Source organism: Lemur catta, chromosome 2 (assembly GCF_020740605.2).
Source record: "Lemur catta isolate mLemCat1 chromosome 2, mLemCat1.pri, whole genome shotgun sequence".
Lineage (NCBI taxonomy): Eukaryota > Metazoa > Chordata > Mammalia > Primates > Lemuridae > Lemur > Lemur catta.
In genome coordinates, this window is record NC_059129.1 from 55,371,769 (window position 1) to 55,515,947 (window position 144,179).

The 144,179-nt window shown below is 42.2% G+C and overlaps 1 protein-coding gene across 1 annotated transcript; it reads right to left on the bottom strand.

Moving 5' to 3' along the window:
- Positions 1-18,156: 18,156 nt before the first annotated feature.
- TNFRSF21 (TNF receptor superfamily member 21) lies at positions 18,157-87,846 on the bottom strand. The gene is made up of 6 exons (XM_045543703.1): positions 87,274-87,846; positions 66,913-67,561; positions 65,030-65,524; positions 39,017-39,282; positions 20,875-21,103; positions 18,157-19,580 (listed from the first exon to the last, which is right to left on the bottom strand). The coding sequence occupies exons 1-6, from the start codon at positions 87,367-87,369 to the stop codon at positions 19,351-19,353; spliced, it is 1,965 nt and encodes a 654-aa protein (XP_045399659.1). The 5' UTR covers positions 87,370-87,846; the 3' UTR covers positions 18,157-19,350.
- Between the last annotated feature and the right edge of the window lie 56,333 nt (positions 87,847-144,179).

Consider the following 144,179-nt stretch of genomic DNA (forward strand, 5'->3'; position numbering starts at 1 on the left):
TAAATACTAATCTAGGAAGATAGCTGGGTACTAGGGGCCTTCATCCAGAGGCTTCTCACCAGATAGAGGCAGGATTTTGGGGAAAAGGGGATAGGGAAGATTTCCTGTGGGAAGTAATAATTGAGCTAAGACCTTAAGATTAAATAAGAATTATTCAGGTATAGTATGGGAAGGGGTGTGCTATTAAGGCAGAGGGAAATGTATGCATAAAGACTTGGGGCAAGAAGGGATTGACAGAGAAAAGAGAACTGAGAACAGACATCAGAGGAAAAAAGGAAAAACAAGGGGTTGCAGAAGCCAAAGGGTAAGACTGTATGAAAAGGCAAGAGTGGACCACAGTGTCAATGTCGCCAAGAGGTCAAATAAGATAAGGACTAAAGAGTGCCCATTGGATTTAGCAATGAAGAAATCATTAATAACTGCACCAGAAGCCCGTTGAGGAAGTGATATGGGCAAAGGCTACATCTCAGTGGTAAGAGAAATGAATGAACTAGAGGCACTGAAAAATGGAATTGTAGTTCAATTTTTAAGGACATTTAAAACACCCCATCTTTATGCTATTTGCCCATTCTGGGTCATTTTCCTCCTCTCTTGTTTCTCTTCCTATCTTGCCTACACCCTCACTCCCAGTTTCTCTTACTATTAAAATCATAGCCATTCTTCAAGACCAAATGAAATAACATCATATCTTGAGCTTTCCTGCATTCCTGGTAGTTAGAATGGATTGTTCCATAGTTGGCACGTAAATCTCTGCTGAATTAGCAAACTGTTCTCATCTCACTGACCACATGGTATTTCCTTTGTGTGCCTGTTGTAACACTCACTTCTTTGCTACCTTGTAATCTATTTAGTTGTACACACCTGTCTCCCTGACTACACAACTTGATGACCGATTAATTAGCTATGCATTAGTCATTTTAAAACCTTTTATAGTTCTCAACTGAGTGCATTGGGCACTGTTGCCACTCAAATTGAACTCAACTGACTTGCACTGATTTAAGCTCATGCTATGTATGACATGATCTTTGTCCTTAGAGATGATAAATTTTAATAGCATGTATCATGAGAAATGAAAAATCTTAGGATTTGCTAGAATCACTTTTAACCTCTCAAAGTATTTCCACTATGATTCACATGTTTTACACATTCTAAATTCTATAAATTATTATCTGATTAGGTCATTCAATATACATAAATGAATACTCTACAAACTAACTTTCTGAACCATGGGAAACAACTCAGCTTTTAAGCTCAGAGTCCTCAAGTAGCAACTTATTAATGAAGTTGAGTTAACTATTCACACATCTCTCTCTTTCCAAAGAACAACCTAGGGAATTGTTAAACCAACCCAAACTGGAAAAGAGACTTTGAACATTTGGGTTTCTAAGGACTGAAACCAAAGGAATAAGTAATATTCATAAGTTGTGTCTGATGATCATTTGGAAATGACTGATTTGAAGAGGGCAAGGACAATAGCTACGATGATGGATGAATTATGCTGAGGATAGAAAGATTTTCAAAAACTTTCAAAAAGTTTTGTTGTTGGAAAAATTAAGATACACCTTAAACTCTGATTAATACAATCGATAAGCTCCAATTTTAAAATATTTTGGAATTTCTATTAAGCATATTTCACAATTCTTCTGCAACAGAAGCTGGAACTTTTGTCACCTTCCCCCCAACAAAGCTCTGGCCTTCACCACATTTTGAAGACCAAGAACAAAGAGATAGCTAACTCATCCCTAACTCACATAATAAAATTAGGATTAAAGAATAAAGCTCCATTTCTTTACAAACAAAATTCTGAAACAACTACGGCTAAATGTTAACATCTGACAAGACTGAGTAGTGGGTACCCAGGTGATTGCTATTTACTCTCAAGTCTTTTCTCTAGGCATGAACTATACCTTTCAAATAAGAGGAAAAATATTCATGCAGCCCAAAATTATTGGCAAACTTAATAAGCAAAGAGTTTCTTGTACAGATTTTTTTTGTTTGTTTATTTTTGGCTTTTTAGAGACAGGGTCTCACTCCGTCACCCAGGCTAGAGAGCGCAGAGGCATGATCACAGCTCACTGCAGCCTGAAACTCCTGAGCTCAAGTGATCCTCCTGCTTCAGCCTCCCTAGTAGCTGTGACTACAGACACATGCCACAACACCCAGCTAATTTTTTTCTTATTTTTGTAAAGACAGAATCTCGAAATGTTACACAGGCTGGTCTCGGACTCCTGGCCTCAAGCGATCCTCCCACCTCAGCTTCCCAAAGTGTTGGGATTACAGGCATGAGCTACTGCACCAGGCCTTGTACTGATTTTTATAATAATTATCCAAGTTCTCTACTTGCCCCATGAGCATTTAGAGGTCAGAGACATCTCCTCAGTTTTCATAGGAAGAAACAAAACTAGTTCAAAAAAAAAACAAGTGATTCTGGAGCAAGAGCAAGTCCAAGCTCAAGTCAGAGTTAGAATTGCTGGGGTGGCAAAGGGAGGGAGGCTGCTTCCAAATACTGAACGGCACAATGGACATTCAATTAGTACTTGTTTGATTAATTGATTGATGTTTTAACAGGAGCAAAGGCTCAGCTCTTTGGGACACAGGGCATATGTCATCTTCTGCTCATCCCTGACATGGTGGTGCTGGCCCAAACTCAGGAGACCTTTGTGTGACCTTTTTAGTAGTGATGACATTTTAACACGGAACTATTCATACTCTTAAGGGTCCTTGCGCGTGTGAGGCAGCTGACCCAGTGTTTGGTCTGTAATCGCCTTGGTATGGAGCAAAGACTAGAAAGAACTACAGAGCCTAAGAGCAAAACTGCCCCAGAGAAATTGACTGCCGCCTGTTCCCCCTCATTTTGCCAGCTCTTTACTTCTGCTCCCTCCTTCGGTCCAACACAGCAGCATTTATTATTATTTCGGTAGTAAGACACGACACTCCCCTTTCTCCCCTGCCTCCTCAATATGTTTCTCTCCCTCTCTCTCTTCCCTCTCTCTTTTTCTCTCTGACCGACAGACAGATACACACACAGCCCTGACTTTGCTAGCAGCTTGTTCTGCCCACAGGAAACCCATGTTCCAAGTCCACAAGGCGTCACTTCCAGCAACTGTCCGGGCGGGGAAGGGAGATAAAGGAAGGCAAAACCTCAACTGGAAGGAAAGATGTTGCTTGGGGGGGAAAATAACTGACGTCTTATCGATTTCCTCAACGCTGTTTGCGGGTCCCTTGGCTGAGCGTCCCGGGAGAACCACAGCAGCGACACGCGCACGTGGGCCCGCCCTTCCCAGCGCTGGGCGCTCGGCTCCTCCCGTGTCTTTCACTGTCACCGATGCCCTCTCTCTCTCTCCGACGTCACCTCCCACTGCCACCACACTGCCTCCAACGGGCGGGTTCAGGCTTGTCATGGGCCGCTTCCTCACGTGCGTATTCCCCAGGGTCCCCTGGGAAGCCTCCCCGTGGCCACTCCACTTACCCGAATCCTTCGCGACTGCGCTGCAGGCGGGACCTCCGGGAACCTTCCCCAGACCTGTCAGTTCCTCGGCTCCCTGCAGACTCCTGTGGCACAGGCAGTCACTCCCCTCGCTGGGCCGCCGCCACTTGAACTCTCCGGTGCCTGACTACCTGTCTCCCCTAACCAGATCGGACTCCTCCTTCAAGCTGGAACCCTGGCCTGTGCTTGGGGACAGCGCCCCCGGGCAGTGCCTGGCTGTCGGGCGTGCGGACTGTCGCTGCTGTGGGGAGAGGAGAGCAGAGAAGAGGGTCTGGCAAGTCAAGGAAATGGGACACAGCACAGGGACCAGGATATGCCGTGACTCTGGGATCACATGAGCACATAACACGTGTAGATTTCCTCTTAGTTTTGTCTCAATTAAGGGCCTTAACAAGGTGCGGGAGGATTTTATTTTATTTTATTTTATTAGACAGAGTCTCATTTTGTCACCCTGGGTAGAGTGCTGTGACATCAGCCTAGTTCACAGCAACCTCAAATTCCTAGGCTCAAGTGATATTCCTGCCTCCACCTCCCGAGTAGCTGGGACTACAGGCATGCGCCACTATGCCCAGCTAATTTTTTCTATTTTTAGTTGCCTGGTTAATTTTTTTTTCTGTATTTTTTTAGTAGAGACAGGGTCTCACTCTTGCTCAGGCTGATCTCCAAGTCCTGACCTCAAGCAATTCTACCTCAGCCTCCCAGAGTACTAGGATTACAGGCGTGAGCCACCGCATCAGGCCTGTGGGAGGATTTTAGTGACAAGGGTACGGGTAATATGTTCATTGAAGCTTCTCGGGGAAAATGTCAATCAAATCCCTCCTCTCTGAAGGGAAGGGGGTCAGAGTCACAGGAGGCACAGGGGTGTGTGTGACCGTTTTTGGCCGGAGTGGTTCCTCCATGGCCATTGCTTTCGTGTTCCCCCTCAGAGCAGCCACCGCGCTGGTGGGAGCCAGGATTCCACCAAGGTCAACACACTCAGACTGCGAAGGTCCTCAGGGAATTCTTGAAGGTGGGGCTGGAAAGCACTGAGAGAGCAAGAAGTCCAAGCCACCCACTGCGCAAATGGGGAGGTGGGGCCCAGAGCTGGGGCAGAGCTGGAGCAGGCTGTGACTAAGCAAGAACCGCAGCTCAGGCCTGGCTCCCGACCTGCCTCGGGGTGGGGCGAGAATGCCCACTGGGAACCTTCTTTGTTACCTATGAAACCTCGCCAATGGAAGTCGGAGGAATGAGACTCTCCCTCTCATTAACTTGCCATCCTGGGCTTGGCAGCACATGTCGTCTTTCCAAACCTTGCTGCTGGGCCTGGCAATGAAACGTCTCCTCAGAGACTCCGCAGGAAAGAGCCAGAGGTGGGTAGAGATGGTTTAAGTAAGTGCAGTGTATGAACAGGTGGGAAAGACGGCTTCACATGCAGAGAGGAGCATATGAGGTGAGCCAAAGAGGAGCCAAGGGCAGCCGTGGACATAAGACTGCAAAGGTCCCTGGCTAAATTGAGCAATGCGTTTTCTCCTCTCTGCAGGGGAGGAGAACCAGACCAGGCAGGTTCTGAGAAGTGCCTCTGAATATCCCAGCCCACTGAATTCTGATGGTGAGGTCCACCAGAAAACTCTAGACTTCCCAAGGAGGCCGCCAATACTGCAACTTAGAGCCCAAAGCTGGGCCAGATCTCAGAATACGACAGTTTCTTAGGGACTTCTCTTGTCAACCTTTGGTTTATACCTGCCCCAGACCAAGACGTCTTGTATCTCACATCTGCCTAATCCTCCTAAAATACGCTTTCATCTCACCCCTCCCTGAATCGTGTCACTCCCCTGGCTCCCTGTTGCTCCTGCTTCAAGTCTAAACTCTGCTGCCCCAACAGGCCCCACTGTGCAGCCCTGCCTCGCTGCCATCCTGCATGCCTCCCCTCTCCCACACACCCTGCTTTCATCAGAACGGCCCCTCACCGTCCCCTGCACTCTCTGTGCTCATTCCCAACTCTGTCGCCTTTCCCCTCCTCTTCTACCTGGGAAATCCTATCCTCTCTCTCTGTCTAAAAATAAGCTGCCTCTCCATCAAGGTATGGCCACTCCTTCCATGACTCCTTCTTCCTTACCAATCCACATTGGTTCCTCCCTTCTCAAAATGCCACTGTAACAATCCAGTGGGGTCTATACCAACCCCAGTACTAATACTAATGCTAGTGCCAACACTAACATTGATAGTAAAACTTGCTGGGTACTAGCCTTATGTTCTACTAAATTCTAAGTAATCGTGTGTGCTGGCTCATTTAATCTTCCAACAATCGTATGAGTTATGTACTCTGATTATCCCTATATTACATCTCTGAAAACAAGAAAGAGAATATAGCATGGCAGTGATAAGTGTTCTCATATTTAGTGGATATTTAATATGTAAGAGGTCCTCAAGGGTACTGATGAGAGTACAAAACTATACCCATTTGTCAGCTATAGGGTCATTAATAACCCTCACCATCTCCTCCAAAATAAATCATCCCTGAACTGAGTCAGGGTGCAGGACAACCAGGGTTCAGGTCGAAGGCTGAGTAGGAAGCAGGGAGCATAGGGAATGTTGCATTTATCATGGTAAATATCTTATGCCTTGTCAAGTATCTGACACATCACATGTGTACATTACATTTTGTTGAAGGCATGTATAAACATTCAGTTAGTATTTCATGACCTCCGCTGGAGCAGAACTCATGGTCCCGATGAGGATTTATTTTGTATTTTTTATTATGAATAATTTCAAACTCTATACACAAGTAGAAGAGTTTAATAAAAACCAATGTACCCATCACTCAGATTCAACAATAACCAACTCATAGCCAGGCTTGTTTCATCCATATTCCATTCACTCCCTGCCCAAACCCAAATCCAAGACACTGTATTATTTCATGGTGAGGATATTTCAGAGAGAAGGAAAAGGGAAGAGGTAAACATACATTTTGTATAAATTTTACTTTTCCTAAAACAAGGGACGGGGCCTGGGAAAGAAGGAAGCAAGAGACCTGATTCCCAAGACGGACAGAGAGTGACTAATTCCAGTCCATTTTAATTGCTTCTCCACTCTATATTCACACAGTTTATTCTTTGTCATTGTTGTTGTATATGTTACCCTGTAATTTTTAGCTTTAATGGTCTCACTTGGGTTTGCCTCATCAACTCTAATTGAATTGGAAACACCTGGTTAGAAAGATCCATGTTTTCTTCTTACTGAATTTATTGTTGTGTTCTAGTGCTCCATACAACATCTGCCTTCCTCTACTCCTCCCTTCCTTCTTAATGTCCCGCCTTCCTTCCTTACCCTTCTCCTAACTTTCTAATAACTTCCCACCTTCCCTTCATTAATCCCACATTTACTGGGCACAGCTCCTGACATACAGTAGACACAATAAAAATGAGATGAGAACACCTAGCAGACCACTGGGGACCAAGAGGTGGCAGGAAGGTATCCCAGAAGTGATGGAGCAGCTGAGTATTGAAGAGTAAGAATGAATTAGCCAGGCCAGATGCAGTGGCTCATGCCTGTAATCCTAGCACTCTGGGAGGCCAAAGCAGGAGAATCACTTGAGCTCAGGAATTTGAGGTTGCAGTGAGCTATTAATATGATGACACCACAGCACTCTAGCCTGGATGACAGAGCGAGGATCTGCGTCTAAATGAAAGAATGAATGAATGAGCCAATAAAGAAGGAGGTGGGAAGCAGTTGAGGATAGAAGAATGGCATTTGAGGCAGAGGAAGCAGCCCTGGCAAAGATCTGTGGAGGAAATTTGGGGCTGATTTGGGGAACTGCAAAATGTAGCATGTGGCTGGACCAATGCATTTGAGTGGGTAGAGGGAGGAGAATAATGAGAGTTGAAAATGTAAGAGTGAAGACAGTCGAGAGCTGGGATAACAATACTGACTGGAGTGGGGGGAGATGGTTGGAGTAGGGCTGGTGGGATAGAGGGGGAATCCTGATGTATGGTAAAAGACATGGCTAAGATGCACTCTCCAAGCACCTGGATTCACTGAAGTACATTTCAACTTTGCCACTGTCTTGTACGAGAACATATTCTCCCAAGACTAGCATACCTTTTTGATAGTTAACTAAAGATTAGTGCCTCCCCAAAAAAGACTTTTCCTTAATCTAGAACCTACCTGTCAGCTAGAAACATTATCTATGGCATGCACATTTATTTAGTTTGCAAACATTTATTTTCCTAGAAAATGTTTTCAAAACAGAAACTAGACCAGACCTGATTGTTTTTATGTATTTGTTTCCCTTGATACAATAAAGCAAATGCAAAAACAATTATGAGATGGGAGCTTGGTAATGCAGATAATCATTTTTATTGTGGTGATTGTTTTTATTAGGTTGACTGTATCTGCAGTGCACCTGTGGAAATATATCCAGAAATGTTCATTTCATGGCCCAAGAGCTGTTTAATCATGTAGCTGAGACTTTGAGCTAGACCTGTAGCACTCAAAACAAAACCCAGAGTTGCCAATTGCCTGCTGAATTGGGGTTGTGTAGGTAATCATTGCCACTGAATTATCTGTCCTGGCTGTTGTCACTGCCTGCATTTGCTTGGCAGTTGAAAATTCTAAACTTTGCACTTGAGTTGTTGCATTTGACTGGTTTCAGAGCTCAAGGGCTACATGGGTGATGTTTTTAACTTCCAAGGGTCGTGAATTTGAATTGCAGTGAAGCGTGGACTAGAGAGCTCTGGAGTGAGAAGTGTGATTAAATGACCTCTAATGGACCTTACATTTACATAATGCTCTAATCCTGGGGTCACAGGTGTCTGGAGCCACTAAATTTATAATTATTTTTTTCTAAACTAAAAATTAGTCAAACTTCACAAAGATGACTCAAGGACCAGTTTGGATGGTGGAAGCAAGTGTTTGTCCATGTTGGGATCTAGTTGCACACTTTATGAGATTTAGATTCTGGGTCTACCAAGAATCTCATTCCAGAACAATGCCAGTTCCCCTGCATCCAGACGTGATTTCATTTCCACCCATTCATTCCCCCATTTGTGTTAGGGGCTCATTCAGCTGTTTTCCTCATTCAAGCCCACGTTTTTCTAGGCTCTGACTATATTGTCTTGCTTGACTGCTATTCACCCAACTCTCTCCCTTATCTGTTATATTAATATAAGCTCAATTTTGCCCCCAACTCTGAAGACAGATCTGGAGAAGAAGAGCTGTTTTTTGTGTACCAAGAGCCCCAAATCCCTGTCTTTAATCCCCAGACTGTCACTGATGGGGTTTCTACCTCCTATTCCCAGTTTCACACATGCTACCTGCCTTTTTGATACTAACAGCCTGCTCTCTGCGCCTTGGCTGGTCTCCCACCCTGCTCCGGCTTGGAGCCACCTCTGGATTTTAGACTGTTAAGACCTTGGAAATGGCCCTTGCAACCTACAAGTCCTAGATCCCTGGGACACACACCTTCTGGAACCTGCCCCCACATGTCCTCCACCTGGGCTCCCATGGGGACCTCTAGACTCTTCTACTTGACAGCTTGGCTGGGTACACAGTCCTACAATCCCCAGCCTGTTCCAGCCCCTCCCGGGCCTGAAGCCTCACGTATGACCCTGGACTTGGTTTCTGCCCAAGGAGAAAGTGAAGATGAGATCTCTGGCTCTGCTGAAGCTTGGCCTCAGTTGTCAGCACCACATTATCCCTTTCTAATTGCTTTGCCCTGGTATCAGTTTTCTTTCTTATATGTCCAGACACTGGTCACTGACCCAGAGCTTGACCCGACCGTGGTAATAGTGTCTGCCTCATACCTCATGCTTCCTTGGAACGCTCAGAGCCTCCTTGGCCGCTGGGATATTATCTTACTCTGATATTTGGCTCAGCTGTACTCAGATCTTCCCAGCCTTAACCAGCAGCCACTGTGGGCCCAGGACTTCTGACCCCACATCTAGTGTTCTCTCCAGCAGGCCACAGTGCTGTGCTCTGTCTCAGTGTCTCCTGGACCCTGTTCTGAAGAAAATAACTATTCTGAGACAATAGGCCTTTGTAAAAACAAATTAATTTAAAAGTATTTATTAATTAAAATGTGTATTTTTCACGATCATGTGAATTTGGGAAATGCTGTGTTACACAGTGTTAAACAGGTTACTTCCTTATGGACTTTTTGAGTCCTTTACTATGGTACCTACCAATCGATGAGCATTATAATACTCAAGGAGTGGTGGAGGGTAGAGTATGTAGCTTTTATCACATTTATTTCCCTGCAGAAGTTTTTTCTGAGGAGCATTCTTAACATCTCACCAGAAGTTCCCCAGAATATCACTTGGGAAATGCTCCATGGATTTGAACTCCATCCTTTGACACTAACCTGGAGTCACCTGAACAAATTTCCCTCTAACAGAACCTACATGGAGCAGGGTAGTCAAGACTTCCCTAAATATTAAAATGAAATTATAAGAATGAAATTGGATTCTTATACCATACACAAAAATCAATTCAAAATATTAACAGATTAAAGACTTAAATATAAGACCTGAAATTATAAAACTTCTGGAAGAAAAGCCCCCTTGACATTTTTCTTGGCAATGATGTCATGGATATGACAACAAAAGCACAAGCAACAAAAGCAAAAGTAGACAAGTGGACTACATCAAACTGAAAAGCTTCTTCCAAACAGTCAACAATCAACAGAGAGAAAAGGCAACTTATACAGTGGGAGAAAATATTTGCAAACTATTTATTCAACAAGGAGTTAATTTTCTTTTTCCTTTTCTTTTTTTTTTTTTTTTTTTTTTTTTTGAGACAAGGTCTCACTCTGTCACCCAGGCTAGAGTACAGTGGCTCACTGCGACTTCAAACTCCTGGGAGCAAGTGATCCTCCTGCCTCAGCCTCCAGAGTTGCTGGGGCTACAGGTATGTACCACCATGCCTGACTAATTTTTCTATTTTTTGTAAAGACAGGGTCTTGCTCTTGCTCAGGCTAATCTCGAAGTCCTGACCTCAAGCGATCCTCCCACCTCAGCCTCCCAGAGTGCTAGGATTACAGACATGAGCCATTGTGCCCAGCCTAATTTTCCAAATATATGAGGAACTCCTATAACTCAATAACATAACAACTGACATACTAATTTTAAAATGGGCTAAAGACTTGAAGAAACATTTCTGCAAAGAGGACATACCCATGGTCCACAAGTCTATGAAAAGATGCTCAATGCCACTAATCATCAGAAAAATGCAAATCAAAACCACAATGAAATATCACTTCACATCTGTTAGGATGATAAAAAATTAAAGACACTTGTTGGTAAGGGTGTGGAGAAATTGGAAACCTTTTATACTATTGATAGAAATGCAAAATGACGCAGCTGCTCAACAGTACAGAGGTTTCTCAAAAGTTAAAAATAGAACTACTATACGATCCAGCAATCCCACATCTGGGTCTTTACTCAGAAGAATTGAAATCAGGATCTCGAAGAGACATTATACTCCCGTATTTATTGCAGCACTATTCACAATAGCCAAGATATGGAAATAACCTAAATGTTCATCAAAAGATGAACAAAGAAAATGTGGTATATTTACACAATGGAATATTATTCAGTTTTTAAAAAGAAGAAAATTCTGCAACATGCAACAACATGGATAAACCTTGAGGACATTATGCTAAGTGATATAAGCCAGTCACAGAAAGACAAATGCTGCATGATTCCATCTATATGAGGTCTCTAAAATAGTCTAATTTATAGAAGCAAAGGGTGAAAGAGTGGTTGCAATGGCTGAGGGGAGGAGAAATGGGGAATTAATAATCAATAGGCATAAGGTTGCAGTTAAGCAGGATGAATAAATTCTAGAGACCTACTGTACAACATTGTACCTATAGCCAACAATATTGTACCCTTAAAAATTTAAGAAGGTAGATCTCATGTTAAATGTTCTTATCACAATAAAATACAATTTTTTAAAAAAGAAAAAAATGAAATTATAGCAATTAAATAGAAGTGAGCATAAATGGCACTTTTCAATTTTAAATTCTTACTTAGGTGAATGTCTCCATGACTTTATAAATTCAAGGTTGTACCACTACACATTTTTTAGAATGACTATAATAAAAATGGTGACAGTTGCAAAGACTAGCAAGGATGCAGAGCAACTGGTTTCTTATACATCAATATGGGAATATACAATAGTACCACTCCTGTGAAAACAACTTGACAGTCTATTATAAAGTTAAACATACACTTACCATAATACCCAGCAATCCTACTCCTGGGTATTTACCCTAAAGAAATAAAAACTTATATCTGAACAAAAACCTGTACACAAATGGTCATGGAAGCTTTGTTTATAATAGCCAAAACCTGGAAGAGTCCAAATATCATTCAATGTCTGAATGGTTAAGCAAACTGTGTTATATCCATGCCATGGAATACTACTCAGCAGTGAAAAAGGACAAACTATTGATACATGAAACCATTGTGGTTATTAGATCTTGAGATAATTATGCTAAGTGGGAAAAAACAATCCTAGAAGGTTGCACACTGTCTGATTCCATGTATATAACATTCTCTAAATGACAAGACTGTAGTGATGGAGGACAGTTGCCAGGGTTTAGGGTGGAAGGGAACCTATGACTATAATGGGGTAGCAGGAGGGGGTTTCTTTGTGGTGAAGAAACAGCTCTGTATTCTGCCTGTGGTGGTGGTTACATAAATCAATAGATGTGATAAAATTTCATGTATACTCCAAAAAAGTGCATGTAAAAACTGGTAGCACTGATTAAGGTCTATAGTTTTAGTTAGTCATAGTGTCCCAATGTCAGCTTCCTGGTTTTGGCAATGTCTGTGGCTATGCAAGAGAGTATCCTTGGGGAAAGCTAGGTGAAGAATAGATAGGAACTCTCTGTAATGATTTTGATTCTTGTGTGTCTTATTATTTCAAAAAATTTTAATAAGGAGAAAGCCCATCAAAATTCATTTTGACTGAGTCCAGGTGAGAGGCTTCAAGAAGGCAGGCATCAGATCCACTTGATTTGCCATTTTGTCTCCAGCATTTACCACCATGCCTCAGCTCTACAATTAGCCTTCCTGGCTCCACACTTTACTAGCTGTGTGACTTTGAGGAAGTAAGTTCCAGTCATGTCCACTAATGTCCACTCATGTTCATGCACATCCACTTATGTCCACTCATGTCCACTCATGTCCACTCAAGTTCACTCATGTCCACCCGAGTCCACTCATGTCCTCTCATGTCCTCTCATGTCCACTCATGTCCACGCACTTCCACTCATGTCCACCCACGTCCACTCATGTCCACTCATGTCCAATGTCGTCCACTCACGTCCACTCATGTCCACCCATGGCACAGTCTGTCTGTGCCTCAGGTTCCGCATGAATAGAATGGAAATAATAACAGTTACTGCATCATAAGATGCAAGTTAAGATTGAAGAGTGAATAATGCCAAGTGCTTTGCATACCATATAGGAGGAGGAGTTCAGTGAGGGGGCATCTACATGGTATCCTCTGAGTATGTGATATGTGCAAAGCGGTAGCATGACTGTACCTCATGTCACATGATGATGGGTAACAACAAGCCCAGGAAATGATGGAACCACCAATGCATAAATGATACGAAATCCTTGCTGATTTACATAGTAACATCTACAATACACCTATATTTTCCTTTTGGTTTTCTTCCCCTTTTCATCTTCATTCCCCAAAGCTTTGAAATGCATGAAACCACGACTGTCAGCCCTTTGCTTTTGACACACTTCTCTCTGAAATTGAGAAAAGGCAGGCTTACACTAGGGGATCTTGCAATATTTTTCCTTGATTCATATTTGGTTTCTGACTCTCCTAATAGTCTCTATATTACTATCATTTTACTTGGATACATTTGATTATTATGTCCATGTCTGTTTCTCTTTCTAAGTTGCGAAGTTCTTGAAGTCAGGAGCTTGCATTCATTCATTCATTCATTCAGCATGTAGTGCCTGAACACTTGCCTGTTCCAGGATTGGTTCTAGAGGTTGAGGATACAGCACTGAACAAATTCCCATTGGTAATTACAATCTTAAATCAAATTCTTCTTTATATTTCTTGCTCCCAACATGGTACCTGGTATTTGCCCAAATGTTTCGTGAATGGCCGAGTAGAATGAGGAAATGAATGCTTCTGCAGGTGGGTGTACTATATTTAAACAACAACAGCAAAAACCAAAACATGATATGAAATTGGCTGTTTTAAGCTTCTGGAAACAACGCGGAACAATTGTCATAGGACTTTTGAAAATGAGCTGTCTTTGTGCTTCTTCCTTCCCCACGAGATTTCCTGTTTGGCATTTTGCTGTAGACAGAGCAGTAGGTGAGTGGTAATGAGCCGATGCCAGTGCAGGACAGCGGCATCTCCTTTGGAGAGTGAAGAACTTATGAATCACCCTTAAGAAATCTTTGATGTTTTTCCTCATGAAGACATTAATCATGAGAGATTTCTGTGCTAAAAATAAAAAGATGTCTTGGCCAGAAAATAGCTGTGATGCTCCACCTCTCTACATTTCTAAGTTTGAATTTTCTCCATTTGAACTTTGCATTGCTTTTGTGTTTGTTTGGGAGCCAAGCCCAAGGAAAGGATCTAGAATTCTCACAAAGAGGTTGGGAAGTGGTAGTAGGGGAAGGTTGCCCCTTCTCCTGGAGAGCAGGGCAAGAGACTGATTCCCTTTGCAGATCTTACTTAAATGCTCCTCACATAGGTATTGCTAGCATTTTTTTTCCTGAGACAGAGCCTCACTCTGTTGCCCTGAGTAGAGTGCCGTGGCGTCAGCCTAGCTCACAGCAACCTCAAACTCCTGGGCTCAAGCCATCCGCTGCCTCTGCATACTGATTAGCTGGGACTACAGGCTTGTACCGCGACGCCCGGCTGATTTTTCTATTTTCAGTAGAGACGGGGTCTTGCTCTTGCTCAGGCTAGTGTTGAACTCCTGAGCTCAAGTGATCCTCCCACCTCAGCCTTCCAGAGTGCTAGAATTACAGGCATGAACCACCTGTGCCCAGCCTGCTAGCATTTTGAGTCGGGTTCATATAACTCTTACCTTGGACTTCATGAGTGCACATTTCCTGGGTGCCATAAAAATATTCTAAAAATCTTTTGTTTATAATTTTTTGAATTCAATAATACATACAAATGGTACAAAACTCACAAAGCTCAAAAGAGCAAATCATGGCAACACCATGTTCTTCTCCTGCTCCTATCTCCTGGCCAGCCCATTCCCCTCCCTAGAGGCACCCACTGACATGTTGATTACGTATCCTTGAGAGTTATTCTGTGAATATCTATATGGGAAATCTAAGACTCCAGCATTCAAATGTGTTTCACATATACAGTTAATTAAAGTCAAATAGGATAAAAATATATTTAAAGCTCAATACTTGCTCAAATGAGTAGATTTCATTTTCTACTTTCAAAAAAAAGGCAAAAAGAGACAGATCCCAATTGTGAAAGACTTTTGACAGGGACTAAGGCAACCAGGCTCTGCCACTAACTAGCAGATGTGGGGCCAGCTCTCCACCAGAAAACCACAGGGCTCCCTAGATGATGTCTAAATTTCCTTCCAAAGGTAAGGGCCACAATTCACTAAACAAGAGATCACATTTCTTTTCTCAAGTCGAAGTCCAGCATAGGTACCTGTTGCATCTGCTGTTCTGTACAATGAGGTTGATGCTCCAAAGTGGCCCAGGTGCTGCAAACAATGTGAGACTCTATACTATAGTTGTTGCAGTTTTATGACTCATTGTATCTTACTACATCTCTTTGAAATTAGCAAACCTTCTATCAAACATATATATGGTAACATTAATCAGAATAACATCACTTCCCAAGTATTCTTAAGTAAACATAAGGTATACATTATACATGCTCAAAACCATGAAGAACTGATTACTGTATTTGCAGGTGGGTTCCTCAATGCAGTTAAGCTCTAAGGTATCACCCCATCGGTGCTTTGTGTGTTTCAATTCTTAGCATAGTCACATAAAATCTCACGGTAGGGTTATGGGTCCTAAAGCCAGTCTGCAGAGTTGAGTAGGACTGGCTATAGCAAAATCATTTTTAAACTACAGATCCCCAGGTTATCTCCCTGAAAAATAAGATCTTAGGTGAGACTTGAAAAGCATTCTCTTCCCAAGCTCTTAAATAAGTGACTACATTTTGGGATCTCCTGGAGAGCTTTAAAAATGCTGCTGCCTGAGTCCCGTCACCTGAGATTCTGACATTGTTGGTCTGGTGTATGGCCTGGGCATTAGATTTCTCAAAGTTCCTCTGGTACTTTAAATATGCAGCCAGAATTGAGAACAACTGCTATAGATTTTGATGAGGCACTTCTTGTTCTGAAAGTCTCTTTGAATCATCAGAATTTGTTTATTTCTCTCCCGTGGAATTGGTGTAATTTTCTCCCATCTTAGTGCTACCCTTTGTGTGAGATCGAGGCATAATCTGAGGCTACCCAGGGTGATCTGAAGACCAGAAGCATCCATATCACTGAAGAGCTTGTTAGCAATGCAGCCTCTCAGCCTGGTCCCCCAGAACAAGTGAAACAGAATCTGCTCTTTAACAAGATTTCCAGGTGTCTCATTTGCACATTAAAGTTTAGGGAGCACAGCAGACCATGCATTTATAACACCATGCGTCCAGGTGTTATGGATACTGCTGGTCCACGGTGGCAAGGATCTAAAGCAGTTTTCTTAAGTGTGGCTCCAAAAATCACATGGGAAGCTCATTTTAGACTTCATCACAAACCTCCTGAATTGGACTCTCTGGGAATCTGCCTTTTTAACAGACTGCTCGTTCCCAGGTGATTCTTACTTACATGAGAGTTTGAGAACCACTGATGAATGTCTACTTTTTCCCCAGACAGGAATCATTCTTTCCTTGAAAAAGCAGCCTGATCTAATTGCATTTAGCCTAAGTCAGTCTAGAGAAAACAGTTATTACTCTCTAAAGGAAAAGAAATTGTCTCTTCCTTAGCCCTTCCAATAACTAAAGCTAGTCTTTCTCCTGCCTGCATGATTTTCACTGTCAAGCTTAAATATCCCAGCAGTGGCTCCTGGTCAGTTTCTTACCCTTCTGGTTTTCCCCACCCCTCCCTGCCCCCACACTGGAAGCCACCCACTTCAGCCATACTCCTCGAGGTAAGACGGCCCAAACCAAAGAAAAGCTCAAAGTGAGCAACACACTATTATGGGCTCTGATCAGAACTTTGTATTTTTTAATAATGCAGCTGGAGTTTGCATTCTTTTTTGAAAAAGCTGTGTATCATGTTACTGCCATTTTAAGCTTCCATTTAACCACAACTGCTATGTTCCTTTCCCAGGGTCATGAATAGATAGATGCTGCCCTATTCCTATAGTTTCACAATTTGAACCTGCCTGTGTGGGTTATAACCCAGATAAATTCCATCACTGTGATCTCTGCCCACAATTTCAGCTGACAAAGGATTTCTGGTTGCTGGTCCAGAATAGGACGAAACAGTCAGTCTTGGATTCAGATAGTCAGAAGACCTGGGATCAAGTCTCATCTCTACAACTTTGCTATCTGGCCTGAAGTTCCTTAGCCTTTATAAACCTATTTTTTAATCTGTAAAATGGGCACAATAATAGTACCTATCTTAAGAGAATAGTTGTGAAGATGCAGTAATATAAAAAGCAGTTTGCAAAGTATAAATCTTTGTAAATGTAGGTTATTAATAAAAGCATCCCCAAACTACAAATAATCTATAAACTTAACCATAATGCTGATTCATTCATTCATTACAGTTTTCACCCCCACATAAAATTAGTGGCAGTTCTGAAATCCTCCGAAAAGCAAAATCTGTCTCCTTCACCACCATCTCATCTCTGACCCATTCTAGTTTCATTTATTTTGTGATGGAGTTCCTGTTTTTTATTGACAAAAGGAGGGGAAAGCTAGTGTGAGAATTAGTAAAATCAAATACCAGGATAGTTCTCTTGAAACTAACCACATAGAAGTGGCTGAAACCAGAAAAACCCTTTAATGTCGCTGACGTGGGCGACCAAATGTTCAGACAGACCATCTACTTCTGGTTTCTCACTGGAAGAGGAACTTAAAATTGCTGAGGTTCTGATCACTGGGATTCTGTAGAACCAGAGTTCCCAAACTAAAGGGGACATGCAATGAATGATATGCAATGTGACATGATATATCCCACCAACATAAAACCTCACCCTGCCTCTCTGCCAAGAAAGCCCTCTGAAGTTACTCAGGGGCAATGAGGTTTCATATCGAAGTCTGTACAGTTGTGAAGACCCTCCCAGGAGTGGTAAATTTCCTAGATGGAAATGAGTAAGAACATAAGAACATACTCCAAGGTGCAGTCATTATCCGCACCTCTCCACTACCTCTCTTCCTTCAAAATCCTCATTTCTTGAAATAGGGACAATGTCAAAAATAGGAACCTCAGGTTTAACCCAAAAGACTAGGAAATGTTTGGTAATTTTCACCAGAGCCTTTCTCTGCGTACCTCGAGGTACCTTTCTAGACACAAACCTTTGCTAATTTGAATGATTGACAACTAGAGAGGCTGAGGTTTTTAGAATACACAAACTTTTCCAAGAGACTAATCAAAGAGTTATAACTCAAGCACATGTACGAGGCAAGAAATTCAAGGATTAAATACACTCAAACTACTCAAGTAACAAACACCTAATATTTATTAATAAATTAGTACACTTGAAGGCATTTTTCTGATATTGGTTCCTCACCACTACCCACAAACCCTGCCCACACAAAGGGAGTCCACACTACCTTTGCATTGGAATCTGGCAACAGAGCGTTAGAGGGTACATTTATAAATGGGAGCATAGTTGCAAATGTATCAGACAAGAGTTCTTACAGCTGCAGCCATTTTTAATTAAAGTAATTGAATGGTGAAAGAAACCCACCAAGATCAAGACCTTGAGGGCAGACTGGACCTATTGACTACGTGTGTATAAAAAACAAGACATCTTTTAAAGCAAAGCTGGGCAAATTCTCTATGGAAAAGGTGCCACTGGCATTTGATTTTGACTTTCCAAAGTGCAGCAATGTGTTCCAGAACAGCTCAATCCCTAGAAGATGAATGTCAAGTTCTGTGGTGGCCCAGTTGTGAAGCCACTTAAATAGCAAGTCCTGATGGCTTGAGGATTTCATTTCTCCAGCCCAGAGCAGATTAGCATAAGAGAAGCACAAGTAATCAAGCATTCTGCACGGTGTCCAGGTGAAAACCATACAATCAGCAACAGTGTGGTCAAGTTTCAGCCATGAACATGAACTACACAAGACATTAAAAAGAGAACTCAAAGTCTAATTGCATTACAATAACTCAACAGGTCTTAAATTTCCTTAATCCTGAAGACAATTTGTAAAGGAAAAACAATAATAAAAATAGTAATAATAATTTTTTTTTTTAAAAAGTAGATGTGAATGTTAAGAGACATGAAGACTGTTTATAGGATTCACAAGATGTCATTACACTTTTAAGTTAAGAGCCTCACAATCTGGTGTGTAAGAAAAGTCACACTGCATTTATAGTAAGTTAAGTGAATTTAAAGTGCACAGAACAATTTTTAAAGTACATAAGAAGGCAAAACAGAGAAAATAATGGAACTTAAAAAACATTAGTGGTGGGTATTTTGCAACGGTAATACCTTGAAAAGCCTTATAAACTAACTTCCCAGAAACAAAAAAAGAAAAGGAAAAAGAAAAAGAACCCAAACACTGGCCATATACTCTGTTAAACACACACAAACACACACATTCCAAAAAAATAAAAATCAGAAACAAAATAAAACAAAAAAACCACCCTGCCACTAAACTGAGTAATTTCCGGAATGCAATATCCCTATGCTCTACAACAGGTCAGGAAGATGGCTATAAACAGAGTCCAGGAGGGTCTGGCTGGCTTCCTGGCTCTTGACTCCAATAATCTCGAATAGCCGGTCCAGTTTGTCCTCAGCCTGGGGAATCTCTTCAATCACCCGCAGCTCCTCAGGATTCAGAATGTGCAGCATGTCATCAAAGATAGGCTGCAAGTCACAGGGGTCCAGGCGTACCTGCCGCAACACTGTGTCCTTCTTTTCTGCAAGGACGAGAGGGAAGGGAAGGGGACAGCTGTGAGGCAACTGTACTGGGATGTGGCAACGGGCTGGGGGATAGGGGCATCCTAGAGAGTGACATCTACCGTACCCTATAATTCCCCAACCCCCCTACAGTGAGTGAGTGAGCCTTTGGCACATTTTAAACACACAAGAGCTTTTACTTGCATTGCACATAAGATAGCAAACAAGATCTGCCTCAAAGAGACCAGACAAGGACCTGCTTGAATGGGTTGTTGATGTGTCATTAATGTGACATTTGCCTAGACTTAAATGACTTTTAAATTCATCTAGAATTCAGAAGGAGAATAGTGAAATATTTAAACAGCACCCCCCAAAAAAACTTTAGTATTTTCCCCATCTGTAATGCATTACTAAACAAAGATAAACACAGGCCCACTCCCTCCAAATGATCAAATATTCCAAGCCAATGTAGTCTGCTTATCTGACTTTCTGATTACTTTGCAGTATTTTAAAACAAAACTGCTAAGAGAGTAAAAGCACTTAAATAAGTAAATATTGCTTCTTGGGTCATATAAAACTTTTCCCTAAAATATATGTAAAATAAAGTACAAACTAAAGTATAAGTATAAAATAGATTAATATAAATATGTAAACTATAAAAGCTATAAATATGTAGAATATATGCATTTTATAAGTATATAAAATATAATATTAACATAAAATATAACCCTTTCACTATATATAACCAGAATTACCCAAGCTAGGAAATTTCTAACCAAAAAAAAAAAAAAATCTGTCATCAATACAGAGCGTACACTAATTCCCTACCCCGATATTAAAAATTGAAAGTGGCAAATTATTTACCAAAAATACCCATCCATAATGTTTACAATTTTATTTGCAATCTAGTTTAACAAAGCGAATTTTAGGATCAACTGAAGTCACTAAAGCCTGTCCTTCTGACTCTCAAGATAGGTCATACTTTTAAATCCTTGCATTCAGCAAGCCTGGTAAATAATTTTCAAAAAACCTGCCGGACGACATTGTATCAGACCTTCCCTGAAACACACATGTGACAGCACCACCATAATAGTAAAGGGTGATCTTGCAGATTTCCAAGGCGTGTCCTCCCTGGCCAAAGGCGAGGCTTCTCTCAGGCCAGCGTCACGTTGGAGGTCGGGACAGGTCTTCCAGGGCAGCTCATCCGAATGGCTCAGCTGCAGCGGGGCTGCAGCGCCAGCGAGGGAGAAACCCAGGACCCCTCTCGGGGGGCCCTAGGTGTGCGCGCTGCCCGCCCACCGGGCCCGTGCCTACCTTTGGTAATGAAGGAGCCGTTCCTGCTCAGCGCCGATGAGCCGCTGGACGTGGAGTCACAGCGGAGAAGGGGCTCTGACTCGTCCACGAAGAAGCCCTTGTTCTTATCCAGCGGGGACGGCTCCACCGTCAGGAGAGTGGAATTCTCGAGTTTCGTGTTGGGGCTGGGGATGGGGCTCGGGCTCAGCGGGCTGGGGCTCATGGGGAGGGCCAGTTTGTCAGTTTCCAGCTGTGGGAGGGGGAGGAAAATGTTGACTATGTACTTCAAAAATTATATAGGAAAAAAATTCTAAGCCCCTTCCTCGGATGCCACTTTTTGTGCCCTTTAGTAAATTCTTCCATTTCAGTTGTCCATAACTTGTGTATATGGTTGCTAGACACACACACACACAAACACACACACACACGCATGCACTTTTAAACCCTTCAAAAATAAAGTGAGGATATGTATGAGTACTGAAAATTAGGAAGCATCTGCACCAAGCTTAACAGGGGAGCAGACCTGATCATGGTGTGCACAGAAAGATCCCCAACTTAAAATATAATTTTGTAGAGCTGGAAGGAGTCTCAGAAGTAATCTAGCATATTCCCCTCTGGTATGAGTAGAACCGTGTCATCCTCCAAAATTCGTATGCTGAACCTCTAACCCCCAGTACCTCGGAATGTGAGTGTATTTGGAGAGAGGGCCTTTAAAGAGGGTATAAGGTAAAATGAGGTCATTAGGATGGGCCCTACTCCAGGATAACTGATGTCCTTAATAAAAAGAGGAAATGAGGACACAGATGTGCAGAGGGAAGACCATGTGAAGAGCCGGTGGGAAGTCGGCCACCTGGAGGCCGAAGAGAGAGGCCTCAGAAGACACCGGCCCTGCCAGCACTTTGATATGGGGCTTCTAGGCGCCAGAATCGTGAGAAAATTAATTTCTGGTGTTCAAGCCACCCAGTCTGTTGTACTTTGTTACTGCAGTCCTAACAGAGTGATACGCCCTCCCTTCACGGGTAAGGAAACTGAGGCCTGGAGAAGTCGAGTAACTTTCTTAATGAAGAGCCGACAGGCAAGTGGCAGAACTAAAACTCACCTCCAGGTTTCCCGCCTCCCATTTCAAAGAGGCTCAGGAAAACCTGCTACGGCGAAGGAGGACAAGAGCACACCAGAGGCAAAAGTGGCTAGGAGGAAAGAGTGAGGGGCATCTGCCGGAAGCCAGTGTGCAGCTCTAAGGGTATGGCAGAGACTGTGACACATGTATTCGGGGGAGGGGGGTGGGATCAGGGAGACAAGAACAAATAAGCAAACAAACAAGGTGGTTTCAGATGGAGACAGTGAACTTCACCACTCTACTCTGGCTAGTGCCTGAGGAATGGATTTTAAAGGGGCAAGAATCAAAGCAAGGAGACCGGTTAGGATGCCCCTCCCGTGGCCACATAAGGCTTGACTGTGGCTTGTACCAGGGTGTGCCGTGGAGGTGGGGCGGAATGACAGGTGATGGGGCCCCATCTGACAAGTGAGATGACCGAGGCACGAAGAGGGCAGACAGCCATGGGCAGAAAGCCAGTGGTCAAACAGGCCTGCATGGTATCTTTACTTGGCCCTTTCGTTTAACAAAATGCTTTAGAACCCTGGCAGGCACTTGAGGCCTCTCCCAGCAATTGACTTTATCTTTTTATTGGCTCTTCCGGCATGGATGAAAATCTGGAAGCCAGCTGGCCAGATCACACAGAGCAGAGTTTGGGGAATGATGAGCCCTCTCCCCACGCTGTTAATCACCGCTCCTTAGAACTCTCATCCCTTCACTCACACACACTTCAAGAGAAACGTTTTCAAGCTCTTGAACCAAGACGTTGACATTTTGAAGTATTACACTGAATAGTTATATAAGGCACATAGCAAACACAACTGCTTCTTTTACAAATTTTAAAGCCTGAGAAGTTCTTGCAACTGATTGCAGATTGTGAAGACAACTGATGACTGCACATGTCTAATGTTTCAACACCGTTCTTCCTCTGAACCACCGCCCACACCCTGCTTCTGCTTCCAGTGCAAGTTTTGGACTTGGATAACTTGCATACCCAGCGGTCCTCTTCTGATCTACAAACAAATTTTATGGATATGCTTTTATAATTTTAATTCAACAGGCCCTGGCATGTGTCCCTTGTCCCTGAAAAGGCACATGGCCCATTCATGCCAACACACTTTTTTTATTCACTCAATTAGACAAAGAGCACTTGTCTGCATTCTGGTTCTCAGGGACATTACACTGGAAGACATGGTCAGTCAATATAGTACACTGTTCTTGCTTAAAAAAGGAATTCCCACCCACAAATCACATGCCAACAGACTAAAACGTCCACCCCCCTATTTCCTGAATTCATTTGAAAACTTTAAATACTTAATATTTTTCCCAATTTTGCTAAAAGATTCCATTAGTAGAAATTAAACATACGATTTCCAACATAATTTGTGAAAGGAAGAATGCTGAACTGATGCTCTCCTATAATCAACAATGAGTCAGGTGAATATGAAAATGCCCCTAAGAATGGTGTTAGCATCACCACCATGCTAATAAGCTTGGCTAAAGGCAGAGACCATTTGACAATCATATTTCTAGAAAATCTACTCCGCTGCTAAGTATATGTATCTCTCATTTTGTACAACAGTAGCTTGCTGCATTCCAAATTCATCTGAAGTTATCTGCATTTTCCCCATAAAGGAAAAAAAAAATGCTCATAGAAACTTCTTTCCTCCCTTTATCTTAGTATCTACAATATCCATCAGAGCTGGTTGGCAACAGCGCAACTTTATTAGGCGTTATGCGACCTGTGATATCTCTAATCAGAACATTGGGTCATAAGGGTATGTGGAATACAAATTAATTCTTTGTTCTAAGCATTCTGAAAGTTCATGGTTCCGTAGTCTCAGTTTATAGCAAATGAAGAACACCTGTAAGATTCAGACGCTAAGAGAGAAGACATTCTGAACAGGAAAGCCAGATTTCCATGGAAGTGGGTCTTCATCAAAAAGCTTGCATAGATTTACCAAAATAGTCACAAAATAAAATAATTTATTTCTTAAACTTTTTTGAGCTTTCCAAATTCTCTATAAAGACATATTAACTTTTATAAGGAGAAAAACAATAAATGTCATTCTTAAAAGCCGTCACCGTCGATAACTATATTTGCCTTCTGCTAACTTGAAAACGTTGTGGCTGCACCAGCTCTTATTTACATTAGTAGCCAAGAAACAGGATAGTTGGAAGGTCATCTACGTGGCTGAGCGCCTCTCTGTACTTTGCTGAATGTTCATGGACACAAAAGTGTTCATTCCCCAGCCCCTCCCCCCTCAACTTACTGCAGTGAGGCAGATATTAAGACTTAAAAGAAATGCCACTTGAAAAGCTTGGCCTGCAAAGAAAACGTATCCACCAGATATTTGAAGCCACTTTGGAGAAACTTGAAAATTCCAGTTCTTTTTGCTTTATAGCCATGAGGTAATCCTGCTAACTTGGCAGACTTGCTTGAGAAATGAGGTAGAGACGGTGAGGCTGACCAACACAGCATGGGGCAGGGATAATGCGGAGAGAGTTCCCCCAACAACCGAAACCAGATTGGTTCCACTGTGTGAACTTCAAGAGCATGCAATTTCTTTTGGCCAAATGAGTCCCAAATGTCCTTCTGATTAGTTTCCATGCAAGGACACTTAGTCCTTTCAGATTATTTATTGGTCCAAACTGATAAGGGAAGAAAGATAAATGGTTCACCTTACTCAAGGGCTTAGTCACATCTATATCTCTGCTGCTGACCTGTTTTCCTTTCAGAGTGCCACCACCACTGAGTACGAGGAACCATCCAAATGGATTAGCTAACCAGAGTATTGCTTGAAATGTGGGGACCTGAACGTCTCCAGGCTGCTGAGGTTCGTGGCAGTGTTCACGAGAACAGGGGTTCAACTTGTATGTGGGTTGTACTGGAATGAGCCAGGGCCATCCTCTTCTCCTCTCCCCGTTTCCAGCTGTGTCCTTGCCAACCCCATACTCCCAAACAGAGTTCTAAAACTGAAGTACCCACTGTGGGTGTTCAACCAAATTACAGCTGGAAACAGGATCAAAAATAATTCTCCACTTCTAACACCTAACTGAAAAAATCATTTCCCTACTAACTGGCTTTCCAGAGATAACACCCTGGAGAAGGCTGCAATGTTTCATGGCCCCTGGTATGGCGGAGCCATGAATGGTAAAGGAAAACCCTTCCAAGCCTTGTTCTAGGCCAGGATGGTATATACATGAGACAAGATTTTGAGGCATCCACTGTGAGCTGGCAGCATTCCTGAGTAGTCTCCGCAAGCAGGAAGGGGTGAGAACTCCAGCCTCAGCACCCGTCTTTGCAGCATGCATTTCATGTTCCCCACAGTCAACTCCTAAAAATCAAAGTCTTGAATATACTGGAAAATCATTGCAAGGGAAGAGACCAAACATACCACTACCTAGTTGTGTGGTCTTAGGAAAACCACTTCCCTCATCAGACCTGTGTCCTCACTGGCAAACTAAAAAGGTCAGACTAGGTCACCTCTAAATTCCTTCCGTTCAAATTATGTCTTCCTTATCCCTTGTCTTACTGTTGCTATTTCACTCTCCTCACCTCCCCAGCCCCCATCCCACCTCCCTTTCTTCTCCCAAGTTACCCCCAACTGGTTCACTCCACTAAAGTTTACCACTGAGTTATTTTCAATTACTACCCAATTACAATTTCTCTGTGGCTACACAATCTGTTTTCATAAAACTAATTAACAACTTTGATGCATCAGTAACCTCCTGAAATGAAGCATTAATTACCCAGCCTGGATGCCCCTTACCAGTCTGGCTAAAATGGTTCAACTTAACCCCTTGGCTCCTGGCACTACCCTGTTGGCTACCATCAAGCCCTTTTCCCTCTGATGTGGCCAGGATGCCTGATAGTCTCCAGAGGAAAGCCCTTTGCAATCAAAAGTCACCCTTCTGGTCCGACTTTCCCTCCAGACTTCATCCTATGCTTAGAAGGAAGAGTTCTATGTTACACTTCTGAAAATATCTACCACTTTAATAATGGTTTTTAAAAGCACATTTGCTAAATCCAATTGAAACTAATTGTTATTCCCTATGACTTGACCAGCTTGTTACTGAGATCCAGTAAACAAAAAGAGACTTTAAGAAATAAGCCATTGCCAGCACTGTGCTAGATAATTCAGTATAAAATATCTGTAATTCGTTTGCTACTAAGGTAACTGTATTAGCCCCATTTTACAGATGAAGCGACTGTGGCTCTAGGATTCAAGCCTAGGTCTATCTAGCTTCAAAGTTTCCCTATTTGCTTGAGCCCTGAGCTCTGTCACCTCCCTGTCTGGACCACACAGCATTTAGGAAGTTGACAAACTCTGTCAACTGATTACAAGCCATCACATGACCACAAGGAGTCACCCTGGCCTCTTGGCCAGAGTGAAGGGGCCAGAAGCAGGGTCCGCAGGGACCTGTGACTCGGTGGGCGACTTAGACTCCAGCTGGATGGCTGCCCTGAGATAAACAGCACAGATTCTGTACATACCAGACACTTCAACTGCAGCCAACAACTTTGTTTTCTGCTGAAAATATTTCAGATCCCAACAGACCAGTGACCGGTTAAAGAAACAAACAATTCAATTTCTACTAAAGGTTTATCTCAAAAGAAATAGTCACAAATAAATATAACATTACACCTATTAAGGGTCATGGTATGAAGTCTAGCTTGTTTCCCATGCTCTTCCAGCTGCCCATATAATCAAGATCAAATTAGATTTCCTGGCCTTTTATAGGTCTATCTAGGCATGGAGGATTGGGCTATAAAAAAAAAAAAAAAAAAAAAAAGAGCACTATCTTTCTTGCCAAATAGGTAGTTCTTGATATCTGAATCTATCTGGTACCAATGTTTAGAGAACAGGTATTCAGATGATAAGGCATGCTTTGTTATCCAAATCTACGCAGCTCTAGGATTTCAGATATACAGAGGGTTCAGATAATGAGGGTTAACAGCCTGATCACAAAAAATGTATTAGAAATTATTCAATTCCTAAGTTCAGATACTGAAGAATACCTGTATGTAATGATTTTTCCCTTAAAAAAAAAAAATACATTGCCCACGCACAAAAAAAAAAAAAAAAAGAGAGAATAAACAGGTAGGTTTCCTTAAAGCATTAGATGATAGGAGAGAAGGATTTTTAAATTATTCTTCTGAAATGAATTCTTGTTATATCCAACCTGGAGTAAGGGGTCATGGCAAGAATAAAACAAATTTACTCAGCAAAATTATTTTGCAAACAAAAAGAAAAAACTTAAGAGGAAAATGGGAAAATGCTGATTCAGGACTATCAGTTATAAGTAATTTGGGAAAAGTCTTAGAAATAGGAATATGGACTGGAACTATATACACATACACTGACAAAGCAAATGTATCAAAATGTGAATAACTTAAATAAGATGGTAGATTTATGAGTTTTGTTGTACTGTGCTCTCAACTTTTCTTTGTTTCACAAGCCTTATTTTAAAAAGCTATGAAATGAAACTAAAAAGAAGAATAAAGCACCAAATAACCTTAAGGCAAAAATTCCCCAAACTTTTCCTAGGTTTCTGAAAGTCTCTTCTTTTCTTTCCTTCTTTTTCCTTCTCCTGCTCAGCCCTGCCCACAGGAGACGATGCAGGGAGGTGCTTCATTATATAAGTAGGGAACAGAGCTAACACTTAAATCTAAATCGTTGACTGGCAAGTGGACAGTGAGGGTCTTCTGCTGTTTAGGGCTCCCTGGGATCATCAGCCATCACGGGATGGAAGCAGAGCACCCAGGTGCTCCGCTCAGCTTCCCTGGGGACTCCCACCCAGCTTCCAGAGGCAGCACAGCTCAGTGAACGTTGAGCTGGAAGCTGAGCAGAGCCTGTAGAACAAACTCACTCACCATCAGGTGAATTTCCGATTAACTTGGCCAAAAAAATGCCAAAACCCCTGGGGAATTATTTTTAAAAACACCCTCCCCCACTCACTCCAGATTTATTCAAAGGTAGAATAATGAAAGGGTTTTGTCTCTACTGCAATCTTACCAAAAACGACATTTAAAGTTAGCCTAGGTTAGCTAGCCATGGTGTGCTCCTCCCTTAAAGACCCCAAACCCAAATCAGGGTAGTTGGCTATAATTTTCTGGGATATATGTCACCCAAGAATTCTGATCATTGCTAAGCGTTGATTTCAAAATTGAGCCCCAAAGGCTAGATAAATTCACCATGTTTAAGTAAAAGTGTGGATGGCCAATCCTTGCCCTCAGCAAGAGAACTGTTCCTTTTCTGGATGGACAGGAGACAAGCCACAAGAAGCCTCAACAAACAGCACTGAGCAAAGCTGCTAAAGCTGGTAAGAACCAGCTGGCTCCGGAGGGCGGGAGAGGGGAGGGCGGGCCCCGCCCAGCTGCTGGCATGTGTGTCTGAAAGCTGCCCGGGCTGCTGACATCAACCGTATTGCTGCCGCAGCCCTGCACTGACTCACTGACTAGCTGTCTCAAAAAAAGGAAGTGAGGACAGGGAGTAAGTGGGTGCTCTGGGTTCGGAGCTGGAGCCCACTCACACTGGAATATATTGCCAAGCCTTGCAAGAGCTCAGCACCATCAGAACGGCATGCTCTGGTGGAAATTACTTGGGTTTCCCTACACTTCCGTTAGGAAATCTTTCCCACCAAAAAAAGCCTTTGGACAATTCTAACCATGAGAAAAAAGTTGCACAAACCTTTTTAAAGCTTGCCTTAAGACACTGTAGGATAGAAAGCAATTTCGTAGGAAACTCAACACCTTGAATTTCATGAGAAGGCTCAAGTTTATCTTTGCGACTCGGGTTTTACGAACTGGACAAATTTAACTGAATTAGTATTGCTTAATAAATCCATTAATTGGATTCATGCCATTTGAATTGCAATACCCATGGGACACAATTCCAGAGGTACCTCTGACTTCCAGGTCTCAGTTCCCCTCCCACTCCCTGGTGGTAAACATTGTTACCAAATCCCTGTGGACTGTCTGAGAGATAGTCTACTCTTATACCAATAAATAGGTACATATATTCTCTACTCTACCCCTTCTTTTTTTCAGTTTTTTATTACACATATATGTGTGTGTGTATATATTTTTTACACCATGGTGGCACAATGTGCACACTGTGCTTCACCTTGCCATTTTCCACTTAAAAACAGTTCTCGAGGTTAGCACAGGAACGCTGACTCACTCTTTCTGACAAGTGCATTCTGTTCCACTGTATGGATGTTCCATCGCTTACATAACAGTTCTCTGGTGAAGGGCATTTGTGTGGCTTCCAACCTTTTGCTATTACAAACGCCACTACAATGAATACACCCATACTTGCATCGTTCTGAATGTATGTGACTATGTGCGAGGTATCTTCCTAGAAGTGGAATCATCGGTCTACCAGCATAGATTTTGGTAGATGCTGCCAGGTTGCCTTCCATAGGAGCTGGATTAATTTAATTAATTAATTTGAGCAATGGATGCTGTTCTTTCCCTGCTCCCTCCCAACACAAGAATGTTATACCTTTTGTCCTTTGCCCGTCTGCGAAGTTAAAAACCTGTTTAAAAGTCTTCGGTATCTCCTTCTCTGTGAACTGTCCTGTTTGCGAGACTGCCCACCATTTTTCTCTTAATTAATTAGTAAAATCTTATTTTTTAAGGAAATTAAGCCTACGTTTCAAACAATTTCCCCCAGTTATTGTTTTGTTTTGTTTTGTTTTGAGACAGAGTCTCACTCTGTTGCCTTGAGTAGAATGCCATGGCGTCAGCCTAGCTCACAGCAACCTCAAACTCCTGGGCTCAAGCGATCCTTCTGCCTCAGCCTCCTGAATAGCTGGCACTACAGGCATGTACCATCATGCCCGGCTAATTTTTCTATATATTTTTAGTTGTCCAGCTAATTTCTTTCTATTTTTAGTGGAGACAGGGTTTTGCTCTTGCTTAGGCTGGTCTCGAACTCCTGACCTCGAGCGATCCTCCTGCCTTGGCCTCCCAGAGTGCTAGGATTATAGGCCTGAGCCACCGCACCTGCCCCCAGTCTCATTTTGTCGTTTGATTTGTACACGGTGCCTTCCGGCTTGTATATTTACTGTTAAGTACTTGAATTGTTCTTGTATGCCTTCTGTGATTTATATCATTCTCAGAAGAACCTCACCTACTGTTGCACCTATAAAAACAAAAAACTTCCCCCATGTGTTTTGCTAGTACATTTTTGGTGATAAGTCATTTTAATTGGTGGTCATTCCAGCCTGTCACCTGACTCAGTCCAAATGCAGAAAAATCAAAGTTTCCTCTGTGAAAAGTCTTTTTTTTGGAAAAATCAGGAGTAACATTTATCTCTCCCAAGGAAATGGTGAGGATTGAGCAATGAAAATGTCGCAATTAACTGGTGTATAATAAAACCTACTGCAGACCGTGATGTAATTCCTGATCAGCAAGTGTATACTCACTAATGACACTTGGGTTATAACAGATCAAGGGACAGTCTCACAAACATAGGGTGGAGAAGCTAGACCCAAACTGGAAGCTGTTAAGTTTTATCCAGCCAGATTGTTGTTTTGGCTTAAAAAAAAAAATAATAAATGAAAATGTGCTCTCCAGCACTGGTAATTGATGGAGCACTGATTCTGATTTGCTCCCAATGTCCTTTTTGAGGACATCAGTAAGGATGCGGATTAAAGGGGTGGGAAATGCCATCAATTAATAGGCTCCGTCTTTTCTGAATGTTGAGACACTGTGTCTCAGGAAAAAATACAAGCATACTTCAATCGCTCTATATAGCAGTCTCACAGAACATATTCTAAAGTTTGGGTCACATATTTATCTATAAAACTGTCAGCATCTTGAGGGATGAGCCTCTGTTTCAGTGCTTTGTTTGGTTTCATTGAGTATCTCAATGCCCGGTACAGAGTTCAATAGATAATGTGTGCTCTGCTAATGTTTACTAAACAAATTGCCTATGTTAAAACATCTCACCCTTAAAGGCAATAATCATAAATAAAAGAGAGAGAGAGAGTGTGTGTTGGGGAAGGAGAGAGTACATCAATATCAGGACTCTAAAAATCTGTTTTCCAGACTTTTCTGTATACATCAAGTTCTACTACTACTATATTTCATTAATTCTATGATGCATATTTTTTTGCATTTTAACATCTCTGAAATAGGCATATATCTTACAACTTTAACTGGCAGTATTTTTATTTCTTTCTCAGTAATGCATAAACTAATGGTACATCTTACAATCAACATGGGATGCAATGAAATATCGTAATATATCTTAATTACAATACCTACCTGTACCTCTCAGGCCAAGAAGCTTGCTAAATAAGCACAGAAGTAAAGCACCCAGACAGTGTTTGGGACACAACAAGAGACTCAGCAAATGCTGTTTTGCTTTCTCTTTCATGTGCATGTATTGAAGGCAGAGTACATTTGCTCTCGAGTCAAAAAAGGACAATGTAGAATTCAAATTCCAACACAGAAAACAGTTGCTAAGATTTACCAAGCCCCCTACTCTAGGTCAAGGGCAGAACTGGGAATTGACACTCGTTATGTCTAGTTCTTATCAGATCTTTACAAGGCAGCTAGCGAAAAAGAAACTGAGGCTTGGAGACATCACAGGACTTCCCCAAGGTTACACAGTGAGTGGCAAAAGCAAGATTCAAACCCCACTCAGAGGGACACAGTCCAGTGCTTGAATCTGTCAGTCCCTTTTATTAGTTCTTGGAGATTCAAAGTTTGATCTTCAGCACTTGACATGAAGTGGGACATTGGAACCTTATTCTTGTACCTTTAATATTGCAGAATAGTTAAAGGTTTCTAAAAAGAAACCTTTGCTACCTCGCTACTGAACAAAACAAAACAAGGACCTAAGTAAAACAGACATTCTGTGCACAGTCAAAGGTTTGAGAAGCTCTTAATGTGACAAAGCAGGTGGGGGCTCCCTAGGCAGAAACCAAATGGAAGAGTCTTAGGGAAGAAGGCCAAAATACAGTCTTGAAAACACTCTACAGTCTGATTTGTTTTTAAAAAATGACTTTCAAATGGACAAATATATATCTGCTTTAGCTTTCTATGTATTTTTTGGTGTGTTGGGTACTCCTTCCTTCTGATGCTATCTTACAGTTCCTCAGACACACTTCTATTATACATTTTCTTATCCCACTGAATTGTAATTATTTGCACATCTGTGTCCACCCCAGTGAGTGAGCTGTTGAAAGCCACGGACACTTCCCTTCTTTGCCTAGTCCCGGCACACAGCTGGTACTCAACAAAAGGTTGTTGACTAACTGAATGAAACCCTGGAATATAATAGTAAGTAGAAGAGCCAGAAATGTCATTTAAAATCTAAAGTCTATTTATAGACATTGCCTCTTTGTGCACAATGACAACCTTAAACACAAGCATCAGTAAGTGTGCCTGGGCTTATGTGTGTCAGTAATCCCTTTATAATGTCCTCTTCTCCTCCCCGCCCAGAGCCCGCGGTCACACCCTAGGAATCAAGTCACTTGACCTCAAATGGGCCTCTCTACTGCAGTAACCAAGCAGAGGGCAGGGTCTACATACATGCAAGTTTAGCTAGTATCTTAGGTCTTAGGACAAAAATCCCTATTTTTCTACAAGACGACCAACTGGAAAATTACAGATAAAGGAGTAATTTCAATAGTCCAAAAGCCAACAACAATTACATGTACAGAGGGTATTTGCTTCTTCATGCCCTCACTGCATGGCAGTTCTGAAAATAGCTGGTCTCAGTCAGACCCGCAGATAAGGACAGCTGCATCCCGCAGCTGGTAAGCAGAAAATCGGAAACTGTAGTCCCCTCTGCGGCAGAAGCCAGAGCACTGTTACCACCAAGACAGAAGGCCCAGTGCTCCTCTAGCTGCTGGGATTCTCCGAGTTGATTGTACAGAGCAAGGCCACCCAGTCTCCAACACAGAGTCTACTGTAGGAGAGACACAGAGAGAGAAAGAACAGGCACAAGCATCCCCATCCTAAGACATAGGTCTCCTATGTGGTTCTGGGAAGGATTAAGACACCTTGACAAAGAATCATTCTATTACATAGAAGTCAACAACAACAACAAAACCATGACTCTGGGTCCACGCGTTGTTCAATTACAGTGTAGTTTTAATCCACCCAACCTTATGGAAGGAGGATAAGAAGTAGCACACGGACCCTCACTCCCCTGCCTGATCAACATCAGCCCTTCAAATGTGTGACTCACTGGTCAAAGCAGACAGCTAAAGTCATACTTCATATTATTTTAAATGGCTGTGGATGTTTTTAATATTATCATTTTTTAAGTAGCTATAAAATTTCTTTCTCCTCTCTTTTTCTTCACAAAACAATGAAGGGATGCCAGAACTCAAACCACAGTTACTTCTGAACCTAGCCACTAAGCATTGCTTTAATATCTCACTTCTGTACATCCTACAGTTTAACCAATCATCACCTCAGTTAATTCTGATAACCACTCACAGAGCATGAAGGGCAGGTCCTTGAATTCCCATTTTAAACTGGAAATTCTCAGAGAAAGTGTTGGCTCAGGGTTTCCTATGGAAAAGAAACAGAGTCTCCTCCCTACCTTACCCAAGGGGAAGGTAGAGATTACGTTGATTAAACCTCTCTGCACGCACAAAGGCCCTAAATTAAAAAAGGAGAGGAAATAAACCACGGAAAAGGAAACCAGTTGCTCAATTTTCTTTCCCTTTTCCTGATCAAACCATTATCTTCCCACATAACGATCACCTTTGTTTTCTCACTTAAAAAAACATCTCAGCCAACCTAGAAGCTCAGGCAGAACGGAATAAATATTTCCAGTTCCAGGGCACTGAACCCAGATGGCAACCCTCTTGCTCCACCACCTACTTTAAGCAGTCTTGGAATTGGGAGCACTACCCTACCCAACAGTAAGTGACCCTCAGGGTACAGGATTTAAAGGGTCCATTCTGTGTATGAGTTGGAGCTAGCTGGGAACATTCTTACATCCCTCTTGCCACTAGACCCTGGAAATAACAGCAACTATTAAACATTTACCGAGTGCTTACTGGGGGGCACACTCACCTCATTCCCAGAGCAACCCACAGGACAGGCACTAGTGTTGTTCCCATTTGCTCATGGAAGAAACTGAGGCAGAGAGGCCAAGTAATGCACTCAGGGTCCCCAAAGTGATTATACTGCCATGGCAGACTTTTAACCTGGCACAGAGCTCTGCACTGACGTTCTGATAGGAGCCTGACCAGCTGGCTGGCTGGGCCAGCACACGCCTCCTTACGGCTTGGATTTACTCCCTTAGATTATATAAGTATGTGTTAGTTTCTTCCATGCATCTGTAAGCTCCCTTGATGGCACTGACTTCGCCTTATTCATCTTTGCATTGCCCAAAGTGCCGGGTATAATATTGCGCACTGAATTTGTTATGTAATATAGATTTAAAAATAAAATCACATCATCTCCTTTGCTGTTTAGCAGGGGAAACTTAAATCCAGGCATTAGACTGAAAGAAAATAACTGGTAAGCAAATATTTTATTTCCAGCTATCCTTCTAAAACTAAGGTGAAATAAGGCTATTTATTTATTTAGTGAGTATGCTCCAGACAAACGAAAACAGAGTTTATTGCTGAAAGCCTACACTGACAAGTATAATTTGGGCAAAAGAAAAATGGTCACAGGTAGAAGTTGAAGCTGCAAGGCAGGTAGGAAGAACAGAAAAGACCAGCATGCAGGTAAATCTGTTTGGATCTTGCATAAAACCACAATAACTATGCCTTTGGGGGGGATTAGATGTATAGCATTAAAATTCATAACAAAATCAAAACGTAAGACAAGGATATATAGAAGGCCGGGCACGTTGGCTCACACCTGTAATCCTAGCACTCTGGGAGGCCGAGGTGGGCGGATTGTTTGAGCTCAGGAGTTCGAGACCAGCCTGAGCAAGAGCGAGACCCTGTTGCTACTAAAAAGAGAAAGAAATTATATGGACAGCTAAAAATATATATAGAAAAAATTAGCCGGGCATGGTGGCACATGCCTGTAGTCCCAGCTATTTGGGAGGCTGAGGCAGGAGGATCACTTGAGTCCAGGAGTTTGAAGTTGCTGTGAGCTAGGCTGATGCTACGGCACTCTAGTCCGGGCAACAGAGTGACACTCTGACTCAAAAAAAAAAAAAAAAAAAAAAGGATATATAGGATTAAAGTCTTCTAAGGCTGTTGTATTGTGTGAAAAACGGTAAAAAAAATGACACATTTATAACATGTCTCTCATAATTTAAGTATGCATGTTATAATCCCTAGGGTATCCATTAAAAGTAAAGTAAAAAAAGTGTAACTAACAAGCTAATAGAGGAGGGAAAATGGAATAATAAAAAATACTTGATTATTCCAAAAGAAGGCAAGAAAAGAAAGAGAGAGAAAAAAGAGAGAACAGACAGGACAAATAAAAAACAAACAAGAACATGACAGATCTAAATCCAAAGATATGAGTAATTACGCTAAAAATGTAAGCTCACTGAAATTCTCTAATTAAATGACAACAACTGTCAGACTAGATTTAAGAAAAAATCTTAAATATATGCTCCTTAAAAGAAATAATCTTTAAATAATGACATAGGAAAAAAATCAAAGTGAAAGGATGGAAAAAGAGATAACATACAATTTGGAATGCTGTATTAGGGTTTTTGGTTTGGTTTTTTAATAGCTTTGGCAAAATCCCGATAACTTCCAGCTATCCTCCCACTGCTTTGCTGCTTCTTCCAAATGCTCATGCCCTGGAAGGGAAGAACAAATATGATTCTGAAAGGCTGGGCTCAGTTTGGATACTGAACTTGAAAGAAGAGAGTGCTGAAAAATAGACCTCATAGCTCAGATAGAGTCAGACTCTGGATGTGTTTAATATAAAAACGGCTAATGAGCCACCACTGTTAGTAATGGACCAGCTGTTCGTGACAGAGGTAACAAACAGCCACACCAGGGCTAATCCTTTGATTGGAACATAACATAGGTGCTCTCAGGCTCATGAATAGGGAAAAACATTAGCCATTAAAAAAAAAAAAAAAACACAGTCATTTTACACATTAGGAGTCCATTAACTCTGAGGCAAAATTCCAAATCCCAGCAGTACCATAATACACAGGGTGTTCAAGTCCATCGTAAGCTGGGAAGAATAATTCTCAGTTATTCCCCTGCCTTCTTATTCTCTTGTTTGACTTGACAGATCTCAGATATAAACTATGGACAGGTGGTGACATACAGTGTGATTACAGAATAAGTATCCCTCATCCAAAAATCCAAAATCTAAAACTTTTGAGCACCAATATGATGCCACAAGTGGAAAATCCTACATGTAAGTACTTAACACAAACTTTGTTTCATGTAAAACATTATTTAAAATAGTGTATAAAGTTACCTTCAGGTTATGTGTATAAGGTATATCTGAAACACAAATGAATTTCATCTTTAGACTTGGGTCCCATCCTTAATGATATACATCCATTATGGACTTGCAAATATTCCAAAATCCAAAAAAATCCAAAATCTGACACCCTTCTGGTCCCAAGCATTTTGCACTAGTGATATACAACATGTAATAAGTACTGGCAGTCAGAAATGCGTGCTCACTGGGTATTAAATTAGAGTCAGAACTGCATTCAGAACGTTGCTAGACAATGATGCACGTTATTAACACGTGGAACAAGAAGCTTAATGCTGCCATCTCAGCCTCCATCACAATCCTGTGACATCATTGTTTCTCAAAAAATAAATAACAAAAACATAGATATTATTAGAATCTTTTTGTATTGCAGAGGAGATAAGAGGAAGGAAAGAATTAAAGTGTACAAGAGTTTGGCACTTGGAAAGAAGATGCTTAGTTGTCTTATTCATTGTCCTAATGATTTTGTTATGAATCACTCTCCTTTATAGTCACTCTCCTACTGTTTTCCCATGGGCCCACCATGGACTTGGGTTAACCAAATCCTAACATTGCATCAATCATATGTTACCTTTGTTATAGGCATCATCAAGATCAGGTGACTTATTCTCAAATACCGAAATCCTTCTCCAAGTCTGCCACACATCCTACTAACTCTTTCCTTAAAGCCAACAATCCAAGAAAGCACAAAAATGCTCTGCCTCGCGTCTCCCTTTTTTCAAACTGCAGGCATTTTATTTAATTAAAGGGTAAACATCTCCCTTGCCATTCCCAAAATCCAGCTACTTAAAGCCTAGTTTCAGTTGTGAATAATATTTATGGGAATTATTTCTCAGAAAGTCACAAGAGACTGGTGTGTGCCTTTGAATGTTTACCACTGGTCTATTAGTATTTTTTTTTCTGCAATTCCACATTTCAAAGAAGTTAAAAAATATGCTAAGAGCTTTAAAGACCACCTTCAAAGTCAATCAGCACCTATAAATTTTAATCCCAACAGTTATATGGATCAAAGATCCACCTGAAGAATGTTTACTTCAACAGTGAAGAAGTATTACACTGTCTGTATAAAAGGATGAAAGCATTTGGACTTTTTAAGTATATAAAGTATACTTAGGTATAAGTATCAAGTATATAAAATTGAGTTCCTTGATATACAAAATTTGGTACAGAATGATAGTAAATTGAGTTGATATGATAAAAACAAAACAAAACAAAACAAAACTCTATTTAGCTATTTCAGGCAATGAGTTTGGACCACTAGAATAATAACACAGACAAAATAGCCCTTTAAATCTTGAGTGGGTTTTATCAAGTCTTAGAGGCATTTTCTTTACTTTGGGAATACTTTCTAAAACCTTAATTGAAGTCTGTGGGAAATATGATTCAATACTCAAATCTACTTAATTCATGGCCTTTCAGGGAAATACACTATGATTAAAGACAAAGCACAATGAGCTACATCATGATCTTAACTTCCATTTGTAGAACACCTTCAATGAGTCAGGCACTTTATATGCTTTATTTCTAGTCTTAATTCACCTTATAAAACTAGGCTTACAAATGCAAATAACAGAGGCAGAGAGACTTAAAGGAACTTAGCCTTGGTAACCCAGGCAATACGTGGCAGAGCCGGGATTCAAATCCAGTGCTGCTTGGCTCCATCCAAAGCCAGGGCTCATTCACTATACACAAACCACACTCCTCAGTCTGCCTGTTCCCACCTGATGTACAGGATTGAACGACCCAAGGAAGAGGATCAGTCCTGTGACCAACTGCTGCCAGCACCACCTGCATGCTCAGGAGGTAAGATGGAGCCTTTCTAAGCCACCTGGCGAAAAACATCCTCTAGAGGAGAGGAGGGCAAGTCTTTTTTCTTGGTTTTGTTCAAAATGTATTACGCAAAATGAGATTGTAAATTAGTTAACAAATGAATAGACGTGGCTGCGCAGCCTGATAACTATTCACAGAATTTGCCCCAAAGACAATGATTCTCAACTTTGCACATCGAGATCACTTGGGAGAGCTTTTAAAAGTACTGATTTAGAGTCCTCCCCCTAGAGATTCTGATTTGACTGATCTGCTGTAGGGGGTGGGTCCAAGCATCAGAATTTTCAAAAAGTTCCCTAGAATCAGAGGTCCCCAGCATTTTAGGCACCAGGAACTGGTTTCATGGAAGACAATTTTTCAGAGGGTCAGGGTAAGCAAGCTTAGTCGGTGGTGCGAGTGACGGGGAGCAGCTTGGGGAGCGACAGATGAAGCTTCAAAGCTTCGCCCTTGCCCACTGCTCACCTCCTGCTATGCTACCTGCGACTGGTTCTGAAGTTTCATGGGAGAGAATTTTTCCATGGACCTGGGTGGGGTATAGAGGGACAGAGCTCAGGCGTTGGTGCAGCCTGGTTCCTAACAGGGCGGTTCCAAACAGGACACAGACGAGTGCCAGTCCACAGCCAGGGTTTGGGAACCACAGCCCTAGATCCCTAGATGATTCTAATGGACAACCATTGAGAACCACTCTCCTAGAAGGTAGGGTGTGTTTGTGTGTGTACCTAGATGCCTAATATCAGTTATTTTTCCTTGTTCCCATATACCTGGCAACATTTAAAGCACAGGGACAATAGGTTAGTGGTAAAGGCACACGAGCAGAGCTGCATTACCTGGGTGGTATCTTCCATCAGCCCACGAATCTTCTCCACGACATCATTTCTGCGGTGCTGCCGCAGGGCGCTCACCAACTGAGCCAGGCTAGCCTCGGGGCCCCGGATGGTCCAGTGCTGCAGGGCCGCGTAGGCCCTCTCGTGGTCCGCCGTGTACCCGCTGGAGAAAGCAGCAACCTCCCTCTCGCTGGCATTGCACAGAAACTGATAGATATCCTTCCACTGGCTTCCCACCTGGGCTGCTACAAGCTTCAGGATGTCAATACCTACACCAGAGAGAAATAAAAAACAAATGCAGGCTTGTAAAAGAGAAAGGTCTTTATATAAGGCCACTCTGCTTTACTTCTGTTTTGTTTTGAAACAAGGTCTGGCTATGTTGTCCAGGCATATGGGTCTTCAGCTCGTGGGCTCTGAGTTCCTCCCACCTCAGCCTCCTGAGTAGCGGGGCCACTCTGCTTTAATGAACGAACTAGAAGAAGTTTTCCCATGAGTGTATGTCGAACTAGAAGTTTTCCCATGGCTGTATGTCAAAGGAATGCAACTACCTTTCATAAACACTTGGCACACTCAGCCTATCCTGGGGACTAGTTGGGTACCCTCATACAAACTTCGCTTCCTGAATGTGGAACAAAAAGAAGCAATCATGGAATTATTAGTATAACGAATCACCCCCAAAAGGTGTTTTGAAAGGCAAACCCAAACAAGGTATTCACAGCGATTCCTTTGTTATTACAGTGGTCTCCCCTTATCCATGGGTGATAAGTTCCAAGGCTCTCATGGATGCCTGAAACCGCAGATGGTACCGAACCCTATATATACTGTGCACGAATTTCTTTTTTCTTCTTCACAATTTCATGGATCAAAGATTCATTGTTACCATAGATCTCGGCAACCTCAGCATATGATTTTTTTTTCGTTCCTTATTTAGTCCAGAACTTTCACCCTTTCACCTAAAGGAAGCGCTTTGGCATGATCAAATTGTCAGCATCACTGCTCTTGTGCTTTGGGGCCACTATTAAGTAAAATAAAGGTTACTCGAATGCAAGCACTGTGATACCCGGACCGCCCATCTATCTGATAGTCCAGATGGCTACTGAGCCAGTGGGTGGGAGCATGTATAGCCTGGATCCACTGCACAAAGGGAGGATTCCCATCCCAGATGGGACAGAGTGGGATGGCTCAAGATTTTATTACACTACTCAAAAAGGTGTGCAATTTAAAACTTATGAACTATTTGTTTCTGGAATATTCCATTTAATACTTTTGGACCACAGTTTACCGAGGGTAACTGAAATGGTGGAAAGTGAAACTAAAGATAAGGGGAAACTGCTGTTCTAAACACAACTGTAACCAAGTAAGTTAGAGGCTCCCAGACTAAAAAAGTGGTGACTTCATAAAATTTAGAAAAAGGGAAGCTACAAATTAAAACTTACCCAACACTGTCTAGGTAAAGGGTGTCCTGATTCTGGGAATGATGGCTTTTATGTCAACTGACATACCCTGCTGTTCCAGCCCAATAGAGGTGTTCCTTAAGAACATAAATCTTCTTGTGCCCTAATTCATGCTCAACAAGTAATTTTCTGATCCATTATTCAGTCTTCTAAATTGACTTGCATGGTTATAATGAAGACAACAGCCAAAATGACAGTATAATAACAATAGCTATTATCTTCCTGGTATTGTATTACAGTACTAGCTCATGGAACATCTTTATGAGGCATTAACATTCCAATTGCACAGGTAAGAGGCAAAAAAAAAAACCAAAAACACTTAGAAAAGTTAGGCTGCTGGCCCAATATCACAAATTGAACCCAACTCACCAATTGGCTATTCCAAATCCTGTATGTGTAACTACTATTAAATGTTTACTGGATGCCACCTTCTGAGAGGAAGGAAAAACCTTGAGCAAACAACCATGGCTGCTTATTCTCTCAGATATCTGCCCCCAATAATATAATATATTGTCATTCTGCCTCATCAGTCACTTATAATCTCAGTGAGTGTGCATCCGTGGTCCCCAAATCTGATGATTTGGGTGAAATGCCAAAATCAAATCTCAGGATCCAAAACCTCCAGATAAGCACCTGGCACCAGTCCTTGGTCAGGTGAGACTCCCCCTGAGTAGCTTGCTTTGCTGTCTCCCTCTTTCCAGCATCTTCTCTCTGCAGTTACGCAGTGGCTTTGCCACCGTTTATACGTGGGGTGCATGTAGAACTCTCCTAGCAAGGGCTCTAGTATTTTATCGCAACAGGCGAGTTAGCCCTCTGAATCAATACCATGTCTCTAGCTAAGGCCATACTCACACACCCTGAAGCCAGAGTGGTTGTAGTGAACAACATCTTTCTTAAAAAATATTTACTATTAAAAAAATGGGGTTAAGTTCCCAAGTCAGATTTAGGGAAAAAAGAAAAAGAGGAGAATGAAGAGAAACTGACTGTTATGATTTTTAAATTAACTAGAGATTAACCAGGAAAAAAAAATCTTTTTGGCTCCAATCAGTTGTTAAGAAAAGTATTTATAAAATGAGCTATCAATTTTTGCCTGATAAAAGAACAATAATAATTACAAACGTTTCCCTGAAAATGGAGGACTTTGGGGTTCCTCAACATAAATCCTTACTCTGGCACACAAACCTATGGAGACAGGAGATTTGAAAGACTGTATACACACCCTGAATTCATGCCCTGAAAATTGTTTTCAAAAAATAAGTTCCTAGTAGAAGACTGCTTTCTTGTCAACCATAAAAGTAGAATGCCACAAAAAATAAAAACTTCAAAAAAAAAGTAGAATGTCACAAATTACGTCATTACTATACTTCTCACACTATTTTCGCTGGCAGTATGAAATATACTTGAACTAGCTGCTTTTCAGTTTTCATAGCAAGTTTAGTCAGATACAGAGCTTTTGATTTCAAGCAAATAGACTCCTCAAAAATCCTATGTCCTATTTAAAACTCCGCAGGTAACTTTAAGGAACATGTCAGCTCTTTGTGGTTAATGAGATAGACTCTTCCAAATACCAAAAGGCTTGTTAGTCCCTGAATCTTAATTTAAGTCAATTTGACTAAGGCTCATAGTGTCTTACATGAAACATGACAGCGTTTTCTTGTAAGCAGGACCATTGCTTAAATCTTCATAATGCCAATGACAGTGTGGCTTTGGGCAAACCTCTGTTATATCCATTTCCTCATTTGTACAATAGAGATACTCACTAGCCCTTGGGGATAAGCTGATTAACATTTTCTATAGAGTTAACTTATTTTTGGAAGTACCCCCATCATTATAAAAGCTCCATATACTAAGCATGAAAATTTAAGGCTCAATGCATTTCAGATGTAAATACATAACCTTTATAGAGTAATTACAGAGTTTAAACGTTTAAGTTTAAGAACAACTCCTTCTTCCAAAACCCAGTACAGTATTTATACTTTTAAGCCACAAAATAAAGAAAAAAAGAAAAACACAAAGAATGGATATGATGAGATTTCTTTTTAACTAAATTGACGGTAAGCTAAATTTAAGGCCCACAAATCAGATTCTGTCTTATTCTCCCACTCAACTAGATTTCCCTACCATGAAACCATGGAGTCAACTCCACAGACTGATGGGAGTTAGCAACGTTCTTCCCTCCCGCCCCCTCCCATGCCAGAGTGGATATATCAAAGATGGAGTCGCCAACATCTTCCTCAAGAGATACCAGCCTTTCAGTCTACCACATTATCACAAAACCCCACTGAGGAGGCCAGTTTGAACTAGCCCATGAGTTTGTTGCACTCACCCCATCGCCAAGAAAGGAAAAAGAAAAACCTGTGGAAAATTTCAAGAGTATTTATTGAGCCGTCATTGTGTGTTAGGCTGTGTTTGCTAGACTGATAACCTTTATGAAATTTTAAGACAGAAAGAGCTTACCACCAAGGAAATAAAGCAACACCAATGAAACATAAAATCTTATAGACCTTGAAAGCCTTCTGTGTTTAGAAAAAAACGTTAGGCAAAATGAAACAATAGATGGTGACCTCTGGGGAGAAGAGGGGGAAGTTGCACAGAAGGGACTTCACAGGCATTCACAAAGTTCTGTTACCTCAGCCGGGTGGTGAAGAAATTGGTCTTCTCTTTACTTTATTACTTTATTTAATATTTATTTTACTATTCCTTTTTAAAGTATCAAGTAGATAGCGAGGGATTCTGGGTCTCCTAGGGACCCAGAAAAAAGTGGTGCTGTTGCTTTGGTGCAATTGCCCCACCTGAGAAAAAGACCCCCATTTTGGTCCTGCCCCACCCTAATCTCCCAAGCGACTGCCATACCTGGGGAGGAGGGAATACCCTACAAATCTGCCAATCAACTTAGCGCACCGGCTGCAAAAGAATGCAGAGGACTCTCTAGCCCACCAGCCAAGCAACAAAGGTACCATAGGGTCCAGAAATTGACCTACAACAACCCGCATGCGTAGTAATGCAACTCCCAACTGTCCAATCAAAGTGGTTCCATGGTGACTTCTGAGGAGGTCTCGATCTGGGCACTATAAAACAAGTCGCAGACCATAACCAAATTCTCTTTTCCTGCTGCGACAATGGGTCCAGTCGTCATCTGTGGCATACGTATCATGCTCGGTAAATCTATATGTTGCTCTTGCTCTATGATCCTATCTTTCTCTCCTCAATAAACCTCATTTTCGTGCTTGCCTAACTTTGGCGTGTCTGGTCATTCTTTGGCCATGGGTGTGCCAAGAACCGACGTTTCAGACTAAAACCTGGTATCTATACAACATGTACTTATAAAACAAACACATACATAAAAGACGTGTTTATATATACTTTATAAACACATATGGTTAAGTGTTTAATTTTATTGGTAAGGAATCTCATGTAGAGGTTGGTGACCAGGTCATGTAATGGTGGCCCACTGTGGTCAGTAGGGAGTGTGATGCAGTACAGGAGCGTTATTATTCACTGGAATTGTGCCCCTGGGGCATGGCTACCTCGCCTAGGGGTGAATGCGCTCAGGCTGGCCACGGTGTGTACGCTTTTTCCTGCTCTGTTATTACTGACCAAGCAGCTGCTGGGACAGCTTTCTCTGGGGCTACCAAGTTTGTTTCTTTTCTTTAAAACTATGGTACCCTAAAAAACAAGAGAGAGAGAGGTGTCAGCAAACTTGATCTGTAAGGACAATAGTAAATATTCTAGGCTTTGAGACCCACATGGTCTCTGTGTTGTGACTCCCCAACTCTGTTGTAGCACAAAAGCAGCCACAGACAACACAAACAAGCATGGTTATGTCCTAATAGAACTTGACTTACAAAAACAGGTAGTGGGCTGGAAACGGCCCATGGGCTGTAGTTCACCAACCCCTGCAATCACAGCAATTTAAAGAGACCATAGCTAGACCGTTAAATAGCATAAAGATTCAGAAAAGTATTTTGTTAAAAGAAACCACACCCAAAAAACAATGAAAGTTCCCACTCCAATTATTAACTTCACAACAGTAAGTGGAGCAGAGACCACATCTCTGCTTGGCAAGGTGCCCTGGTCATTTGTGCCATCAGAGTCCCCAGAGTTGTCATCAAGACCAGAGACCATCAGTGTGTGTTGAATTGATGTGAATTAACTGAATGTGGTGCCGAGTCTCTCTTTTCCTACATTGAAAAGTGACACAACCCTCAACCCACTGAAGGGCTAACAGATGGGGGCGTGGAAACTAACAGCGCTTTTCTCCGGTGGTGCCAGGTCCTGGAGCCCTGGGGAATACAGCTAAAGTTTCTGTAGAAATCACGGAAAGAGTCAAGCCCTACAGAGCAGAGGCTATAATAGTCAGGAGCTGTCTGAGAAGGTGGCCCTGGCCCCTGGAGAAAAGCATGAGAATTGTAAGGAAGATCATGAACTTGGCAGTCACAACATACAGCTTTCAAATCCAGCTCCAAGACTTGTTAGTGATCCTGGGCAAATGACAACCTTTAAGATTTCAATGTTCACACAAATAAAATGGAAATACCACCTCTTATCTAGTAGGATGGTTAAGATTTATGGGATCGAGGATTAAAAACGCCTAGCACAGGACCTCAGTACACATTGGTTCTCCTTCCCAAGCCCCCTCCTTTTCTGCATGGACAAGAGTCACTGCGACAGTGAACCAGAAGGATGGGAAGAGTTATTTGCAGACACGTTTTAGCACCAAGACAACAGGTGCTAAACAATGAAGCCAAGCACCAGACTCCTGACTTTCCGGGCTTTTTGGAAGCTCACAAGCAACTGTCAGGAGGGGAACCACTGCTGAACTCACCCACAGAAAGGCAAACATGGAAAGGAAAATGCTGCTGCTAACACCTCTGCCACATGCAGGGCGTCACAACAGTATTCACTGGGCTCTCCTCAGTGAGCTGATCCTGACCCGTTCCCCAGCAAGAGGGCCCAAGAATAGAGGCCTGAGGTGATAAACTGGGTTATTATGGAAGTACATTATAAAACCCTGAATTAGATATTAACTGGATAACAACCCTAATTTGAGGCTCAATATTTGTAATGCTCAATGTCAGCTTCGGGATGTAAAAAAAAAAGGTTGCTTCTCTTTTTATAAAAACCTAAATTGATCTTTATAATGAGAGAAGGTATTAAAGCTCTTTTCCTTTTGGAGATAAAGTATCTGAAATGAGCTCCATCACCCAGAACCCATATCAAAGCCTTCCTCGGAAGAAGTATGACGGGCAGTGATGACAGAGCCGGAGGAAACAAACGCTGTCTGCAACCACACAACACAGCACTTAGGATTTCACACTGTGCAGCCAGGCTCCGCACAGAATGGGTGCATCTAAGAGATGAACAAGTTTATAAACTTTTCGATGGTACCAAACTTATCATGTAAAAGGATGCATGCATTCCCACTGCATCTTGTTAACTGTAATATCAGTTCTCATTATTATTCTAGCAAGAGAGGTAAAGGGACAACTACTGAGAAAATTCCCGTGGAGGCAATTAATACACAACCTCCTCCCAGGACAGATGAGTGTGCAGTTCTCCCTGCGCTGGCTTCTCAACACACACACAGCAGCCTCCTGAGATGTGCGCGTGGCAGACGGGAGACGTGTGCTCAAGACAACCTCCCTTCTAACACCACCCTGATTCTCCCCCAAAAGACATGCTCTTCAGAGGCACGTGCTGTGCCCCGGCCTTGCAAACTGCAGACACAGGGACAAAGATGGACACAGCACATACAACATATGTCCAGAGCAACATACATCAAGTTCAGAAACTGGAATAAAAGCCTGGCTTCAGCATTCCTAGAATCAATATTCTACCCAGTACATGGTCATGTCCTCAAAGATGCCTTGTTTTTTCTGACTACCTGCTGTCCAAGCCTCCCACCTGCTTTGACTACCCAGCACCTACCAGAGCCTAGCACTAAATAGGAATAACACAAATATCTTTGAATGAATAAATGAATGAGAGCCTTTCTGCCACCCCTGCCCTCTTGCCTGCACCTCCATGGTGTGTTCACCAGTGGACAGAACCTGGGCTTCCTGGAACCTGTTCTTGTGCAAGAGCCTCTGCCTCTGCCAGTGCCCTGTCCCCACTGACGGTGCTCTGCCCTGTCCACTCCTGGGGCCGGAGTTCACAAGGAGGAAGGGCCTCGAGGATTCTCCCACTGTAGCAGAATCCTGCCAAGATCAGCTGTCCACGCTGTGGTCTCTCTGGCCTAGGTAAGTGCTCCTAAAAGCAAGACACGCACATGTACGTGTTTTGCAGTAATCAGTGTATCATAGAGTGGTTAAAAATTGGTCTATCAACAGGAATAAGTCCCAGTGCATTCATTACACAGGAAACTGCTTCATCAGTGCTGGGAACTTGGTATGCTCCAGGTGAAAAATACTCTTTTCTCTAGTTGAGGTACGAAAGTTGGAAGAACTGTCTACATTTTATTTTAAAACCAAAAAATGACTTCTGAAGCACAATCACTATCTTCTTGAAGCTTCAATAGACAATAACTGTAAGGTCAGATGAACCTGGGGGCTACTAAAAAAACTCACTCTGTAAAGATCCCTTGAAGGTAGTGGACAGAAGGTTTTCCAGTAACAAATTACCAAAAGGGTACACAATTTTCCAAATGAAAGGCATATATATCACTGATACTGTGAGGAAAATGAATAATCTTCATTTCATTCCACTGGGGACAAGAACAAACAAAAAACAACAAAAAAGGCCTCCTTCCTTCTTGTCTTACTCTGTGTTTGAAGCTGTCCCAAATACCTGAAGCTGTTAATTAATTCCTTCAACAAAAATTTGCTGAGCATCTACTTTGTGCTGGACACTTCTAGGCACTGGGGAGATGGCAGCCAGCAAATGCAAAGCGAAACAAAATCCCTTCCTTTCCCCATGAAGCCTACATTCTATCAGGAGGACATGGGAAGAATAGACACGGGAAGTAATAAGACATGGAGTGTGTTAGGCAGGGGAGTTCTGGGAGAGAAATAAAGCAGGGAAAGGGCATGCGGGTGGTGGGGCTGCCCTATCTAAAAGAAGGCCTCCCGGAGGTAGCATTTGAGTCAAGCGCTGAATGCAGCAAGCTGTGCAGATACCCGGTGCATGGAAGGAAGGGTGTCGGCATGCACAAGCAGGAGGAAGGCGGTGTGGCTGGAGCAGGGGAGCAAGAGGCAGGAGTGGCAGGAGTCACGGGTGAGAGAAAGTTGGAGGGGAGAGGGGTGCAGATTACACCCGGCCTTCAGGCTGCACCTCTGCTTTCGATGAAAAGTCACCGGAGATTTTGGAGAAGAGATGACACGATCTGACTTGACATTTGAACAGTATCATTCTGGCTGCTGTGTCAAGAATAAAATGAGGGTCGCACAGACAGAAACCAGGTAGAGGTCAGAGCCATAATCCAGCAGGGAGGTGGCAGTGGTTTGGGCCAAAGTGACGGCCATGCAGGTAATAGAAAGTAGCCAACTTCTACGTATATTTCAAAGGTAGAGCTGAGGGGTTTGCTAATGAATCATATATGGGGTAAGAAGGAAAGAAAGGAGTCGAAGTTGACTCTAAGGCTTTGGCCTGAGCAACTGGAAGGCTGGAGGACTTTCTCTGGTGGGTGACGGACGTGAAGGTATGCTTTGGAGTTTGGCATCGGACATCGTAGGCATGAAGTGCCTGTTAGACATCCGGGTGTGTCAGGAGGGCAGGAGGATATTTCCATCTGGAGTTCGAGTACAAGGTCCAGGCTGGATATATATGCACCTGGGAATTACCAGCAGAGAGACGGTATTTAAGGTCATGAGTCACCAAGGGAGGGAGAGCATGTAGGTTGAAAACCAATGTAAGCACTGAGCGCCAGGACTCTCCACTGTTTAGAGGTCAGGGAGAGGAGGAGAAACCAGCCGAGGAGAAAGAAAAAACAGCCCAAGTCATTAGAAGGAGAACCAGGAGAGGAAGCTGTCTCAGAGACACCTTCAAAGAGAAGGAAGCAAAAATGCCAAATGCTGCCAGTAAGCAGAGGAAAATTAAGAATTGAACAACATGGGGTTAGAATCGTGTCGTCAAACTATATGGGAAAGAGGCAAGGTTGTGGCTAAAGTACTGCCATATGTCACTAATTCTAAGACGCCTGAATGCATATTTTAATCAATGCCTTTTCACAGCTTGGCTGCAGTGTTTTCTGTTTTTCCTTAGTGGCATATAAAATAATGGTATATGTCTCACAATGAATCGTGTCTCAGATTTAATGAAATATACTAGGAGGCTTTTTTTTAGTTTATAAACTTGAACCTACCTATTAGTTAAAATGTGACATATCATCAACAAACCTGTCAAATTATATACATACATTGTAATGTTAACTACCAATTTACTCATGAAGAACAGATGAACAAAATTCTAGAAATTCCTCCTCCTCTGCAAATTCTGCTTACATAATATTTGACCAGGTTGATTCGAGGACACAAATTTTTAGAGATTTTTTTTTTTTCATTTGTATTTGAGCCCTATGCAGGGAAAACGCCGATTTATTTTTCAGTATCCCAAATAACTTAAATTTAAAAGCTGTTAGTTAAATTATAGAATGAAATATACATTTAAAAGCTAAATACCTTCCCACTAAAGCCTCGAGGAAGAAGTCACTGGTGGGTGGGCCCGGGGAGAACAGCAGCGTCTGACTCCCGGGGACAAAGGCCACATCTCTGGCCACTTCGTGCATGAGATAAAGATTTCTTAAGCTATAGCCATAAGAGGCTTTTCTCCTGCAACAGTTTTGTGTGCTTCATAATCCTCAAACACCTTAAGAGGTTAAACAGAAAGGTGCTGTCTGTTGGAAATGGCATTCCTGGAAGCCAAGGTGGAAAAGGCGGTGAGGTGGGGGGTAGGAGTCGGACACCCCGACTCTCCCATGGCTGTAAAATGACTGCGGCTGCTGCCGGGGCTGGAACGCTAGGACACAGCAGCCTCTTAAGTGAATAATCTGCTCCCTTCAGCCAGGCTTCCTGGTGTTTACACTTCAAGTCTACTTCCCATAGGAAATTTGGGCTGACAGACAGGATGACTGTCTGGAATTTTTAGTCGAGGAGTCTATCTGGCAAAGGAGGGACGGCTGCTTTGGTCGCAGCAACTGCTGCCTCTGTCTGTCGGGTGCTGAGAAAACCACCCGGTTAAACAGATGTGAATTCAGATTAGAAGGACGCTATCAACTTTGACTTACTTGAAACAGCCTTTATTTTTTAAAACAACCCCCGGAGAGCCTTCAGCCCCAGGATTTTTCCATTTTAAGCAATTGGTGAAAAAGTAGGAAACTGGAGTGACTTCTGCAGATGAAAACTCACTCTTGATGACAATTTTGTAGGCGTTTTATTTCCGAGCAATCTGAGTTTTGCTAAGGTAAATAAATTTTTCTTGATTGATCGAAGTTTAAAAAAAAATCAACCACAAAAACTTAGAAATTCCTAGCACCAAGTAATTGATGGGAAAATTCAGATTCTGATAGCCACGGGGCAGTGTCTAGAATCAGATTGGTGCCTGACTTTAAAACCTGGCACAACCGGCCGGGCGCGGTGGCTCACGCCTGTAATCCCAGCACTCTGAGAGGCCGAGGCGGGTGGATCGCTCAAGGTCAGGAGTTCAATACCAGCGTGAGCAAGAGTGAGACCCCGTCTCTACTAAAAATAGAAAGAAATTATATGGGCAGCTAAAAATATATATAGAAAAAATTAGCCAAGCATGGTGGCGCATGCCTGTAGTTACAGCTACTCGGGAGGCTCAGGCAGTAGGATCGCTTGAGCCCAGGAGTTTGAGGTTGTTGTGAGCTAGGCTGACGCCCCGGCACTCTAGCCCGGGCAACAGAGTGAGACTCTGTCTCAAAAAAAAAATAAATAAATAAAACCTGGCACAACCACTTCCTGGCTGTGTGACCTTGGGTAAGTTATTCTTTGTACCTCGATTTCCCCATCTGTTAAATGGGGATGATAGTGGCCTTCCTCAGAGGGTTATGAAAATTAAGTTAATATTTATAAAATAATTAGAATAGGACATGGCACTTAGGAAGCATGATGTGAGACTTTGTTAAAGAAAAGTAGGCAGTGAAAACTTAATGGTAGCAGAAACCTTTCTTATAAGGTTAAAAAGGTGTATTTTGGTAGTAACGTTTTAGGTCGTCTTTGCATCCCCAGATCACCTCCTGATCTTGCCTATGTCAGTAGCAGCAAACACTCCACAACCTCACTTTAAACAAAGCTGAAGTGAAGAAGTACTGACATAGTATCAAATTCCTAACACATTTGATTTGTTCTTCATTTCTAAACACTGCATCTAGTGATTTTAATAATTCAGGTAAAATGTTTCCTTAAGTCATTCCTGAAACCTGACTGAAGAGTTTATTGATATTGTTCTAATATATCCAGGGCACACCTTCCAGTTGGCCCACATCTGTCAACCAACCACTGAAACCTCTGGGAAATATTTGTACAAGAAACATGAATACGATTCCACTCCCACAACTGCACTGCGTTGCAAATCCACTCCTGCTAGTGGAATGGATCTTACTGTTTACGCTGCAAAGAGGAAGAAGTCTGCAGAGTTGTGAGTCTGAGAGACGTGTTTCCCTTCACAGCCACGAATAAAAACCAGCTCTTTCACACTCAACCAATCCTAAAGGAGGAACCCCACTTGGAGAAGGAAGGGGAAATATTTTTCCTACACCTGTTGTTGGGATTCATGAGGACCTAGAGTTGAGAATGAGGCTGTTACTGAGTTTTGCTTGCTTGCTAGGTAAAATGGAATGATGTTACATTTTGCTTGAGCAGTGAGTTTTAGATAGGGTACAGATTGGAAGAAAGAAAGCATTTTATCACCAGAAACTCAAAGCCTAAACTACAGCTTGGTTCAATGACAGCACCTGAACTCTACAAATAAGTTCACTGAGGCCGGGCGCGGTGGCTCACACCTGTAATCCTAGCACTCTGGGAGGCCGAGGCAGGAGGATCACTCAAGGTCAGGAGTTTGAGACCAGCCTGAGCAAGAGCGAGACCCCATTTCTACTAAAAAATAGAAAGAAATTATCTGGACAACTAAAAATATATATAGAAAAAATTAGCCGGGCATGGTGGCACATGCCTGTAGTCCTAGCTACTCGGGAGGCTGAGGCAGGAGGATCGCTTAAGCCCAGGAGTTTGAGGTTGCTGTGAGCTAGGCTGATGCCACGGCACTCTAGCCAGGGCAAAAAGAGCAAGACTCTATCTCAAATAAATAAATAAATAAGTTCACTGAGCAAATCATGTTCTGGTTCTTGAGCACGTTGTTTCCCCTAAGAACAATCTTGACATACAGATTGGGATATCAAAGTTATGCAAATAAGAGGTTCAACCACCAAGCCAGCAGGTCTGTAACATTAACTTGATCTTTGTGTTTCACTTTCAATCCTACAATGTGGAAGGGGGGTAGCTGCATTCTGTTTTTAACTGCAAGTTTCGGTGTTTGCATCACTGAAGGAAAGGATTTTAAGGTGGAAGGAAATATTACAGATACTTGAATCCAAGACCTTTATCATACAGGTGAGCAAATGTAGGCCCACAAGGTCCTTCCCTTGGTACAGCTTCCCTGCCCCCACCTGGAGACAACACTGCCCCATTCCAAATATCCCCTACTGAAAGGTTTGCTTTTTCACCTGTGCATGGACTGTTACCTCTTCTCACCTTCCCTGCCTGCACCAGTCATCTCAGCAGGTGCTCCTCACACTACCAGAGCAGGCACTGTGAGCAAATATCCTTCCTTCCACCCTCTAGAATGGTTAGAAGTGCTGCAATCTGATTTTCTTTTCCAGCTCTTTTTGTGCCTGTCAATCAGATTTTAAAGGCATTTTATAGCCAAAGTTCCTGGTGCAGATGTTTTCTCTGCAACCATTTCTCCTGGCCCATGTGACTCATTAAATTTGACCCTACGTGGATTTCTACTTGGATTGAAAGTCAGATACCACGTCCTTCTGCCTGACCTCAGCTCTCCATGAATGTTTCAGCATGGCTCATCCCCTGACCTTCCTGCGGGGGAGAAAAAGGGAAACCAAGCTAGCAGCCTCGTCAGTGTTACATATGATCTCTTTCCATCTGCGTGAACATCCCATGAGACAGGGGCTCTGTCCACATTACAGATGAGACACTGAGGAGAGATTCAGGAGCTGGGCACGGGGGCAGTCAGGACCGATACTCCAAACCCAGGGATATCTGACTCATCAGCCCTCACCTTCCACTGCACCCTGCTGCTTCTCAAACCAAGAGTCACCAGCTGCATCTTTCTGAGTCTTGCTTGCTTCTTTGAACAAAAATCTTCTGAGTATGGCTCCCCACCAACCCCAAGTCCCCATCACGGGGTCCTAGAAGGGGAAACAAGGAGACATCAGGGAGAAATATGTTGCAACAGTATATTTGTGACTTTCTAGGTTTCAACTGTCCTTCCACACACCCACCCCTCCTTCTCCAAAGGACGCAGGACAAGAGTGACAAGCAGTATGTGCACTAGTTACCAGCTCAGAGCCCAAGGCCTGAGTGCCAGTCCAGACTCACCACTGACTTGTGCTGTGGCCCTAGCCAGTTACTCAATCTTTCTGTGTCTCTGCTTTTAATAGGTAAAACACGCAAGATCCTGATATCATAAGGTCATGTACGAGACAATACACATAAACCACATAGAATAGTGCCTGGCACATGGTAAGCATTCAATAAACATGAAGTTTTATTATTCTCCCTTCCCCCAAACCAATGAGTCAATCATAAGGCACACCTAGAGAGATTTTTCTTATGGATTTATCCTGGACAAGGACATTTGCAAATAAAGTTGAGCTAAAGTCAGAGAATGTCCAGAGCAGTCAAAAAGGAGCTTGAGTCTCTGAGGGACAGGCTAAGAGGGGGCAAGCAGAGGAGAAATGAAGGAGGGTGGCTTTGTCGCTTCAAGAAAAAAGTGGGAGGGTTCTGTGCAGATTGTAAAAGTTTTATGAATTTCTTGAAGTTCCTTTCACCTGGAGCCAAGATCTCCTAATTAGTCACACAGCCACCAGCTCTTTCACCGTCCACAGCCGGAAATCACCCAGGTAAGATGCTCGGCGAAGGCAGACACGTACCACCTCCCCTCTGACCTGATTATCACCTAGGGACCGTCACCAGTCTCATCAAGGCAATCCTGGGAGCGACAACAGGTCAGAGGCTGTTCCTCCTGAGACACACCTGTCACCTCCCCCCCCCATCTACCCCATGTCCTGGAGAAAGGCCAAAGGGCTAAGTTCCTTCACTCCCTCAAACTCAGCCTCCAACACCCTCACAGGCAAACAGCCTCTGTGTTTTCTCATTCAAGAAATTTGAGTAATTGTTTTCAAACCACAACATCCTCTGTACTGAGCAAAAAACACTGCAATCCTTTGATCAGAAAGGCGACATGTAAGACATGAAGAGCACTGTCCTAGGAATGAGCAGACCAGGACTGGGCCCCCGTCTAACCCTACTGGCTGTATGACCGTGGGCAAGTCTCCCTTCTCCCCTGCGCCTCAGTTTCCTCCTTTGTAAAATGAAAGGATTGCACTAAACAAATCTCTTCTAACCCTGACTTATAGACATATGTAATCCCCCATTATCTCCATTGCTCTCCAACAAGTACATTTTGCAAAAAATAAAACAAAAACAAACACTGTTGATGTTACTAAAGCCTAGTAAGCCCCAGTCCTAGGACAGTGCCTTGAACTTGGTGTTGAGATACATATAATTAATTGAAAACATCACAAGTTAAGCAAGTGAATAATTAATAAGTCTTTTTTTTAATTTGCTAGTTTTTCCTTTGCCTTGAGATTTCTTAAAGGTGAACCTGGTTACAAACTTATCCCAAGCTTCCTTCCATCATTTCAGAGTAGCACGGCACCATGTCTACAGGAAATGTTTACTTCATATATTATATTCCCCTGCTTTAGCCAAAGTACAACCAATTCAGAATCAGGCAGACTGACCATTTAGTTTCTCCTTAGAAACACAATTCAATATATAAATAACAGCAACTCTCAACCAAGAGATAATACAGCAAAAAGCGGAACAAAGAGAGAGAAATATGTAGCTAAGATAGAGAATAATTCCTCTCTAACTTAATATCTCTCATAGGCGTTCTTCCCCAAAGAAAGTCGTGGTTGTCATGACTACAGATATGCCCTGTGGACAAGAGCTTTGCCTGGGCCTCTGGAGTCCCCTTCTTCCCAGGAGGGCACTTAGCCTGTAACCTGCAGGTGAAACTGGAGTTGGACACGGCCTTTCTAGAAAGGAAGCAAATTATTTCTGTAACCCCACCCTTATATGAGTGACAGTTTTCACCATCCCCAAGGATCACTTTTGGCTTATCTTGTAAAAATTTGAGCACGTAGTACCAACAAATTACAAAGATGCCCTGATCTGTGGTAAACATGGAATTGAAGAACCCCTTTACTGGAGAGAGTAATGTTCACGCTAATGAGCCGTGATAAGAATATATTAAAGTTAAAAAGAATTTCAGTACAGCCAAAGCCACAACGTTTTTATGAATACCTAGCTAGACTGGGAGGGGTTTGCTGCCAGGACACGTGTATCCTGGAAGCCGGCAACTCTTTACAAGGGGGTGTGAGCTGCTGACCCCTCCTCAGCCAGTACAAGAGCTAAGCAACTTTTCCAGAGCAGGTAAAGCATTTGCTCAGTTTGCTCCCCCTGTGACCAATGCAAAGCTGTTCTCAGGAGTGTCAGGCAAATAGCCTGAGTTTGTGGTTGGGGCTCCCTGGCCCATAAGAGAACAAGATCTCCCTCAGCATAAAAATTCAGAGATGAATCAAGAGTTCAGTACCATTTACAATAACTGCAAAGGAAATAAAATACCTAGGAATATACTTAACCAAGGAGATGAAAGATCTCTACCAGGAGAACTATGAAACACTGATGAAAGAAATTGCAGATGACACAAGTAAATGGAAAAACATCTCATGCTCATGGACTGGTATAGTCAACATTGTTAAAATGTCCATATTGCCCAAAGTGATTTACAGATTCAATGCAATCCCCACCAAAATACCACTGGCATATTTCACAGATTTAGAAAAAATAATTGTAAGCTTCACATGGAACCAAAAAAGAGTCTGAAAAGCCAAAGCAATCTTAAGCAAAAAGAACAAATCAGGAGGCGTCATATTACCTGACTTCAAATTATACTACAAGGCTACAGTAACCAAAACAGCATGGTGTAATATAAAAGTAGAGACATGGACCAACAGAACAGAACAGACAACCCAGATATAAAACCATCTACCTACAACCAACTGGTCTTCCCCAAAGCAGACAACAACATACACTGGGTAAAGGAAGCCCTATTCAATAAACGGTGCTGGGAAAATTGGATAGCCACATGCAGAAGAATGAAAAACGACCTTTATCTCTCACCATATATAAAAATTAATTCAAGATGTATTAAAGACTTAAATCTAAGGCATAAAACTATAAAAACTCCAGAAGAAAACATAGGAAAAACTCTTCTAGATATTGGCTTAGGCAAAGAATTTATGACTAGGACCCCAAAGGCAAATACAGCAACAACAAAAATAAATAAATGGGACTTAATTAAATTAAAAGGCTTCTCTACAGCAAAGGAAATAGCAGAGTAATAACCTACAGAAGGGGAGAAAATATTCACAAACTACACATCTGACAAAGGACTAATATCCAGAATCTATAAAGAACGCAAACAAATCAGCAAGAAAAAAACAACCCCATCCAAAAGAGGGCAAAAGATATGAATGGAGTTTTTTCAAAAGAAGATGGACAAACGGCCAACAAACATATAAAATAATGCTCAACATCACTAATTATCAGGGAAATGTAAATTAAAACCACACTGAGATACCACCTTACTCCTGTCAGAATGGCCATTATTAAAAAGTCAAAAAACAAAAGATATTGGCATAGATCTGGTAAAAAAAGGAGCACTTATACATTGCTGGTGGGACTGAAAATTAGTAGAACCTCTATGAAAAACAGTACGGAAATTCCTCAAAGAAATAAAAGTAGACCTACCATTCGATCCAGCAATCCCACTACTACCCAAGGCAAAAGAAGTCATTTTATACAAAAGACACCTGCACTCAGATGTTTATCTCAGGGCAATTCACAACTACAAAGATATAGAATCAACCTAAGTGCCCATCAGTTGATGAATGGATAAAGAAACTGTGGTGTGTATATATATATACCATGGAGTACTACTCAGCCATAAAAAGGAATGAAATAATGTCATTTGCAGCAACATGGGTGGAACTGGAGACCATTATCCTAAGTGAAATATTTCAGGAATGGAAAAATAAACACCACATGTAATCTCTAATAATTGGGAGCTAAACGATGGGTATATACAGGCACAAAGGACATCGGAAACCAGGAAGAGGGAGGGTGGGAGGGATGAAAGGGATAAAAACTTACCTTTTGGGTACAATGCACACTATTCTGGTGACAGGTACACTAAAAGCCCTGACTTCAGCACTATATAATTCACCCATGTAAACACTTTTACCCCCTTAATATTTTGAAATTTTTAAAAATGTAAAATAAAATAAAATAAAATAAAATAAATTGTATTATAAACCTTTGACAGAGAGGGAGGAAGCAATATCAATATTTCTACTGAACATCATAGATTTGAGAAATAGTTTACTATTATCAGACCCAGAAACCGAAAGCCATACATTTTATCCTAAATGAATTCATCAAATAAGCAATTAAATTTCATAATTATTTTCATCATAAAAAAAATTCAGAGATGGATAAGACTTGAACAGAGCTTCTCAATTCCTTTGCAGTCAAGGTGCATGTTGTAATAATTTTTGGTGACACATTGAAGGGAATGGAAGACTCAAAACATCAGTTTTATAACATCTGCTCAACCTCTACCACTACAAAAATGTCTCATAGTCTCCCTAAACGCACACAGAGTTGCTGCATATTCTCTTTGTCCTCCCCAATCCTGTGTCCTAATTTAAATAGAAATTTTTAATATGTTTTACTCGTCTGCCCTCACTGTCCCATAGCCTCGAGGGAACGCTCTTTCCTGTCGCTGTGAGCACACAGTCCTCCTTTGGCATCAGCTGGCATTAAGCCCGGCCTCTTTCCTCTGACTCACAACACGCTATTCTCTGCTTGACAGCATATTGCAGGAGCCATCAGGCCAGTGTTTTCTCTAACAGACATCAGTGTGACAGTAGGCCTGCTCAGTGAAAGTACAAATAAATTGTCACATTGATCGAAATCTGGTAGCCCTCCTGTGATGGGTTCAAGTCTCCTCATTTTACAAAGAAAATTGAGATCCAAAGAGAGAAAGTCCCTTGCCCAGGACCATCCAGAACAGACCTGGACCTCAACCCTTCCAGACCCCTCCCAGATCCCTCCTCTCCTCCTCTATGACTTCAGGTTAGCAAAGAGACGAGTCTTCGCAGGTTTATGGCAGGCCCATCTGTGCAGTGAACCCACACATAAGACTGAGCTCTCCTGGGGAAAACTGGTATCTATTAGGAGAAGATGGAAGAAGTGTGGAACAATTTTTAAAGGAAAAATACAGGGATAGCTGCCACCTTTGCCTTGCTCCCACACAGAGCTGATGGTTGTTACTTACCCCTTCAGCAGACTGAGAAATAGTTACTGCTGAAGGTGAAGTTGAGTGCTAACTATTGGAATTTGAGAAATGCTCCAAGAATTAGACTGCTTATCTAAGTTGTGCAAGCCACCAGGCAGGACAGAGAAGAAGCTGCTAAAAGGTGATAAATCTATGGTATAGATCAGATGCTTTCAAACTATGGCCCACAGAACAAGCCACCTGCTCTTGCAAATAAAGTTTTGTTGGAACGTAGCCACACCCATCATTTACATGCTGTCTCTGGCTATTTTCATATTATAGAAGCAGAGCTAGTAGTTGCAACATATAATCCTAAAATATCTCCTAGATATTTCCTGAAATATCTCCCAGCTTGCTGACTCCTGAAATAGATAGCTTAGAGAAAATATTGCTGTGGAGAGGAGAGATTCATATCCAAGTATAAAGCCAGTAAGGAGGCTGGGCGTGGTGGCTTACGCCTATAATCCTAGCAGTTTGGGAGGCTGAGGCAGGAAGACCCCTTGAGGCCAGGAGTTTGAGACCAGCCTGAGCAACATAGCAAGACCCTGTCTCTATAAAAAATAGAAAAATTAGCTGGGCATGCAGGAAGTTCACTTGAGTCCAGAACTTTGAGTTTGCAGTGAGCTATGTTGATGCCAATGCATTCCAGCCCAGGCAACAGAGCAAGATCTTATCTCAAAAAAAAAAGTAAAAAAGAAGCCAGTTTGATTGTCTAAGAGGCTCTCTGACCACTTGAGAGGATACTTCCTGCAAGAGTTAATTAAGCTTATAATCATATCTGGTGTGGATGGAAAACCATGTTTCTAATAAGGTCTCTTAAGGTGGCCAGTGTTGACATTCCCTAAGTACAGTTGCAGGTAACTCAAAGGAGACTGTTTCCGACTTGTTCATGGTCATTACTTCTGTGAGTGAATCAGGAAACAAATGGAGAGATGACCAGAGAGGACGGAGGTGATGACGACAGCAGTGGGGATGATGATGATGCATCAGCTGCATAATCTCCATCATCCTCATCCTCACCCTCACTGCCAGCACTTACGGACCACAGACCATGTGGTCAGCTACGTCCTAAGCACTGGGCACACCCTCTTTACTTAGCCCTCACGACAGCCTACGTGCTATTATTATCCTCATGTTACACATAAGGAACTGAAGCGCAGAGGAGTGAAATAACTTGCCCTGGATCACACAGCTAGTAAGTGAAGTGGAACCAGATTGCAGAGTGTTTGCTCCTAGCTGCATATTAGAATGCTTTTTTCTGATTTTCTAACCTTATACACAGAGCCCTAGAGAAGTAAAAGGTCTTAACTGGAAATACATGACTCAGGAATAGCAAATCTAGAATTTTAGAACCCCAGGCTTACTGATGTGATTTCCAGTCTGCCATGCTGCTTTCCTCCCCAAAACCCTCACCTCCACTGGCCCCTTTTTCTTTTTCTTTTTTTAAATTTTTTTTTTTGAGACAAAGTCTTGCTCTGTTGCCTGGGCAATTTCTACTCCTCACTCCACCTCCTCCTCTGACCCAAACACATGTCTCCCATGAGCCTCTCTGCTAGGGCTACCCACTAGGCTAACCCACCTCCACACTAGTTAAACACACACACCTAGGCATGTAGGAAGCTGTGTGGCCGTGGTGGCCTTTGAATTAGCAGGTTTCTCTCTCTGCACATCACCCTGAACGCCTGTGTCCATGGGCCAAAGCATTCCACTTTGAAGTAAGCAAAAAAGATGAGGAATGTCAGCAATCTTTTCCTAGTTAGTTTTTTGCACATTTTAAAGCACTGCTGTCACTGAAACCTTCTTTAGCTCTGAAAAATAATTCTTCTTGGCATCTACAGCAATTTAGTATAAAGAATCCACCTTAAGATCTTTATGTTTAAATCGCTAGCTAACACCAACATCATTGGTAAGTCAATAGGGGAAAAAACTCAATAGTTTCAATGTCTTGAAAACAATCCAACCTTAAAAAGGACAAGTAGATTAATGAATCATGGGTACTCTATCCAGTAGAACTTTCTGTGATGACAGAAATGTTCTATGTCTGTCCTGTCCAACGTGGTAACTCCGAGCCATGTGTGGTTCTTGAGCACCTAAGATATGGCTGGTGCAACTATGCAACTGAATTTTTAACTTCAGTTAATTTTAGTTTTAAATTCAATAGTTCCTGTGGCTAGTGGCTACCACGTGGGCCAGTTTAGCTTTAGACCACCCTCCTTGATCCCTGTGCCAGGCACAGGGGACATACAGGAAGACGCAGTGTCTGCTCTCTAAGCACTCATAAGCTATGTGGGCAGACGAACCACATAGCCACAAACGGTTAAACAGTGACAGATGGTAAAAGCTAAAGGAATTAAGAAGTTGCATCTTAGAATCTAGTTCTACCAAATGAGATCTCTGTCTTTTTGCTGCTGTGGGTACAAAACAGCCTGCTTGGGAAACAGTGCCTACCCCCCAGTTGCTTTCACAATCCCGTTGCAGTCCGTTGAAAGGAGATGCTGTCTTCATATGGCATGTGCCTTAAGTAACACAGGGAGGGATCACTGTCCCTGTCAAATGCTTACTACGGTATCTGCCTAAGGCAGAGCACGGAGCAATGTGCTAATCAGAAACTAAATGCGGTCTGAACTAGGTAAACCCGATTCCTTTGTCTCTCACCCTTTTTCCCCCTTATGTTTTCTTCACAGTCTGAAAGAAAAAGGAAACATGATCGAAGACAGTAACTGCCTTTGTGTTCCCTTTGTCACTTTGCAGAGCTTCATCCTCTGCAAGTACTTTCCCGGCAACTTTCACTCCTCACCTGCTTTTCAAACCTCCGTTCAAAATTTCTAGGGCAACAAGTTGCTGGGAACCCAACTTCCTACTTTTTGCAACTAGTTAAAGAGGGAGAAAGAATGAGGGAAGGAGAGGGAAGAGAGAAGTGGGGAAGAGAGAGAGAAGGAAAGGAAGAAAAGAAGGAAAGGTAAATAGTAATGCACAAATTAGAAACACCAACAAGAGAACAGCAATTGGTTCCTGTTCTCAGCCACCCCGCTCTCAATAGGGGCCTGGACTACAGTTTTATATCTTCCGCACTCATAAGGAAGTAAACAAAGTGACTGTTTTTAGATCATTTCAGACTTTTCTCGGTGCAATGTATGGCCATTTGTGTAGGGACTAAGTTTTACTATCTTTACTTGTGTACTTTTCTGTAACAAAACAGATGAAATGAAAATATTATTCTCCGTGTGACCTTCCAATTAATGTGAACCCACATGAATCTTAAATTCAAATTAAATTGAACTTTTTGGACACCCCTCCATACCCCATTATGTTGGGGTTATGTCACAAAAAGAAATACATTTCCAAAAAGATGACAAAATAGACTTACACCTTGATGACACTTCAACCTGCTAATAAACTCTTCAATATATTTTCGTGTATAAAAATTCTGAAGGGACTTCCACCTCCTGTTGCTGAAATAGATATATGGCAACAAACCACAGTCCAGGCCCAATCTACCCAACATAAAATTGCTCTGCCTTCAGAAAGGAAGGAAACAGACAAAAATGCCACTGCATCCTCATTCTTCCATCTCTTAGCCATATAAGGACTCATCTGTGTTTGCAACACTAGGACTCCATGAAAGTAGGATTGCAGTTTTGTGGGGTTCAATTTTAAAACCTGTAAGTCCACCGTAGATAGAGAGGGATGAGTGGGGCGGAATAATGACAGAGGTCCTCGTGGGAGAGAAAGATGGGAACCAGTGGCCCAGCTCCGGAGCACTGAGGCCCCATATGGCATTCAGGAGGACAGACAACACGTTATGGTGGGTAGAGGTAAGTGACCTCTGGCAGAAAACAGCCCAGGGCTAAGTGATTTCATCCCCACCCTCCTCCTCCTTACAATTCAGTGTGAAAAGGACAAGGACCAGGAAAAGATCTTCTTATAAAGGATTATCTGCTGGCCAGAACTCACTGAAATCAGATCAACAAGGTATTGTTTCTAGAAGTCTCTCTGAGCACCTGGAATGACTTTATTAAACAAAACTTCTCTTTGTAATAGGATTTTACCTGATTGTACCCTTGAGACTAGCAATTTGGAAAGAAAAGACCATTCTTCGAGAAAAACACCTTATATATAAACATCTCAATGCAAAAACCTGAGGAAAAAAGCTGAACTGTTGGAAGAGATAGTTAGATCTGAATGAGACCACTGTGATTTAGCTTAAAAAGCATATTGCTGAAGTACGGCTTTCACAGAAGGGTATGATTGGGCTTTGTTTGATTTGACACTTCCATTCTTTTTCAAAATAGGATATTGTGTTAAGGACACAGGCATAGTGGTTTACAAGGTGACTGTGGTCCTAAGAATGTCTACGGTCATTGTATTAAATTGCTTTCTGCTGCCTGACCAGTTTTTGCTCCTAAAGCTTGCTGTGTTCTCAAGGGTTTTGGAAACCACACTGCAAAAGAGAGTTTACAAATGTAGCTTATTACAATCTAACCTATAAATTCAACTACCAAAGGAATGGAGTTGCTTCTTTAATGAAGTGAATAATGAGAAGAGAGTTCCACATACTTGGGATGTTCACATTGTTTTCTACTAATTAGGTAAACCTACAGCAGAGCAAGTGCTCTGACCAGACGAGACACAGGGCAGTTTCATGCAGTATCTGATCCTAGACTGGATCCTATACTAAAAAAAGAAAAATGGTTACCTACCAAGGGTCTTACTGGATTAACCTATATTATTGGAATATGGATGGCAAAGTATTATAACCATTTTAAATTTATTAAGCTTGAAAACTGCACTATTTTTTAAAGAGAATATACTTATTGTTAGGAAATAAGTGAAACACTGAAATATTGAGGGGTTAAGGACCATGAGACAATTCAGAAAAATTATTTTGTCAACGGATGCATGTATATATATATATGTACATGTTTATATATTATGTATTATATATTATATCCCATTATATAATATATAATAAACTATTCTGTTACACATATTTTATAATATAAAATCTCTCTATATTTTTATAGAAAGAGCAAATGCTAAAGCAAAAGAGCAAAATGTTAATAACAGGTCAATCTGGGCAGAAATATGCAAATATTCTTTGTATTATTGTTACAACTTTTCCATACGCTGGGACTTATTTGCAAATAAGAAGTTTTTTTAAAAAAAGAAAGGGGGAATTAAGGCTTTCCCCAGGCAGGTTTCCAGTAAAGAGTTGTCTTAGTCAAGTCTACGCAGCCTTTATACCAAATAGAATGTTGGTGGGCCTCAGCCTCAGGTTCACTCGGCTTTTGACCATTCACACAAGTCAGCAAGGGGAAGCAAAAATTTTCCTTTTAACTTTCTCTAAATTTTCTATTATAAAAGTAGCATGTGGGCCGGGCGCGGTGGCTCACGCCTGTAATCCTAGCACTCTGGGAGGCCGAGGCGGGAGGATTGCTACAGGTCAGGAGTTAAAGACCAGCCTGAGCAAGAGCAAGACCCCGTCCGTCTCTACTAAAAAATAGAAAGAAATTATTTTACTTAAAGAAAGTAGCATGTGTTTATTGTAGAAAACTTGAGGAAAGTACAGAAAACTAATAAAGAAAAGAAACCATACATAATCCCTGCCACACTGGAAAAAAATTGTCATTTTGGCATATTTCCTTTCAGTCTTTATTCTAAAGTTTTAAGAAAACTGGGATTATGTTATATAAAATATGTAGCAGCTTGAGTGTTTTTTTCTCTTTGATCAAGTGTAAACATTTTCCTTTGTCACGGCTAAAAGCAAAAACTTCATAAAATCTTCAATGTCAACATAATGCTCCATTATATGGATAGGCCATAATTGACAGTTATTTTCCTAAAACTATCCCTTTGATTGTTTCCAATTTTTATTATATATAATGCTGAGTTAAAAGTTTAAGATCTTTGTGCTGAAATCTTTTTTCAGTGTTTCTGCTTTACATCTTTATGATAAATTCACAAAAATGGAATTGCTGGGTCAAATGGTATAAACATTATTAAGTCTTCATACAAAAGGTCAACCTGGTTTTTAGAAAAGTAGGCATCTTCGAGGGGGAGGGAAACATGTGAATGGAATTATCAAAACGAGTTGAGATTTTACTTAGGATTTGCAGAAAGGGAAGTTACTGCCACAGTCTGAAAACTGTAGTTCTTAGACAAACTTAGCTCTGGGACAAGTTCTGCAAGCTATGTTTCGCCCTCAAAAGAGGAAAGACCAAAATATCACAGCCTGTATCAACACACACTGACCACTAGGTAAGAGATGTAAGGCCCAGCATCTGATGACAACTAACATATTATGCTTTCAGTATCTGTGATCCGAAAGACCATACTATCCTCCTGATTAGAAACGGGATCCTAAAAATTTAAGTAGAAAAAAATGTATACATGAGGAAAGTGATAGGAATCTAAAAGTAAGGTTCAGATTCAAAAAGGCAAATCTACAAGTTGGATTTTTTCCTCCTCCAGTTTCATAGCAGCCCAGTTGTATAGAAAAACCAAGGGCTCCAGAAGTCAAGAGTCTGCTCCCATCTGTCCTGAACAAACAATTAGCCTCTTGTTTAGTTCAATGTAGCCAACCTCTCTGAACTCACTTTTCTCCTTTGTTAAATGACAAGGCTAAACAAAGTCTCTAAGGGTCACTTTTAGGTCTCAGGTTTTGCAACATTCTCCTGTTTTAAAGGTGCAGGGGGGAAAAGGAGGAGGAGAGGTTATGCTCTCTGAATGCATGACTTCTAACAAGGTGATCAATCTCATTTTCCATAACACAATTAGATCAGGTAGCATCTGGTTTACAAAAGAGATTCCATAAACTATGCATTTCCCATCCCATCAGAAAACAAGTACTAGGGGCAAAGAGGCAGGGAGATCTGTGAGCAAGGAGAAAAGAGAGAAGGCTCACCATGGCCATTGCAGTAGTAGATCCACTTCTCCCTGTTCTGAGTTGGAGTCATGGATTTCTTCAGCCCTGCCTTTTCCACAATGGCGCTGGGATCCTGCCGGGGCCCCTTTTTCAGAGTCCTTGAGCTTTTGCGGACACTGCACACTACGATCACCACAAGCACCAGCAGCAGGAAGAGCACAATCATCCAGGGCAAATGCTCATTGATGTCAAAATGCTTGTGCAGGTTCTGTCTGGGATGGGCCCTCTTGGGGCCCTTCATGGGGGTGCTGGACTTCTCGCCCCCCGTGGCCTCCATGGATGGCAGCAGCTTCAGGATGTGTCTGTGGTGGGGGCCTTGCTGGTGGTTGACGACCTGGAGGTTTGGGAGGGTCTTGTTCACGCCTTCCTCCCCGCTTGCTGAGCTTGTGTTGTCAGGGACTGTCCCTTCCTGGATGCCACTTGGTACCTTTGGTCTAACAGAGGCAGAAGAGTTGGATTCTGTTGAGTTCATGCCTAGAAAAAAGAGTAAGGAGGGGGAAGAGCTTTTCCATATTTGGGGATCTATATATTCCCTCCTCTCCCTCGTCATCTCCAAACTAGGCCAGATAATCAAAGAAGAGATGACCTGTGGGGCTTACGAATAAATTATATTGCACATGTTCATAAAGGCCCTAACAGCGCCTTCACCTGAAAGGTAAAAACTGGACAGAACTGCTAAACTCACTTTCGTGTACCCAAACCAAGGGCATCCTCAGGGATCCAACATCTGAGCTTCAAAGAATCTTCTCCTGCACTTCACATACTGCACAGACACATGTATGTTCAGAGCTCTAGTCAACTCTTAATTGTTTCAATTATTCAGAGAACTAGTTCAAATTTAATTCCTTTTTTTATGCTCTTCCTGTTCTACCTTTTGACTATTTCATGATGCAGTGGTAAAAATGAGAATATGACTGAAAGAAAGAAAAGATCTCGTATGCAAATCCAAGTCTGACTAGTGAAAGGTTTGTGGACAGGTCAGTGAATAAAAGCAGCAAGACTTTCATATCATCTGTATCAGTCCCTGAGAAAATCTGGAGTGCCCATCTGAGCTCTCCGAGCCTGTTTCTTCAGTTCAAAACAGCAGTTGTAAGAAGGCTGTGCTTACAGGGTTAATCACAAAGCTCAAACGTAATCACACACGAGAGTATGCCAGGAAGCACACAACTCGAGTTGGTTATCATCTCATGAAAATTAAATTCGATCAAAGAGGATTTGAAAATAAAGGCTAAATTTTATATTCTGCCTGAGGTTCAGATAAAGTTTTGAATACTTGATGAAAAGCATAAAGTTAAAATCACTGGAAAAATACAAAGTTATTATTTTCCAGATGTGAATGCTAGTTACTTTCAATCTAAAACAAATTTGCTTGTTTCCTGAAACTGCTAATTTTTCTGCCTCCCTTCTTGATATAAATGGTATTTTCTCCCTTTTTCCCTCTTTCTCTCCTTCTGGCTGGGTCTCCCCAAAATAGACTCCATGTTGGAAAACTTTTAATCTGGAAGGAACCCTAAACATGTAAATCACTCATTTATTTGACAAGTTGGAAACCAAGGCCTAAAGAGGTTAAATGACTTACATAAGGTCACACAAGCTGGCCTTGTTTCTCTCAGTTCTTATTATGTGACCTAGTTTTTAGATATTTGATCTCCCCTAATAGAAAACGTCTGAGTCTAAATGTTTCTAATAAGTCCAAAGAAGTCAGATTTAATTAGCCACAAAACGAAGGCCTCTTCTCCAAGGGGTGACTTTGACTTTGAAATATACAAAATGGACACAACATCCTTGGTACAAGCCCACTCTTGGTACCTCCACTGGGCTCAAAGCCTTCCTCAAATAAATAACTCATGAGGCTAAGTTACCTTTGGGAACATAAGTGGAGGAAGGGACTTCGTGCGAATCCGTGTGCTCGGGGCGTGAAAAGATGGCTGTGCTGGGGGAAGGCGAGGCGGTGCTGGAGGACGGGAGTATGCCACAGACGTTGTCTGCCTCCTTGGTCCCCGGCTGGATCACCACCAGGTTCTGACTCAGACAGTCTGTGTATGCTTTGCATTTCATCACACTAGAAGGCACATCAGAGAAGGTACCCCGAGCACACTGCTTGCACCGCACGTCCTCGGTCTCAGTCCCTTTCTTCCGCACACCCCACCCCACAGGACACACCGTATGGGGGGCGCAGGTAGCATTAAACTGGAACATGCCAGGTGGGCAAGTGCATTCTCGGTCAGTCAAGGCAGCACAAGGTAATTTCTCAACCATTGGCCATGGGCATGGCTGACTACAGTCATGGCATCTCTCGATGCCATTCTCATGCCTGGTAAAGGTCCCTGCAGGGCAACTGCTGCAGACGCGCAGGCTTGTGTTGGTACAATGCTCGGAGACATAGGTTCCTGCTGGACATTTGTCACAGGTTAGCACCTGGCCCGTGGCACGGTCGACGTGGCGGTATGTGCCAATGAGATTCGAGGCCTTCTGCTCTGGCTGAGCTGTGGTGGTGCTAAGAAATCCAAGCTGAAAGAAATAAAAGGGGAGGGGGAAGGAACAAAAACCAAGAAGGTGTTTATATAGGAGCAGAGGAGAAGAAAGGACCAATTAAACCAGCACTACCCATCATCTTTCCTGTTGGAGATACGCCAGTCCTGCACCCTCTTGGCACTACTGCTGCTACACAGCAAACAGAGAGAAACAAAGACTTGGATTCCACCCTAGCGCTTGGCCTACTGGCTGTGAAGCTTTGGCCTCGTTGTCTGCCCTTTGCTTCAGCTTCCTTTTTTTCCATCTGTGAAATAAAGCTGGCAACGCCTTTCAAATTGATTATAAGAATCAGTTGAGACTATGTATATGAAAGTACTTCGTAGCTAGTATTAAAAATGCTACATATACTAGTCAAAACCCTAAAGCAAGAAAAAAACAACTTTCCGAAAGCTTCCATTTCCTGATACCAGGACAAAGCAACCAAGATCCAGGAAGACATATATTCAAGCTGCCATTTCCACAGCACCCAATTGCCTGCTTGGGGTTAATTCATTTTCGTGGCACAATTTTTTTCAGAGGTTTTGTCTATGTGAAGCTGAACTTTTTTTTTCCTTTTTTTTTTTTTTTTTTTTTTTGCAAAACAGAGGCAAGCCCTTGGCATTCTTGATAATGTGCTATGTGCTTTAAACAAGAGAATTGATGCTTTTAGATTCACATGCTATTTGTTCAACCTCTGAAGGCCACAGCTACCAAAGCAAAGACATGCAACCACCTAGGCGCCCAAGCACAAAGCTGGGTCCAAAGAGGGACTCAATGGACATTTAAGTTTTATTCAAAGAACAGAAACTTCACCAAGCTAGAAAGGATTTTCCATTAGTTTTCAGAATGAAATCTTGGGGCCCAGGAAATTATATTTGTGGTACTAAATCCTGAGGTCCTTCTGAGAAGAGGGTGGCAAACGTATTAAAAGAAAGCTTTTCTGCACTAGTGAAGATCGAGAGGTTCCGACAGTGTTCACTACCCTCTATAAAATGGACAAAGTTTATGTAGCAAGAAAATAATGGCTGCCTCAAACTACCAGCTTCCTGATACGGCAAATTCCTTCTAACTTTGCCCCTGTACAAGTAACTAAGAGAATGAAACAAGAATTTTTTCAAAGTGATCAGAGTTTCTGTCCTCTTAGCACCTTGACAACCCAAGATTCAATTCCTTCCACTCCAAAATTTAACTATTTGACCCCAAAGTATCTCCTTTGAAGTCCTTTACCCTATCCCAGAGTTTCCCCAGTTAAATGACAATATTGAAAACTAATTTTTAGCTTATAAGAATACATTTATTTTTTTCTATAATCTAAGACAAAAAAAAAAAAAAAGGATAGTGGTTGATTTTCTTATTAAGAAGCCTAACCTTATCTTGGAGCCTCAAGAAAAAGAATCTTTTGCCTAATGATAAATTCTGTAGTCTCTTCCCTTTTCATTCTGGATTTAACTTTTTTTTTTCTTGTTCATTCTATTTGCAAAATAAGCCACAGTCACCCTCTTCTGAGCACAGCAGATACACTGGGTAGAAGGAACTGTCCTGTGGAGCCCAAGTTCCTTTTGGCAAGTGTATGAAGGACAAGATTAAACTTAATCTCCCCAGCACTAAAGATCTGACCCAAGAGGTTGCAAAAGTCGCTCTGTTCTATACTTCCTGGAATTCTTTATTATCTAGTGTCTACATGCAAAAGCAGCTGTAGATGGCTGCAATGTTCTGAAAGTTTGAAAGATGGATAAGTAACCCAAATGGCAGGTTATCACATTTTAAATGAAAGCATAGAACCAAACTCGAGATCTGGCCGGGGGTGCTGACCGGGGACTAATACCACGCTGACATGCTGTGTGATCTATTAATACACCTGCCTCCCTACCTGTGTGGGAGGCTGGGCAGCCAGCCACGCACACACCCAGGAGGGTGGCTCTGCAGAACAAGCACAGGGGGTCACGAATAGCACTGTGTGTGTCTGTCTGGGTGTGGAGCTGGGGCTAGCCCCAGGGTCTGGACTTCTAAATCTATGGTAGGTAGGGGATGGTAGGTCCTGCATTAGTCCCCTGATCACTGAAGTACCAGAGGTGTCCCTAGCTATACACAAAAGCTATTTTACAACCCCACTGCCCCCACACTTTTTCACACTTTAAGTGGATTTTATAGTTCTTTGCTCATTTAGAATAACAGATCAGATCAAGTTTCCAATTTAAGCAACATTCAGGGCTGCTTAAACTGTATCATACTGGGTAACCCACTTTAGACAATGTGTCTCTAAAAATGGACCTCTAAACTACTTCATACTATAGGAGGCAACTCCAGCTCGTACAAACAGAGCTAACAAATAGCGATACCTCTGCAGACTTGCCTGGGCTGAACACTAGAAATTAAATTTGTGCAAAAGCCAGACACTATGAATTCACTGGACAAATATTTATTGAACACCTACTAGGTGTGTGCAAGGCACTGTGCCATAGCTGAGGACAGAACCTTAAGAATGCTGTTCCAGCCCTTATGAAATTTTACATTCTAAGGTGGGATGGACAAAACACAACTATATCAGTAATTAACTTGACTAGAATTGAGATTACTGCTGAGAAAGAGACATAGAGTCCTATGAGAGGGGATGTAACAGGTGCTTCCTAGTTCAGGGAAGTTAGAGAAACGTTTTGATATAGGTTTTAAGGATGAAGAAGTATAAATGAACATCAGGCAGGGAGAAGTAGAGGGGGATTAGCAGAGGGAACCCCAGAGCAAAAGTATGAAGCAGAAGGAGGCTCAGCTCAGGAACTAAAAAGCTTGTGGCTCTATCTCAAGATGCAACAGGGTGGCCACAGTTAAATTTGCAAGGGGCTCCACATTGTGATCTTAACCCAAAACGCAATGAGAAGTCATTATATGCTTATACGGAGGGAAGGGAGCGTGTAATCACATTTGTGAATATGAAAGTTATCTGGCTGCAGGGTGGAAGGGGAAAGGGGTGTAGAGGGAGAGTAGATGAACAAAATCCACTTAGAAGGTAAGAGCCAAGGTGGAAGTTGGTGGTGATTCGGACTAAGGTGGTAGCTGTTGAAATGGAAAGAAGGAGACAGTTTTGAGGGTTCTCACAGCTGGATTTGGCGATTACTTAAAGCAGGGGAAAGAGGAAGAAATCAGTGGATTTCCAGTAGGACTCAAAAGGGTACTGGACAGAATACAGCTCTCTCCGCTGCCCCTCAGGCCAGGGAGGGATGAAGGTTGGCTCCAAGCCCCCACCTCTGCCTCAAACAGAGCAACTCAGCTTTACCAACTTGCGAATGGGGCTTCCAAGAAGGAATCCGTTTGAAGGAAGGTCTGTGCCTAACCGAAGTTTGAAAATCACTGAGCTAGAGGGACCCCTAAGGCCTAGTCTAAAGTAAACAGCTAAATCCATCCATGCTCCAAAGCTGGAGGAACTGCCCCATGGGTTCTCTTTCCTGCTGAAACCCTGCTGAGAGAAGGAGGTGACCATGTCCCTTTCTCTACATAGAGACATAGATGGCACCTGAGAAAAGTTATTCTCCTAAGGCCTTCAGTCAACTCATGATCTAAAACTAGACCTTTTCTCACTAGCCTGCTGGCAACGCCCTGATTTCTAAGAAAATGAAAACATCGTAAAAATCATTCCCAAAGGAGATTCTTGGGGTGCAGCAATGGGTAGCGGGGGTGAGATGGATCAAGTTCAAAATCACATTTAAGAATGGTCCCTGGTGGGGGGGTGGTGGGGAGCGGCAAACTCACAATTAATGGTCACAGTGTGCATTGTAGAAGGGAAGGGCAAGCCTCTAAACCTCACTTGGGTGAGGCAAAGACATAAAATGTAACCAAAACATTTGTATCCTCATAATATCCTGAAATAAAAAAAAAAAAGAATGGTCCCTGTATGATAAAAAATGAGTTTAGGTGATACCTAAAGCTAATGCTAGGGAAAACACCTGAATTAGGAGGCACAGTCATTGCAAAGTGCAAAAGAGTAGGGGCCAAAAGACCTGAGGCTGAGTCCCACTTGGTCAAGATCCTTAATGCCCTCATGTATACTGGGGTGGATAAACTAGATCGGAGGTTCATCAAAGCCTCAGGCCTCAAGTGCAGCATCAAAATTACCTGGGGAAGCTTCCTAAAAAATTCACATCCCCAGTCCCACCATCTGAGATCACTGTGGGTCTACAGTGGGGCCAGGAATTTATTTTGTTTTAGCTTTGGTTTGTTTTCTTTTTAATCTTTCCAGGTGATTCTGATGCTGAACCAAGTCTTAGACACCCTGAACTAAGCCAGGACCTCACTGGCTCTGATCTTCTCCGATTCTGAGATACATTCTAGAGACAGCCCAACCCCACTGTCAGGACCACCCTCTCCACCTCTTGTCCAACCTGGCACTTTTAATGTTTTAATATACTAATTAAATTATTAAATAGTTAGTATTTTATCATGAAAATAAACATTCTTGTAATAATTCTAATAATTAGAAAGTACAGGCCGGGCGTAGTGGCTCACACCTGTAATCCTAGCACTCTGGGAGGCCAAGGCGGGAGGATCGCTCGAGGTCAGGAGTTTGAAACCAGCCTGAGCAACAGCGAGACCCTGTCTATACTAAAAAAAAAAAAAAATAGAAAGAAATTATCTAGACAGCTAAAAATATATATAGAAAAAAAATTAGCCAAGCATGGTGACATGTGCCTGTAGTCCCAGCTACTCGGGAGGCTGAGGCAGTAGGATCGCTTAAGCCCAGCAGTTTGAGGTTGCTGTGAGCTAAGCTGACACCACGGCACTCACTCTAGCCCGGGCAATAGAGTAACACTCTGTCTCCAAAAAAAAAGAAAGTACAGAGTAAGAGTAAAACATTTACATCTCTGCCCAAATCTGGTCATCCGTACAGAGACTTGATGTTAATTTTGGTGCACATCTTTCCAGACCCTTTTCAAAGCACTTACACATCATATATGCATACATACATACTTTAAGTTGGTTGCTTCCATTGCTTTTGATTTTGTCTTGTTTTATTTATCTAAAGGGGACAGGCCATACATGCTGTTGTGGGATTTGCTTTTGTTCTTCTTCTGCCTATCAGCACAGGTAGACTACTGCATTCTCTCTAACTGTCAACACGTTCTCTTCAATAGTATGGATATGCCTTAATTTAGAGATTCTTCTGACTGAGGACAGGTGGATAACCTCCTTGTCCACATGTCAGTGAATGCATTTTTCTGTCTTCCATAATCCCCTCCTTCTCTTCTCATCCTGCACCTCAGTCTCTCTTTTCTTTCCTTCCTATTCTACATGACAGATACAACCATGCTGCTCATGGTCTTCTTGAGAACCGCTTTCTTCCAGGACAAAAGAGGTCTCAATATAACCCATAACTTGGAATTTCTCACTCCATCTTCTCCTCTCTATTAATAGGAATCCACTATATGTGTATTTGCAGCCCATGGGTGGACCAGACCTGAAGTAGAAAGAAAACTCAAGCAAAGACTTGGAGAACAGAAGAAGGCTTATGTTCTTGTCCAGGTTCTGTCTTAAGATCAACAGGACCTTGTTTTACTCAATTATAAAATTAGCTGGTTAGACTAGGTTGTATTCACCACTAACCCTCTAAGTGTTTTTGATTATTTCTGTTAAGTTCCAGCTTCCCTGTGAAGCCTTTAAAACTATTCCTAGACACCCAGATTCCAAGGAGATGAGCAAACTCTTTGTCACATTTCCTGTTTCTGTTCCTCATATTGGTGCCTAATTACATGCTGTCTTGTAATGTTTGCTGATGGCCTCCTTGGTATATATACTTATCTTCCCATAATGATTATAAGCAGCTCAAGGCCAGGGACAATCACACAGATTACATTCCCTCCCTAGTGCAATCACCTCAATAATGAAGATCATGGAAATAATAAGCAAAGCATCCTCCCAGCCAGGGGTCAGCAAACTAAATCCCACACGCCAATTGTTCCTATAAATAAGTTAACTAGAATCCAGCCATTCAGGCAGGTATTAACTACGGCTGCTTTTCATGCTACGATGGCTGAGTTGGATAGTTGCAACAGAGACCATATGGCTTGCAAACTTAAAGTATTTACTCTCTGGCCCTTTACAAATAAAGTCTGCCAACACCTGCACTGAGTAGTCAAAATTCACACCTAACAGGTGCAGTGCGGGCTATCTGGCGATGGGCACACTTGTAGCTTGACTCTGGTGGTGCAAAGGCAACTTATGTAACCAAAACATTTGTATCCCTTTAATATTCTGAAATTTTCAAGGTAAATAAAAAAAAAAAAAAAAAGAACCGTCAGACCTCCTCTGAGAGTCTAGCAATGAATACTGAGTTCTTGGCTTCCTTTCATGACACCCACTCCAATGCACACACCAGATACGATCCTTCCATCCCCTGCTTAGGACTCTCAGTCACCTCCCACATGACTTAGGATGAAACGCAAACTCTTTAACGGAGACAGGACTTCCTGTGGAATGCCATCCTGGCCCTCCTCTCTCCAGCTGAAAACAGGTTTCACAATCTCCCCTCATTCCCTTTTCTTCCCCATATGGCCACCGTAATTTTGTACTTACACATTTATCTGTTTAGTGTATTTTCCCCTCTGGACCACAAGCCCCATGAGGACAAAGATCAGGCCTATTTTACATACAGATCTTATCCAAGTCTTCAACGACCCCATTCATGGTATACCTGACAAGTGTTTGTTGGCCACATGAATGAATGGTTTTGCAGGCCATAAATAATTAGAAGCAGCTAATTAAGGGTGGTGGAGGAGGAGGTTGTTGAAGATGAGCGCATGTATAAAGCAAGTATGAGAAAACCCAAAAGCCTCCATATCGTAGCCACAAAAACTCAAAAGATACAGCAGTCTGGCCTTACAGCCTTCAGTGTACAAGGAAATAGCTCCTTTCATCTCCTAAGACCCCCGAGGATATCACTCTATTTTAACAGAACTACAAGTGCCTTACAGGAATCATGCTCTGCATGGTGCTTAAAATGATAAGCAAATGTACCAAAGGGTTAAAACATTTCCCCTTCATTTCTTTAAAAAAGATTACACTAACTTAGTGCTTAGAATGATAAGCAGCGTTATGAGATTACTCTCCAGAAGTTATCTATGCTCCATCCTGGTTTAAACTTTCATTATTTGGAAAATTTCATTTATCCAGGACACATTAATATTTCACCAATAATAATGGATCAATGAGGCAGATATCAGTGTGCCATCCCCAACTCTACAGGCTGTAGGAGCACTACAAATGCTTACTGAATGAGTAAAAGGTAAACACAGAACAAAGCAAATTTCAAAAGAGGGAAGAGGTAGCTCTAAATGACCGGCTGTAAAGGCTCCCAGGTCATGGGTGCTCACCCAGGTGAGCCACATCACACCTGTCCTGTTGTCACTTCTACTCCAGGGCACAGAGATGGGCCTGACTGAGCACAAGAGGCACACAGATATGTGAATACACATCAGAATGTTGACACCTATTTATTCTTTAACAAATTTACTCCGTGACCTAATCCTTCAAATAAACAAGCAGATTCCTTGTGGCTTACAATTACAACTTATTTATGTCATTCTTGTTCCCTATCAAATTCTAATAATTTTTTAATGGGAAATGAGCAAATTCAAGGCAGTGATAAACTTTTGTCTATTCATAATGTATAAGCAGAGAGACTGCCTGTGAGTTTACTACAGAATTTTTTTTAATGCTGCATAAAACTAGCATTTTTAAGGGGAAACTCAGTTACTGTGGAGAGGATGAGGCAACCAAGCTATTCCTGAGATAGTGACTATAAAACCCACTAACAAATGATCAAAAGGCAAAAGCCAGCAGAGCTGGACCAACCACTCCCAGAATTTTGGACCATTTTATTTTGAACATCACATGAAATTTGTAATATCAAGACCCTGGCTGCTTGGAATTCTCTAGATGTGAAAGGAAAAAAAGAATGCATGAAGGGGAAAGCTTTAAGGATAAAGTTTCCACGAATCACAGATAGAACTATTCCCAATGATGTTATATAAATTTAGTCAGCTCTTGCATTTTCTACTATCCTCTCTGATTAAAAAAAAAAAATGTCTTCTGTTGCTAGGGCAAAAGCAGGGACTGCTTTTAAAGCTGGTGAATACAGAGAATGCCAGGCTAGAATGTGCTGACTACAGGACTGGAAGGAGGCAAGCTCAGGGGACACTGGAAAAAGGAAAAACCCAGATCCTATTTTCCCTGGAATCTGCAATGCAGAAGAAGTGTGTACACTCAGCAATCAGTCCTTGGACCACAGAACCTAATCTCCTTTCATCTCCTTAGAAATAACTATTTGTAAGACCTCCACCTACATGAAGAAGGCAAGAACAGGCTGCCCATTTATCTAATCACTAAGTAGTAAATGAATTGGCATTACATACAAGACAGTAGGATAGGTAGAGAGGGAACTCTACCCTGTACATGCTAAGGATTTACAGAAGAGCACATAAACCAAGGCAAAACCAATGACCCCAGCAGGTGCTCAACTCCAGCATGAAAGTCCATATAAACAAAACCTATTTCAGCCTGGAGTGTGTCAGGCAGGCCCAGCACTACCAGGTACTAGCAGGGTGTGATACTGTGACATAATAAGAAATATATATTTGGTCTCTGTCCCTGGTTCCTAACACACAGCTCCTAAAACCTTGAAATCTCCAGAGTGATGAGTGTTTGTTGTATGCAAATGAGATGACTGATGGCTGGGAGCCCCTAGGGTAGTCACCTGAAAGACCAAGGCACCATTAGAGAATTAGGACTCTCAGCCCCACCTCCAACCCCTGGGGAGGGAAATGGGGCTGAAGGTTGAGTTGATTACCAATAGCCAATGGTGCACTCAATCATGCCTAGGTAATGGAGTCTCCATAAAAACCCAAAAGGAGGGGGTCTATAGAACTTCTGAATAGCTGAACACCTGGAAGTTTGTGGAGGGTGGCACACCCAGAAAGGGCATGGAAGCTCCACACCCCTTCCCACATGCCTTGCCCCACGTATCTCTTCCATCTGACTTTTCACCTGTATCCTTTATTATATTCTTTATTAAGAAACTGGTAAATGTAAGTTCTGAGTTCCATGAGCCACTCTAGCAAATTAATCAAACCCAACGAGGGGTTGTGGGAACACCAATTCACAGCCTATCAGTCAGAAGCACAGGTAAAACAACCCAGGGATTACAGTTGGCCATTGGAAGCGTGAGCAGTCTCGTGGGGCTGAGCCTTCAACCTACGGGGTCTGACACTACCTCCTGGTCGCATCAGAACTGAATGGAATTAAAGGACACCCAGCTTGTGTCCACTGGAGAATCTGGTTTCAAAAGTGTTGTGTTGAGTGGTGTGAGAGTAGGAAAAACACTAGGATTTTTTTCTGTCCTTAATTCTGAGCAGCCTTGGCAAGTGGCTTATTCCCGTGTCTCTTGTTTCCTCATCAGAGTAAGAGATAATAAGAGCAATACCTACTCTTCAGAGATGGTTCTGAGAATTGTTAATACAGATAAAGCAGGCAGAACATGCCTAAACACATAGCAAGTGTTCCATAAATGTTATTTTAATTTCACTCCCACCAACTTATCATTTTACTATATAGTTTAGCTTTATTCCCTTGGGATTAGACAATCTTGGAAAACACCCCAGTTAAAATGCAAATATCTGATTCCTGAGAAGTATATCAAAGATGCCAGATTTTAAAAATCGGCAATCCTGAAACACACCCTCCTGGACTTAGAACATACTAAAAAGCAAAAATACAAAGAGTTTAAAAGAGAAACAAGGGCCAACTGGCATTTTCAAAACATTTAAAATAAAAACTTGGTATATAGCAAATGAGACAGCACAAGAGAGGAGAAAGGATTTACTATCAGTAAGTACAATTTAGATGACCAGAGCAGAATTTGAGTAAGCATTTCCACAGTAAGTTTCCCTGATCTAGTCCCATAAGATGTTAATGATTCTATGTTCTAAAAAAGGAGTGAGCAAACTCCAGCACCTTCCTGTTTTTGTATAGTCCGCAAGCTAAGAATAGTTTTTAGAAATCAAAAGAATATTTTGTGACATATGAAAATTATATAAAATTCATATTTCAATGTCCACAAATAAAGTTTTATTGGAACATGCCATGCCCATTCTTTTAGGTATTGCCAACGGGCTGCTCTCACCATACCAAGGCAGAACTGCATAGTTACTGCCAAGACCACATGATCCATAAAGCTGAAAATACTTAACTATCAGGTTCTTCCACAGATAAAGTTTACCAACCCCTGGTCTAAAAGTTTAGAAAATGCTCCTGATCAGAATCTTCTCTTGGAAAGGCACGATTAGTACTAACCTACTGAGGGCTCCAGCAGGCCTTGCAGAAGAGCTGCCAGCAGTGGTGACTTAGTGGAACCCAGTACTCCCCAAATCTATTTTACCATACAATCCTTTACTCACACAGTGTGTACGACTCTCCTGCAAAACACACTGACATACTTCTTACCACAAATACCACATTAAAGTCCAGAAAAGTCAACAAACCCAACATTTAAAAGATCAAATATGAAACTCAAAACAGAATAGTGTACTTATCCTACCTGCAAAGAGATCAATTTCTGACTGTTATGTTAAAACAAAATGAACACCAAAAAAAGAAAACATTCTCAGACACAAAAAAGAAAATGGGTTTAAAAATAGAAACTTACATTTTTGTGTTATTAAATATAATAATAGTAAAAGTAGAATGTAAAAAAATATGCCATACACAGACAATGAAAGCTTGTAACAAAAATATATAAAAAATTAATGCAAATGAGGTTAACATAACTTCTACTCCATAGTTAAGACAGGAGACTACATGAATACATAAATACAAAGGTAATCATCATATGGATAAATTTATGACACCCCTTGCAACTACTGAAATGCAAATTTGCACAACCAAGGACCCTTACATATTTAAAGCAGCATAAATAAATTAAAGTTATAAATTCCAACGCTGGCAGGCTTGTAGAGCAGAAATCACATTCATAGGTGGCTGATGGCACTCTAAATTAATTCAGTATTCCTGAAAACAGTCTGGCAATACACAGCAAAAGCCATAAAACTGTTCATTCATTTCCTTTGACCCAGCAATTCCGCGTTGGAGAATACAGCTTGGGGAAACAACCCAAAAGGAAAAAAGAGGGATTGGTTTGTACAGAGACAACTTCATCAGTGCTGCCTGCAGTGGAAGCAGCGATCCAAGTACCCAACAACAGCAGAATGGCTCGACACACTAACAACCAGAGGGATTACAGCTATTAAAAAATGGCAGGCATGAAGGCTGGAACTGACATAAGTCACAGGCACCTCAAAGTTATTCACTACACATCCAGACTTCAGGTTTCCCAATCCCACCCGCTCCTCCCCCAGCCTTCCCTTTCAAAGTAACCAGACCATCACAGACTGTTCGACTTAGAAACCCAGGAGTCAGCCTTGGTCGGTGCTTTCTTTCAACACCGCCTGCCCCCTCCTATGTCACACTGGTAAACTCTCTCCAAAATCTCTCTCTAGTAATCCCCCTCTTCACTGCCACCACCCCAGTACCGTCATCTCTGCCCTGAACTACTGTAAAAGATTCTAACTGGCCTCCTGCTTCCATGCTTCCCTCCCTAATCCATTGTCCACAGAGCTGCCAGAGTGAAAAAAAAAAAATCAAATTCAAGCCATAACATTACCCTGCTTCCCATTGCACTGAGTCGTAGTCTGATGCCCTCACAGTCTAGAAGGTTCTGTCTGATCTGGCCCTTGCCTGCCTCTTCAACCTCAATCCAAGCTCCCATTGCCCCCATTCACTGAGCACCAACCACAATGATCTTCTTTCTACTCTCTGAACACATAGGCTCTCTCCTTCCTCTGAGCCCTTCCATGTGCAATTTCCTCCTAATAGCATGCTCTTTGAATGGTTGGTTCTTACTAAACATCACACCTTCTATGAAATCCAAGAGGGTGAGACTATGAACAACCTTTCACTATCATATACCCAGAGTCGAGCAGTGCCTGACATTTAATAGATGCTCCACAAATTTTCTTAAACAGATGAAAAATATATCTCTGTAAGGAAAAGCAGAACACAAGCAAGTTCATAGACTTTAGTTTTAACTATCCATAAATACTGTCAGTGAAGAGAGCTGAATTCAGAAGACACATAAAGAAAATTCCATATCCACTAGGTTCTTCTAGTCTGCCAACTTGCTTAAGTTTAAAATGTTCTTTCTTAATAACTTCACTACCCTTGAGTTGTAGTTCCAAGTATTGAAGATGTAGCTCAAGTTCCAGCTACCCTTGTCTAGAATGAATGAACAGTTAGTTTAAAGCAAGATCCTTCTGGAATTCATTCAACAATCATTTATCGCTTAACTACTATGTGTCAGGGCATTGAGCCAGAAACACAAAGATGAATAGCACATTGTCTTTGAGAAGCTGAGATGGAATAACAACACTGGCCCTGAGCAATCCAAATGAGGAAACACATACAAGCCTTGTCCATTTTGTTATTTTTCCTGGACGAGGTATGTAAGGTTTAAACTCAAGAGAAGGGGCCATGAACTTGTAGACATAAAGGAAGAGTAAAGATTGAATAATAACCAGCTAAATTATTCTGGGAACCTGTCACCATTTGACTTTGATCCTCTTTCTCCCTTCCCAACCCTACCATGTCTCCTAATCCTGGTTGAGCAGACTGGGCCATACCTAGGATGAAATCAGCAATGGTCTTGTCCCAAAGATTCTTTGGGAGGCCAGAATTGTAACCTCTTTCCCAGCACAAATGATTAAACAATTTCCTCTCACCCTTTGTCTTTCTCTACTCAGTCTCTACACTTTTCAAAGAGATGTTTAATAGCTTGCTTAAGAAGGTGCTACCAGTGAGTTTGATAAACCACACACACACACCACCTATGGGACCACTCAAATCATGGCATTATGCCAGTTTCTAAGAGACCTGAAATGAAAAGTGAGCAAAAGAAATGCTACTAACAGATGGCACAAGCCCACGCTCTTATCCTATACAAATAATTAGGCCGGCAGCAGAGAAAACTCTAAAAGGTCTTCAAGTTCTCAGAATAAGTGAGTTGAAACTACATTGCTAAGCAGAACCCATGTCACACTGTTACTCACTAAACAAATATTTTTCAAAATGACCCAAGTAGCAGGAAAGCAGAGCACCCACCCCTTATTTATAACACTGCAATTTGCAGGAGTATCTTTCCGTTTTAGCCATGGTGCCATTGCCCGTCCGAATCACACCATAGGAAAATGCTTGCCAGTAACTCTCTGCCCTCCCCTTCCAGTCCACACACAGGTTCCTCTCACTTTATAACCACTAGTTTTGGCAGAACTTCCAAGTACCATCATGGAGCAGAACTGCTCCGTGATTTCTGGAAAAAGAATGTTCAACTCTTGGGTAAAATCATTCGCTTTATAGGAAACAAAATTCTGGTAAATTAAAGTGATCTGTCCCCTACCCACACTTGGCAGAAAGAGCAGTGGGCACAAAGCCACGCTGACCTAGATTTTAATCCTCTCTCCAGCAGTCGCCAATTGCATGACCGTAAACCTTCTCAAATTTCATTCCCTTATCTGTAAAATGGGGCTAATGCTACTGCCTCGCAGACTTGTAAGATTTACTGAGATCGTTTGTAGATGGTATGCAATGCAATGTCAATGGTAAGCACTCAGTAAATAAGGGCTGGTGACATCAATATCAATGATTACTATTAACAGCCACTTTCTTATTCCTCCCCTCTAGGTTCTCAGAGCTGAAGCCCTGTTGAATCCACAGCTGTTCTCATTTGATTCCAGGACTCATGGACTCACTCCTTTCCTCTCTCCTAAATCCATTAAGCTCATGTTCCTTTTCCCGAAACAGATTTGCAAATGGCGCCAAGCAACAGAGCCACCCGGCAGTTCTGGCAGCAGAGGAGCAAATGGAAAATTATATAAAGATTAGATAATGAGCCTTGCTATGACTTAGCTTACTAAGCTCCCCTCTTTTTTTTTTTTTGTTTTTGTTTTTATTTTGTTTTTGTTTAGAACAAATTCTGAGGCATAATTTTCAAATATCTGAAGAGAAGATGAAGTCATAGGGCAGGCAGAGCCCTGACCCCCCCCACCCACATTCAGCCTGATTCCACACCAGCCTAAGATCCCTCTGAGCACAACTTTTCCACCACTGCAAATTTCTGTCATCTCCAAAGCCAGGTACTGATGTGAAAATACTTCTGGTGGCCTTCATCCCTCAAGAACAGTGAGCTCACTACTGCTTTGAGTCTGCAGCCTAAGTATCAGGGAGCCCTACCTCTCTATAGCCCTAATTCCCACCCATACTTACATCTGCCAGGTTCCTCCCAGGTTATAATCTCTGCCCAGTCTCCTCTCCTCTTGGATTCAGGCTGGAAATGGGAGGTGGTAGGAAAGCCAGGTGGCAGTACACAAGCCAATTTAGGATTCCTGTTTATTTTCTGGTATTTGACAAACACAAACACTGAGGCAAGGCCAGTATTTATTCCTGATCTCGCCCCTCTTCCTAAAGAATCAAAGCTCAGCAGCTGCTATTGCAGCAGCCACGAAGCCCAGGCTCCTGCTAATGCTAAATGGAAATTCAACTCTGGAGACCAAGCTGACTGCTGTGATGGCTTCAGGTGTCATATCTGCGTATAATGGTCCACACTGAGTCAGCTCCAAGTGATCACTGGACACACGCCCAAAGGTCAGAGATAACTTGGGGCTCCTCTTGTCACAGAAGAGAAGCATCTGAGTTTGCCAGGAAGTTGCTGGTGACCTGGCATCACCGGAATTTGCCAGGCCTGCTCGGGGGAAGAGAGCCAGCAGGGTATTAGTGCTTACTGGAAAACAAGCACAGCGATTTACACAAAGAAAAGTCACTCAATTCCTACTGGCCCTGAGTCGTCTGATAATGCATCTGACCATTACCCATCACCTCTTCACCCAAAAAAGAATGAAGTTGACTTAAGCTAGTTTACATGCTTTATAAAGGGCCAGTTGAGCACATAACCAATTTGCAACTTGCCTATGGAGCCTCCAAAGAGGATTTTCCTCTACATGGGAATGAATAGTCAAGTGCAAAGTTAAAGTGTGACGTCTCCACATCCTGATCTACAATGCAGAAAGTCCACAGACTGCCTGCCAGAGCCGGCCCAGAAGCTCACACCTACTGTGCCTACCCAATAAGGACAAACTTGGAGAAAGGGACTATCTGCAAACTGTCCTGGAAAATATGCCGTTAACTGTGCTTACCATGTCCAGCTAGATAGACTTTGTCCAAATTTAGCTACACTAAGATATGCAATATGGGCAGCCGGTGGATCTATGCCTCTTTAGTCTCAGTTTTTTTCCCCCAATTTAAGGCAATCCTTAAATCCCACTTACAAGGAATTTTTTTCTTGCTGACTTGGTAAGCTTGTGTAGTTTTTTCACAGTGGAGGTCGGTTTGCTTGGGGCTGAACCTGAGGCAGATTCAAACATATGCCTTTGGAAACAGTTTGGTGAGAAAGCTCCATCCCATTCTACACATGTCTGTAGGGATGACTCACGGGGCAAATCAGGAATCCCGCATGCCGGGGCGGGTTGTAGCTTCCCCATGCCTCTGACTGTAAGTCACCTTCCCTACCGAGGATAATGTATGTCATTCTGAGACTGGGAGTGTTTTCTTTCTCTGTCTTTCTAACAGCAGAAGTTATTTCGGGTATTTTAAAGATTTTAACATCAGTCACATTTGGTGTAGGACTCTGGGCATATACATTCAACCACAAATTCCATATGAGCAAGTGAAACCCAACTGGAACTGCTGATGGCCATGTTCATTTTATTTACCATATTAATTATACCCTCATGGCAAGATCCAAATCCCAGTTCATCCCTGGGTTCCCACTGCCAAGGGCAGTGCCTCACTCACAAAGAGAGCTCAATGTAGGCTTACTGTGAACATGAAAAATAAATCACTTCCCCACTTCTATTTTTTTCCCTCCACCAAAAAATATAGGGTGTTAGATCAGCACAGTTTTATCCTCCCTCCCAGCTTTCACATTCTAGGATTGTAAAATTAAGGTGCATAAAAAGGAGAAAATCCTCTGGATATAATAGCTCTAATTTACAGTTCTACTTGAACTTGCCACCGAATCTTGACATAATTCAGGACTTCAGCCACCACCAGACCACACCACACCTGCCTAATGGGACAGCCTGAGTGGTGTACCAGTTCCCCAGTAATTTACTTTGGTAAGTGAAGGTCCAGAGGTAGCACTAAGCCAGACATCCAGCATCAATGACAGGTACAAACACTAATACTTGGTACTTTCTAGCCAAACACACAGCTGGACAGGCTGTTATATACAGCAAATGGCCCTCTATCTGGAATCCATAATACATGCAAAAGAGTAGTTTCCAGAACTTCAGAACTGACTTCCTTATCACTCATGGCTCCCCTCTCTTCTGACTGCTCCACCGCCAACATTCTATCTGCGCAGTCAAAGCAAGCTCCCTGAGGGCAAGAGGCATCTCTGACTATGTATTAATAGTGTCAAATGGGCAAGCCCTTCTAGAGCATTCCTTAACACTGGTGCAAACCTAACGGTCTCATTTATCTTGTTTCCAGACTTTTGGTCTGGAACACATAGCGTGTCTTTCAGTTTGTGTTTTACTTGTTAATATTACACAGACGCCTCAAGTCATCAGAAACAGACGTGCAAGCAGCAAGAACACTTCCTTCCAAAGGCACTCATGTAATTCTCATCTATGCTCTGCAACTAACCAAACCACCATCTCAACTTTCCCCCAGTGTGCTTTCTCTGTTGTTACATTTTATTATCAAGCAATTTGGACTTGTGAAACAGGCAGTGTGGCACAGGGGTGAGGGAGAACATGAGCTGGGGAGACAGACAGTCCTGGGTTCCAGCCCCAGGGCCATCACGTGTGGCCTAGAACAGACCAATAAAGTTCTTGGAGCCTCCATTTTCTCATCTGTAAAATGAAGATAATACCACCTGCTTCACAGAGATGCTGCAAATAAATAAGATACTGTATATAAAGCACCTGGCATACAGTAATTGCTCTCTCTATATACATACATATATAATTGCTATATATACATCATATCAGATTGTGTGCATATATATTAGTACTTTTGAAAGCTTACAGTAAGCTATCCTTCATGCAGTTAGCCTGTCATAACCAAAAAAAAGTACCAAAAAATGATGACAATAAATATTGCTACACCAAAAGGAAGAAAAGGGATAACAAAGTCAATATGAACAGAATATTTTACTGAGATTATCATTTTTTAGTCCAACTGCAATATGTGGGCATGTCACTAACCTCCCCACTGCACCCCCCAGTAGTGTTCTGAGTTCCCTGCCATGTTTACCGGACTCCAGTACCTGGTGTCTGTCACTTAGACATCGGCAAGAATCCCAGTGGGATAAATACTCCTTAGAATAGTGTCATGAGATCATCCTTTTACACATTAACAAAGCCTGTCCTGAGCACTTGAGCATGCAGAATGGGGATGGGAAAGACAAAAGACCTTTCCTCCCACCCCTGGTTGGGGGTTATGACGTAGTCCCTGGTGATCCCTGGCACACCCTCTGAGTCACTCTTTAGGATGATGCGATCAACCCCACGCTATTCCATGAACTTAAGTGAGGCCTTTTTATTACAGTTAGCTGAAGAATAAGGAATCCTGTATTGGTTATTGCCTTGAGACTACTTTTAAGCCCCATTATAAATTTCTTTTTTTTTTTAAACAGCCACACTTAAATTCTCAGGTCTTCGGTCGAAAATCCAGGGCACAGTTCTTAGGTAAGCTGAGTTTGATGATTTAAGAAAAAGGAGCTGGGCCCTTTCCCAGTTAGTTAAGGCAACCTACCCTATGATTACATTGAGGCTTTTCTTTAAGCACCTATCTCATGCTAAAAGGTAAAATATTAATAAACAAAATATTGCACAATGCCTTGAGATTTAATCTGGGAGTGGACTCCATGAGAAGTATAATAAGCAGATGTGGTGGAGGCATCCAACATGTGGTAGGTTACAGTAGTGGATCTAATGCCTTGAAAAAGGAAACTCAATGATAGATCTAACCCCACTGATACTAGAATCAGTGTTCCGATGGGTTTAGATGCATTTCTCTCTACACCAAGATTGTCAATCCAGGATCAAGGCCCCAAGAGATGCCCCTACTGCTTACCATCAACCACATTTGTTTCAAAGATACAAACCTTGACTTTGCCATTACTACAAATGGGCAGAAAAGAGTTTCTAAAGGACAAGGTAGGGAGATACTGATAATAAATTGAATTAAACGTGGAAAAAGAAAGAGTTTCTAAAGGAGACTGGGACTTGCCTCATTATAAATGCTAACAGCAACAAACTTTTCTTTAGTCTTTCTCTTCCTCTTAAAACACACACACACACACACACACACACACAAGGAACCAGAATGTCTGTAGGATGAATTCTCAGGCCATAGCAACTGCAATGCCCTGAGATCTAAGCGGTTCTTGGCTGGCCAGGAGTTAAGCCCTTTTGGGGAAGGAGACACTGAGCCTGCCTTTTCCCTTACACAGCCCTGCCATGAAAACAAGCTCTTGTTTTTTGTTTTTGTTTGGTTTGTAGCTAAGAATCTCCATCCTCCCTGCAGGGATAAAAGATAGGCATGAGAAGCTTATAGTGGCTCAAAAGGGTTTGATCTCAAATTTTCTTCTACCCAACTTGACCCTTCACCCCAATATTTGGAAATAAGGGGAGGGGATTTGGGGAAAGTTGAGGGTAAGTTTTGGGTCAAGGGTGGTTTCAGGCTTTGACCAGGTAAGTGATGGAGGACTTATGTATAGGGCATGCCCAGATGTGGATGCGGCTAGAGTGATGAAGAAGCCTGCACCACCCTGCGGGGTCACCTGGCTAGCCACAGGTCAACGAGGAATAAAAAAGCCTGGAGGAAATTCATCTTCCTTTATATAGATCTCTTTCCCCCTCCCCCCACTCGAGTGCCAGCGAGCTGGCTGGCTGGGAGCCGGCGCTTTGGAGGCGCCTCAGAGTGGGTCTAAGGTCTGGCACAGAAACTGGGACCCACCCGAGCCAAGAGACGTTAGAGAGGGTGAAGGGATGGAGGAGGGGGCGGCTCGCGCCCTGCTCGGGAATGCACGGGGCGGAAGCACCGGAGGTCCCCAGTGCCCGGCGCGCACCGGTGCCACTCTCTCACTGCGGTAGCATCCCGACATGACACTGCAGCTGCAACAAAGCGGCGGCCACCGCGAGCCCTCGGCCTCTACCCCGCAGCCCCACACCACGCGGAGAGGGCAGCAGCCATGGGTGTGGGGCCGTGGGGGTGGGGAGGGGGTACGAAGTAGGCCAAGCGGGGGCAAAAGCCCCGAAATGCGCAGGAAGCCGGGCGGCAACCTCTAGCGCCTCCTCCAGCGCAGCCAGACTGCAAGGCAAACAATTCGCTCTCCTTCCCGAGCTTCGGCTGAGCCCTGCCATTCCCCCAGATGACCTAGTCGGAGCCCTCCGAGGTGTCGCCTTCGCTTGCACCGCGCCCCCCACGCCCCTCCAACCCGGCCGACTCAGCCCCGCGCCTCCCGAAGCCCCGGCCCGGGGACCCGCCCCGCTCCCCGAGAGCGGGTCCTGCGCCCGCGGCGCCGCCGCCCCCGGGTCCTCACAGGCGCTCACCAGGAGAAGGGAGCCCGCGATCATCGTGGCTCGGGCTGGGCGGGCGAAGCGGCTGCAGGAGGCGAGGGTGGTGCCGCTGCTCGCGGAGGGCCCCATGGCTGAGTGGCTGAGCCGGGGGCTCGCAGGGGCGCCCGGGGCGCACGGCCCCACGGCAGCTGGAATCGGCGGCTGCTTCTGCCCAGCGCCGCATCCACCGCCGCCTCCCGGGCCGGGAGCCCATCTACCTCCAGCAGCCCATGTGCACTGCGGCAGCCGGCAGCCGGGCAGAGGAGGGAGGCGGCAAGGGAGGCTCGGAGGGCGCTCAGCACCTGTCCAGCGGCGCGGCCGCCCGGGCGGGGAGAAGCAGCCGCGGCTGCAGCCCGCGCCTCCCGGTGCTCTGCTCCGACAGCGGCCGCGGAGAACCAGGGAGGAGGGCTGGGCGCGAGACAGCAAAGGAACAACTTCCCATAGCGAAGCTTCCAGCCGCTGGAACCACCCTCCTCCGCTGCCCAGACCGGCCGGCGAGGGACTGAGTCGGGTGGCCACCGGGCGCGGGGACACACGTGGTGGCGCCGAAGGGGCGGGGGACCGGCCCTTTGTGATGTCACCCGGGAGGAGGCTGGGCTCTTTGTGCGGCTGGAAAGGGGAAGTCGTTCCAGGTAGAGCGGGGAGGGAGAGAGTGCCCCTTGGCGTTCGCTGAAGAAACTGCATTTGCTTGTTGACCCAGAGGAAGCGCTGCGAAAGCATGCACATACCTGACCTCACCTTACTTCTTATTTCCGAGATAATTCTAAGTAAATTATTTCTACGGCTGACTCCTTTCACTTGTTCCTGACACAATTATTAAAAACAACCAATGACCACAGGGCACTTAGATCAACTGCGTGACCACAAAGAGACTTGTGTGTTACTCCTTAAACTTTGCTGCGCTTTGGAATCACCCTGGAGCGTTTAAAACATACATGTTAATTCCTGGGTCTCACCTTCAGAAATTCTGATTTAATTGGAACAGGATGTGGCCTGGCTTAAGCAATGGAATTTTTTAAAGTTTCCGAGGTGATTTTAATATGGGGGACTTTAAGACCCTCTGCGTTTGAGACCATCTGGGCTAATGAATGAATGCAATTGAGGAAATCCGAGTTAGAAGGCTTCCAAACCCAGAGCTGCTGGTGTTTGGGTCCATGGATGGTCTTTGAGAGGACTTGGGACTCCTTATAACATACGGACAGATGCATTTTCCTAATTAAAGAGTGCAGAGTTTTGAATCAGATGATCACAGAAATTTTTAAAAATCACCCCTCCTTCCAAAAATCGTGTTAAAAGTTTTTGAGTTGGGTTCCAAAAGCCTTGGTGGAATGTGGGTGGATAGAAGAGAGGCTCTGTTTCACAAGAACAACTGGAGTGTTCTCTTGGATGGTTGGCATCTCTCACACTTGCGTATGTAAAAAGAGGACTGTCATCCCTTTTTTGTTTCTCCTGGGGGAAGACAGGGTCTCCTGACTGTGACCACCATTTCTGGTATGGGGTTGCCTATCACCTACGTACCAAAATTACCAGATGAAGCCATCTGGTTCATAACACTCAACTGTGAGGCCTATTGTGCTGGGTTTACTCTCGCTTTCTTTGGCCCCTTCTACTTCAAAGGAAACACATTTTAAATTATCTGCTTCAAGACCCAACACCCAATGCTCTTGAAGTAGGTAACCTGCTAAAGCGAAAGTGCCAACTGTTTGTTTTCTTAGTAATTAGCAAACCTTTGGTGCTTTGTTCTGTGCACACTTTGGAAGAAACTAAAATTCATATGAGGATGAATTCCAATATCTTCTTTCAAAAATCTGTCAGAAAAAATAAAGGATTATCCATAAATGTTAGAGTGAAGAAAACAAGCCACAATATAGAACCTGTGGTGAAATTCAAAACAGTTGTAGAAAATATTACCACTAATGTGAGGTTTGGGGCAGGAGGGGAATGTTTGGACCTGAAACTTTCAAGCTATTTCTAGAAGTTGGAAGAGTAAAGGATATGTGCTGTGATTCCATGCAAAATAGTTTCACTTATTTCTTCAAAAATTCAAATGACTGTCAATACTATCATGAGGTGTCTTTTTTTAAGTTACATAGGTGTTAAAATGGGAGAGTTTTAAAGCAGCTTTTAGTTAGTTCGTTTTACTCCTTACATCCAAACTGACATTTCTCAAGGTAGTATCTGATTAATTTGCTCCATAGAGTTGGGCAAGTTTATAGTTTGGGTTACTATGCAGGTGTGAGGAATCCTTCTCAACTATTCATCTTCCTAAAATCTAAAAAAAATTGACTTGTTCTTGTACCACTTTCAAATTCCATGAGTTCTTGGTATGGCATTGATCACATCAAGTTGAAATTGAATAGACATTTGAGAGATTTAAAAAAATCACTCATTTCTGTGCTTACTATTAATATTTAAATAAATGTCCCTCTATATGAGTGATAAATAGATTATAGTTTTCTTTTGGAGGTGTCATTTCACTCTGATTTTTCATGTATCGGGAGATCTTTCACTGATGTCCTCGTCTGGAGCAGCTTTTGCTTCTTAGTTTTGGATTTTCTTTTAATGAGACAGTGGCATGCCAGTTCAATCTCTGAGACAGTGGATGGTGTCGTGGGTGAGAAACAACCACACCCTGTATGATTGATGCAGTAGATGCTGTAAAGGGCATGCAAATTGACATCCCTGTCAGTAGGTGGCACTTGCCGGAAGGAACAAGCTGCAATGTTGTTTTGGGTCCTATGACAGGCTCTAGTTCCTCCAGAGAAGCACTTGATTGCCCCAGGTGGTGGATGAGGCTCTGGGATTTCAGGTGAGTCCTTATTCTCTGCCACAGCAGAGACAGGTGGGGGAGTATGGCAAGGGATCTGTTTCAGCAGGGGTCAAAGGGCTTCTCCCACCTTCTAAGCAGAGACACCAGGAAAGGGATGCAGTGGTCTCACCCAATCACAGATCTTCCCTCCTCGCCTCCGAGCAATGTGATTGAGACCTGGGGGTACGGAGATGTGGCCTGTGGGCCGGTGCCCTGTCCCAAAGATTAATCCCTGACCATGCCAGGGAGAAGCACGCTGGTCCCGAGTTGCCTATGGGGTGCCCAAGCAGGTTCAATGTTCCTCTGCCTCGGGGCATGCCCCACACTGATGGAGTCGCCAGGCAAGCAGCACCAGGCAGGGCCAGTGGGCAGGGAGCTCACAGTCTGAGCACCCCTCAGTCTGCTGCAGGACCCCTAGAGGAAAGGTCCGAGCCCCACTCTCTGTGGAAGGCCCAGTGTGGTGGATGCACCAACAGAGAAGAGAAATAGTTCCTGCAAGCCCTGGCTCAGTCATCTCTCAGCAGCCACTGGTGGGGCAGGGGGAGGGGAGAAAAAGAGTCTGAGTGGAGGAAAGCTAGCACCCCAGTCATCTCTGTCCCTCTCTCCAAAGGCAGCTCACCCAGAATGTCCAGGCTCTGGGGTCACACATCGGTGCCCTGTGGCTCCTGCAGTCTGGGCCAGAGTGGGCAAATGTTTGTGTGAGAACGAGTGAGACTAAAACTGAAGGGCTGAGGCCTCCTGGGGAGGATAAAGGTGCATCGTGGGTGGAGAAGCAAGATGGCACTTGCCCTCTTGGCTCAGGTCTGTGGTGACAGGAAGTGACTCCAAGAGTGCCAGCTGCCTGGTGTTTCATCCTCACAAAGATCCCAGTTCACTGGTGGCAGCAGCTTCTGGGCTTGTGAAGGTAGGAGAGCTCTCCAGCAACTCAAGAGCCCACTGACTGCCAGAAATGTGGGGGAGGGAGAAATAAGCCCCTCCACCTATACTTCTGGCTGGACACTAAGCCACTCAGGGGTTGATCTCTGCCTTTATCCTGCTCCTTCATGTTCTGCTCCTAATTCTCAGGGCTAGAGTCCAAGACCACGGTGTTAGCGGGGTTGGTTTCTTCTGAACCTCTCTCCTAGGCTTGCAGATGGCTGTCTTCTCTTCTCCCTAGGTTCAGTCTCTCTCTTGTTATTTCTGTTTCTATTTTAGATTATAGATCATTTGAATCTAGAGGAAGTGTGAAACTTCATTACTTTAAATTGAAATATATAAACGCCTTCCATTTTGAAGTAAAAATGCTTCAACCATTGATTAACTCACCGTCACATTTTTAATATGGTAACTTAGACATGTTTATTTCTGAGAAAGGACAAAAATTCCATGATGCATAAGGAAGTTTCTTCCCAAGTTCCAAGGAAAGGAAAGATCTGCTGATAAATTATAATTACAGCTAAAATCAAAAGGCCTACAGCAGCAAGGCCTAAATGGGTAAGACCAATCTCATCTTTGCTGTAAAATCACTCTGTCTCCAACCTGCACCCTAACTCTGGACTTAGTCTCTGTTTCTGTGAATGCTGTACAATTCTATTTTTCCAACCTCAAAATCATTGCTAATTCTTTCCTCTCCCTTAGTACATTTCCAATTAGCCTACTTTTTCTATACTTGCATTTTTTCCATTTGCTTTTTCTAGTTAAAAACCTGATCACTGAAGAAATCACCAGAATTACCATCTTGCCTCGAGTGTTGCCTTATTTCTTTACTTATACTGCACACTTTGGGAAGTTCTAGTAAAATTTCAATTTTTAAAAATGTAAGTACTCATTTTTTATAATGAAAATAACCTTTGTCCACATTCTGAGAAGTGACTGCTGTGTGGCCAACATCCTAAGCAGTTCTATGGAGGAATGACAGGAATAGGAGTGAACACGAGCTCAAAGGGAAGAAGAATATCAAACATGTCTAAGCAACAGCAAGAGCGTTTCATTTCAACGCATACTATGTATTTATGTATCCACACAAATATCTACGATGTGCCTGGCACTGTTGGGTACTACAGATACAATAACATCTGCCTTTGAAAGGTCTCCTCTTCTGTCTCTGGAGGGGAAAGGTGAAAGGATGACTCAAGTAGTGCAGCTATAATACAGCTATGAGTGCTAGAGACTGCCGTTCTCCCCCATGATAAATACACACCTGTTTTCAGCTCATCACATGGCTACCCAGAATAAAAGATTGCATTTCCCAGCCTCCAGTGCAGTTAGGTGTGGCCATGTCACTAAAGTTCTGGCCAAGCAGAATTGTCCTGTGTGTCTTTTGCGAAGTCTTCCCATTGGCTAGGACTTAGTTATCCATCAACCCTCTCATTCACTGTGTCATCGAGACCTGCTAATTCTATCTCTGTCGGTTGTGTCCCCTGCCCCTCCACTATATCCCCTCTGCTCTAGTCTAGGCTTCTTGCCTAGGTGATTACACAAACCCCATGATTGGTTTCCGTGCCTCTAGTTTTTCCCGGACCAGGCAGTCCTGCAGTAAATCTCTCCTTCTTACACTAAGGAAAATGAGCTTTTTAGAATCCAAATATAAACATGTCCTTCCCTCACCAAAAGCCCAGCAAAGCTTCCTCATTATTCTCAATTTGAAGTTCAAAGTCCTAATAAAACCACCCGTATTCTCATCACTGTTTATGATTCAACCTTCCCATTGCTACAAGGCGTTGAGTAAACATGTACAGATACGGTGTGGAGAGCCTTTACTTCCAATATCCAATTTAGGTTTTCATCCCCATTACCTGTCAATCCCTACAAATCCCTGTCTCAGATTCTACACTGTAATCTCACTAGATTATTGTGTTTCCTAACTACCTTTTCCCTGTCATACTTGCAAGCCTTTGTTTTCATTTCCCTCCTCTACTTATTGAATCCTTGTGAATCAACCCTTTAAGAACATGCTCTAATGACACCTCACCTGAGAAGCCTTTCCTAATGTTCTCTCTTCACCTTGTCTAACTCCATTTGGAATCTTCTAGTTTTTTTTCACATGGCTCTATTATAGCATGTATGACATTATGCTATAGTTATTTTATTTCTGTGTTTCCCCAGCCAGACTTTGAGCTCTTTAAGGGCAAAGTCCATGTCCTTAACATCTGCATATTTCCATAGTCAAGGTGTGAGATATTACCAAGCTCAATAAATATTTGCTGAGTGAAACAAACTTGGAAAGTTAGACAAGCAATGGGATAGTTAACACATCCGATGTGCCTTTTCTTTGTTCAAGCCTTAATTTCAGACATCCCAAGCTGTGTTTTACAAACAATAAGAGGTTTAATATTGTGTATTTCTAAAGTGCCATGTCCTGGACTTGGGTTAAACAATTTGTCAGCAGCTCTTGTTCCTTAAAAGAATTCATTTAAGAACCTGCTGTTCTTTGGCCTAAGAAGGAATATCAGCCATTCAGCAGCAGATTGCAAGATTAAGTGCATGAGCATGAGTTCAATCAAGTCTCCATGGTGATGTGCTACAAAGACGACACTCTTGGATAAGATCAAATGGGGACTGAATTGCAAACCAGGCACACTTTCAGAAGCTTCCTTCTCTCTTGGCCAAAAAGGAAAGCATGATTTGAAAAATAAGATGGCCAATCCCCTGAAGATATGATATCTCTGTCTCACTCCCCCAAAACAGTAAGGTGATTAAATTATTTCCCTTGCCTGAGAAAAGAACCTGCAAAAGGCATAGCACTCTGAAAAGGGGGGCTCACCTTGAATTGCTGCTATGAGCTTAGGAGTCCACACCTGTAATGTTTTCGTTTCACCATAAGCTCTTCCCACTCACAGACTCACCACTTCTCTCTTTAATGGGAGAGTTGGCATGAAGATAGACCTTGTTCTTCACTCCTCCCTGCCCTTTTTAAAAGATAGAAAATTTAATAGTTTAATTGAAGGACAGTGGGTTTGGGGATCCACTAGATATTGGATCACATCTCCATTATACTACTTATTAACTGGGTAGGGTTGAGCAAGTATGTTTATCTTTTGGTGTCACTTGTAAGACAGTTTAGAACTATCTCATAGCAGTGATATGAGGAATAAAATGAGACAAAATTTGTAAAATTTCCAGCATAGGGCTTGGCCCTCAGTATGTACTCAATAAATCAACTTCTTTTCCAGAATCCCTTTTCAAGAGGATAATCTTTGATAAACTATTCTGATTAGAGAAGTATCATTGGGTTGGAAAGTTTGAAATCTTTTCAGACATGTTAGAACTTAGGGTTAAGATAACTTAGTGATAGAAAATTTGCTTACTCAGTTATGTTGCAATGTGGTGTCACCAAAAGTGCAATAGCCAGGAGACCTGGTTTCTGGTCTTTGCTCTGGCACTAACCAGCTGTGTGACTTTGGACAAGTCACTGCACTTCTCTGTATCTGTTTAGTTTTTTTAAGCTTTTGCTATGTGCAAAATGATAAAAATGGACCAGATGATTTTTTATGTTTTTTTCTATCACTGAAGTTGTAGGATACTGATTGGCTCATGTGGCATGTTTTCTCTTGGTTATGAGGAGGGTGGGCAGTTTGAAGTAGAAAGAAGACTGAAGAAGGAGTTATTTGGGGATGGGGAGGTCCAAGAAGATGCTGGGAAGGACCATGGAACACAATTAGCTTCTGTTCAGGAGTTGCTTGTCCAGTTTGGGATTTATCAAGTCATTGGCTTCTCTGCCTGTTATAGTTGCTCCTCTGACTGATCTTTCATCTGCTCGATCACCAAGTCATTACTGAGGGCTCACTTTGGCCCAGTGCTATGTTAAGAAGCAGGGTTTCAGGCAGAATATCTGGCAAGATCTCTGCCTTCCAGAAGCTTTCAACAAAATCATACAGATAAAATGAACATAGATGAAAGCATATTACACGTACTATAGTTTAGTACCAAGATATGTGGCCCAAGCTATATATGTATAGGAGGAGAAGACTGTTGAGGGTTGGAGTACTTGGGGAAGGCTGAATGGGTTATTCCCTGAATATGGGGAAAATCTGTATTGGAAGAAATTATATGGGTTTCTGAGCCAAGGAAACAAAACTAGCAAAGGCACAGAAATGAGGAAGACCTGACATTTCCATCTGAAGCTCTAAGATGTTCCCTCTTGGACCAAACACGCTGTTCTTTCCTCTGTCCATCAGCCCTGTTGAGCCTGGCCTGGATTCACTTCATGGCTTCTGATCTACCTACCTCTCCCTGTGCTCCTCATCTGTCATCCCTCCTCCCATTGTCATGTCACTTTCCCCAGAGCCATCCTACAAGTTCTCATGCCTTGGTCTACCATTCCCATCTTAGAAGGTTTGTTTAATTTGGCATAGCTCTGACTGTATTTTCTCAGCTCTTATGCTGTGAACAACCAGTGTTGTGAAGAAGTCTTGTCTGTACTAGCAGAGCTCCATGCTGTGTAACCTTGCCTTGGTCCTCACTGCATTAGCGTCAACCAAACTTTTGTCTTTTACTTCTCATGGCATTCTGCATGGTGGTTGCTTCAACCTCTTTCTGTTTCCCTCAACTCCACTGCATGCCCACCCCGACCCCTTCACTCTCATCAGACAATCTTGATAATCATGATTCTGCAATGCACGCTTGCTCCACTTCCTTCTTTGAAGTCTAAGTCATTCTCTAGCTTCCCTCTCCTTTTCTTTCTTTACTTCTCTTTCAGTGTTGGAAGCCTCAGTGGTTCTTGCCAAGGCTGATGCTTCCTTTTTTGATCTTAACTTCTCTGCTCTTGCCTCCTCTAAAATTGTACCTCCTTTTCCCCTGGCATTGTAAAAATCTCTCTTTTCTGCTTTTCCCCCTACATACGATGTCCAAGTATCTTCATCCTAAAATACATAAATAAACACATAAACAAATAAAAGAAACCCTTACCTTTTTACCCTTTTACCTCTTCAAATTACTCCTTGATCTTTCTTCTTCTTTTTACCAACATTTTAAACAAGTAATCCTTTTTTTTCATGTCCACTTTCTTATCTCTTTAGACTGGTGTTTCTGCTTATCAAACTACAGTCCCCACCACGTGCCCTCAGTGCTCTGCTGCACAGATCCCTCAGTGTCTGTGCTGATGAGTCCGTCTTCCTTCCTGAGTGTGTTTCATTCCCCAGTGGCTTCGATGCCAGAGCATTACTGTAAGGTGTCTAACTTTCTTTCTTTTTTCTTTTTTTTTCAGACAGAGTGTCACTTTGTCACCCAGGCTAGAGTGCCATGGCATTAGCCTACCTCACTGCAACCTCAAACTCCTGGGCTCAAGCGATCCTCCTACCTCAGCCTCCTGAGTAGCTGGGACTACAGGTGTGCACCACCGTGCCCGGCTAATTTTTCTGATTTTTACTAGAGATAGGGTCTTGCTCTTGCTCAGGCTGGTCTCGAACTCCTGAGCTCAAGTCATCCTCCTGCCTCAGCCTCCAGGGGTGCTAGGATTACAGGCATGAGCCACCATGCCCAGCCAAGTGTCTAACTTTCTGATCTCTCATTATTTCTGACTAAATATATTTGTTTCCTTTTTTTTCTTGCCTAAAAATACAGATATTTCTTGATGTTCTTTCTTCACCCCTCTACCTTTTATGTCCATGCCATCTCCTTTGTCATGCGTTTATTGTCACAGTCTCAGCACTGATTCTACCCCTTTAACTCTCAGCTCCTCACCTCTGCCCTATCTTTTCCTCAAGACCCATTTTCATTTCCAGTAGTTTGCTCAATGCCTCTTCCTCAATATAGAAATGGCCCTCGAACTCAATATGCCTGAAACCATTTTCCTCTTCCTTCCTAAATAAACCACCAGCTCTTTTTGCTCTCACTGTTTTGTTGTGGCTGTTGTTTGTTTGCTTGTTTTTAGTGGCACCACATTTTTTCCCCACCTGTAGGCCTGGTTCCCAGAACCATCTCTGACTCCTCCTCTTCTTTGCTTTCTCACATCTCCTGCCTCTGCTTTGCTGCTAAGAACTTTTCTTTAACAGTGTTGCTTGTATCTTTATATGTCTTTCCATTTCTTTCTACCAACATCTAGTTGAAGTTGAAGTTTTTATGATCTTTGCTTAGCTGAATTCATTAGGAACGTAACTGGGCTACTTCTGTCTAGTTCCTCTCCTCTAACACTCTTATACACCACGGCCAAATTAATTTTCCTAAGTCACAGCTTTGTTTATTTCTCATACTTGCTCAAGAACCCTCAATGGCTCCCCATTGATTGAAAACTTATGTATAAAATTTTCAATTCGGCATTCAAGCCCCTTCACAATATGGCCTCAAACTCCCTTTCCTGCCTCATCATCCACCACTCAGAGTGATAGAGAAATCTGTGCTCTTTTTTAAAAGTATACCAGAGTGGGCCAGGCTTGTTGGCTCACGCCTATAATCCTAGCACTCTGGGAGGCCGAGGCAGGAGGATCACCTGAGCTCAGGAGTTTGAGACCAGCCTGAACAAGAGGGAGACTCTGTCTCTACTAAAAATAGAAAAAAATTAGCCGGGTGTGGTGGTGTGTACCTGTAGTCCCAGCTGCTCGGGAGGCTGAGGCAGGAGGATCACTTAAGCCTAATAGTTTAAGGTTGCTGTGAGCTAGGCTGATGTCACAGCACTCTAGCCTGGGTGACAGAGTAAGACTCTGTCTCAAAAAAAAAAAAAAAAAAGTATACCAGAGTGCTGAGATCTGTCAAAAAAATAAAGGTTATGTTTTGCCTTTGTTATTGTTGTTATTAACATTGGGGTTGGCCTTTACAGTCCTTGATTTTGACCTTTCTGATGACCTGATTTGAAACCCAAGGCCCATTTTATACCCTGCACATCCTCAAAGATAAAGCCCTGAGCCCTCTGGCATTTCAGCTGCAGCAGGCAAGGCTGAGCCACCCTAGACAGCAGGGTCAAGGAGGTCCACTCTAGCCCTTGGACCAGAAAGAAGGCATGGCAGCAATGGTGCCAGAGCTGGTCCCCTGGGCCGGTCAGACTGCCCCTTGTTTGCTCTGTTTTGTTCCTTTACCCTCCCTTCAATCATATGCTCCCAACTTCTTCCAAACTCCTCCCTCTTCTCTTACCTCTCCCCCCTTTTCCCTCCTACACTTGTGAACTCCTCTCCACCCCAAATGCCAGGAAGGTGAATTGTGTAAAAAGTCAAAAAATATGAGACGTAAAAAAAACCACACGGCCGAGAAGAATGCAAAATTGCTTTTCAAATAGAAGAGGAAAAAGCAAACCCTTTAAGATGCTGTTCTGTGGTGGTGACTCAGATGTTGGGGCTTGGGAAGCGATGGGTCATTTCAACTCTCAGGGAGGTAAGCTTGTGCAGTGCAGAGACTGTGATCTTGAGAAGTGATAATTTGCCCAAGACAAGGTACTCTGTGATATTGTGATATAATAAGAAATATCTATTTGGTCTCTGCCACTGATTCCTGAGACAGAGCACCTAAAACCCTTGTAGATAGGAGTGCTGGGAGGATCTTTTGTTCTTATTTAGTCTTTGGCCCCCAAAGTGCCTAACGCAAAGCTCCTAAAATCTTTGTAATTTCCTTAGTGATAAGAGAGTCTGACACAAAGCTCTTAAATCCCTTGGAATCCCTTGGAATTTCCTGAGTTATAGGAACATCTTTTATTCATGTGATAAATGAATAAATGAATATTGGTGGGCTGCTGGATAGCCTCAGGATGGGTGCTGGTTGCCAGAAAACCCACCAAGGGATTAGAGGGTTGGAACTTCCAGCCCCATCCCCTGACCTCAGGAAAAAAGAGAGGGGCTGGAGGTTGAGTTGATCACCAGGGGCCAATGATGTAATCAGTCATACCTATGGAAGGAGCCTCCGTAAAATTCCAAAAGGACAGGATTTGGAGAGCTTCCAGGTTGCTGACCATGTGGAGATGCCTGGAGGGTGAGGCTACCAGAGGGCATGGAAGCTCTGTGCCCCTTTCCTTGTGTCTTGCCCTGTGCATCTCTTCCATCTGGATGCTCATCTGCACCCTCTGTAATATCTTTTGTAATAAATGGGTAAACATAAGTTAAGTGTATCCCAGAATTCTGTAGGCTCCTCTAGCAAATAAATTAAAACCGAAGAGGAGGAACTCTGACTGGCAGCTGGTTTGTCGGAAGTGTAGGTGAGGCCGGGCGTGGTGGCTCACACCTGTAATCCTAGCACTCTGGGAGGCTGAGGCAGGAGGATCTCTCAAGGTCAGGAATTTGAGACCAGCCTGAGCAAGAGTGAGACCCTGTCTCTACTAAAAATAGAAAGAAATTAGCTGGACAACTAAAAATATATAGCCGGGCATGGTGACACACGCCTGTAGTCCCAGCTACTCGGGAGGCTGAGGCAGAAGGATTGCTTGAGCCCAAGAGTTTGAGGTTGCCGTGAGGTAGGCTGACACCACGGCACTGTACCTTGGGCAACAGAGCAAGACTCTGTCTCAAAAAAAAAAAAAAAAAGAAGAAGAAGGAGTGCAGGTGACAACCCACTCCTCGTGGGGCAGTCTTGTGAGACTGAGCCCTTAACCTATGGGATTTGACTCTAACTCCAAGTAAAAAGTGCCAACATTGAATGGAATTATAGGGCCCCTAGCTGGTGTTCACTGGAGAATTGTTTGCTTGGTGTATGAGAAAAATTCCCCATATACATTTTGGTGAGCCCCCCAAGTGAAGTATTCCATATTGAGTGTGTAAGAGTAAGAAAAACACTATGTTTTTCATCAGTACACCCAAAGCCATGGGAGAATGGAGGAGGCCTATCAGTCATGCCTCTAAGGCATCCAAGAGGGCTTCTCAGCAGAGGCGACACACGAGCAGGGTATTGCTGAACGCAGTATGGCTCTCCGGTTGAGACAGGGAGAAGGGCGTCTGTCTCTGCCACCAGAGGAGCAGCCGAACAAAGATGTAAAATCCTCCAAGACTCTCCATGATATTGTTGGCAAAACCACTCTGGGGTTTCAGCCTAGGTCCAGTTGCTCATGGTACAAAGATTCAATTATTGAGATAACAAGGATTGCCAAGGAAGAAAGGGATTTTATAAATATGAAAGATATCTTGTCTGATGAAGGAGAAGCTGCCTCAAATCCATTGTCTGCCCACCGAAAACTGGAGACCATGGGCATTTTAAGGAGGGGCTACGAGGCTTAGGGCAGGTCGTGGTGCAATTAACAAGGGGCTGCCATGCATTGGGGGCAGGTGAGTCTTGGCATCAGGAAGTCTGCCCAGGGGGCTTCAGAATCTCATCTCCTTTATTTTACAGAAAATCCACCATTTCTAGGAAACAACTCAAAAGGTCAAATAGCTAGTTAAGGGAGAGGATTATAAAAAACCACATAGGGGTCACTGAAATTTGTTCACAGAGCCTAGAGCCGGTTACAGTATGACCCCGGGAAACCCCTGCAACTTCATGCAGCACTCTCTTCCATCCTCACTCTGATCCAGCCACAGACTTCCATGCTGTTCCTCAAACTTGCCAACTAAGTCTTGTCTTGGAGGTTTTGAACTTGCTCTTCTCCCTGCCGGCCAGTCTCTTTTCTTACTCATTCACTGCATCACAGCCACTGCTTCCGAGAAGCCCTCTCTGGCCCCTCTTCCTAAAATGGTAATCCTTGTCATTCTCTGTCCTCTTCCCTGTTTTGCAGTTATCAGCATTTTTCTCTACTTGTCATTATATTTTATCTTTATGTCTTTTTTTTTTTTTTTTTTTTTTTTTGAGACAGAGTCTCACTCTGTTGCCCAGGCTAGAGTGCCATGGTGTCAGCCTAGCTCACAGCAACCTCAAACTCCTGGGCTTGAGCGATCCTCTTGCCTCAGTCTCCTGAGTAGCTGGGACTACAGGCGTGCACCACCACACCCACTAACTTTTCCTGTTTTTAGTTGCCTGGCTAATTTCCTTCTATTTTTAGTAGAGACGAAGTCTTGCTCTTGCTGAGGCTGGTCTCGAACTCATGAGCTCAAGCAATCCTCCTGCCTCGGCCTCCTAGAGTGCTAGGATTCAGGCGTGAGCCACCACTCTGGCCTTATCTTTATGTCTTTACCTTATCATTTTCTGTCTCCTCCACAAGAAGTCAAGCCCTGTGCTTACAAGACTTTCCCCTCCCCCAAGCTTCTTAGCAGACCTGGAAAGATCCCTTTGTTTTGGGTTAACTGCACAGCTTTCACTTTGCCTTAGAATTCCATCACCAAGACACCTTCACATAAAAACTGTTCATAATCAGGGCGAATGTTCCTCACAATTCATTTTTTAAATCCAGATGGGATTACCTTACCCGCATTGAACTCTTCCTATCTTCCGTTCTTTGACTTTAAGAATTATCTCAAACATGAATCCTTCTGCTTCACCCTTGCCTGTCTATGCCCTGGCCTATGTCGGGAGCTCTGCCTTAGCACTGAAAGCCCACTTGAGATCTGGCATAAAAAATATCAAGCAGGATCCACTGGCACAGTTGTGTTTTTCTCTAGACTTGTCGAGCTGCTTGGGTGCAGGCACATAGGAGGTGGAGGGTCAGGTTACCTGGGCAAGGAGCTTACAACAGAGAGGGCAAAGTGCAAGGCTGTTGAGGGTGTGTGCAATGCAGGGCTGCACAGAGATGGGTTTTAGAAGCTACCTGGGGAAGTGTGACAGTGGGGACAGACCATGGATGGTTGTGGTAGGCTGATTAATCTCCCTTCAAAATACCCATGTCCTAATCGCCAGAACCTGCGAATATTACCGTATGGCAAGAGACTTTGCAGGTGTAACTAAGGCTCTAAAGACAAGCTTATCTTGGGGTATCTGGTGGGCCATGCGTGTCATCACCTGGATCCTTCCTAATAGAAGGGAGGAAAGAAGGCCAACGGAACAGGAAGGTGACATGCTGACAGAAGCAGAGACTAGAGTGATGTACTTTGGAGGTGGAGGAAGGCTACAAAGCCAGGAATGTAGGTGGCTTCTAGGAGCTGAAAAAGCAAGGAAATGGATTCTCCCCTAGAGCCTGCAGGGGGATCCAGCCTGGCCAACATCTCAACTTCAGCCCAGTGAGACTGATTTTGAATTTCTGACCATCGGAACTACAAGAGAGTAAATTTGTGTTGTTTTAAGTAAAAAAAAAAAAAAGAAAAAAAAAAAGAGTTCCATCTTAAGGCTGTGTGAGAGCTGTCAATCGCCGGGGTGTCCTCTGAGTTGAACCAGGAAACCGCTGTCATGGAGTCGTCCCCATCGCCATCATTGTCCTCAGCGGCAGCAGCTTCAGGATCACCATGGTTACCACCACAGCAACAGCTAAGATTTGCTGAGCACTTACCTGTGCCAGGTTCCTTGGTAAGTGTTTTGTGTGCATTATTTTACATGCATTATAATTTTTATATTTACAATAATTTTGTGTGGAAGGTACTATTATTACCTTTACTTTACAGATGAAGAAACTGAGGGTGAAAGTAATCTTTTTGCACAGAAGTTTCTTAGGCTTTCTACCAGCTGGGGAAATACACATATTTCCTATTTTATGGTTTGCCAGCTTGTACTAAACAGAGTTGGAGACTGAGAGTAGGAGAAGGGGCAGAGTAGTGGACATAATCCCTGAGTGTCTCCCTTTCTGATATCCGCTTCCCTCCTTGGGATTTCGGGTGGGGGAGCAGATGAACCAACCTAAGACAGAACCCTAGTTCCTAATCTGTGACTCTGGCAATGGTTCCCTAGAAGAGACCATAGTAATAATAATAATCATCATCATTTTACAAACCTACTATGTACCCAGGACATTATAATGGGATTTCTGATCTCCACAACTATCTTGCATGGTAGGTGTTATTACCGACATTTCACAGATGAGGGAACTACCTCTCAGCTAGGTTAGATGACTTGTCCAAGCTAGTTAGTAAATGGCTAATCCCAGATTCAAACCAAAGGCTGATGCCACAGTCCGTGTCATTTCAATTACAATAAGCCACTTCTAACGCCCATTCCCATAGACAGCACATCCTAAGGTCCGTTTCGGGTTTGTACCCAGATATGAGTTCAGCATCTGGTCTTGTCCTGGTTTTATTTGGACTTCGGTGGATACTGTGACCACTGCAGATCAGATTTCTGCTGAGCCAGGCACTTAAAAATTGGAGTTCTGGCCTTAAAATCTAGATCACAGCTACCCCAACCTTGGGGGTGGGTTTGTTGACTGGCTGTTTGGCCAAGCAAACCTCAGTATTTCATTCTGAGATATTCACAGGTTCCACAGGTTAGGACATGGACGTCTTTTTTGCAGGGGGCAATTATTCAGCTGCCACCAGGTGATACGGACCAACCACAACCTTGGGCCTATACGCGCGAACTCCCTCTTTTCAAAATCTGGCTTTAGATACAACATCTTACCTCATCTCATCTCCCAGTGTCACAATGGTACAATGCACCAAAAATGTAATGCTAAATAGTTATCAAGTGCCTGCTACTGCATGCTACTCACTGCGTTAGGCTCCGGGATTCCAGAGTTTGCATGGTATTCCCGGAACCTGTTGGAAAGCAGGGGAAAAAACAAGTAGACAGAAATAAGCAAGATAATTGCATATTTTGCCAAGTTCTATTAATACAAGTAACAAAATTTTGAGTGACAGAGTCAGGTAAGAACTCTGAGGAGGCACACTTAAAACTGAGTCCTAAAGGAAAAGAAAGAGCTAGATCATGTGACAAGTGTGGAGGAAAATATCCCAGACAGAGAGAAAAGGCTGGGCTAAGGCCTTTTAGAGAGCTTAGCACGTTTAAGGGACCAAAGGAAGACTTGTGTGGTGGCAGAGTAAGGGCACAATGTCACAACATGGCAGAAAAGGCAGGCAACGGCTAGATCATGTGGATGCTGTCAGCAAAGAAAAGACTCTAGATTTTATTCTAAGGTCCACTGAAATGACAGTACAGTTAACTTGACCAGTGAGAGGCGGCCAATGATATTAAAGGACTGATTTGTCCTCCAAACTCTGGTTACACACTTCTTCAACAAAAAAGTGGGAATCGATGCTTATGATAGCACTATTCACAATAGCCAAGATTTGGAATCAACCTAAGTGTCTATCAACAGATGGATAAATAAAGAAAATGTGGTATATATACACAATGGAATATTATTCAGCCATGAAAAAGAATGAAATCATGTCATTTATAGCAACATGGATAGAACTGGAGGACATTATGTTAAGTGAAATAAGCCAGGAACAGAAAGACAAATATCACATGTTTTCACTAATATGTGGGAGCTTAAAAAAAATGGAGATGAGAATAGAAACAATGGTTGCCAGAGGCTGGGAAGGGTAGTGGGGAGGGGGGATAAAGAGGGAATTGTCAATGGGTACAATGATACAGTTAGATAGAAGGAATAAAATCTAGTTTCCAGTAGCACAATACGGTGACTATAGTTAACAATAATTTATGGTAAATTTTAAAATAAGTAAAAGAGTGGAATCAGAATGTTTCTAACACAAAGAAAGGATAAATGTTTGAGGTGATGGATACCCCAATTACCCTGATTTGATCAACAGACATTATATGTTTATATGAAAATATCACATGTACCTCATAAGTATGTACAACTATTATATATCCATAATAAGTTTTAAATTTAACTTTTAAAAAGTAAGGGATAAAATGAAATCACTTCTCAGAGTAGGCTCCCTTCCCGTGCTGGAGAAAACTGAGTGTTGACTCACACATTTTTCTCCATAGTTGGGAAGTGGGTCCTGGCATTGTTCCTGTTTGTCACTGAGGCTTCTTTATAACTAATGTCAAAGATAACTTTTTTTACCTTCAAAATCTTCATGCTCTTTGGCCCAGTACTTCTAGATCTGGGAATCTATCCGAAGGAATAATAATCAAGGCAAATAAGGATTTATGCAGAAGAATAGTTACAGCATCATTGCAATACTGAAAACATTGAAACAACCTAAATATTAACAGAAGGGGAATAATTAAATTACATTGTATATTGAAGTGATGCACTATTATATAGTTATTAGAATAATATCTTTTGAGAATGACATTTTTACATGTTCAGTTATATAAAAATCTTTGTAATACGATATGAAGTTAAGATGTGTAGAATATTAATACATATATATTCCTATACATACACATGCACATTCTCAATTTTATTTCAGACAAATGCAAAATGAATGTAAAATCAAAATATTTACAATGGTTATTTCTATGGCTGCTTCTTACTCAGTACAGGATATCAGCTGTCATTTCTTGAGTGTCACCAGTCCATAGTGGACACTCGGGCAATACTGATTAAATTTAACTCTCTCCAGGTCTGTGAATGACAGCTTAGCTGTGCCTTGTGGGAATGTGCGATGGGTGGTGGAAAGTTTGACGATTCTTAAATCAGAAGCTTTTTCCCGTTAGAAAGGGACTTTCCCAAGCTTCGTGTCTTCTGAGCCTCTTTTAAAGCATAAAATATACTTATTTGTGCCAGTCTCAACATCCCTATCCTGTGTGGTGCCCAAAAAACTTATTAACTTCTCAACCATAATTAGAAAATAAAGGCGGTGGGGACAGAGGAGGCGACATGCTTAAGAGATGTTGAGAAATGTATGGGTTGGTGCGCAGGACGAGTGGCTGTTTCCATGATAACTGGAGTAGCCCTGGGATATGTGCTGTCTCCCGCACCTTTCTTTCCTTCTAGCATCGTCTGAAATGTCATATTAAAGGATAATCTGTTCAGCTTAAGGCGTCATTAAAAATGTAAATACCCAAGAAAATAGAGCAAGCCGTTCTCAATTATAATTAATTAAATAGGACCTGTTCAATAAGACCAAGAGCTGAGGGAGGGCCTTGCTCTACGGTAGAAGGAAAATGGCAGGTGGCTGTGGGACATGAGGTGCTAAGAGGTCAGAAGCTGCTGAGGATCACTGAGAACCCTGGGCGGGTCAGGCCGATCGGGAAGAGCACTGAACTGGGAGCATGAGTGCCCGAATTTAAGCCCCACTTTCGTCACCGATAGGATTGGAGAGTCTGCTTGGGGAGGAGGTTCAACGCGTGCTAGTGCCTGTCACCTCCACAGTCCCGTCTGAGGAAGCAGGCTGCTGTGCCTCCCTGCTCACAGGTGATGGGCCCAGGGACGGCTGACCCACAGGCCGGGCGGCAGCCTTCAACAATGCCTGGCACAAGAATTTTGTCCAAAGAAGTAACTATGAAACTAAATGAACCACCAGTCCCTCCCCCTTAGGGGATGTGAAGGCTCACAGAAGGCGAGAGAGTTAGCGATGGGCTGAATGAACCGGAAAGCAAAAGCCATAAAGATGGATCAGGCTTTTTTTCTTCAAGGTATTAACCTGGGGAAGCAGAAGTGGAAGGATGGGTAGATGGAGAGACTGAGAGGAACGGGGACACCGCAAGGTGTAGCTGTGGAGTAGGGGGGAAGAGTCCCCCGCTGCAGGGGCCATGGCTGGGCCATCCAGACTCTGCTGTATCAACTCCCGCAGCACCTAGAGACTGTTCCAGCATCCGTAACGCCCGGGTGTGTGGCTGCCGGGACTGCGTAGGCCAGGACCTCACACCACACACACCCCCAGCAGTCCTACACACACAGGCACGGACACACATTCCTACGTACCCTCCCCGAGTAAGGGAACCAGAACGTGCCTCTGTCGCTTCCAACTCCAGAGCCTTGTTAAGTTTGGGTAAGTTTCTCTGAGACTAAGTTGTTTCTAAAATGAAGGACTTGCATTTCGCAAGACAGTCTCTAAGGCCCTATCCAAATCCGGCCTTTAGAATTCCATGAATCTGAGATGTGAAGAAACTAGGATTCAATCACGTTTCATATTACAGTAAATTCCCCCATATTAAGGGAGAGAGGGTCTAAGAATTTACCCCTTCCCTGTTAGGGAAGTCCAGTGGATATCATAACTTGCCATAACAAATTGCAAGGCAACAGGAGAGGAACTATATAAGGAGGGCAACGTGTGTGTGTGTGTGTGTGTGTGTGTGTGTGTGTGTGGTGGGCAAAGAGAGGTGAGGAGTGGGGGACAGGGGAAGTAGGAATTAGCCAAGAAGACAAGCTGAGAAGCAGAATGGGCTGAAGCAGGCAGGACTGAACTGGGAGGGGCCCAGGTTTGCTGCTTTCAAACTAGTCCTAATCACGTTGAGTGTCTGCAGTGGGTCTGGTGCCTTTTCTCCAGATGACGTTGACACATGTCTGCTCTAATAAATTAATGCCCCCATCTCCACTAATGCATTGCGTGGGAATGACAAGCACACATGCTGACTGGAATAGAAGAAGGCGAGGGCACAGCAGCAGGAAAAAGGAAGGCAGGGACATCGCGTGAATTATCACACCTTCCCCTCACCACAGGATAACACCCAGACTCCCAGCTGTGTGCATGGCTGGCCCGGCCTCCTCTCCCCATTCTTCCCTTCCCAGTGCACACTGCTTGAACCAACCACACTAAATTTCATGGCAGTTTAGCTCTATTCATGCAATTTCTTGCCTTGGTTCTTTTGTGTATCCTCTCCTCTCTTCTGGAAGAGTCTTGACTCTCCAACCTGCAGAGTGAACTCTTATTCTTCCTTCAAGACAGGAATCAAAATTCATATTCCCTCAACTAGAATCCAAACCCTGATAGGGCAGGCCCTTTGTTGCCCTGTTCTTGACTCCATACCCAGTGGCTAGAGCAGTGGCTGGCACTTAGCCAGCTCTCTCAGTCAATGTTTGTTAGCTGGATGGATGGATGGTGTTAAAGGAAGACATTATTCTTTCCGACACTTGTGAAAGAGCAGTAAGGCAAACTTCATTCAAGTGGGACTATCATGATAAGTACACAGGGGAGCTATGACAATGGGGTCTTGCAGTGTGGCAGAGAAATGGGGCTCAACTCCAAATATGCCGAGGAAAAATGAGAATTTATAGCCAAGGAGCAGAGTAGAGATCAGTGGATGGAAAATTACTAAGAGGAAACCTCAAATTCTGGCTAAACTGACATCAAATTCTGGCTAAACTGACCGAGCAGGACTCTTGCTGAAGGCACCCCAGGGTGATCGGACATCACCTCTAGAGGATGGTGGAGGTTGAGGAACCTGATTAGATACTGAGGGTGATCAGATATTAGGGTGAGGAGTTCCAGTTAAAATGACTTAGCCGGATTCTTGTTAAAATTGGAAAATGCAGAGATGAACACAGAAGCCCGAAAGTCAGGGCTTAATTGAGAAAAGAGTTCAGGGCAGTCTGAGTAGATTTTGGTCAAGGAGAGAATGTTTGTCAATAGATGGATGGATGAAAGAAAGAACTTTCCCTTAATCCATGCAAGTCCCTTTGGGTACAGGTCTCTCCTTTCCTGATGTCCTTTCAGCACTTTGCACATATCTTTAAGGCAGGAGGAGGGACATGGGGAGGAGGGGAGAAAGGTGGCACGACTGGGGGTCTGTCCCAAGTGAGAGAATGTGACAGTGGAAAGTGGCTGTTAGTGGCAAGGCTGAGTGACATTTTTACTCTTTTTTTTTTTTTAGTGGACATTTTTAGATTTGAAGATATTTGTCTTCCTGCAATGTAAACCCTCCTCTACCTGCCTTAGTCTTCAGCCAGTCTTACATGACATGCTTGGAGAGAAAGAGGGTTGAACCCCCCATTAAGCAGGAGGAAGGGACAGCATGCAGAGTTTTGCCCGGTGACCGATCAACCTACAAACTCAGGAAAAGCAAGAGTTTGGATCAGAACACACTGGAAGCTTCCTGGGAATACAGTCTTCTTAGGGTGGGCTTCGGACTCCAATAGGGCAAGGAACAATCATGATTAGATATCAGAACCAGGGAATGGTGGCAGCTGATGCCTAACTCATAGAAGCTTCTGAAAAAATTTGTTGACAAAAACAGGGAAGGGAGAAAATAAGGATAGAAGAAAAGGAAAGATGTAAATACTTGTGCCTATTTTCAGAACTGAGTCTTGATTACTTAACGCAAACATGGAAATGAAAATAGTATACTTCTAATAATAAGAGCTACTCAAAATTAGAATTTTCACTCACAAGCTGTCAGCAGAGGCAAAATTAAAATTTGGGAAAATTTGTCTTGATCTCTCATTCATTAGCTCTCAGACATCAGATGCTCTTCTGAAAGCATCTGCATTGCCAAAGGGCAACTTTCTAACCCTAAGAGACCTCTGAATGAAGGAACTGTACGTGTGTGGGAGAGGAGAAGGAAAGTGTTACGCACAGGAGGTTAACCCACTGGATCACGGGGTAAGTTACAAAGATTCAACCCTCCCTTTCCCTCCTGCCCGGTATAGAACACACAGAAAGAGTGTTCTATAACCTCATGCTCTCCGTGCACAATATTTTCCACCATCCCTCCCTACCTTCTCTTCTGCACTCTCACAGCCCTAATTTGGGAGCCCAGAGTCTCCCCCATCTTATTCCCAATCTACCGTTAAAATCATAATTTACCTTCTCTCAATCAATTTTCCACCATATTATTAACTAACTTTTAAATGCTGGTTTGATTTTGCACTCACCGGTGCGCCACTGTCTGAAGAATTAAAAATACGCTCTGCCCCCAGCGTGTCTCTTGGCTTATTCTTACAGTCTCTGCTCAAACATCATCTCCAATTTTCTGCTCCCTCAGGTAGATTGAGTCCTCTTTTTTCTCTAGACAGAGTGCTTTGTATGCTATCCTACTGTTAGAATTAATTGTTTATGTATCTGTTTCCACACAGGCTTGTGACTCCCACCAGGACACCAGCAGGCCTTAGTTTTCTGCAGCTCTGTGGCTCTGGCCCGAGGCACGCACTCACTATCCACCACTATCTCTTCGATGAATCATGGGCATGAAATAAATATTTTTAAAGTAATCGTGAAGCTATAGTATTGCAAGCTTGCTGCAAGTTGAAGTAAGACAAGTGTGAAATAGTGGAAAAATAAGGATTTGCACAATAAAGACAAATTAAAGTTTCAATCTAATCCCTGTGGCCAAGTAGCTATGCTGGATGAGTTCCACACGCTCCTTGAGCTTCAGGTATTTGTTATGAGGGTCGGATGCAACACATGCAGAGAAGCTGGCCCATAGAAAGTGCCCCAAAAGAGTAGATAGCTAATACTACAAGTTTGGCCCAGGATGCCTCTCCACAGTGGCTCCACAGTTTCCCCTTGCCATGTGGCATGTGGGTTAGGAGAGGCAGGGTCTGGCATCTGGTGGCCTAGTTTCAAGTCCTGGCTTGACCACTGGCTGCCATGTGATCTTATACAAGTCACTTCACCTCTTTGCACTTTAGTTTCTTCATCCTTAAATGAGAAAATAATAGTACCCACTTCATAGAGTTGTTTGTGAAGATTGAGTAGGATGATATTTGTAACACACTCAGGACAGTGCCTGGCCCCAGCAAGTGCAAAGTCAATGTTAGCTCTTGTTACTGCGATACCCAAGCATGCTCCATGCATTTAAGCTTCTTACCTTTGTTCGTGCTGTTCCCTCCTTTAGCAGTGCTATCTTTCTTGCTATTTCTATCAAATTTCTACACATTTCCCTAATCTTCCAACCCAAAATTTTTAGCTAGCTTATTTTTTGTTTAAAATTTATTCAGTATTTATGAGAAGTACCATAGCAATCATCTCCAAACTTGACTGATCATAGATATCATCTTGGTGTTTGTAGAAAATACAAATCTGTGATTGTATCCCAGAATTTCTGAATCCTGAGGTGTGCATTTTTAACAACATACCAGGTGATCCTTATGATGTGCATGTTTAAAAAGCACTGTCATATAGCATTGTTCCCAACTACATCAGCTACCAGGTCAGGCAGATCTGCCTCTTAAATCTCTCTCTTTAGCAAATTCTATGGCACAGGTAAGTTATTTAACATCTCTAAGTCTCAGTTTCCTCATCTGTAAAATGGGGATGATAATTATAGCAGTTTGATAGAATTGTTGTGAGGTTGAAATGAGATATTACGTGATGCATTTATTACAATACCTGACACAGATTAAATGCCCAGTCAATGTAAGGCTATATCCGTGGCTACTGTGTGCTCCTATTGGACACACATCTACTCCCCATACCAAGGGTACAGCAAGCTAGATATCATTATCTTCATTTTGCAGATAACACTAAGCAGGCTCATAAAATGTGGCTACCTTGTCTAAGATCATAAAACCAGCCAATAGCAGAATCAAGATATCAGTCTAAACCTTATGTTGCTTCAAAGACCAACGTCTTGCCACTGTACCACACTGAAACACACAAAAGATCTCCTCTTCCTCTTCTTTACATTGCTATAGGCTTGTTTTTGCATCTCTCATGGTATTAATATTTTTCTGTGAAGTTTTCAACTTACTTGCAGTCATGTCTTGTCACCTCTGTAAACCAGTGGTTCTCAACCAGGGGCAATCCCCACCCCTCTCCAGAACATTTGGCAATGTCTAGAGATGGCTTTGCTTTGACAGTTTAGGACAGTGGGGGAGGTGTTACTGGCACCTAATGGGTAGAGGCCAAAGATGCTGCTGAACATCCTGCAACGCATGGGACAACCCTTAAAAGGTAAGAATTACCCAGTCACAAATGTGAAGCCCTGCTTATGAACAACAAATCCCCTAAGGGCAGGAACTAGGTGCCACTCAGGTTTGTACCCTCTGCAGCAGTCCTTCTCAACACATGCTGCATTCACAATCACTGGGGAAGTTGCCTAAAACGCTTTCAAAATGTCTAACTTAATTATTTGGGGGTGAGACCTGGACATTTAAAAAATTTTTTAAATCTCCTGAAGTGATGGAAATGTCCTAAAATTGGACTGTGACAATGCACAGTTCTGTAAATTTACTAACAGTCATTGAATTGTAACCTTAAAATGGGTACATTTTATGGTATGTGAATTAAACCTCAACAAAACTATTAAACAGAAACAAGGAAAAGAAAAGCTCCCCAGGTCTCCCCTGTTTTTCTACCTGTGAGAATGGCTGTTCTTAAGGGTTTGCCCTAGTGTTTTGTTCAAAGCTGCTGCTCAGTACATGTGAACTGTATAAATTGATATGTAACCGGATTGGTTTGAATATGAAAAACGGCCTCTACATTATAGCCAAAATATTATTGCATTAATTTCCTTTGAAGGCTACGAGCTGTTTGTAGAAATTTGTATCACATTAAAAGGAGCAAAAAGTCCTTTGGCCCAAGAGCCTCAGCAGGTCAGACATCCTGGAGCTGGCTGAGGGATAGGCTCCCTGGGGGCCTTTATGACTCGGAGCTGAAAGGACACACAACGTGCATCCCCAACTGGCAGGCCACTCAGCCTCCTGCACCTGGAAAAATAGGAAGCATCTCTCTCCCCAGTGAATTTTGGGGAAATAAGCTGGTTATACATCCATGAAATCATCCATTGTGACTTAAGGAGGTGATATTAAATTTCACTATCAACACCCCCTTTAACCAGTTAAACTGTATTTTTCTCTGATCGGAAGCAACAGGTTGAAACTGACCTGTTTCTATGGCTTGGTGTATCATTATAGGCCTATGTGAAATTAGGGGTTAAATGAACCAGAAAAACAATTTTTCTGACAGTGAGTGCTGCCTTGCTATGTGGAGAAAGGAAAGATTACCTACTTCAGATTGATCAGGGTGGGGGGACAAATTGTCCAGTTTCCTGGTGGCATCAGATTAAGGAGACGGTAGATCACGGATCGCCGCAATACTTGCAGAGGGTGAAACAAAGGATCTGACTTCCGCTCGCTGGGACGTCTCTTTAAAGACATGCAGTCAAATGAATGTAGCTTCTCTGGGGATAAAAATATTGCATTCGATTTTGTTTTTCCTAAAGCACCTTATTCTGATGAAGATTTTCAGACTTTTTATTCATTCATTTTGCTGCCACTGATAACCAGTGAGGTATTTTAAGTGAAAGTCAGGTTTCCATCATCCTTATCCGTTCCTGGCACTTCGGTAATAGACAGTCAGGCTGCTGTTCTAATGAGTACTCTCTTGAATTTGCTCCCTAGGGATGAACGTACACAGGGTGGATTCATAGTTACGTCCTCCTCTGTCCTTCTTCTTTCTGATAAAGTGGGCTTTTCTTATCACTGCTTGTTATGTGAGCCACTTCTCAGCCTGGTAATAACCAGATCACTTGGTTATGAAGTTTCCTGAGATGGAGACTCTGGTAACGCTCATCTCCCCACCAAGATTTCTGGGCTCCTCACTGACCACCTGAGGCCAGAGGAAGCCTGGAGAAGTGTCCTTGCTGGCTGGAAAAATTGTCTTCCATGAAACTTAAGAAATGGGGGTTGGGGGTGGGAGGTGAGGGGTGGCCTCCCAGTTAGCAGCAGGCAAGCAAACAAAGTATAATCTGTATCACTGCCTGAGCTCCACCTCCCCACCCCACCCCACCCACCTCACCCCCATCCATGGAGAAATTGTCTTCCATGAAACCGGTCCTTGGTGCCAAAAAGGTTGGTGACTGTCGCTTTGAGAGATTGGATGGAGAGCAATACTCTTGTGTTACCCACTTACAAAGAAATCTGAAGACTTCTAGGAGAAGCAATTCCATACATTAAGACTGAGGAGGCAGGGTGGGATTTTCTTCTCCCTGAACCTTATTTAACTATGGGGTGGTAGGTAGCAGTACAGGTTTTGATTAGGCAATAGATGTAGACCCTGTGCAAGTCATTCAAACTCTCTATATCTGTTTCCTCATTTATAAAACAAGGATAATAGTAATATGTACCTCATAGGCTTAAATATACGTGGTCCATAAATGGGAGGTATTTTTGTTATAAGGCAATATAGAAACAGAGGCTTTGTAAGCAAAGTGAGGCAACAAACTTATGCTCTGAGCAGGACTGTCTATTAACAAAAGAAATGTTGCTTGTTGATGGCTCTGACATGCTCCCTCCGAAGCATCTGAAAGACTTAAAGCCTTTTCCAGCTACACCCAGGGAAGACCTGGAATCACTTCTAGATGGGGCCACTAGTAATTCCCTGGGGCACAGAGGCCCAGAAAGTGCTCCTCCAGGTGCCCTGGGAAGGGCAAAGAGGAAGAAAATGTTGGGAGGGAGGAGAAAAGAGAGATCACAGCCGCAAGGGCTTCCAGTTGCCCATCCGAGGCAGGCGCTGGAAGGGCTAAGAACCAACTCTGTGCAAACACAGAAATACTTGGCACCTTCCTTCGCAGTCAGATTGTTTGTCCAACAGCAACATTTTGCTTCTCTTTCTGGTGGTAAACTTTTCCTGTACACTTGTCCAGACAGTTTATGCTTGACTGAGATGTTTTCCTGGAGCCCTCTCGGAAGGGCGGGAGCCCTCTAGTCAGGATGTCTGCAGAGATTGGTTGAGCACCAGTTTTTCTAGGCACTGGTGGGAGGAGTGGGAGAAGTGGCAGAGGGTGAGATCAGAGGAAGAAATAAAGTTCATGCCAAGCTCTTCCTGGTAAGATAAAACTTACATCCTGAAACGAGACTACGATCAAGACAGTAAGTTACTGAGCTGCACCTACACGTGTTGGGAAATTTTCAAGAAAGGAGAACTAGGTAGGGACAAAGGTAGTCACGGAACATGTAGAAGAAAATCATGTATACATACTGATTTCAGTGCCTGCTCTAATTTTTAAATTCTCACAACTTAAAAGTTAGATGTTATTCTCCTCATTTTGCTCAGGAAATTGCAGCACAGTGAGACTTAAAACCAGGTAGCTAGTAAGAAGTTGAGTCTAGATTTGTACCCAAGTTTGTCTGTATCCAATACCCTAGCTCATCCATCTCGCTCTTTCTCTCTCTTTTGCTCTCTCTCTTTCTGACTTGAGATGAGATTTGAAGAAGGGCTATGAATTGGGTCGGTGGTGATAACAACGTGGAGCATTCCAGGTTTTAGTTCAGTAGAAGGAAGTATAGTTTGAAGTGATGGTTTATGAGGATAAATTCCCATTTCATTTTCTTGACTTTCGGGATGGCTGTGCAGAAATACATAAGGCAAGGAGGGTGGAAGCATCCTAGCGGCCCTCTTCCCTCTGAAACTCTCCTGCTGATCTGCTGCTGCAAGGCTCTGCCTAGGCAGCTATGTGGACAGAATCCAACCCAGTGCTGGAAAGTTCCAACAGCCTCTCTATGATTTGATGAGCAGATGGCACCATTTGGAAAATATTTCAGAATTTACAGATTTTGCCCAGGATTTTTATTTTCATTTTCTGTATATAATTCCTATGAGCCTTGACAGCATGCCTTCTTGAAAATACTTTCCTTTTAAACTCTTGAGCTCCCAGTTGGTCTCTACCTGACTGAGCCACTGGCCAGTTTAAAAAATAGATAGTAATTTTTATGAGAGTAATTCATGCCTTCTTTTTACAAAAGGAATTCAAACTACAATTTTTGTGAGAATTTTCAAAGTCTATCTTGAATGTTTATCTCCCTCGTTCTGGTGCCACTCCTGTAAGGTAAGGAGAACTAGCAATGGCTGGTTGCTCCGCGAGTCACTTAGACATTTGTTATTTCATTTTATCATCATCATTAATATTGTGGGACTCTCACATATAGAATCAGATTGATAGGACGAATCATACTCCATAGTTTGTGGCTCATTATTGACATCACTACCTGCATAGTCCCTTGTAAATTTAGTTTTATGCATTTTTTATCTTCACCTCCCATACCCAGTGCCATTTGTCATCTCCTCTCCAACCATATACACCCAGGCTCACATACTTAATCTGTGTAATTGCATCATCCATACCTTTCTTTTTTCACAAATTTGTGTAACAATGAACAGAAAGCATTATTTTATGTTTTACATAAATTGCATTGTGTTAAGAATTTCATTCTCCTTTTTACTTTTCCTACCCAATATTACATTTGTGAACTATCCTCATTGACATATATAGATCTAGTTTCTTCTTTTTGATTGATACACTGTATTTGACAATATGCACATACCACATTATGCTCATCCATTCCCTATTGATGAGCATGGGGTTGGTTCCAAATCTTTGCTCTGACAAATGTTAGTAACAATGCTGCTGGGATCAGCTTCCACTTGTTTGTTTATAAAACATTTTGGAAGCATGGGATTTCCTGAGTTATAGGCTAAATGCATACTTAATTTTACTAAAAACCACCAAATTGCTCTCCAAAAGCTTATACTCTCACCAACAGTGCATAAGGCTTTCTGCTTCCCCATTTTTCATCAGCGTTTGATAGCATATAACTTATTTTTTGCCTATTATTGAGAAAATAATGGAATCTTATTTGAATTACATTTTAAATGGCTATGAATGAATCTAAGCCTCTCTTCATGAATTTATTAGCTACAAAGATTTCCACCTTCTGTGAATTACTTATTCACATCCATTGTCTATTTTTCTATTAGGTTGCTCACAATTTTCTTACAGATTTACAGAAATTTCTATGCCTTCTAGATCGGTATTCATTAATAATATGTAATCTTTTATTATCAATATGCATTGCAAATATTTTATCTCAGTCTGCCACCTGGTATTCACTAGTTAAATTTTTATATACCACTCATCGTTGAACAAATGCCTTTCATTTTAATACAACAAAAAATCAACAAAATTTCCCCATTATAGTTTTAGCGTTTTGTCTAAAAAAATCACTACTCCTTTCATTTCCAGAATGCCAGCATGAGGAGCTCTAAGGAACTATTCCCCAGGAAACATGTATAATTGGTGAAAATTATATTAAAAAAAACATTTAAAGTCTTTGAAAATTGAAAAGTGCATACAGCAAACAAAGAAACATTTATTCAAGAAAAATGTACTAAATCTCATTATAACACCAGGAGTCTAGCACTTGAACCACCACCACTCCTTTCCTCCCCCACCCATATCTCAGGGCAAAGCCCAAAGCTCCAATCTGGGTGGGTGGCCAAGAAAACAAGATCCCTCTCCTCTCGCTCCCAATCAAGTAATATGGTAAATCACCAAGATAGGCCGACCACCAGCAGTTCTCATCCCCTCCAGCTCCAGGTTGCTGAGGCTAAATTCTTGGGAAGTGCGGCCAAAAGATAGGAACTCCTTTCCTCTACCCATTTCACACTTTTAGGGGCACAGGGTTGGCCCCAGAGGTGGCAGGCTGAAAATGATGGGCTCCTGATCATTTTTGTCCCAGGTGACTCATGGAGCAGAGATTCCATGCTGGGAGAGGTAAACTGAGAAGACCAGAGTCTCTCACCCCCACCCACTGCCCTAGTTGTTAAGTGGGGATATCCAAAGCTCTTACTAAAGGAAGGGACTTTACCTGAAACAAAATTTACATGGTGAAGTTCAAGCCTAAGGTTGCTCTCAAAACCAATGAAGATTTTGGTGGTAAGCAATTAAGAGGAGGCTGGTAGCTCTATTAGAGCAACGAGTTAAACCATAGGTCAGCTAGTTTGCCAAAAAGAACCTGAGAAAGAGACAGCTAAGGAGAGCCCTCCAGGGACCAGAACAAATCTCAAAGACTTGCCTCAAAAATTATCTCTGCAAAAGGCCCAAATTTAATTGAATTACAGAACACATTAATATCCAGGGCATTATCCAAAACAGTAGAGTAATCAGCCAGCAATTAGTGGGGCCTAAAAGCTGAGTGTGCTACTAACAGAGGCAGATTGATCAGGGAAATGGGCAGTTGAAGCAAGTCCTGATAAAAGCACTATAATCCCAGTTTGGCATAAAAAATAAAAATGAAATAGGAAAAGATTTAACCAAGTTTCATGTACACTGAAAATTACAAAATATTTCAAAAAGAAATTAAAGAAGACTTAAGAAATGTTCATAGATTGGAAGACTTAACATTATTAAGATGGCAACATTCCCCACATTGATCTACAGATTCAATGCAATGCTTATCAAAATTCCAACTACCTTTTCTGCAAAAATCAATGAGCTAATCCTAAAATTCATATAGAAATTAAAGGGACCCACAATAGCCAACACAATCTTGAAAAAGACACTCTTAAGAAAGTGAAAAGGCAGCCCACAGATTGGGGAAAAACTTTTTCAAATCATTTATCTGATAAGCTTCTCGTATCCAGAATAATAAAGAACACCTACAACTTTACAACAAAAAGGCGAACAACCCAATTTTAAAATGGGCAAAGATTTGAATAGACATTTCTTCAAAGAAGACATGCAAATGGCCAATGAAATATAATGTGTGCAACGTATGTGATTTTAAATTTTCTAGTAGTTGAACTTAAAAAGTAAACAGAAACCAGTGAAATTGATTTTAAAAATATATTTTATTGAAGCCAATGTATTCAACATATTAATATTTCAATCAATGATTAATATAGTAAAATTGTTGATGAGATAGTCTACTTAGTTTTTGTTTATGCTAAGTCTTTAAAATGTGCTGTGTTTTACATTTACGGCACATGTCAATTTGGTCTAGCCACATTTCAAGTACTCAATAACCACATGTGGCTAGTGGCTACTCTATCAGACAGCACAGTCTCCCAGCAACCTATGCTCACTGCTGGCATAACACTTGTCTCTCAGGATGATTATTCTGGTTTGCTAGCCTGTCTCCCTTAGACTGTAAGCCCCCTGGAGGCAAAGACTCTGTCTTCTCCACTGGTATATTCTTGGCATTGAGCACATAGGGCCTAGTGCGCATATGCTTGTTGAGTGCATTTAGTTAGAAGGTAAGTATGCCAACCTTATTCTACTGGAGTTGGTCACCTTTGTGGTCTTCTATGTCCCCAGGAAAAACTGGGACTTGAGAGACCTTTTCATGGAGAAGTACCATTGGCCCCTTCTCTAATCTTAATGTTAATCATTACTACTCTCAATTATCTTCCATTTTTTATTATGTTGACATAAAACTCTCGTGAGATTGATAGAATTTGTTTTCTTTTCCCTCACTTGAAGATGAGGAAGCTGAGGCTCAAAGATAAATTAACTGATCAGTACCTAGTGGTTTAATGATTAATGTTTAAAATCGAGATTTCAGCAGGGTGTGGAGGTATTGAGGAAGCTCTGACTTACAGCATTTGCATATTTCCATGGTGTAAGTACTTCCACCATAGGAAATTTCAAGTTACCAGCATGAACATTAAGTGGAGAAGGGACGAATGGAAACAAAGTGGAGAATTTCAAGTTACCAGCCCCTGAACATGAAGTGGAAAAGGGATGCACACAATTGACCATAGCTCCAGTGTGCGCCAGCTCCAACACAACACCGTATGAGAAAGAGGAATTGTGGAAAGGAGGTAGCAACTGATAATTTTTGAGCTCCTGCTAAGTACTGGGTAATCTGCAAGCTGTTTCACCAACATTATCTTGTTTAATCATGATAATAAACTCTTGAGGTAGGTACTCATTATCCCCATTTGATAGCTATGGAAAATAAGACTTAGATTAGGTAACAAGCCCAAAGTTATCTCTAATAGATGGGATGATACCTTGGCTAAATTCATGGCTAACCCTCCTTCCTTCCCCTTTACTTTCCAACCCTCCTTTGTGTATTTGAATTCTCCATTCTGGGCTTTGGTAAAAGTCCAGTTTTTCCTTGGACTGGGGTTCTATGCTAGCTCCCTCAGGGCTCTGGCCCAAGGGAAGAGTCACACCAGCTTGACTCACCAGTGATTTTTATAGCTGCACGTCCTACTCTAGAGAATTTTATGTGTTCTTCTGGTTCCCACAGAACAGAAGCCTGGCGGAAGCTGGGGTGGGGTGCTCTCAAGGGGGGTAAAAAGTGATTGTGCAGTCGCCCTGGCTCTAGGGCATCCCTCTGCAAGCTGGATCCGCAGTTAGTGTCGGCGTGAGCATAAGACGTGGAATAAGACATCATCATCAGTGTGCCTGCAGTGGGAGGGGAACCATCAGCATGACACAAATTTATATTTCATTTTTAATTCATTTCCAGTAACCTCAGCTACAGCCAAGGGTGAGTTTACAAGAAAGATGCTTCAGGAGAAAAGCAAAACTAAATAAAACTGATGGGCAGGGGAGGTAAGGGACTAATTTTTGAAAATTGCATCTCCAAAATGTTTATTACTCTAACTGGTAGACAATATTTTCTCTTAGCATGCAAGGGGGAAATTGGCTACTTTCTTCCACCTCAGCATGCACTGGGGGTTATTGAGTTTTGCCCTCTGTCTCCCTAGAGTGTCAGAAACAATAGCTCCTACCAGATATGGAGTGGTACAATGTGGCATAGGGTTTACATGCGTGTCTCTCATTTTTACAAAAACCCTAGAAGTTTTGTATTATTCTCCCTGTTTTAATCTTAGAAATAGGGCTCAGACATTTAAGTAACTTGCAAAAAGACCCTCAGCGGATAAGTGGCAAAGCTGGGCTATGAACCTGAGTCTTCTTAGCTTCAGTCACGTCGCATCTCAACCACCGTCCCGAAACACAGCAGTGAGCTCTGCTCACTTAGCAGCCTCTCTCGGCTCCTTTTCTTTTGTTTCTGTTGTTCAATGTTTCCTTGCCTGGCTGGTCCATGTGATGTCAATCTCAGTGTGAACATTGAGCAAGTGGCACCTGGCATGTGGGCAGGCAGATAATTAAGACAGATCCCACCTCTCCTGTGGAGTCTTTGGTTAGACAAACAGCAGCAACGAAGCCTGCTGACGTCAAAGTGCTGGTCCTGCGGGAGGTGTGGTGCTCACACGCCCATTTCATGGATCAGCTGGGCAAACAGAGAACTCAAAACAAATAGGTGGGGAGAAAAGCCTAACACTTTGTCCCCTGATCTCATCATCAGCACCTGTTCACACGCATTACCTTTCAGATAATGTTAATATTCTACAACTTTATATCTAAGGGTACATTTCAGTACTTTTCTAGAGGGACAAATTTTCTGGGCCAGATGAGTGTTTTCTCCCAGTCCAGACATTTTAAGACCTAGCTCATATGGTTCGGTGCTTGCTTTCATGAGGGATAATGCATTATTCACCCAGGAAGGGAAATTTTGATGTGTATTTTTTTACAAAAAAAAAATCAAAAAGCCAAAAAAAAAAAAAAAAAAAACCCGGATGTGTAGTAGCATACTGTGGCATAGGAGAACTTACAAAGGTACATGAGGAAGCCCTTCCCAGTGAAAGAGTCACAAGACACCCAGGGATCCACGGATATGTACAAAAGAGTTTCAAGGATGTGACACATAGGTGACATAGCCTATGACATAAAGAATGATGTGAAGCAAGTTGTTGCTTCAGAAGTCAGAGTTGTTCTCTGACTTCTATATCAGGGGCAGCCCTGCACTGTGTTGATAAGGTCAAAGATGTATGTTTTCATCCATCCTTGATGACTCTGAACTATTCTGACTTCAGCCACTTTAGGAACATGAGGTAGTACGTGTTTCATTGATTCAACTAATGTTTAATGAGTCCCTGCTCTGTGCAACAAACTCTACTCCAATCTGAGGATTCAGCAGACAGCAGGACAGACAATCCCTGCCCTGGTGGAGCTTATAGTCCAAACTTGAAAACAGATATTGTTCAAGTAATCACAGGAGTACTGAGTTTGCTAAAGGTAGCCATGCCTGATTTACCTGGGGCGGGCAGGGTGTAATAATTTTTTTTTTTTTTTTGAGACAGAGTCTCACTCTGTTGCCCAGGCTAGAGTCCAGTGGCATCACCCTAGCTCACAGCAACCTCAAACTCCTGGGCTCAAGCAATCCTCCTGCCTCAGCCTCCCGAGTAGCTGGGACTACAGGCATGTGCCACCATGCCAGGATAATTTTTTCTCTATATATTTTTAGTTGTCCAGCTAATTTCTTTCTATTTTTTTTAGTAGAGATGGGATCTCACTCTTGCTCAGGCTGGTCTTGAACTCCTGAGCTCAAATGATCCACCCGCCTCGGCCTCCCAGAGCAGAGTGTAATAATTTTAGAGACGGAAAACCAAGACTCTAGAAAGTTAAGGGTCACAAATCTAGAAAACCAAATTGACTTAGATTTGACCCAGATCTTCAGACTCCTGCATCAAATGCTGTGTCCAAATGTGGGGAAATCAGATTTAATTTGTATCATCTTAATGGACAGACCTGACTAGGAGACTAACCTACAAGATAAACGCCAGACTGTGCTATTGATTTTTCACGTTGGGCGAGGATCCCACGGGCCTGCTCAGAGTGACAGAGACGGCCGACATCAGTAGGTGGAGGGAACGGCACATGCCACTTAGCCTAACTGCAGATCACAACCCTGCTTGTCCCTCTCCCTGCCTACTGGTAAGTAATTAAGTGGCGCCATCTGCCACCCTCCAGGCGCTCAGAAAGAGCTGAGTAAACAGTGAAAATAAGGGATGGAAACTCCACTCTGTCCTGCTGCTTCTGCTTTCAACTCCGTCTTCATAACCAAAGCCCGGAATGAGCCTCCCAGCCTTAGACACAGCTTGACCAAGTGAAGCACTTTACGTCAACCTGCCAAGTACAGTTGGCAAGGACAGCGGCTCAGATCATAAACTATCTAAGGCCTGGAATGCCCTTCTTGGCTGCCCTTTCTCCCTCATCCAATCCTGGTGCACCTTTTAGGGCCCAGATTAAATATTTACTTGTAGACTTTCGTGACTATTTTATTGAGCCCACATTCATCTCTCTGAACTAATTTTTCTTACAATGAGTTCAGGCAAGTCGACAGCTCTGTGTATTCATTTGCGATTTGGGCAGGGAAGGAAGAGTGGTCATGCTTGACTATGTAGTCACTAAGGAGTGGATTGTTAAGATAGTTACGTAAACTTAGTCCCCACCTGATCACCCCACCTCACTGCAGGAGAACAGCTCACATCATGAGCAAAAGCCACTGAGGAGTGAGGATCGGGCAGGACACCACCAGTTTACACTGGAAGAACAGAAGATCAATAAAAACAACAGAATCAGAGTCAAGAGAGATGGGTTAGGATTCCAAAGAATTAGAAGAGCCCCTCGGGAAAACTGATGGCAACTCAATTATTCTTTTTAAAAAGAAGTCAATCTGAAAAGGCTATATACTGTATGATTCCAACCACGGGCCATTCTGGAAAAGGCAAAATTACGGACACAGTAAAAAGATCAGTGGCTTCCAGGGGTTAAGGAGAGGGAAGGATGAATAGGTGAAGGACAGAGGATTCTTATGGCAATGAAAATACCCTGTATAACACTATGGTGGTGGATACATGTCATTACACATTTATCCAAACCCATAAAACGTACAAGAATGAACCCTGATGTAAACTATGGGCTTTGGGTGGTCATGATGTGTCCATGTAGGTTCATCAATTGGAACATCCATATTTAATACCACTCTAGGGGATGTTGATAATGGCGAGATGGTGCATGTCAGGGAGCAGAGGGTACAAAGGAAATCTTTGTACCTTCTTCTCAATTTCACTCTGAAGCTGCTCTTAAAAAATTAAGTATTTAAAAGAAGAGAGAGCGTCCCTATGAGTGTGTGTATCGATTTCCTGAGGCTGCTGTTACAAATCGCCACAAACTGGGTGGCTTAAAACAATATAAATGTATTTTTTTCACGGTTCTGCAGTCAAGAAGTCAGAAATCAAGGTGTCGGCAGGGCACTCTCCCTCCAGTGGCTCCAGAAAAGAATTCGCCCTTTGCCTCTTCCAGTTTCCAGTAGCTGCCAGCATTCCTTGACTTGTGGCCACATCACTCAGTCTCTGCCTCTGTGGTCCCATTGTCTCCTCCCCTTCCCTGTGTGTCTCCTCTGTGCTTCTCTCTTGTAAGGGTTCCTGTGATGCATTTAGGACCCACCTGGATAATCCAGGATAAACTCCTCCTCTCACAGTATTTAACTCAATCACATCTTTTGCCATCTTTAAGGTAATAGTCACAGGTTCTGGGGATTAAGACGTAGACATATCTTTTGGGGTCCATCATTCAAACCACTCCAGTGGTCATGCTGTAAAAGTTAATCACTAAGTGAAAAATGCTCTACTGTTCCAGCACAAAATTATGTGAGAAAAAGAATTTTAAAAGCAACACTTAATTCATCCTCTTTTGTTTTTAGAATTAGTTGACAGTTGATATCGTCACCTTAAATTTTACTAAATATAAGATAAAATATATCAGTTAAATGAGAAATGTTCTAATAGGGCCATGAACTATTCTGATGATAACAGAAATGGGAGGAAAAGGCACATACCTGAAAAACATTATCTGTATTGCTTTCCAGAGTACCCTTCTACCCGCTCTCCACCAGCAATATTCCTTCTTTCATTCAGTGATTCAGTCAAAACATTTATTGAGCCTCAATTATGTATTAGGTGCTGTCCTAAGTCCTGAAAATACAGAAGTGAGCATGATAAACAAAATTACTACCCTCATGGGCTTATAGTCCATAGTCTAGTAACCAATAATTACATTATAGTATGGGGAGGAAAAATTATTTTTCTTATAACCCTCCTAAATTCTCTGGTTGAGGCCTTATAAGAATTGACAAAAGACAGAGTAACAACAACAACGACAACAACAAAAAAACAAATTTATTAGCATGTGCATTATGATTACATATGGGAGTACCCAAAGATGATTAATTCAAAGGGTTGGTTAAAACTTGAGCTTATATAGCATATTAGCAGAGGAACAATAAATTTTTAGATAAGTGAAAATACAGAAGAAAAGGATTTTGGAATTTCCAGAGGCAGCAAATTGCAGAAAGGCAAATAAATGAGGAAATTAATGGAAGGTTAAGGACTAGGTAGTAAGGTTTATTATGTAGATTCCTCTGGTGCCGTCTTTGGGCTGATAAGGGTCCAAAATTGTCTATGTTGATTAATTTTTGTCCTACATGGTAGAGAGGGAAGGGGGGAGGCATCTTTGCAAATTTATATAGCGCTTTTGGGCAAATAAAGGGCAGAAAGCTTTTGCTTTATCTACTTCTTCTCAACTGCCTTCACCTCAAAATTATACTTTTGCCAAAATGGTATATTTTGAGGTGGCATATTCTGTTCCCCTGCATCGGTAACTGGTAACCTCTGTTTTCTTTTAGCAACATAAATAGTAAATACTTCAGGGAGTCCAGGTTCCCATAATCTTCTGTAAATCCCTTTACAATGTTCTATCTTGCCCATGTGCAGTGGTCTATGGTTGCAAAGTTTATATAATGAACTGTGTTTGGAGGCCTTCAGAACCCAGCGTAGGCCGGGCAAGGTGGCTCAAGCCTGTAATCCTAGCACTCTGGGAGGCCGAGGTGGGAGGCTCGCTCAAGGTCAGGAGTTCGAGACCAGCCTGAGCAAGAGTGAGACCCCGTCTCTACTAAAAATAGAAATAAATGATTTGGACAGCTAAAAATATATATGGAAAAAATTACCTAGGTAGGGTGGCTCATGCCTGTAGTCCCAGCTACTCGGGAGGCTGAGGCAGGAGGATTGCTTGAGCCCAGGAGTTTGAGGTCGCTGTGAGCTAGGCTGACGCCACTGGACTCTAGCCAGGGCAACAGAGTGAGACTCTGTCTCAAAAAAAAAAAAAACCAAAAAAACCCCAGCATAGCTCTGTAGCCAAGCTTCTAACTAGTCCTTTAAGCCCTGAGTAACAAATTGTTTGGACGGAAGTAAAAAAGTTAATTGGGTGAAAATATTTATTAATTAACAAAAGGAAATTCAGAAAGTAAAACAAAAATGGAATGCAAAACTCTTGCCCCAAGGAAAAGCACATCATTCAAATCACAAAGAAAATAAGTAAAAGAACACAGGAATAAGTGTCAATCTGGAATTCCAGATCTGCTGAAAAATATACAATTAAGAAAGACTGAAATTCATTTAGTGAACAAATGTTAACTGGGTGTTGATTATATGCCAGTTTCCGTTCTAGGCACTGACGAGGAAACAGACTAGACAATATTCTACTGCCTATGTGGGTCTTATGTTCTAGTGGGAGACAGAGGCAATATACAAATTATCAAATAGACGTATAAAAATATGGAAAAATAAAGCAGAGTAAAAGAATTATAACTGATTAGGGCAAAATAACATCCATTTTATATAAAGAAGTCAAGAAAGACAGGGACATTGTGATCAGAGCCCTGAATGAATTACAAAGTATGAGAATATTTGAGGGAAGAGGGTTCCAAGGGGAGACGAGGCAAGATAGCATGATTGGCATTTCAAGGACCAGAACAGAGATAAAGAGGACAGAAGAAAAAGAGGAGGGAGAATGTGGTAGGAAGCCAGATTTTTCAGTCTTTTAGGGTGTGGCAGGAATTCTGTCTGAAGGCTATCACACACCAGGAGCCACAGACATTCAGGTGTTTGTTCCCTTACACTTCCCTTCCAATCCCTTCAAAAGATATTGCTTTAACACTCCATCTGAAAGCAAGAGAACAGATGCTAAAAACATGGGCCATAGCCTACCATTAATGGAGTTAATTATAGGAGCGCCACTGGAGCGTTGAGTTTCGAAGTGTGAGTTATTATCCTCCCCCACTTTCTTATCTGCAAACACTGGTAGGCAGTGGAACAGAGGACAACACCCACCGCGGTGAGCTTTACTTCTGGATGAGCATTTAGATATACCCTTATAATTTATTTATTTGGGGATTACATTTGTTTATTTGGGTTTTTAGGCAACAATCGCTTGTTGTAGGACATCCCATTTGAAAAATAAGAAAGTGAAGTTTTAGAAAGTCTAGTTACCACACCCAATGCCACCCGACAGGGCTGGGAAAAAGAGATCTCACAACATAGGATCCTGGTTTCCATCCAGGAGCTCCGAACAACTCTCCAAGACACCGTGATGCGCCACGAGGATCTAAATGGCACCACTGACAGAAGCTGGCAATGGCACTGCCGTAGGAACTGCTGATAAAACTCTCTCTCCTAAAATACTCACTTAAAAGAAGATTTGAGAAAAGTACCTTAGGGGGACTTTTTTTCCCCCTCGGAGTGAGCTTCTACTTTCTCAGACCCAACACTCCCCTTTTATAATAAATAATTTGTAATATCCCTTTCACTACCTTGAAATAAAATTCACAGATGATATATCCTCCTGTGTGTTTGTAAAATGCAGAGATATGTTCTGCAGCCAGATAATCATAAACAGGTTTTTCACCAACGTGAATGTCCTCAGGGACATAGGCAAGCTGGGGACAACTTTGGGAAGTTGTATAGAACGTGGGACAATTCTTCATGCAGCAGTGTCCCCCACATGGCAAGGCAGTGGGCATCCCAGACCCTGTCCACTCTGCTAGTAGTGCCCTCAATCATTGTAACTCCCCAAACCCACCCCCCAAAAAACCCCTAGATGGTGTTACATTTCACATCAAAGTTCTTTCCTTTTGAACATCGGCACATCTAATCTATGTAAAAAACCTGGGCATTTGCCTTTGACATGTGTAGCAGGTTGAAGGGCAGTCCCCGAAAGGATACATCTACATCCTTAACCCCTAGAGCCTGGGAGTGTGAGCTGCTTTGGAAAAAGGGTCTTTGCAGATGTAATTAAGTTAAGAACCTTGAAATGAGATCATCCTGCATCATCTGACTGGGCTCTAAATCCAATTACAAGTGTCCTTACAAGAGAAGACAAAGTGTTTGAGAGTGAATTTTTTGTCTATATTTTTGAAATATGCTAAAATCTTTTGTTTAAAAACAATTTGGGACAGGCGCGGTGGCTCATGCCTGTAATCCTAGCACTCTGGAAGGCTGAGGCGGGAGGATCATTTGAGCCCAGGAGTCTGAGGTTGCTGTGAGCTGGGCTGACGCCACAGCACTCTAGCCTGGGCAACACAGTGAGACTCTGTCTCAAAAAAAAAAAAAAAAAAAAAAAAAATTGCACTATATCTTAAATCATCTCTACAAACATGAAAAGTCCTGTGTGTTTCTACTTCAAAAATGGATACTATGAAGAATAAAAAGAACATAACTTGGTCTGTATTGTCTTTCTGAGAACAATGTAATTTCATCTCTGTGCACTACTAGGGCATTTCACTTTTTTCACATTGGGCAGAAAGCTGGCTATTTGTGTTTTCATATTTTAATATTTAGTCTGTGTTTTGATGCAGTTCACTTTGCTTTTATATACTGTATCACTAGGTGTATTAGTCCTATTATGTTCTACTGTTATATATCAGAAATCCAGCCTTTCTGAACTCTTAGGGAATGCCAGTGGTTAATGGCTAAGGTAATACAAACCTTTTTTATGTTAATCATTTTGGCAAAGGTCTTTTAAAATGCATCATGCATTTCCTCTTCTCTTATACAAATATTTTGAATCTGTTTACTGTTATGAGTTACTGTAATACATTGCTGTTCTCAAGGATTGGTGGAAGAGGGGTAGAAGTTTTTTGGTCATGAGGAGGGTAAGTATGCTGAGATTAATTTGTTCTCCAACATACAAGGCAAACTTCTGCACCAGGACCTTTGCACTAGCTGTCCCCGATGTTTGCAAGGCTCTTACGTGAGCTATCCATGTGACTGACTCCCTGATCTCCTTCCAATCTTTGCAGCCTGACCCTCCCCACTGTCTCACACACACACATACACACACACACACACACACACACATGTATACACACACACACACACACACAAATCCACCCCCTAACACTCCAGTCCCTCTTGTTCCTCTCTACTTTACACTTTATTTTTGCATAGCACTTACTACCTTTTAGCATACTAATTTACTTATATATCGTGTCTCTATTGTTTATTGTATGTCTACCCTCCCCTCTGCTATAAGATAAGCTCTGTTGGGACAGGGCATCTAGGTCTGCTGAGTTCACTAGTTTATTCCAGCACTTAGAATAGAGCCTGGAAAATAGGAAACACTCAAAAAATATTTGTTGAATCGAATGAATGACTAAATGAATGACATCTTCCCTGCAACATAAAAGAGTAAATTTTTGTGGTTAAATAGCAGGTACAATCTTCTATTTTCAGGTCATAAGATTGGGTCTATATTATGTAGGTAATTAAGGACTAAAGAAGGTCATTAAACTTGATTAAGGTTATGTTTTGTAAGGATTATTCTGTAGGCAGTATAGCAAATAAGTTGGAAGGGATCACAGGGGTACCATTAGCTTTAGTATTCCTACAAACATACTAGGACAGGTTAATCTTCCTTAAGCACAGATCTGAAAAAGTGCTATTTATTTAATATGTGAATTTCTCCAGGGAGAGAAGGGAGAGAGAGTAGAGCAAAGGGTGGAGGCAAGAACCCTGGAAAATTCTTGCCTTTAAAGAGGCTGGAGGAATAAGAGTCAGCAAAACAGTATTGAGAAAGAACTAAGATGTGGGATGAAAAACAAAAGTTAGGTTCATAGATACCAGGGGAGTTTTCAAGAAGGAGGCCATGGTCAACCCATGGAATTAAAACTTTTCAGGAATGTGGAGGAGTTGCTTAGAAATCGGTGGATGACAGTGACAAAGCTAGAAAGAAGGTGATGATCTGACATCCTGGGTTTCCAGGGAAGGAAGACGATAGAGCACCAAGATAGGGTTAGTGAAAAATAATCTCGAAATAGCACTGAAGAATAACAAAAATAACCTCTTTTCTAGATTCAGAGGTTTAGGGAAAAAGAATAAAGGACCAATTAGTATTTGCAAGGGTTGTAAAATACAGGAAATAAGGTTTCAAATGATACAAAGAAATAGAAGGGAGAAAATCAATAGAGACTAGTCAGGTTAAAGTGTAAAGAAATTTATTGACAGTAGGATGATAATGGCAGAAATTACAGCTCAGATAGGTCATACTCACTCAATAAATAATCGTGGAGTCAAATTAACCTAACCTCACCTTACTGTGTGTCATCAGTTACTATATGCCAGCAGGGAACATTTAGCACACATGTTAATAGCAAGTCTGTTTATCTTTCTATCATCAAGGTTAATTAAATGTTTCAAGTCATCTTTGATTATTGTATCATTTCCCAAATTTCAGGTATTTGCATACCACCATCACAATTTTTGTCATAGTTACTGTCTTGGGATGGTTTCCCTAATAAGCAGACTTTGAAGGAAGATTTAGGTGAATATGGTGTATTTGGGAGGTGATTCCAGGAAGCTCCAGAGAGCAATGAGGAAATAAGATAGGGAAAAAGAAGGAAACAAACACAGGATAGGTCAGTGAACAAGTTATTGACGGGGGCAACTGGAGCTCATCCCCACTAACGACTTCTGGGAAATGGTGTAGACCATGCCTCAGAGTGGTCCAACCTAAAGAGAAAGACAGTTGGGACTGTCTGCCAACTTCGATCAGTTATTGTGGACTTCAACAACTATCTCCAGTCAAAAAGGCCTACTAGCCACGACACTCTCAAGCAATTTATACCCAATTACTGATTATATTAAGGAATATTAAGATCTGGCTCCCTTACTCCAGCATGGAATAACTGAAGGGTCATCTCAGTTTTAGAAGTCCTTCCGGGGTTAGTTCATGATTTTGTCAAAACTACATCACAGTCTAACTTCTTCTGCTTAATCCTACTTCTTTCCTTTCCCTTCCACTTGTGTTGATCCCAAAGCACTCCCTAATAAACTTCCTGCACACCACACCATTATCTTCCTCAGATCTTTGTCTTAGGGAATGCAACCTGCAACATTAGACAGAAAGGTCTTTTCATGCACAAAAATTCATCAGTAGCACTAGAATTGAAAGAATATCAACCAAACCAATTTCTTGCATGTTTTTGTTGAAAAAAGCAATGGATTATTGGCAGAAATTTCCATACCGCACCTAATGAAACAATCATGTATGCTGAGCAAATATATATTTACCATATTTTGGACACTAGCAGTTTTCTACCAAAGGTTGTACCACCCTTTGGGGATCTTTGGAAATTTTTAAGGGCATCTGGGGGGGTCACCATGACTAGCAGGTACTCCTGGTGCTTAGTGTTAAGATCCAGGGATACTGAGTATCCAGTAATAGTCAACAGAATCCTAACAGCGAAGGATTTTTTTTTTTTTTTTGCCAAAGAGGATGCAAAGAGCTAAAAGACATAGTCTCCTCTTTATGCCCTTACTGAGCTTATTTTCTAATCATGGGAAAAGAAAAATACTAAATATGATAACTATATCAACAGCATGGAACAACATCCACTGATAGCCAGTTTGTATAGGCAGTAAATGCAAAAATAGTTCAGAAGGTGAAAAAATTGCAATAGATATGGGTGCACAGGGACAGCTGCAAGATTCTAAAAATTAATGGAAGAATGAACTTTCACAAATTTTCCTCTGACAATTTTGTGTCTCAAAACTTTTGACAAATTATAAATAACTCGCTAGTAAGTGGTAAAAGCTGGATTTAAGCTCAGGGCTGTCTGATTCCAGCACCCATCTATGTCCTCTTACTCCACTCTGCTGCCTCTACTCACGATAAAACTCTAAAACTCCCACATTCACTTACCTGTAAACCTGCCTCTCCTCCCTCCCTAAACTGAAAAGTAATTGATCTTTGGAGACTACCCTATTCATTTCAGTTGGCCACTGCAGGTGATGCCAGAGGTCAGCGCTCTAGAACACGTTGGCGGGAAGTGTCCAGCTGTTAGCCTGGACACTTGCCAGGTGCTGCCTGAGTGATCTCGGCAGTCCCTGTTCCCATGGATATCATGGTGCTGGGAGGGGGTCATTTGGGAAGCAGGCATGTTCCTCCTCATGGCTAGAAATGAAAGTTACTATGGTTCCTCTAGATTTCAGCTTCCCACATTGTCATCCACCTAAATTTAAGAAAAATGAGTTGCTAAAAAAACAGGAAAAGAGCAAAGATGTCTGTGAGTGGGAGTATAGCATACCATCATTGCTGTGTTTTTAGGTTTTTAATGTAATGCCAGAAAGGTTATTTCCTCTCGAGCCATGTTACTTAAACTGAAGTTCCCTTGACACCAGGAAAAAAGAGTCATGGTTTGGTTAAGCTCCTGCAGAAACAGAAATCTTTTGCCATGGATGTGGTTTGCTTGATTTGGAAATTTTGGCATAAGTAAAATAAAAACAGAACTGTATATAAAAATAGCTAAGTTGATCAAGTGTTACCAAACTGTACTAAGTCTGTTGACCAAGGTTTAAGGATAGAAACAAAAATTTGACCTTTTTCTCATTTATTCTCACTAAATTTTTATGGTCCCAAATTATTTTGCCCTGGTCCTCTTTTCTCCTCATATTCCAAAGAGAAACACTTCACCCTTTGTTCTCACTCCTTTTGACTCAATTCTCATGGTCCCGTCTGTTCATCACTCACCATTGTAGAGTTTTTGTTTGCTTTGTGGAGGAAAGACCCAGATGTTTTTAATAAGACAATCCAATTTACTTGTTTGTTTGGTTTTTGATTGTTTGTTTGTTTTGAAGTGGGGTCTTGCTCTGTTGCCCGTGCTAGACTTGAACTCCTGGGCTCAAGTGATGTTTCTATCTCAGTCTCCTGAGTGGCTGGGACTATAGGCATGAGCCACCACACCTGACAAGACCTAGGTTTTCTTTTTTTTCTTTCTCTCTCTCTTTTTTTTTTTTTTTTTTGAGACAGGGTCTCCCTCTTTTGCCTAAGCTAGAGTGCAATGGCCTCATCATAGCTCAAAGGTTTTATAGAGCAATGGAGAAGAACTGGACCTCCCCTCATAGCCAGAAGTAAATGTACTGGGACAAAGTGCCTCTTTTCACATGCCTCTACCTTCACCCATCCTTACTTTTCCTTCACAGGGCAGAAGCTAAAGAGCTAACACACACACACACACACACACACACACACACACACACACACACACACATACGGTGCCCTCCAATCCAGCAGCATGAAACATACTCACTTATCTTTCCTGTTTGCCGATTTCCTGACAGTGTGCCACTTTGGAAAGCATCAAATGGCTTCTCTTGCCTTAGGTTTCTAGATGCCATTAAGAGATTATTGGTCTTATGAATACTATGTTTTTCTTTACTGACAAGATTAGTAGTCCTAACAGCCTGTTTTCACATATCAACAGATACAGTTACTCTTTCAGAGAACTTGCCCCCAGGAACAAATTCAAACTAACAGCAAGACACAGCCTTCTATAAGATCACTGAAGTAAAATCTAACAGTGTCTTTTTTAAAAACAGTAAGATGTTAGGGGTTTTTCACACCTTGCAATCAACTAGTTATGTGATCAAATTGTTTTGAATCTTAGCTCTGTATTCATATTCAAGTATAACCCAATATTTCTGCAGATTCCTAGAGTTTGTTTTACCACCATCCACCACCCATTTGTGCTTCCAGGTTACAGAAGGTCTAGTTCCTTTAGCAGTTTCCACACTGTCATTTATCCCCATAAATGTCGTTCATACCCAAGCATTCTGTGAATCTAATAATTGAAGTGAGAGGCCCTGTCATGAACTGAGCAATCTTCTATTATTTCATAGGCCATTCCTTAACCACCGACCATCTCGTTATCTCTTCTGTCCTGGACCCACAGGGACAGTTTTTCCTTGTTCTCTACAAAATCGTTCTCCTTTATTCAGATTCTGGAAACTCACCTCCTTCCAGTGAGTGGCTTTAAACAAGCACCTTCTCCACAATGGCAGAGCTCTCCTATAAGGAAACCTGCACCAGCTGCGATTGTCCTTGCTGCACCTCTAGGGAAAGGGGAGAAAAGCCTGAGAAAGGGAACCAGAGGAGACAGGGCCAACCATGGAACGACTTGGAGAGAGTCAGATAGAATCGTCTGAAAATCAGACTCTTCTCAGAGAGGACAGGCAGTGATGGGCAGTTGAATAAGAGATGACTATAATAGTCCGGGCACCCAGACAGGCACCCAACCCAAACCAGTTTGAGGGGGAAAGAAGATGTATTGGCACTGTTACCTGTGCAGGATACCGGGAAAACTCACATGACTGAAAGGTGAGCTGCAGAAACCAGGCCTCAGGGCTGACACAGGGGGACTTCCCGACACTAGGGCTTGTTCTCTCTCCCTCAACACCCGTCCCTGCTTGTTTCTTCTTGGTTTCATTCCACACATGGGCTGCTTCACGTGGAAGAGAAGATGGCTTAGGGAAGCCCTAGCGGCAGGTCCATACACAAAGAGGATGACTTCTTTTCCACGGGCCCCTGTATAAAGTTCAAATCAGGCTCTGATTGGCCCCACTTGGGCCATATGACCATCACTGCATATGAGGGGACAGGAGGCCCACCAGGATAACAAGAAAAAAGTGAACAATCACCCAACGAGCAGGAGCGATGTTACCTGAAGAAGCAGGATGGGAAAGTGATAGGCAAGCAAAGCAATCAACAGCTATCCCCAGCCCCCCAAGGGGCCACAGGCTGCCTGAGAGGGTGACGCAGCCAAGAGGCGGGTACGCTGAAAGACGGTCATGGGACGAGGCGTGTGCCAAAAGCCTTGTAGAAGCCACAGCTCTCCTTGGCCAAATGTATGACAATGGCAGAAAATCTGGAGTTGACTTCGTGACTTTTGTGTTGCTCCTGCAGAAGTGACGATGGACTTGTTAACTGGGAAAGTCCTGAGTAGCCAAGGCTAGGCTGAGGATTTTATAGTGAGAAACAAATAATCCATCAAGGCTGGAAACAGCCTAGAAACCACTCTTCCAGTGCAAAAGATTCAGGGACTTCTACAACTCCCTCTGCTATTGCTGTGAGGCGAGGGACAGCTCAGAGGTCAGAGGAAGGAAGAGGGATGCAGGAAGAGCACATAGATGACCCCCTTTCCCAGGTAGGTGGCTGTCTCCTGCAGTTTACAGAGCAAAGGGAAAAGGCAGGGATAGTCTAATGTCTTAGCAATTCACAAATCTCTGCCGCTGCTATAAGTCAGAACTAAATATACTTAATATATTCCACTTTAAATTTTACTTTTGACTAATCCAGATGGAGAAATTTAGGTTTAGCTGTAAATAGTATTGAAATTTTCTTATAACAGAAAACAAACATGAAAAGGAAAGTGGCATGGGACAAAGGACAACATAAGACACCAAAGAGAAGGATAAGCAAATTATGAAACCTAAAAGAGAGATGTCACTGGGATTGGAAGGACATAGTAAGTTGATTCATCTTGGCATCTTTCAACTGCCTTAATAAATACAGGCACTCAATGGATAATTGTTTGAATGAATGAGTACTGTCTCTTTTTATACTTGCCTTCTCACCCTCATAGCCCTTCTTCTTTTTTTTTTCCAATTTCCTGTGAGTTTGTAAAGTGCTTTTATTTTTTAAATGTGTTTCTTTTTTGCTTTTAAATTATGATTACACAAGTAAAACACGATACAGTTTCATTGTATCATGTATTTAAAATTCATAAGTACAGTAAAATGTTAAAGTCCCCTTTTAACCCCCTGACAAACACACATACACCCCAACCCTCAAAATCTTGCTTCTGTCCTCAGAAGCTAGTAACAATTTGAGGAATATCCTCCCAAAGTGTTCTATGCATTTATGTGCATGTTTTGTACCTACATAGGGAGATAGATAGATACAGAATTTTATATTCTGTTTGTTTGTTTGTTTGTTAAGAGACAGGGTCTCTGTCACCCAGGCTGGAGTGCAGTGGCGTCATCATAGCTCACAGCAACCTCAGACTCCTGGGCTCAAGTGGTCCCCCTCCCTTAGCCTCCTGAGTAGCTGGGACTACAGGCCACCATGCCCAGCAGCATTTCGTATTCTTAAATTCAATTTTGCAAATTTGTTTTTCCCTTGAAATTATGAATCGGAGAGCCTTTTATATGAGTATATACGAGTATGTGATATGATTTTTAATGTCTGGTAATAGTACATCATTATTTAGCCAGTCCTTTATTAAGGGATTAATTCCCATTTTTTTGCTATTAATATTCACCCTCTTCCAACTCACTGTGCAAGTCTGGTAAACTGGTAGTAGGTTTCCAGCTTGGTACTCAACCTTGAATAGTGATGTAGAATTAAGGTGGAGCCTTAGGACTCATTATACAATTCAGTCTCTCTCCCCAACTGGGTTAGGGGAAGAATTAAGAGCTGAAATGCCAACTAGTAATAGAGCATATACACTTGACTCATCTCTTGAACATGTATTCTTCTAAAACTAAGCAATAGAGGTGGTAATCATAGGATGTTACTGGTTTAGGTATTAAGGTTTTGGAATTTTCATAAAGACCTAGTCTTTATCATTTAATTAGCATTAGTTATTTTAGTAGTTATTTACTTTTATCCTGAGTATAAAATCATTTTTCAAGAAAATTTAGAAAACACAATAATGGAGAAGGAAAAATATCAATTAGAAAGAACCAGTTATCATTATTATCACTTTTATCGTTTCTTTTACCCTTTATTGGATACATATGCAGTAACAAAATTAGGATGTAGTGTAAAACAAATTGGTGTCTTGCTCCTTTTAAATTAAACATTTTACTATGAACATAGTCCATGTCTTAAACAGTCTTTAAAAATCTACTTTTAATGGTCACTTAGTTCTTAGCTTTACATGGTAAAATCTAGAAACATTCTAGATGGATTAGAATCCCCACTTTCCACCTTCAAAAAGGCTGAGGGCTTTCAGCCTAGTTGCTACTTAGACAAAGGTCTCCAGAAAGTATAGTGTAAATATTATATAATTTTATTCTGGGTTCTCAGGGACTGAGTATAAAAATATAAAGTACAAACATTTGGAAACCAATTAGAAATATCTGCTAAAATCAAATATGTTCATTCTCTGTTCTAGCAGTTCCATTTTTAGGAATATCTGATTTTTAAAAAAACTCTTGCATATGTACACAGGAAAAAAAAATTCAAAGATGCTCATTCTAGCCCTTCTTAAAATAGTAAAAAATTGCTAATAACCAAACTATTCATCAATTGGAGAATGAATAATAAACTGTGGTATATTCATGTGACAGAATAGAGCCATTAAAAGGAATGAGATGAAGCTATTTAGATTATCACGGATAGAGGTCAAAAGCAAAGAGCTGAATGAAAATAGCAAGAGGCAGGACAACACCTTCAGTTCATTTATGAGCATATCTGGTTCATGGATGCATAAGTGTATCATGGTATAGAATAAAGGACACACAACAAATTCATGGAAGCAGTTGTCTCTGAGGACTAGAGTAATGGAACAAGGGGAATTTCCATTTTATCTGTAATGTTTTGTGTCATGTTTTTAAAAAGAGGTTAAACAAAACAAAATGTTCATTGAGAGTTTGATATGGTAGTCACATGGCCTTTCTTGGTACTATTCTCCGTACTTTTAATTTCTTTTTAATTTTCTTTCAAAAAGGGTAAGTAAATAATAAAAATAATAAATCCTTCAATCTAATTAATTTATCATACATACTAAGTTATACAGTGGATTCTCATTATTTGCAGTAGTTATATTCTACAAAGTTGCAGTGAACACATAATTAGCAAATGCTAAACAATTACTTGAAGGAAAAATGCAGGGTTAGGTTCCTGTGAGCCTCTGGTCACAACGTTTTCGTCAGTTTCAACACGTAATCTTGTTTTATGTGAGTTCCTATTTAAAGACACCTTATTTGGTTAACATTAAATTCATGGTCAACAGCACTGTAACCCATGCCTGAATGAGGCTTATCTAATGCATGTATTTTCTCTGTAAGGTGTGTGCTTGGGAACATTTCAAACAGCAAAATCACCAACAAAAAACACTGAAGTGTGAAAAATGCAGCACTACATAGACCTCAAAAAGGATATCTGTTTACAGTAGGAGAGCTGGAACAAGAAGGCAGAGCACTGCTTTGCTCAACCTCAGTTGGGAACGTGGACCTTGGGCAACTCCAGGTTTTCACCACTTCATGAGTGTCTGCAAATAACCATGAAAACACTGGGAGTATTGATTTGCGGTTACAAATAAATTTTAATGAGTAAGCAGATTCCTATATACGCAATCTGTGAATAATGAGTGTTGACTATATGTACTTATACAAATCAGTGACACAAATTATAAATGGCAACAATATCTTTAAAAACCCTATTATTAAGACCCAAAAATTTGGGGTAACCATTCAAGTGACAGACATTTCAATCCTGCTGAGACTTGTTTGCCTTGTGGTGTTTAGCTGACATGGTCAGTCAAAGTCCCATGCACTTGGCAAATGGAAATTTGGTAGCCTCCATCTGAAACACCCCAGGCCCCATGGGTCTCCCTTTTGTCTTTCAACACAAAATTCAACTAGGTTTTTTTGTTTTCGGGAAATTATCCCTAGTAGAGAAACCAGAACTAAACAGTTTAGATTTTGAACAGGTTACTAAAATTCTACTGTACTTTTTTTTTTCTTACTGTGAACAATCTCTGAAGTTTAATTTGTAGAAAGAGCCACATGTGTATATCTTTAATTGGTTTAATTTATCCCTGTATAAAGAAGAGTGAATTTTAGGAGAATTCTTTTTAAAATGAGACATTGAAGAAAGGAGTTAGCAAACTGAAATCAAACCCATCACTTTAAAAGCCTTAAGACCTGATATTTAATATTTCCAAGTGTAGCCATCAAAGATGGATTACCCCAACTATTTCTGCCAGGAATGTGAACGAAGATTTGTGATTTGGAAAAGCCAGCCATCATCTCACAGAAGATTTGCACCTTCTGTATACCCACCAAAAAAAAAAAAAATAACACAATTTAAATACTATGTTTCCTGAAATTTTGTAAGATTATAGAAATTTCATGTATGGACATGATCTTTTAAGGCCTATCTAATTTTTAATGATCTTAATCATGCTAGATATGAACATCTCTCTTTCTTTCTTTTTTATGACAAGAAAAAAGGATTTTATTCTCAAATCCTAAATCATTTCCAGATAAATTTGCAGGAAAATGCATTGGCTCCAAGGACCTTGTGGAAAGTCTCCTAGAAACTCATTGGTATGGAAAGGATGAATATTGAATGCGATGAAAGCAATTGCTTTGGTGGAGTCCCAGATGATTTAAATGCATAAACATAAGCCTTGTGATGTTTGGAAACCACAATAGCCAATATAAATAAATCATATGTAAAGCAGTAACTTGAAAAAAAATAGAAAAAGAGATCGAAAAATGAAAGAAACTACTTCAAAATTTTGCTCAAATAATGGTAGGGGACAGGAGGGGATAAATAATAGATTGGATGTTTTTAAGAGGCCTTAGTAACAATTTCAGTATTAATGCATTGTGTTAAATTTCTGAATTTTTACCAGAGTCTGTATTTACACAATCCATGTTGATTGTGTGCCTGTTGATTGTTTGCTTGAATTAAAACACACACATACACGCATACATGCACACACACTTTTCAAGCCAGGTCTTTTTAAAACATCCTCTTGAGAAGACTTGCTAAGTGGAAAACAACATTAATTATTGGGTTACTTTACCCAAGCAACAGGGACCATGCAAAATGCTTACCTTTTTGGTGAAGCCATATTTCCCGGGTCATGCCCCCTTCTTTGAATTCAATGGCATCAACTCAGATGCCGAATACGAGATAAAATCAAATGAGCAGACTGCATTCTGCAGCAACATCAGAAACTGAAAAACATGGTAATAATCTCACCCTTATTAATAACACATGTGTTTTAAAAGCAGGATCACTACTGGTTTTTGAGTTTGAGGGAGAAGCAGGAAGGTAGGAATCTAAAAAGAAAATGAACATGCAAAGAAGCTGAGAAGACCATGCTAACTTTTGGTTCTAAAGGGGTGTAGGTCAAATGAGTTTTCAGTCCTTACTTCTTCCCTCCTTCTTTCCCTTCCTTCTTTGCACTTCAAAAATTCCTTGTCTTTAAAGTTTTAAGCAAGCTTCCTTAATTTTTTTCCATAAAGTACCAGGAAGTTCTCCCTCTTTGAAACCCAGAGTAATTAATCAATTTGAGGAAAGAAAAGAATGCAGGTCATTGCAAAGCCGGGTGGAAAAGCAGCATGGTCCTACACGACTATACATCTTACTTGGGGAGAAAAAACTGAGATGTGGTAACCTGATTGCCTCTTATTAAGAAGTGAATTGGCCCATTTTCAAAATATTATTTTAATATCACCTATATCCATCATCTCTTGGGGTTGGTCCATGTGACACCTAAAAAGGATATTTTTCTTCTTCCTTTTCATTGATGCAGAGTTGCCAGGTCAGAATTAGTTTGTAAACAATGTAATCCTGAAGAATCGACAGAGAAGAACAAAAAGCTAGAAGGCTGACAGATGGCAGAAAGGTCAGACGTTGTCTGAGATGCTCCACAGGCAAACTGCTTTCCTTTCCCTGTGACTCTGTTAGCTCTAAAAGTTGTTTTTATTAACCCAGTTTCAGTCCAATTACCTTTTTAATTGTTCGCATTTAATCTTGGCAAGGATACCCAAAAGCTTTAATTTTTTTCTAAAATTACCTCATTTTTTTAAGAATGTATTTAAAAGCTCAGTACCTTTAAAATATCTGCATGAACATCAAGTGCTTCTCTTGAAATGGCCCTAATCTTATAGCCGTCGAGGCCAGCATAAGGCAAGTGCCAGGGCCTGACCAAGTGCTCCCAGTGACATGAGAGGCCACAGCACAGCTACCGGGCATGTTCCTTATACGGCCATACTTTGCATTTGGGAAGAATGCTTAGTATGTTTAGTGCCTGCTTTTATTGACTAAATTTTTACTTACAAACGTATGCTCATTTTAACAAGTAAAATCATACTAAAACATATAGCAAAAAAAGTTAATAAGTTGCTAACACCTGGTAGCCTTGTGAGAAATTGAGCTAGAGGATATTTCCCCTGACCCGGTCAGCTTATTGCCAACAACACAAAGCAAGACTCAGGGGCCACAGAGCCAAGCGTTCTGCTTCTCTCTCTACAGTAACATGTTTATTCACATGTGTATGTCTGTATGTCTATCGACGTAGACATATACGTATGTATCTATGTGCGTGTATATAAATATCTTCCATAGATATCTGTATAGTCTATGTATGTGGCACACAGCACAAATACAAAGGGCTTTTTAATACTATTAAAACAAATAAGGAAATGGGATCATACTAGACACATTATTATGCAACTTGTTTTTTCCATTTAATGTATCTTGACTTTCCCTGATTAAAGTTGAGGAAATCAAGGGCCAGAGAGAGAAAATGAGTAGTTCATCACTAGGAACCAGGTGGTGACTGAGCAGAACTGAAATCTTTATGCCTTCATCCACTGCACTGCCTGGCTTTGAAGTCGCATGCCTGAGATGGGTTTGGTAGATTCAAAACCTTCTGCTGCTGCCGATTACAACTTCCACTCCCCTGCAGAAGTAGGATCCTGCAGGGCTGAAGCATCTGACAAGGGAGCCTTCCTTTTGTTCCTACTTAACAAAGGGAAGACAAGCCCCAGGGAACTAACTTCCTGGGCCTGAAAGTGTCAGATGCCCCAGAAGTAAAGTAAATAAGTGATGCAGAGAGATCAACTCTTTAAAAATACCGTCCTCCCTAATCCTTGCCACAAAGTCTATATGTATCCAATATGGATCTACTTATCTTAGCAGAGCATAGCATGAACCTCAAAGATGGCTACGACAGATTGATCTGTTCTTAGCACAGTGCTATTTCTCAGTTTAGGGGAGTATTTTTTTAGTGTCTTTATGTTATTATTTAGCATAACTTAGACTAAAAATTCAGGGGACGATCATCAGATATTACATTGTATTTCTCAGGATTGTTTAAGAATAGAGAATATGTACACCCATAACAAATTCCTGGCAAATATCATTGAGTGGATAAACAAGATTAACATGCATACAAGCTCTTCTAAATGAACTGTCAAACAGATTGCAACAATAGAAAAACAATATTCTATCAATAACTATCTCCCTGCTTCTTCTTCTGCCACCCTTCAATATGTTCTCAACACAGCAGCTAGAGTGATGTTGTTAAAATAGAAGACACATCATGTCACCCTTCTCAAACACTCTCCCACACTGACTCCCATCTGTTCTATAACTATCATAATGCTAAGTGCTTTGAAGAAAAATGAAACGGGATAGGGGACTGGAGAGTGATTGGAGGTGCCATTTCAGAAAGGCTTCAGAGAAGATATTGGAGTCTAAGTCCAGTGACATTGGAGTCTAAGTGCAGTCCCGTGAAGGAATGAGACTTGTGGATATGTTAGGGGCAAACGGAAAGGCAGATCTGAATACGTAGCCAATAAATACCATACCCCAGTGGGCTATTTATAGATATGTACTTCTACATATACACTAGTTATTTTCGTTTCCTAGACATTTAGCCATAGTATTGTATCCTTCATATCTGTTCAGCAAAAATTGCATTAAACGAAAAATTCTTGTATGTCAGAAGCCTTCACAACCATCTCCCTCAGAGTAAATGCCAAAGTCCTTTCAGTGTTTGGAAGTCGTACCCACTCTGTCCTGCTTCCAAACTGCTCTCTCTCCTCCCAGCTCCCTGTCTGACCAAAACATTTCCTACTATTCTCCCTGTTCCCCATTCAACTCAGCCACTCTGACCTCCTTGATGTTTTTGGAACCTTCCAGTCATATGGCAGATTCAGGACTTCTGCACTTGTGTTCCCATTTGCCTGGTATGCCCTTCACCCACGTGGCTTTTATGACTCACTCCTTCACCTCCTTCTGGTCTTCACTCAGATATTGCCTTCTCATGAGTCCTTTCCTGGCTAGCCTTTCTAGAATTGAAGCCCTACCCATCACACCCTTCATGAATCCCCTGTCTCCTTTTTCTGCCTTTTTTTTCTCCTTAGGGCTAAACACCATCTAGAATACACAGTCTTATCTAATTTTCTTATCTCTCCATGAGGTCAGGGATTTTTGTCTGTTTTGCTCTCGACTGTGTTGCCAGCACCTGGTACAGTGCCAGACAACATGATAGGCACTCTATAAATACTCACTGAATGAATGATTGACAACTGTACTTAACAAAATAATGAGTTTTTCAACAGTACACAGCATTTCAGTGGGTCACACCAGAGCCACAGAGGCTCAAAGCCAGTTTTTTCAACAAAAGGCATCCCAAGTGACATAAGAGTTAACCCCGGGCTTAGTCCAGGATGGAGCAAAGGCCCTGTGCATTTTCTGTATCAGGGATAGCCCGGTTCCAGGAAGTTAAAGGTTGGGACGCGAAGCTAGCCAAATATTCCAAGGGGGACCAAAATAAGAATAAACAAAGTCCTTGTACTGAGTGGTGTCCAGGTGAAGGGCTGTGTAAGTCTCACCAGGGAGAAATTGCCTCTCTGATACTTCTTGGAGGATGAACACTGCTATTGTGTTGGCCCCAACAGAGCCAGCCTTCAAGCTTCCCATCCAAGAACTCCCATTATAAGCGTCAAACCTGCTCTCTTCTCTTCTCCTCCGTACTTTACAACCAGCATCCTCTCAACTCTGGCCCCTCAGGGAACTTGTTGCTGTCCCTCCAGTGGAAGGGTGGACAGGACCTGTTTGTATTTATTGGAACAGGAACAGAGCAGACCCTTGTAACCCTATGGCTTCACCACAACCAGATGAGAGATTGGCCCCACCTACCTGCTGGGAGAATCCTTTGAGAGCCTTCATCCTTTGTTATCACCCTGTGAAATATCTAACAGTCTTTGGTATTCAATAAATGCAGGCTCATGAGCGAATGATCTATTATTTATGACTCTGATCAATATAGAGCCTTTACTCCAGAGTTCTCTGCAAGACTGTGGGCACTGTACCTTGTTGGTAATTAGATTATGCCCTGGGGATCTCTGGATGAGAGCAGGCCTGTCTCAAATGTCATGTTTCAGAATTCCAATTATAAAAATCCATAATTGGCTGCCTCCTTAAGAACAACGAGAACGATGGCTTGTCTGCCCCAACAAGGACATGCAATAAGAACACAAACAAAGAATTGTTGCTGTAGGGAAATTAGATGTTTAAATGACCTGGGAAAACCTGGTGATACAGTGAATATAAAAACCAAGCTGGGAATAAGGCTAATCGATGCTTATGCAAATGCTCTCAGGGAAAGCATTCTAACACCAATGTTGGGTCCCCCCTGGACGCTAGGGAAGTTTGAAGATAATCACCTGTGACACTGAGGCTTTCCTTGGGACACAATTTTAAACAACTGACCTTATTTTTTAGCTGAATGGATGCCAAAATTGAATTTCTGCTCAGTTGGAACCAAATCCTTTTCTAGCTGTCTCTCAAGTGAGTTGGCAATACTTGCTTTGAATCCTTTGTCCTACTTACGCAGAACTAATTTGGGGTCATTTTGAAGTCTTTCCCCTTTGGGCTGGAACTGGTGCTATTTAAGTCCCAGGTGACACCTCTTTGTCCATGTGTCAGCTTTGCTTTCCACTTGCTTTGAAGGCCTGTCCACTTTGTATAGTGAACAAGTTTACATTACAGTATTCTTCAATGCCACAAGCGTTTATTGAGTAATCACTGTAGGTTAAGTGCTCTG

Bases quoted from the DNA above. Each gene is read 5' to 3' on its own strand.
- TNFRSF21 (XM_045543703.1), bottom strand. From the start codon at position 87,369: ATGGGGCCCTCCGCGAGCAGCGGCACCACCCTCGCCTCCTGCAGCCGC. The intron at 21,104-39,016 runs GTAATGCAGCTC...CCCCTCCCACAG, and splicing joins TGATGGAAGATACCACCCAG to CTGGAAACTGACAAACTGGC. The intron at 19,581-20,874 runs GTAGGCACGGGC...TCGTCCTTGCAG, and splicing joins CGGCTCCTTCATTACCAAAG to AAAAGAAGGACACAGTGTTG.